General features: G+C 42.0%; 2 protein-coding genes across 6 annotated transcripts; both read left to right on the top strand.

Moving 5' to 3' along the window:
• Positions 1-29,749: 29,749 nt before the first annotated feature.
• mmp9 (matrix metallopeptidase 9) lies at positions 29,750-45,175 on the top strand. The gene is made up of 13 exons (XM_078555408.1): positions 29,750-29,929; positions 32,312-32,541; positions 33,284-33,432; positions 34,201-34,341; positions 34,589-34,762; positions 35,208-35,381; positions 36,404-36,577; positions 38,970-39,125; positions 39,217-39,385; positions 40,061-40,197; positions 41,024-41,180; positions 41,694-41,791; positions 43,625-45,175. Exons 1-13 carry the CDS (start codon positions 29,804-29,806, stop codon positions 43,729-43,731), a joined length of 1,992 nt encoding a protein of 663 aa, XP_078411534.1. The 5' UTR covers positions 29,750-29,803; the 3' UTR covers positions 43,732-45,175.
• Positions 45,176-55,590: 10,415 nt separating this feature from the next.
• Positions 55,591-140,312, top strand: znf335 (zinc finger protein 335). 5 transcript variants are annotated; one of them, XM_078555405.1, is made up of 29 exons: positions 55,610-55,733; positions 60,114-60,380; positions 62,430-62,666; positions 65,289-65,562; positions 65,954-66,031; positions 66,446-66,697; positions 68,938-69,084; positions 70,410-70,562; positions 74,214-74,478; positions 75,402-75,582; positions 76,221-76,333; positions 77,370-77,388; positions 83,524-83,640; positions 84,284-84,360; positions 94,272-94,437; positions 98,532-98,756; positions 101,655-101,736; positions 103,058-103,152; positions 109,501-109,778; positions 112,325-112,448; positions 116,077-116,274; positions 116,811-116,953; positions 120,351-120,466; positions 122,988-123,085; positions 123,219-123,293; positions 126,888-126,971; positions 131,454-131,528; positions 132,756-132,858; positions 138,459-140,312. In XM_078555405.1, the coding sequence occupies exons 3-29, from the start codon at positions 62,454-62,456 to the stop codon at positions 138,596-138,598; spliced, it is 3,891 nt and encodes a 1,296-aa protein (XP_078411531.1). In that variant the 5' UTR covers positions 55,610-55,733; positions 60,114-60,380; positions 62,430-62,453; the 3' UTR covers positions 138,599-140,312. The 5 variants fall into 5 exon arrangements, with proteins under 5 accessions (XP_078411532.1, XP_078411530.1, XP_078411529.1 ...); XM_078555406.1 differs by lacking the exon at positions 60,114-60,380 and having other exon boundaries at positions 55,591-55,652; XM_078555404.1 differs by lacking the exon at positions 60,114-60,380 and having other exon boundaries at positions 55,593-55,733; positions 94,272-94,432; positions 98,527-98,756.
• The last annotated feature ends 3,867 nt before the right edge of the window (positions 140,313-144,179 follow it).

The raw sequence follows: 144,179 nt of genomic DNA, 5'->3' as shown, positions 1-144,179 counted from the left end.
ATCAAGAAGCCTGAACAGCTACTGAATCTCCCCTGCAGATTTAAAATGAAAAACAACATCCAACGCTTACATTTGGCAGACAATTAACTAAGTGCAGGTCATGGAGGGACGAAGGGGAGCTTGTAGGAGAAATGATCTCAGGACATTCCTCAACACTATGGTAGAGCATCTTCTTCTTTTAGCCCATTATCATCTCAACTGAATGTCAAAGTTAATATAATTGGAATAAGAGTGAATCAATAAAATATTTGACACACCCTGTACATCAACTTTGGCACTTCTGGAATCTTAAGAATTTTGATTGAGAAATACTTTCTGAGAAAGCAGGCGGAGTTTAAAATAAAGCCAACTGTTCCTGTCAGTAGTCTAATCAGCGGTCTGCTATTGGGCCCCCATTAAACACCTCAGAATCTGACTGAAGGTGGAGGTACTATTTTAAATAGAGGAAAACGTGGGTCAGCAGGGCAAATGTCAGGTTCACCTGGCCATTTTAACTCCTGGACCTCAATTAAAATGCCAGATTAAACTCCTCCTGAATGTGACATCAGACCCAGCAGGTGAGGTGGCGAGGGTGAGCAGAGCAGAAGGTCACCACCAAGGAATGGTGTATGCAGCCAGGTGAGGGATAGGATAGGTGATCCCAGTTGTAGAAGGAAGGCCAATGGCCTAGGCTTTCTTGCAAGGCCCGGAGAAGCATATTTGGCGTCCAAGAAAACATTTAAGAAATAATTGTAACTTATTTTTTTGACACTCTTGGTCTGTTGCTCTTCCCACCCAGTTCTCCTGGCGAGGTTTGTTAGCAGTTCCAATATAAACAGGCTCTGAATTATTCCCCCAGGCTCCAGCTTCTGAATTTAAATGCACTCCTCGCCTGCCTGGTGTGTGGACCTTGCAGGCTAGCCAAAGCTTGCCTTTGAAAATAGCATTCACCGTAAGGGTACCAGGTGGATAAGTTGCTGCAAATATTTTAACCCTCCACACCCCCTTCCTCCTGTGTGTGGATGAGGGGTTTCTCAAATCAGAGCTAATGACTGGGTGGGCATTGTTAGCAAAGTCAACAGCTGTACAATATGTCACTGGCCGCACTAGAAGATGCAGAGAGGGCTCCAGGCATCAGAAATGTCGCCCCCATACTGCCCATAGGAATCATTAGTCAATGAGATTTTCTTCTCGATAATATATTGTACCTTATCAATAAAATTAAAGATTTTTTTAAAAATGAGGACCTGGAAGAATCAATTGTTTAAAATAGTGAAAAATCTCTTTTCACATGGTGATCTCAGAAGCCAAGGTGATTTTACTTGCAATAATTTCCTCAACAGCTTCAAGGAAACTATTGTCCTGATGAGGTGTCAGCCTTGGCTCAGTCGTGCTGCTCATACCTCTGAATGAGGGAGTTGTGACTTCAAGGCATGAATTTCACCGGCCTCTGGGGTGCAGAGGGTGTAAAATTCTGGTTGTAATGTATGTGGATTTTAAGGTGCTACATTGAAGACTCATGAGTAAAGTCAGAGCATGTGGAATCTGGAGAATTAGCAGAATAGATAGCATGCTGGCTACAAAACAGCAAAGAGGGAGTTCCAATTCAGGATAGTTCTCATTCTGGCAAAAGTAATTAACAAGAAAATGAGGAAATAAAGAGAGATCTTCTACAAAGTGAATCATTATGATTTGGAATGCACTGCCTGAAATGGGATGGGAACAGATTCAATAGCCACTTTCAAAAGGGAAAAGGATAAATAGTTGAAAAAGAAAATAATTGCAGCATCATTGGGAAAGGGTAGGGAAGTAGAACAAATTGGATAGCTCTTTCAAAGAGCTGCATGGCACAAGTAGGATGGGCCAAATAGCCTCCTTCTGTACTGTAAGATTCTGTGTTTCTATGCTCTGCAGGACATTATGGGTAAATCAGGAATGTCTCTATTGCTGTCTAAATATCAGACAATCCATACCTACGCGAACAAAGTTTGGGACCTTCATTCCAATTAAATAGCTAGCCAATCAACTGAGAAGCAGTAAAAAAATTATTATTGCAGGTACACTGTGTGATTGCTGGTTTTTAACAAAATTACATTTTCAGGAACATCACATTGTAAAGCCACTGTATCTCTATAATAACATTAGTTACTCGTGAATTATGAAAGAAAAATCAGGTATATTTTCCATCTTTTTCCTCCAAGGGAACCAATATTTAAAATCAGAGTGTCCTTGGCTAATGTGCACAAGATAGGAGTGCTACTGAAATGGATTGCAATGGTTAAAACCAACTTAGATTTGTCTTACAATTGTGGTTGCAATATTTATTTATGTATAAGTACTGTGAGGCAGTGTAAAGAGCTTGCACATACTTGTATGTTTGTTCATGCAGCTGTGTGCCCACAAGCTATGGAGTATGTTTGTGTATGCGGCTAGGATGGGGCACTGGACAGGAAGTAATTGAGCATGGTATGCTTTACATTTTAGCGCTTAAACTAAGTCCTCTAAATGTACAAAAGCTAATTTGGGAAAGAAAAAGACCCAAACCTTAGCAAGACCATAACTCTTAATATGTTTGTTATGTCAGCTGCACATATCTTGTTTGCTTAAAAGGGAGCAGTTTAAAAACACTGTGATGCTTCCTGCGGATTTATATAAGACAGCTATTCCAAATTCAACCTTGTACAGTAGCAATTAAGACACTGGGAGACAGATTAAATGAATGCTTTTCAATCTCAGGACAGAACTCGGAATTACCACCTAGATGGTGGTAGACTCCTTGTTATTCCATTATATCCGAGCGGTAAGTGACATACATATTAACCATTGTCTGTTAATCCCTGCTGTACGATCTTCATTTAATGCACTATAAAGCAATCACCTCAGAAGAGTCCAAATATATGATAACTGTCCACTTTTCACACAGACACACAACCTTTTCAGCCCTGTTCATGCTGCTGGTGCTGACGGCTGATTATGGATTCCATCAAATTCATTGTGGCTGACATCACCAACACTTGTGAACAGAAGCTAAAGCAGTTGCCATGTAATGGATTTGTCTTTGAAATGGAATGGCGCATTAACCATTTTCTTTTAAATCAACTCTGTCACCAGAGGAAAATGTCAGCCATTTAACCTTCTTGTGCCACCCGATGATAATGACGATGATGGTTGTCCTTCGAGTTCGAAGAAGACAATAGGCGCGCACACTCATCAACGATGAACATGGAAATGGTTATGTAGTCCCAGCCTGGACACACAGAGTCGGAAACAATTGAGGCATTAGAATTCATGGGCAGAATTTTGCCGTCGGCGAGCAGGGGCGGGGCCCGCTCGCCGATGCATAAAATGATGCGGGATGACATCGGGGGGAACCCCCAATGTCATTCCGCCCCATTTAAATTTTCAGGAAGGTTGTGGTACAGCGAAATCAGCTGTGCACCCGCCGACCTGTCAATGGCCAATTGAGGCCATTGACAGGATCATTTAAACAATTAAAGGATCTGCCCGTCCAACCTTAAGGTTGGTGGGCAGGCCAGGAGCCCCAGCGGGCAATAGAGAGAACATGAAACCTCATCCACCAGCGGGAAGAGGTTTCATGCAGGGTTTTAAACAGTTTAGTAAAGTTTTACTGTAATTTATGAACATGTCCCATCTCATGTGACATTGTCACATGAGGGGGACATGTTAAGGATTTTTTTTTCTATTTTTAATCTTTTTAAAAATGTCAGCGATCTCCCTGAGGCAGCACTTAGCCCCCAGGAGATGTGCGCTCTTTCATGCACATGCGCGGAAGAGCACACTCTCGCTTTTGGGAAATCCCCCCCTCGCCCGCACAGGAAGCGCATAGCGCTTCCCGCCGGACGTCACGCTGGGCGGGCCTTAATTGGCCCGCCCACATAAAATGGTGGCGGGGCCCGCTTCTCCAGCAGGGATCGGCTCCCCGCCCGCCAGAGATTGGGTCAGGCCCGCCCGCCCGACAGGCAGAAAATTCTGCCCCATATGTGGTACATGGACAGATGCTGCTGTATCTCTTGTTTGTGGGCAGCAATAAGACATTGACATCGATCTTTTTCAAAAGTGACAAAATCTCTATGGATCAGGGCTCTCCAGTGAGTTCCTTCCCACACTGATTCTTCCAGCTCATTAGGTTTGATGCCGCAGCACTTCAGATTTCCCTTAAGCAGGTCTTTGTAGCGCTTGCGCAACTGACCTTGATTTCTTTTGCCAGACGCCAGCTTTCCATACAGCCACTGTCTCAGAATGTGATGGTCCTTCATTCTAATTACATGTCCTACTAGCACAGTTAAGCTCTCAGAAGCGTTGCCTCAAAACTGTTGTCCGGACTCAGTCTAAGATTTTGAAGTTTGTGATCCAATCTTGCCAACAGATACCAAGGAAGGAGCGAAGAGTATGCATGTGAAATTGTTACAACTGCCTTATGTGTTTGCGGTATAAGGTCCAGGACTCTCAGCCATACAAGACAAGTAATGACAAAAGCATTGTACATCTTGACCTTCATGGACACTCAAATGCTGTGGTGGCTTACTACTCTGGTGCGAAGCCTGAGCACCTGGCTCACCTTGCTGATCCTAGCTGATATCTCTATCAAGTTGGTGATAATGGTTTCAAAGTATTTGAAGCTATCAACATTCTTCAGCTATCAACATTCTTCAGCTTTCTATCAATGATGGAGATGTCTGGTTGAACAATGCTAGAATTTGGCAAGGGCTGGAAAAGGATCTCAGTCTTTCCAAGACTGATGGTAAATCCAAACAGCTTTGAAGTCTCTGAAAAATCTGTCAACCAAGATCTCTCGTTTGTGAGCCATTAAGGCATAATTATCGGTGAAAAGGATTTCCTGGATGAGTTTCTTAGAAGTTAAAGTCTTTGCACTGAGCCAAAGAGTGACCCGTCAAGATGACACTCCCTCTTTGAGATCCTTGACAGCATGGCTAAGGATACAGGTGAAGAACAGGTTAATGAGGGCTGGTCCTAGGACGCAGCCCTGTTTCACTCCGTTCGTGACCTCAAAGGAAGTTAATTATTTGCCTTTTAAAAGGGTCTGACCCGTCATTCCATCGTGGAACAGATGTATGATCTTCACAAATTCTTTTAGGCAACCACGCCGTTCAGGATTGTCCAGAGGGTCTCCCTATTGACTGCGTCAAAGGCCTTTGTGAGGTCAATGAAAATTAAGTAAAGGGCCACGTTCTGCTCGGGGCATTTTTGTTGGATTTGTCTCACAGTGACCATCATATCCACTGTGCTGTGACCTGGTCACAGTGACATCATACCACTGTGCTGCAACCCGGTCACAGTGACCATTATATCCACTGTGCTGCGACCTGGACGCAGTGAACATCATATCCACTGTACTGCGACCTGATCAAACTGAACATCATATCCACTGTGCTGTGACCTGGACGAAGTTTCAGTGAGATTGGTTGACACACAGTAGGACTAATGTCTGGGTGATTCAATGAGAAATCCATGGACTCTGTCTTGAATGCATCTGTCATTTACTCTATAGTGTGGTGTTTCCAACCATAGTTAGTCTGTTAATTTACATGTACTTCATACTTACCCTGAATGTTAGAGTATAAGATAGATATTGTAAATTGTTTTATCTTTCAGCACTTGTATAGTAAAATTTGTTTTAGTTTGTTCAAAACCCATAGAAACTTGTGGCTTTATTCCAAAAGCAGGCGTCTTGAATCTCAACTCTTATCTACTTTAAACATAGTCCCTAACAAGATCTTCCCCACATCCTGGGGTCTGGCCAAGGATCATAACAAGGGTCATTGAATATTTTTAAGACAGAGGTCGATAGATGCTTGACTAACAAGGGAGTCAAAGGGTATAGGGGGGAGACAGAAAAGTAGAATTAAGGCCACAATTGAATGGCGGAACAGGCTCAAGGGGCTGAATGGCCCATTCCTGCCCTTAATTCATATGTTGGATGCTGATGATATCATCAGCAACTGACTGCAATTTTAACTCTGATTTGAGCAGGAACCCACAGTGAGTTTACCATCAGGCCCAAAAGAGGCCTAGAAAAGGGAAAAGATTATTTTTCAAAAGCAATTTGACTTGTGTCAATATATCAAAATCCACTCCAGTGAGAATTATCCGATCCCTGGAAGTACACCATCCTGAGCAAAATGAATCTATCTGTGTCTTATTCACCACCTTCACCTCACCAATTCCACTGAAAGTCTAAAGGGAGACCCGGCCTTTGAAAAACATATTGAATGGACAAAAGTTTAGACAGTTTACCTCATAAACATCACAGATAATAAAATGTGATAGAGCCAATTCAAACTCAGAAACACATTAGAAGCCCCTTCCCTCTCTGCTGAATGTTTGAAAGGATGGAGTCTCACTGGAATGCTGTTACATATTTCCTGGTTCCGCTCCAAATGCAACATTCTAAGCATTGATTCAGGATGCCTCAATGGACATAACAATGAACCAGATTCCCTCAGACTTGCTGTTGGTTCTGCCCATCATGCCTGCTCCAGGAGCCCCAGTGAGCTGCACGGACCACCAAACTTTCACCACAACCAGCTGCATTCCATTTCTTTGCAAAACCCCATTATAAATCATTTTTGAAATCTATGCTGGGACAAGGGATATATAAACTTCACCTGGAACTGGTAAAGTAACTGGTTGTGTGGAGTTTCAATACAACAAGACCATTCCAAGGCCAATTCCAAACCCATTCCTGAAGAGAGAGGGCATAGAGGGGCTACACCATGATAAGAGTGGTAACCCAACCCAAACTAACCACATCCGCAGAAAAAAATAGGCTAAACCCCTCCACACTTGTGGCTGACTACATCCCAACCCTCTCACTAAAGCCATTCTATTTCTAAAGCATCTAAACTACCTCACAGGCATGATTACACTGACAGATTCTCTGCAACCAATTTTCGTGTATTGTTGGCAGTTTGAAGGCTTTACCGACAGAAAGAGGAGTGGAGCCTGGAATATTGGATCTCCACCACTTATTGATGAACATTTCTCTGGCTGATACAGACAGGAACATTTTACTGGAGACATAACCAGCAGTTGCCACCTAATTTTCACTTAGGCCAGAATCTTGCATTGATCGGGCGGGTGCGTGCCCGATCCAAACACGTGAAATCGTGCATCCCAACATCACCGTGCACATGAGCAATTCTGAGGTCGGCGGGCATGTGCAGGAATCGGAGCCACACCCGCTAACAATTAAAGGGCCAATTAAGACCATTAAAAACCTTATTGTCCATGATTTTATGTCTCATGGGCAGGTGGGCGGCCTGTTTTTAACAGAGCCTCATCCAAAGGAGTGATGAAATGCCCGGGGCGAAAACACCATCATTTGCAAATTCACCTCAAAGTCACACATCATCCTGAGTTGGACATATATTGCCATTCCTTCCTTGTTGCTGGAACAAAATCCTGGAACTCCTTACCCAACAGCACTATGTAGCACAGTTCAAAAAGAAGGTTCATCGCTACTGTCTCAGGGCAATTCGAGATGGGCAATAAATGCTGGCAAGTGAGTGATGCCCATATCCTGCAAATCATTTTTTTTATGCCCTTACTTTTTCCTAATCTACAAACTAAAGTAAGAGAAACTCTTGATAGTTATCATCAACCAAAACTGCAGCCCTAAGTGGGAAGGTACCCAATATAAAAATGGCCGAATGAATGAAGTACAGGCCCATATCCAGGATAAATTCACCCAAGTTAAGGACTTACACAGGCTCACTTTCATCTGATTCCTTCCTAAATTAATTCACATCATTATCAGGCCTCACGTTTGTTTTAAGGAACTATCCTCGGTTCCAGTCATTGTTCAAAGAAGCACCAATGCGTCTCTATAATCTTGCACAACCGTACTAGTGTTGACTCCTGACTAGCCCTACCTTGCTGGATTGATACATTGGCTTGCAGTAACATACAGAAGTTTGACAATGACAGCTCCATTGCAAATTTGTTTTTGGCTTCCACCCAAACCATAATTTTGTAATCCAACAATGCATTGTTATCGCTCTCAAGTAGGCCACAGCTTCTGAGAATCAAACAGTGTCAAACACAGAATTTCTCGTAGCATGAACATGCCTCATGAATACTTACTATCACCAGTGTGATGTCGACACAACTAAAGCAGAAGCAGAATGTTCATAATAGAGTGGTAAGGATTGGTGTGGGGAGGAACTTTGCTGCCTTTATCTGATGACCTTTGTCAGACTTCTTGCTCTGTGAGCCAGTGGGTCTCTGTTTCTTCCTAGTTTGCAGGGGGAGATTGGTTGAGTTCAGATTCAATGCTTTTCCCTTTCATTTGTTTGCTCCACAGACAAGGAAGCTCAGCTCACAATGTGAGAAACATGGAGCTGAATTTTACGGGGGTGGAGTGGTGGGGGCATATTGCTCGCTCCCTGCACTCCCCTCCCCAAAGAGAGACTTTTTGTTTCCAATGGATATTGTGCTTTTACACTTATTGTCTAAAGTCAAAATTATACCCAGAGAGTGATGAATATACAGACTTCTAACTGAGGCAGTGACAGCAAATTTGTCTCAGAAAATTTCAGATCTAGATAACTACAAAGTGAAAAAAAATGATACAGGGAGAAATATTATTGGATACTAAATTTCCCCAGTGCTGGGATATGCCAGATGGACTGCAATGGCCATTTTGGCCCTACGCATCCCTATGGAATCCTAATGAGTCTTCTATTTAACTTACCTCCTTGTGGCATACCATGATCAGAAAATCAAAAGGAAGTGGATCTGCAGCCACAAAAACACAATCTGCACATGCCACTACACATTGGAACACCAATAGAATTCAGATTGTGCAGTTATTTTTACTGCTAATATATACTTTGGCTCAATTTGTTTTTACATTTTACGAGTTATGATTGAGTTGCCTCATGCACCAAAATACAATTGTTCCTATTTTCTGTCCTAATTAACTAGCACAAAGTAAAACTTTCAATTCATTATCAATAATATGAATAAGGGACTTTCACTGCATCATTGAGACTGGAATTACAACAAATTACTGTACTGAAACAGTACACTAAAGAGAGTAGAATAGGTCCCGAAACTCCATAAGCTACTATGCATATCATTACATGGGCAATACCATTGATACATGACTCACAATACCATGATGAGTCTACCCTTGGTTCACCAAGAGTTCCCAAACTTCAGTATGTCATTATCATCCGTAGGCTGCTAACCAATGATGGGGTTTTCTTTGGCCCAATTTCATGAAGGAGCAATTGTGCATTGAATCTGTTACTAACTGCTTTTAGTACTTTAACACAAAGAATAGAGGTTTCGTGATAAAGTATAACAGAGAGTTAATAGTAATTACAAAAAGCAATTCTATATACACTTGAAGAGGAAAAAAATTGCAGGGTTACGGGAAGATTAATTGGATACTCTTTCAACAAGCTGCCACAGGCAAATCTGCCAAATGTCCATCTTCTGTGTCTTATGATTCTATTGTTGATGCCTTCATTTGAACAAGGGAAATAATTTGATACAGGAATCTTCAGCGTTTGTACATTGCACAATAATTTTCAGGCTTAGGCATGTTAAATGATGTCCTGCTACAGGAAGGCATTTGGATGTGCTTTAAGCTGTCTGATGAACTGTTAAATTCTATCAAACACAGACTGTGTTATTGAACTCAGTCCATGATTGAATGCTTGAGGCTAAAGAAAAATTATAAGCAGAGATCGTTGTTTAAACTGGTAGTGAGTAATTGGAAGATATTCAGAAGGAAATTATAGTTTTCTATGAAAGTTAACTGGAAGTAGTTGCTGCATCTTCTATGGTAAATGGAGATGGTATATTTATTACCACTTAACCAGTAAATGCTAAATACTAGTGGGAATAATTTAAGCAATGATTCTCACTTTAAGCATTGAATATCACTGCTGGTGCAGATTAAAACTCCCTTTACTTTTCTATGCCTACTCTTAAGCCTTAAAGCAACTCCAGAAGAGTGGATCCAACGTGAATGTTTCCTTTGTCACACAATCCACGGTGTCTTTTAATGAAGCTATCAATTGAGTACTAAATTTGAGGCAGTTTTGAATTTATTAATTGTGTTAAGCAGTTTAATTACCATAAATTAAGCAATTGACCCCTATACTGTTGCAGAAAAATGACAGGGTAAACATTTCCACTTTAGGTGTAATTGGAAAATTGCACTCTGAATGTAATTGAAATTGTGCTGGTTGGGTTACATTACAAAATCGTCTATGGACCATGCAATTGGCTAATAGAAAATAATAGAACATAATTGTTTCTTTTATTTCCATTAAAGGTATTCCTTGATGTAATTACTTGTGATGGCATGGTGCAATGTTATTAATCCAGCTGAAAATCTGTTTCTCACCAAAAGTAAACATTTTTATTAAGGGTGTCCATCCTCCAGCTGTGAATAACTTGATTTAAAACCACTGTAAATTACCTAATAAAAACCTATACTGAATCATTCAATGGTTTCATTGACATAAGACAGACTTTTTTAGTAAATTAAATACTTTTGATATGAAAAAAAAACTTTTAAAACATGCCTACTGCTGCCTAAATGCCTAAGAATGAGTACAAACCTGAACCAGTGCAATTGGTAGATGTTTGCAATTTTTTATCCTGGGTCCGTGCCCAGCTTTGAGAGCAAGGCCTGATTCGGATGAATTGAATCTTGATCAATGGATAAGTTTGTAGAAAACGCAAGCATAGGTGGTTTGGGGCATAACACACATATTTAAATTCTCTGATCTTGCGTGTTGGTTTGGCTGACTCTGCCTGAATTAAATTGATTAAACTGATGGAAACTCGACCCGAGTATCTTTACCCGGTATCTGGGAAAGAAACATTTACTAATTGCGACATCAATTCATTATAAAGGAAATGAGCCTCTGTTTTGGGAATCACCACGGATTCAGCAAACGAGAGCCCATTGCAGTTTGGAAAGAGGGTTGTTGGGCTCGATCTTCAACATAGACTTTCCTCAATAAACATCAAAACAAAACCAAAAACAAGAAGATTCAGTGACATCAAAATCTTCTTTTCCCTGAGAAGATTTCATTCATCCATATAGGCTCACAAAGGCTGCAGAGAAGGAAATCATACTCTGGGAGAATTAGGATTTGCAGAGAAGAGAATGGCAGAACTTTCTCAATAGGATCTTTGCAAAATATTGGTTGCAACAAGCTTTGATGAGCACTGATTCTGATAAGCCTTACTATAACCTTAATTATTGTGGCACAACATTCACTGTTCAGCTACGTACAGCTGAAGTCAATATGATGCAGATGTCATAAGCATATTACAGTAGCACACACAAAATGTGCATTTTCAAATTTTATCAGCATTCAATGGTGTTTGCTAAAAAAACATACAGTTCAATGTCTTATCCAGTTACCTTTGCTTTCTCAGATGATGGAGATCAAAGTTTTGCATAAACAGATCTTACATTTAGATCTACACAGATAATTTAACAGCATCATAGACAATGGCAGAGTGGAATCTTATTCAACACCCACAAGTCATAATAGCTGGCTGTAGGCAAAGCCTGCAGCCTCTCCTGGAACATATAATTGGAAGAGATCATATTTAATTATATCTAAAGGTCTAAAGGGATACTTTAACCAGAGGGGCCTGGGGTTCCTGTCTCAGATCTCTCTCATCAATTCCTTATCTCCAACCAGCAGGAGCCGAGTCAGTGCCAAGGACCCAGGAGAGCAGCAATATTTTCCTGAGGGTTCAATGGGGTTCAGACTGGCTTCAGGAAGTTTTGTGTTGAAGAACCCAACAACCCTCTTCCCAAACTGCAAGGACATTAAATGCTTGCTTTACACTGTATAAATCAGGTGGATGCAGGTAGCCAACCTAATTAATTCCCTTATCCATCTGCTAACTCCACAGAGGCACTGCGCACCTTTTACACAGTTTAGGAATGCCACCAGATGGACTTCCTGGAATTTTTAGTTTTCGAGCCCCAGAGAATCAAAGGTGCACCTATGAGTCTAAGTGGGGATGGCATGCTGCTCCTTTTTGAAGTTTCTTTATAGTGATACATCCTCCTAAGTTTCTATTTCAAGTCCTGTTATACAACAACAACTTGCATTTATTAAACATATTTAATGTAGTAAAATATCCCAAGCTGTTTATAGGAGCATTATCCAACAAATTTGACACCAAGACACATAAGGAAGTATGACTAAAAGCTTGGACAAAGAGGTAGGCTTTATGGAACTTCTTAAAGGAGAAATGAGAGAGCAAGAGACAGAGAAGCTTAGGGAGCACATTCCAGAGCTTAGGATCCAGGATGGGGTGATTAAAATTGTGGATGCTGTGATGACCTTTGACCCAGAAACAATAGCGCAAGGAAAATTTGTAATTTCTTTAATTTCTGTTGAATCTGTGATTGGTTTTAAGAATGCTTGAAAAGGACTTTTAGGAGTTTGTATCAATTAAAGGGACCAATCATAATTTTCTTGAATAGTAAGAAATACTGGTCCATGTGACCTGGTGACCCTTGACCAAGCAGTAACAAAAGGAAGAAAGTTAACATGCAAAAGATGGTAAGAGGGGGGAAAAAGCATCCATGGCTAAGCAAGGAAGTTAAAGATAACTTAAAGGCAAAAACCCAAAAAAAAGGCATACCAAATTGCAAAGGTCAGTGGCAGGTTGGAAGATTGGGAAACTTTTAAAGATCAACAAAGGGTTACTAAAAAAATAATTAAAAAAGCAAAGGTGAATTATGAAAGAAAACTAATGCAAAATGTAAAAACTGATAGCAAAGGCTTCTACAGGTATATAAAAGGAAAGAGAGCAGCTAAAGTGAATGTTGGTCCCTTGGAGGACGAGACTGGGGAGTTAATAGTGGGGAACGCAGAAATGGCAGAGACGCTTAATCAATATTTTGCCTCCGTTTTCACAGTGGAGGACACTAGTACCACCCCAATAGTAACAAGTAGTGCAGAGGGTATAGAGAAGGAGGAACTTAGAACAATTACCATCACTAGAGAAAAAGTACTGAGCAAACTATTGGGAGTAAAGGGTGACAAGTCCCCAGGACCTGATGGCCTACATCCCAGGGTCTTAAAGGAAGTGGCAGCGGAGATAGTGGATGCATTGGCTATAATATTCCAAAATTCCCTGGATTCTGGAAAGGTTCCAGTGGAATGAAAAAATGCTAATATAACGCCCTTATTCAAAAAGGGGGGAGGCAGAAAGTAGGAAACTATAGAGCAGTTAGTTTAATGTCTGTCATTGGGAAATTGTTGGAATCCATTATTAAGGAAGTAGTAATGGGGCATTTGGAAATTCAAAATGCAATCCATCAGAGTCAGCATGGTTTTATGAAGAGTAAATCGTGTTTGACTAATTTGCTAGAGTTCTTTGAAGAAGTGACAAGCAAAATGGATCCTGTAGATGTAGTATATCTGGACTTCCAGAAGGCCTTTGATAAGGTGCCGCACAAAAGATTAATACACAAGATAAGATCACACGGAGTTAGGGGTAATATATTAGCTTGGATAGAGGATTGGCTAACCAGCAAAAAAGAGAGTCCCGATAAATGGGTCTTTTTCTGGATGGCAAGCTGTAACTAGTGGGGTGCCACAGGGTTCGGTCCTTGGGCCCCCAACTATTTACAATCTATATTAATGACTTGGATTCAGGGATAGAAGGTACTATAGCTAAATTTGCAGATGACACCAAAATAGGTGGGAAAGTAAGTTGCATTGAAGAAATAAGAAATTTACAAATGGATATGGACAGGTTAGGTGAATGGGCCAAAATTTGGCAGATGGAGTTTAACGTGGATAAGTGTGAGCTTATCCATTTTCGTTGGAAGAATAAAAAGGCGACTTATTACTTAAATGGAGAGAAACTTCAGAATGCTTCAGTGCAGAGGGATCTGGGTGTCCTCGTGCATGAATCACTGAAAGCTATTATGCAGGTACAGCAGGTAATAAGGAAAGCAAATGGAATTTTGGCATTTATTGCTAAAGGAATAGAGTATAAAAATAGGGAAGTGTTTTAACTGTACAAGTAAAGTAAACAGGCTGTAATGAAGATGTGTGCTAAAGCATCCACCCGTGTCTTTTCTATAAATATGAGAAAGCCCAATGTGTAGTCCCAGGAATTTCTGTTTTTAATTTTGGATTTCCAGTGTTCTTGTTTTTGGTTGATTTACTTCCCATTGGACAATCAGGCACCACTTTCCCAATGGATTTGCTAGTAGCCTTACTAATATGTGTTGTATAAAATATGATCTAATTACCTAACTTCATCTGAATGAATTAGCTGATTTTTTTCTGCTTCAGGAACTTTCTGTTGGACCCAAGAAAATTGCTTAGCTAGGCATTTTTAAAAGGAGAAATTAGTTCATTTGTATAGTGCCTTTCACAACATCAAGGTTTCACAGAACACTGCTCAGCCAAAGTATATTACTAGTGTGTTCATTGCTGTAATGTAATGACAACCAATTTGAGCGCAGTAAGGTCCCACAAACAGCAATATGATGACGATGACCAGAGAACCGGGTGGAGAGATGGATATTGATCAGGACACCAGTGAGAACTCCCCTGTTCTGTTTTGAATGGGATCTTGCACATCCAATTGAGAGAGCAGATGGGGTCATGTTTTAGCGTCACATCTGAAAGACAGTGCAGCATCCCTTCTGTGCTGTTCTGGTGCCAGTGTAGATGATGGGCGGAATCATCCCAGATTTTCACTAAGTGCAATAGTGGGCGAGTAAAACGACGTTTTACCTGCCGGTTGCAATAACAGCTTCTCATGCCATATCTTCCCAAGCCTGCCACATTAATTATGCATTCCAGGGAAACACGCTGTTTCCATGGCGGGCGGGCTCTCATTTGCCTGCCACACCATCAGCTCGCGGCTTCATCACTCCGGGCGCCATGTTTAAAGTACAGCTGTACGCATGCTTCTCAGTGCCTCCAACCCAGGCCTGCTGCACGGAACACAGGTTGGCCCAGAAAGGCAAAAAGACTGCAGCCCCCAGGTTCAACGACGTGTCCCTTGAGTGCCTTTTTGACGCAGTGGAGGCTCGCCGTGATGTCCTGTACCCCCGCTCTCACCGCAGGAGGGGCGGCAACATCACCAATCTGGCTTGGGAGGCGGTGGCAGCGGCGGTCAGTGCCATCACCCTGCAAAAGAGGACAGCCACCCAATGCCTCAAGAGGATTCTTGTTCCGCCAAGGTAAGTCACTCTTCTCATCACTCTCAACTCACACACACACAAACCCATCACACATCCACAGGGCTCTCACTCACTGCCAGTTCAAGAGGCATCACTATTCACTCTCTCACACACACCTTCATTGTCCTCATCCCATCCATGGGACCACTCACCACCCACACATGCCATACTTATCATCTGACCTGGCAGGAATCCTGCTTACAATCTCTCCATCTTTATTCATGCAGGAAAAGCTAGCACACAACAAAGGATGAGGGCGCAGACTTGTGATATCCAACAGAGCCATCCAGCTGGCCGGCGATGACTAGGGCCGGTCCTGTGCTGACAGTGAGGTCGGTGGTGCTCTACCAAGTGAGGATCCAGCAGTGCAACATCCATCAGATAACCATGCCCCTGCCATGCACTAATGATCTCCCCTTGCTTTCGCAGGCAACTCTGCCAAACAGCCAAAAGAGTCTACAACCTAGGGCCTCCAATCAAGCTCCAAGGGAAGTTCAGAAGAGGAATCCGCTGAAACCCTCCCTGAAGTCCCATCACAGCGCTCACACACAACTTCCATCAGTGCACACCTCGGTGGGACCGAGCTTTAGAGTAGCCTTGGGATCACAATCTGGTGAGCACATCGCACTGTCTGATCCGCAGCAGGCGGCGGTAGGGACTTCGCAGGTCCCTCGGCGGACTGCTGGAGGCCAGAAATTTGGCTGAGTCCAAGTCAGATGACAAGCCTCTGGACTCGGCCATGTCACAGTTGCTGGAGCTGCAAAGGCAAGTTCAGGAACATCAAGAAGCGATGTCCACTGCACTCCTCAGATTGCAAGGCACAATGGAGGAGTCCATCTGCCTTCAGTCTGAGGTGATAGCACAGGCATGCCAAGGCACTGAGGTCAACACTGGTCCCTTGGTTCAGGATGTCGCTCCTGCACTGCTGCGCAGCAGAACTCCACCACCAATCCTATTGTTGGCCTCCAACAATATGTATGCGAGAGGGGTGCAGGGCAGCTTGATTTCTCTCCAGCTACCCCTTCTCTTCAAGGAGTCATCCAGGAGCCCTTGTGCACCCATAGGGACCAGGATCAGCAGGTGTACCCTTCACGGCTATCCATCCAGGTGATTTGTGGGTGGAGGCTTGTGATATCCCACAGACGTCACCTGTGGAGCCCTGAAAGGGGCCACTGATGTAGAAACTGAGCACCGAGATCACTTTCACAGCCACTGGCAGTGGGTGCCTTTCATATCCCCGTGGCGCCAAACCCTGCAGTACCTAGTAGATGTGCCCGACCAGTTCCCTAGACATGCACAGTCTTCGAGGGCACTGGTTGTCGGTCATCTGTAGGAATGACAGGCAGCATCTACAGACCCTGGGTCTAGCTAGGCGCCGACCAGCGAAGGCTCATTGTGGCTCTTCGGTGATGTGCGCGGGAGCTCCAGCCACTCCTTCTTCCAGAGGGTGCTGCACGGAAAGAGGCCTCCATCATTCTCTTCTCCATCATCTCGGCTCTCTGTAAGCCACGAGGCATACAGCTAGCTCACCAGGCTTCATGCTCCTGATGTACTGCAGGATGAAAGAGGGAGATGCGTGAGTTAGCTTGGGTGTTCTAAGAACCTGTCTTGGTTAAGTCTGAAGGCTTCCTAACGCATCCCGGAGAGTGCTGGCCACCCCTTGGATGGCCAGAGATTAGAGTGCTGCATGGCTGCCTGAAATCTTCCCACCTCTCCCCCACTCCACCTGACCAATTGGCAGCAGGTTTGCCCATTGCACTGCATGCTGTGCACTCAGCTCAGGCGCAGGCATTCTCCTAACCCGCCTCAAGGCTGCACTGTTAGCTTGAACCATGGGGAAGACTGGTCCAAACCAGGATGAGGACATTGCAAGAGGCTGTGAGCGCCTCCACCAGTGACTGCTCCATGGCCAACTTTAACAAGGAAATTGTAAAACATGCCCAGTTGTCCAACTGTTCTGCAGTCCACTAAAACACTCATTAGTTTGCAGCCTGTGCCCAAGGGTTGAAAAGCTCTGGAGCATTTGGTAGCATTTTCATGCCTCTGTGTTACTTGAGTGGGCATAAAAGCTAGAGACCCGACTCCAATCATATCAATGTGGCTGCGTTTGAACTGTCTCAGCTGCAGAGATATGGTCACTTTTTACAGGTTTCTCTAATGCGTGGCTGCTTCCCTCCCCCAAACCCTGCACATGTTTGTGCACTACCTTCAACTGCGGGGCAGCCCTTGCCCCCACCTCCTTCCAATGTGCCTCAACTGCAGGGCAGCTCTTGCCCCACCCTCCAACGCACCTCAACCTTGATGTGCAACAGGCGACCTGGGCGAGAGCTCCACAACATTACTGTGCACTCATGTCTGAGATCCCCTCAAAGTGCAGCCCACCAAGTGCATGCCTTTTATATGCTGTTATGAAACACATTGGCGTGATGTATGATCCAGTGGGGTAGGAAGATGATTCCAGCAGGCTGGCCTTATAATGATATGCAGATCTATTACAATGAAGTTCCCGATGGCGGGAAACGCAGCCTGCCATCAACGGGCTGAGTGGACAATCAGAAACTGGTTTCACGACCTCTTGAAACCGATTTCTGACCTACTCGCCATATTGTCCACTCATGCCGCCGAGCATGCCTGACACCAGCGGGCATGGAAAATTCCGCCTGAAGCGTGCAAGTCTCTGGAGTAGGGTCGATGGAGGCTACTTTTTGGCAATCATCACATATAGCCAACCCATGGTCAGCCTCTCAGGAGACAATCTTGCTTCAGTCCCAGCTTCCGCTAAAAGGAAATTAAAAATGTCCAAGGAAGGGCTATACATTAGTCAAGACCAAATCCTGATGATATATTTTCTATGCCATTGCTCCCATCAAGGTTGAGGGCAAAGGAGGCTTCAGGTTTCCGGTTGCTCCTAAACAAGTGTCTAGCAAATACAGATTTGATCTGAACCTATGCCGCTCTATTCACTGAAAAGAGTAAATTTTCACCGAGTGCACACTAAAGGTGGAATTTAATGTCCCTCCCCGGAGGCAAGTTCTGAGGCTTGGGTTAAGGTTTTTTTTCGTTCATTTACAGGATGTGGGCTTCGCTGGCTAGGCCAGCATTTATTGCCCATCCTTAATTGTCTTTGAGAGGATGGTGGTGAGCTGCTTTCTTGAACTGCTGCAGTCCATGTAGTGTGGGTACACCCACAGTGCTGTTAGGAGGGGAGTTCCAGAATTTTGACCCAGCGACAGTGAAGGAACGGTGATATATTTCCAAGTCAGGATGGTCAGTGGCTTGGAGGGGAACTTACAGGTGGTGGTGTTCCCATCTATCTGCTGCCCTTGTCCTTCTAGTTGATGGTGGTCATGTGTTTGGAAGATGCTGCATAAGGAGCTTTAGTGAGTTCCTGCAGTGCATCTTGTAGATCTTACACACTGCTGCTACTGTGTATTGGTGGTGGAGGGAGTGAATGTTTGTGGATATGATGCCAATCAAGCAGGCTGCTTTGTCCTGGATGGTGTCAAGCTTTTTGAGTGTTGTGGGAGCTGCACTCATCCAGGCAGGTGGAGAGTGTTCCATCGCACTCCTGACATGTGCCTTGTAGATAGTGGACAGGCTTTGGGGAGTCAGGAGTGAGTTACTGATCGCAGGATTCCTAGCCTCTGACCTGCTCTTGTAGCCACCATTTGTATAGCTAGTCCAGTTCAGTTTCTGGTCATTGATAACCCACAGGATGTTGATAGTGGGGGATTCAGCAATGGTAATGCCATTGAACGTCAAGGGGCGATGGTTAGATTCTCTCTTGTTGGAGATGGTCATTACCTGGCACTTGTGTGACGTAAATGTTACTTGCCATTTGTCAGCCCAAGCCTGGATGTTGTCCAGGTCTTGCTGCATTTGGGCATGGACTGCTTCAATACCTGAGGAGTCGCGAATGGTGCTGAACATTGTGCAATCATCAGCGAACATCCACACTTCTGGCCTGCTGGGAAGATCATTGATGAAGCAGCTGAAGATGGTTGGATCTAACGATGGTCCCTATTTAAGGCCCATGTGTATTATCGACTACAGCCACCACTCTCCGTAGTGTTGCTGGTAATGGAGAGCTGCCAGCCTCTGATTGGCCAACAGCTCTCGGGGGTTTGATTTCTGCCTGACTGGGGAAGTGCAGCAATTATTTGTTCCCCATGGAGTCAGGAGCCCCGGTGGCATGGATCGTCCTGCCAATTAGGGACTTAATTCCTTCAGGACTCCCGAAGATCAGGTCAACGGGGGTCTTGCTAGTTTCGGTGGCAGATGTCGGACCCTATGCCACCCTCATTAACTTTGACTCTAACAGTGGGTAAAGTTCTCTGCACATGATATGGTTTCTCACACATACTAATGACACATATGGTCCCCTGTTGCCAGCACATTCACGTTTATCCGTAAAGACCTCTCATTGACCCTACTACAATAAACTGACCCCTGCCTTGTTTCTCACTTGGACTCTCCTTATTCCCCTGGTATTTTGATCTCAATGTCAGGGACATCAACATACTATGCAATGAACATATTTCATGTTAATTCATTAATTAATTAATTAACTTCTGACCTATCCATTCATGTGTTATTCTGGAAAGCACAGGTAACCTCAGGTTCCCTTCCACACCACCGACAGCCCCTCTCCAGCCCCTTCCTGCCTCACCCCTAACAAGTCTGAGAAACACATGGATTGTTTTTGTCTCAAAAAATAGACACAATTCTTTCAATGTTTTTGTAAATGCCAATCCAGTACACAGCTAGGCCAGCTCTGAGTTTACACTTCTCCATTTCCATGTGGCCTTCATGTATCTTCTGGAGAAATTCTTTCTACATCATTTAGGATATGATTATTCTGGATTCAGCTAACAGAATACCATCTTGTTGTGAGATGTCATCTCTGACAGGCTAGTATTGCCATATCGCTGGCTGTGTTTGCTGTATCTTATCAGATCATCCTTGGACCACTTGCTGAGAGACCACCTGTAACTCTTCATCTTTGCTGGGCTCATCTCTAATTTGACTCAGTTTCGGTGGTGTTACATTCACAAGCTGATGGATCTTTATAACTAGATCTTTTATCTCGTGTTTCTCCTGTGATGACAGAGGGCATCCGCTAGCACCATTTTTCTTCCTGATTTAGATTTCAGAGCGAAATCATAACTCTGAAACCTCAAGAGTGACGTCTGCAGTCTTGCAGGTGCCCTACACAGATTTTCTAGTGGATCTGCTCGAGTGGATGATGATCACTCTGCACAATGAACTTCCTCCCAGAGAGATATGTGTGGAATTTTTCACCCCCATACACAACTGTCAAAAGCTCTCTTTCTATGTTGGCATGTCTGTTCTCAGGTGATGTTAGAGCTTTGGATGTGAATGCTATCGGCTTTCCCTCTTATACCAGGGTTGCTCCCAGTTCTTATAAAGAAGCATTTACTTGCAGAGTGTCAGGTTTCTCTCTGTTGTAGTATGACAGGCTTGTCTCCTTGCATGCTACTTCTTTGAGTTTGTTGAAACTCCTCTCTTGTGACTCTGACCACTGGCACTCAACGTCTTCTCTCACCAGCTCTTGTAGGTTTGCTGTGTGTTCTGATATGTGAGGTATGAAATAACTCATGTACCGCATCAAACCAAGGAAACTTCTCAACGCTTTCTTGTCTCTTGGACTGCCATCTCAGAGATTGCTGTGACATTATCAGGACTCGGCTTGACTCAATCAGATGTGTACACCATTCCAAAGAACTGGCATTCTGTCACCTTCACAATACATTTGACTGCATTTAGCTTGACCTCAGCTATCCTGGTTCTCTCCTTGGCTTTATATAGATGGTGGTCATGATCCTTTCCATCTATACCATAGGTCTAAATATCATCAGCAATGCCAACTGCTCCTTTACATTCTCTGCCTGCCTCATCGATTTTCTGCTGGCACGCACCCTGCTCACTTTAAGGCCAAAAGGTCGATTCAGGAATTTGTACCAACCAAAGGATCTGTTGAATGTTGTCAACAGCGAAGATTCTTTGTCAAGCTTGACATTCCGTAGCCATTCCTGGCATCAAGTGTGCTGAAAGCTTTCACCCCTGCCAGTGCTGGTGTGATCTCCTCCAGTTTTGGAATGGGGTAGTAACAAATTTGATTGAATTTTTTGAGGAGGTGACCAGGTGTGTAGATGAGGGTAGTGCAGTTGGTGTAGTTTATATGGATTTCAGCAAAGCCTTTGACAAGGTCCCACATGGGGGACTTATAAAGAAGGCAAATGCACATGGGATACAGGGTAATTTGATAAGGTGGATTCAAAATTGGCTTAGTTGCAGGAGGCAGAGGTTGATGACAGAGGGATGCTTTAGTGACTGGAAGCCAGTGTCCAGTGGCATACCACAGGGATCTGTGCTGGGTCCCCTATTATTTGTCATTTATATAAACGACATAGATGACTATGTAGAGGGTTAGATTAGTAAGTTTGCGGATGACACAAAGATTGGCCGGGTGGTTAACAGTGAGGTTGAGTGTCTTAGGCTACAGGAAGATATAGACGGGATGGTCAAATGGGCAGATAAGTGGCAGATGGAACTTAACCCTGAAACGTGTGAGGTGATATACTTTGGAAGGAGTAATTTGACAAGGAAGTATTCAATCAACGGCATGACACAAAGAAGTTCTGAGGAACAAAGGGACCTTGGCGTGCGTGTCCATAGGTCTCTGAAGGCGGAGGGGCATGTTAGTGGGGTGGTGGAAAAGGCATATAGGACACTTGCCTTTATCAATCGAGGCATAGATTACAAAAGTAGGGAGGTCATGTTGGAGTTGTATAGAACCTTGGTGAGGCCACAGCTGGAGTACTGTGTGCAGTTCTGGTCGCCACATTATAGGAAGGATGTGATTGCACTGGAGGGGGTGCAGAGGAGATTCACCAGGATGTTGCCTGGGATGAAACATTTAAGTTATGAAGAGAGGTTGGATAGACTTGGGTTGTTTTCGTTGGAGCAGAGAAGACTGAGGGGCGACCTGATCGAGGTGTACAAGATTATGAGGATCATGGACAGGGTGGATAGGGAGCAGCTGTTCCCTTTAGTTGAAGGGTCAGTCACAAGGGGACATAAGTTCAAGGTGAGGGGCAGGGGGTTTAGGGGGGATGTGTGGAAAAACTTTTTTACCCAGAGGGTGGTGACGGTCTGGAATGCATTGCCTGGGAGGGTGGTGGAGGTGGGTTGCCTCACATCCTTTAGAAAGTACCTGGATGAGCACTTGGCATGTCATAACATTCAAGGCTATGGGCCAAGTGCTGGTAAATGGGATTAGGTAGGTAGGTCAGGTGTTTCTCACGTGTCGGTGCAGACTCGATGGGCCGAAAGGCCTCTTCTGCACTGTGTGATTCTGTGATTCCTCTTTATTGCTTGGCTAAAATCTTTGTGATCCAAGCAAATTCTTAGCTGTCCATTTGGCTTCTCTCTTACCACAGTGGAATTTACCCAATCTGTATGCCCTGTGACTCTGATGATCACTTTCCTTTCTTCCATCTCATGGAGCTCTCTTTCAAGCTTTCCTTTTAGTTCTATTGATACTTTACATGAGGGATGAATTATTGGTTTCTTCCCTTGATCAATGGTGATGTGATACTCAAAATCTTCAAAGCATCCAGCCATCTCACCAAAAGACTCTGGATACCTTGGTACCAGATCAGAGGGTGCTTTTCAATGGGTTTACTACCTTCAACCTTCAGTGTCACTTCCTTCACCTCATGGTTTACAGAGGTAAGCTGCAGCTTTTCTCAACTGCTCAACCCGAGCACGGCAAGACCATCTGCTTCAGTGACTTAGAACATACAGTTCACGTCTTTTCCTTTGTGTATCCCTCTGATTTGAGTTGTTCCTAATTCCCCCAATATGCCATTGGTATGACATTGCTTAGTTTCAAAGTATCTTTCCTTGAGGAACCATTTTCTTTCAAATTTTCAGGAAAGGTCTGATAGTCTGAGCAGGATGTGCTCCAGTATCAAACTTCAGCTTCGGATTTATGGTGGTGGGCTAATTTCTCACCCTCTTCCTGAACTGGATGTTTGTGTACATTTCTTTTCTCTGGGAATGTTGCATCCAGCCATTTCACGGGGCAGAATTTTATGGCCCCGTTACGGCAGGGACAGGGCCAATAAATGCGGAAGCCATTCAAAAGTCTATTAACTTTGGTGGGACCAGAAAGTCCCACCTGCGGGAGGGGCAGTAAAATTCCGCCCAGGCAGTTGTATGGTTCCTATACCTATTGTGTTCTCAACCTCACTGTCATCTTCCAGGACATCGATGTTTTGGTTCCTTTTCTCTGCCTCTTGTTCACGCATCTTTTCCCAGTGATTGGCTTTCCACAAGATCTGCAGTTTGACCCTATGCAGAACATTTCCTTCTGCCTCTGAACTCATGTGGTTGAGCTCTTGTATATCTCTCTCTCTGGTGTGTATTCTTTTGTTGCTGTTTTGCTGTATCAACCCTGTTGCCTTCCTTTTGACTTAACTGAAGGTTAGTCATTTGGGTGGTCAGTGCCTTCATCTGTCCACTCATGGCTTCATGTGCTTTGCACTGTCTACAGGCTTGTCCTTTCCAATCAAACCTTTTTGTACTTCAGGGTGTGCAGAGTACCAAATTAGCTGATCCAATAGCTTTCATCTGTTTCTTTGAATTTACATTTTCTGGCCACATTTTTCAATCTTGTTAGGAAATTGTCAATAGCTTGCCTGGTTCCTGCCTCAGGCTTTGAAATTCATATCGGTGGATCCAAGGGTTTGACTTTGGCTGGAGATGTGTGCTGAATTTTTCAAAAGTCTTGTCTGGGTTTTTACTGTCATCCTCACTCATCTCCCAGCTATTAAACAAATTTAACTCTTTCTCTCCTGCCCCCAAAAGGATGTAGCTGACCCTTTCTTCTTCACTAGTACTTTTTAGAAAGCTATTGAATGTCAGTCTGCACTTTTGAACTTCCCTGGTACCTCTATGACATCATCAGCTTCCCAATTCATTATGGGCTGAAGCTGTGCATTTATTGCTGTGGCGGTGCCCATTTCATTTTCACACAATTCACCCTGTTTTTTTCTCACTGACACTAATTTGGGTTGATTTTTCTCACTCTACTTCAACATTAAATCCATCTAAAATGTTTGAGTCTTACTCAAACACCTGCTGCCACCATGTTATGTCTACTTGTTCCAAGAAGTTCAAAATAATCAAACTTTTAGAGTCAAAATGCTGAAGCTTCACCAAGTGTTTTTCTTACAGTTCTCTATGTGAATGGTGGACAGATACGTTGTTGCTCCACACCTGACTGCAGAGCAGTAAATGTGGCCCTGGATGTACATTCTCACAACAATTAGTTCATATTTCCTTATGAATAGTATAATAATATAACACAAATAAAGGGAAAAAGAAAACAAATTAATGAAAGGTTCATCCCATCCTCAACCAAACATTACCCACATACTGCAAAAAAATTAGAAAAGCACAAATAAACAAAGGCACAGATCTACAGTGCAAGTCAAGGACGGCAAATCCGAAAAGCGACGGACTGCCCAAAGATTGATTCTAATTGTCTTTGAAAAATCAACTCTGCTTCCAAGTGCTGCCCTCAGCTGGCCATAGTGTACAAGTTCAGAGCCACTCAGAAATGTGCAAAGAGTTGGTGTGCTGTCTGACATGGCTATCAGGTAAAAGGCAGAATAGGAAGTTGATATCTCCACCATGTGGAAGCACTGCAAATGTGTGGCAGTGAGTTCAAACTCTCCATTTCAGACAGTGAGCCCCAAGAGTCACTCTAACAAGGGTTTCTTGTCTTATTTGGTAGCACCTTTGCTCTATATTAGTAGGGTGTAAGTTTGTAAATTGTAGATTCAAATCTTCCTCCAGATTTTATCACATCACCTCTAAACTGATACTTCATTATAACTCTGAGGGAAAGCAGCATTGTTGGGGTGCTGTCTTCCCGATGATTTATCCTCAGATAATTGACACATTTACAAAGGTCATGTTTTGTCAAAATTCAAAAGCATTTTCTGTCCTGTAATAATTGAAAACTTTTTCAGTATTAATATGGATAACATGGCTTTTGCACAAAGTCTGTGTCATCTCTTATAAGATGAATGGTTGTCAAAAGGAAAATGGAGCAAACTCAGACCTAGAAAGAAAGCTCCAAGTTCCAGTAAAGGGCCAGGCAGATCCCTCAACAATTTTGCAACAGGGGGAAACTTTCTTGCAAACTTCACAGGGCTGAGAAAAGAAAAAGTGAATGCTGAACAGGAAATGAATGGAGAAACAGAAGCGAGAGAATGAGAGCAACATTAAAAATAAAGGTTTGAAGGAGGGAGAACATTCCAGAATTCAGGGCTGTGGAGACCGTGATCCCATGATTACTGTTTACAGAGGAATTAGAAACCCCCAATAGATGATCTCTATTGCAATGATGGCTATACTTCTCCCTCACTCAGTCAATGCTACACTGACACACATCCACAAACAATTCTAAAGAACTTTCACCAATGTGCCCATTTGATAAAGACTTAAAAGACTTATATTTCACTTCTTGTCCATATGTCATGACGCGCTTTATAAAGCTTTAAAGTGCAGTCGCTGTTGTTGAGTAAGCAAATGCTGCAGCCTATTCTGTGTGCAGCACGGTTATGTGAACTACAAATGTATGAGTACCCAGTTGAACTGTATTTTTGTGGTGATATCTAGGGGAAGGAATATTGGCCAGGATGTCCACGTTCCTTCAGATAGTGCTATGGGCTCCATTAGATCCCATTGAGCAAGGAGATCTGACCTATAAATACAAAGTGTTGATGTTGTCTTATCTGAATAATGGCACCCCTGACAGTGCAGCCCTCCTTCAGCACTGAACTGTTAGTTATATTATGAGTTTATTTTTAATTCTTTAGCTGGAGCACGAGATGCAATATCTTGAGAAGTTGGAAGGTATATACTTGGAGGAACCGTGATAGATTCTATTCGGGCCACTTTCAGATTTACCTTTTCCAAGCAATTTAGTCAATATAAGATCACCTCTCAAATATCTCCTTTACATGTGAAAAAGTTCAAGTTTCTCCAAACTTTCCAAATAATTGTAACTGTTCACACCAGGGATCAGCCTTGCAGCTTTTCACTGCACTACCTCCAGCCCCTGAGTACTTTTTCCTTGTTTCTCAGCAATCACAGCTGAACAGGATATTCAAGATGCATTCTGAACAGAAAACTATACGGTGTGATCATGAATTTTTCTGACTGATATTCCACCACAATCTTTTAATTAATGTCATATTTTCTATGTCCTTTCCCACACACAAGTCCCAATCGTCCATCATGTCTGTTGGCTCCCACTCTCCCAACACCTCCAATTTAAAATTTGCCTCTCATGTTTAAATTCTTTCCTGGCCTCTCCTCCCCATAAATCTGCAAAGAGAAAAAAGAAACACCTGAATTTATATAGCGCTTTTCATGACCACTGGATGTCTCCAAGTGCTTTAGGGCCAATAAATTATTCTTGAAGCATAGTCACTGTTGTATTGTGGGAAACACTAGACCCCTCCCGCTACCTGTTTCCCAGAACTCAGTTCCTCTAACTCTGGCCTTATGTGCATTGCACCCACCCCACCTCCCCTCCACCCCTCCTCCTGCCCCCCACCATTCACCCACAAATTGGGTGGTCATACCTTCAGCCAGTTAAGCTTCAGGTTCTGGAATTCTATCCCAGAAACCTCTGCACCTCCATCTCCCTTTTTAAGGCTGTCATTAAAACCCACCTCTGACTAAACTTTGGGTCAGACTTCCTAACGCCTCATTGTTTGTCTCATGTTGATTTTGTCTGATGACACCTATTGTGATGTACCTTTGAATGTTTTTCTACATTAAAGGCACAATATAAATGCAGCTGCTGTCTTAGCTCGCTTGACCACACAAATATTTTATACATTTTAAGGAGTTAGGTTATGTTGCTATATTATGTGTAGGAGGTTAACTTCTTCTCTGGTCCTACACCCACCATCCAACTTCTAGCATAGTTCATTGGATTGTGATCAGGAGTTGATTTTTCTCTTTCTTTCTGCTTTGGTTGTATCGGCATCACAGAATAGCACCCGTGTTCTGTCCACATTTATGAATTGGTTCACGTTAGCTGAGCCAGGCGTGACCCACTAACATGGTAGTCATGATAACGAAAAACTTATAAATGGACATGATTTAAAGATGGGCCTTGAAGATTTCAAGATTTCTTCTCTAATCCAGAGTTACAAAAGCTGATTGTAACCCAAGCTGCACAGTACAGAACAGAAATCCAATCTGGGATCTTCAACTATACAGTGCTTAATACTACATCCAGCAGTACCTTCCATAAGGCCATAAAAGCAGAAGTAGGCCATTTGGCCCATTGAGTCTGCTCTGCCATTCAGTCAGATCATGGTTGATCTGATAATCCTCAACTCCACTTTCCTGCCTTTTCCCCATAACCCATATGATTAAAAATCTGTCTATTTCAGCCTTGAATATACTTAAGGACCCCGTCTCTTTAGCCCTCTGCAGTAAATAATTCCACAGATTAACTACTCTCTGATAGAATAAATTCCTCCTCCTCAATCACTAACTCATTGTCGGAGTACAGCAAAACATGTTAACAATAGGTTGGTGACACCCTAGAAAAAGTAGCAATTTCAAAGATGCAGAAAACCAGGGCATTTGTCTCCTGCCCCTGATCAGTCCCATCTTTTGTACCCTTGTATCTGCAGGAAGGGAGTAAGAGAGCCATGAGCTACTTTGCCATATGGAGTTTCTTTTGTACTTGCATCCAGATACACCCATAGTCTGGGTTTCAATGAATTGTCAGGCTAAAAGATGCTGGAGTTTTGGGCATAAGTGAGTTAGGTGTGTAGCTACATTAAGCCCAAGCCTCTTCAGTATTTTACGTCCGTTCATCAAACCCTTTGTCCGCAAAACTTCATCCACAGAACTGTTGACAGTCCAACTCTTAAATCGGAGTATGCTTCAATGATGTTTGTTCAATGATCTCTTAACATTGCGACCAGCCATAGTAGAAAAGAAAGTCCTTGTTCGGCTGTTTAATTACAATTTTTCAGTGTTTTAAAAGATGTTTCTTCACTGAGGCCTGTTCAGTATTTTCTGTTTCTTTCAATGTTTTTTTATATAGCAAAGTATAAGTCACATTAAAAATTGAAACCCGACCCAGATTGCAGGTTTTTTGTGCCAGGTGTACATTAATGATGGTTAAATGAGTTGCAACTTAAATTTTAAGACTCAGAGATGAAATATGCAGTGTGAGTTTGGCAGATCATTGAGTCCCAATTGTTTACGCTGATTTGCGCCCTGATTAAGTGTGGGCGTATTCTAATGAAATTGGGAGGGTGCACAACTTTGGCTGCTTGTTGTTGAAACGATTGTAGCAGGTGCCCCATTGAGTGCAATACCATTCCTGTCCTAACCTATTACCACAGCTTTTCACATCATTCCCTGGTCTATCAGTGTGGCAAAGACCTTCGAATTAAAGCACTGAAGTGACTGATAAAATAAGAACGAGTCCAAGAATGCCGAACAAGTGTTTAGTTCAGTTAAAGGGATATCATGTTCATGAGAAAATTGGCAAACTTTTTCTTGTTTCGGATCGAACGCTAAAGCAGATAGGCTGACCATCATAAATAACTGATTGACTTTGTCATATTGTGGATGCACACACAGACACTATTCCCAGGAAGACTCCCTTTGTATCCGAGCCTCCTTTTCACCTCTGTCACACGAAAAGTCCCTCACTGGAATGAGTACAGGTCCTGCTAATTAGTTCATCCTACAACAACTTTCAGTTAATACAGTAAACGTCCGGGGGTGATTCACAGGAATATGGTCAGGAGGCGCAGGTACCCTGAACAGATTGCTTTCGGGCTCTATACATGTCTAAGCGCCTTGGTCTCCGCAGTGCCATTCTCATCCTGATCGCGGGCATCAGTGGAGCAGGGAACAGGACACCATTTATAAAAAAATAATTCCAACACCTCACTAGGACATCACATTTTACCTGCTGGGATTACTGTACATGAAACGTAATTTTTGTTAAATATAAATATGTTTTTTAAAATGCACCAGTTTTTCATATGAACTTTACTCGTACAATATCAGGGGTTAGTAACCATTGATGCTTACACACAAAGTGAATGGAGCATTTGAGGCGCTGTAACCGACAACTTTTACATTGTCGTTAATGCAAATGGCAAATGGTTATCGCCTTTTGGTCGCTACGAGAGATTGTTCATGTTTAATCCTGGTCGTTGTCAGTGGTAGGGGAGAGGGCGGAATTAAATAATTGACTCAAATGTTGCAAGAGCAAGGCTGACCAAAAATATTTTGAACATTTCACTCCCTTGGCTCAGAGCCCGGTTTTCTCACCAAGGAAGGTAATGAATCATTCTGTTTTGATTTTAACCGAGTCATTGGCCTGTGATGTCAGTGGCACTGTGTGTATATATACAACCCATTCCCCAGCACAAAGATACAGAAGCCTCTCGAGAGCCAGGTACTCCAGTTGTGCTTTCTGTTGCTCTCAGAATGATGCTGATACGAGTTGCCTTGAGCGTGGCTCTGCTGGCACAGAGCTCCTTCAGTGCACCTATCACTCCGCTATTTGTAACGTTCCCTGGGGAACAGAACATGACTGACTCCGAAATGGCAATGGTAAGGCTGAAACCAATTTTTGTTTTGGTGTGATTCTCCCTTTAGTTAACACTTTTAGGAATGCGGCTGCAATTTCTTCGCAAAGAAAATCCAGAACTGACATTTGAAAGAAAAAAATTAGAGGAACTGGAAATGTGCAGAGGATCAGGAAAGAAAATGACTTCATCAGAAGTCCACAGTCAAGTGGAAGTGCTCATCAGTAAACCTGACCGAAATAACTGACCAGCGAAAAGTGACAGGGAGAGGCAAAAGAGGCAGCTGATGGGTTTAATGGCCTGTAGTGGTTTTTTTAAATGTTGTAAAGAAGTGTTGTATACTGTACAAAACCTGTTCCATCAGACACACCAAAAGGATGGGTGAGACAAGGGAATCAGTGCAGTCTGAATGGAGATAAGAGCAGGGATATTGGGTGCACAGCTAGGGTCTGGAGATGTTGAGTCCGTTTTCTAACAAGAAGGCTAAAGAACTCAGATGAAGTGATTTAGTTCAGCCCTCTGGCCATCGGGACATTTTTTAAATTTCATAGAATCACGCAGAAAGTAGAGTACAACAACAGGCCACGCGGTCTAATAATGGGTCCATGTCGGTGTTTGTGCTTCACATGAGCCTCTTCCCATTACTCTTCATCTGACCCGATTACATAACCTTTTATCCAGAATTTCAATCTGAATGGCAATAAAGATGCGAATTCTAAAGACAGCTCCACGGAGATAAGTCATCTGAAAATAGAGGTGGTATAGCAGCCTTGAACCATACAAGCCAAAATATTTCTGATTTGATCTCTGTCCCTACTAAGTTAGTTGATCTCAGCTGAGTAGCAGTTGGGACTCTACAATTAGCCTTTGCACCCTTAATTTAGGCTAAGGTTCCTGTTCCTGATTGCTACCTGCCAACTCTTGTTGAAAAAGGCCCTATTGTGCGGTTTCAGGTGTGACATGATCTGAGTCACTGTTGTGTCTCCCGCTCACTCCTGAACGCCAATGGGAGAACTGTCTTTATTTAAGCTCCCCGCATGAGATTCCACCTTGAGGAGAGGAACAGGAAAAAAGAGGAAAAAAATGTTCTGGAGGATGATGGCAGCTGAGTTATACTTGGCTGTAGTGATCAGCTTCATTAGTTAAATTAGAAAAATCCAAAAATACAAATGTGGTTTTCTAACAGAAAAGCTGAGGATTGCACAAGGCTCTTCAATGAGGTCCAGGAATTATATTATGAAACAGATTGTATCATAGTCACTCATTCCAGCCATTCAGTAATTTAGACTTCATTACATAATTTGTCATTTGCATGCTTTGGTTCCGAGCGGGATTCTTTCCCGAAGTTACAGATGGATAGTTTGGTCAGTAATTCCGAAAATCAAGCTGCCTTTTTTTATAATTGCATTGTTAACATTCTTCAGATTTAATTGGACACAACATGACAAGGACTCTTAAAACAGCAAAAACCTTGAATGTCCGGAGTCTTGTTCGGAGATAACCTGTAAGCCAGGTTTAAAATGATTTATATTACACTGTGAGATTTGTGCGAGCACAACTGGGTTCTTCCCCTTTGGTCCTGCACAGGCAGCTGCAACCTGGAGGCTAACCTACTTAGATTTGAGTTGGCCAGCCAGCAGCTTGGATCAGGGCCCGGTGGTGCTGGGACAGGCCTCACTTGGAATAAAAGCAATCTAAGTGGACCTCCTTCACAGCTCCCCTGACGGCTGAGTTGCTACGTGGACTGTCATGTGTTGTGCTGACACCTACTGATCAAGAAGGTTTCAAATTGGGCTGGCAATAGGAGGTACTATGGTTTGCACCGTTACTTCAAACGAGAGAGGTGAAAAATCAATAAATATTCCCATTCTTGGTCACTATCTAGTAACTGCTGCGAGAAAGTTTATATATGTGCATTGTGTGCTTGCATGTGAGCATGTTTGTGACTGCGTGCCAGTCCGAGCTGTTCCCTTCAGGAGGGGAAGCTCCTGAAGAGGTGAATAAAAGAAGACGTGACTCCAGTATAAAAGCAAAATACTGCGGATGCTGGAAATCTAAAACAAAAACAAAAGTACCTGGAAAAACTCAGCAGGTCTGACAGCATCTGAGGAGAGGAATACAGTTAACGTTTCGAGTCCGAATGACCCTTCATCAGAACTACTGTAGTTCTACTACTACTGTAGTTCTGATGAAGTGTCATTCGGACTCGAAACGTTAACTGTATTCCTCTCCTCAGATGCTGTCAGACCTGCTGAGTTTTTCCAGGTACTTTTGTTTTTGCGTGACTCCAGTGTTTGATGTTCAATAAAGTAAACACCATTCAGTATTAATCCTTGTGCACCAGCCTGGCTGATATCTAAGCTGACAATGGATGCGTAACCTTTTTTTGGTCTTATTTTTTTCACAGAACTACTTGCAGAGGTTTGGGTACCTAAATTTAAAACGCTCAAACATTGCAATGGTTAGCCTAAAATCAGCCATCACAAAGATGCAGAAAACCCTGGGGCTGCCTGAAACAGGAGAACTGGATAAGACCACGTTCAGTGCCATGAGACAGCCTCGGTGCGGTGTTCCTGATGTACTTAACTACAAGACATTTGATGATGAAAAATGGAAGCGTAACAATTTGACTTACAGGTGAGCACATAATAATGACGGCGCTTAAATTCAAGGAATTGGACATCAGAAATGAGGATGTTCTATTTTAACTAATTGTCCAAAGATGTCATTGAACTGAAACTGTAAAATTCCCGTGGTTTCAATGAAATGTGCGTGTGTTAAGTTAGTTTCATAGTATAAGTTACTCTTGAGCCTGTGGGCAACCATAATTGTCGGGAGGGGAAATAAATTGTGCAACTGGCAATAAAATGGTTGGGTAGAATTTAAGTGAAGATCGGTATTTCAGCAAGGCTGCAGCATGTAAGATGGTGCTGCTTTCAAACCTACTGTTATGGTGCGCCACAACAGCTCCTCCAGGGCTGTACCAGCTAGGATGGCATTGCTGCTGTGACCATTCAAAGTGATGCGCCTGTAATGTCCAGTGGGCACTGTCACAAATGTTGGCATTGCTACTTTCCCATTCTGTATGGGATACCACATTTATTCAGCTGGAGATGTACAGTTACAGTGCTATGGCGGGTTTTTCTCATTTATATTGTACAGCATAACATTACTTCAGACCATACCACCCTGGATGTCACTGTAAGGTAAAAGTACAAGACGGGCCTTGCAGTGCTTCCGTGGTTTACTGGAACCAAATAAGCATAATTTAATTAATCTTCCATGGTTTTCCTCCTAAGTAGCTTGAGATCTGGAGTATAGTTGTGATGTTTTGTTGCTAGCTTTGAATACTATTCCTTTGAATCGTATTTTTCCCCAGAGTTATGAGCTACACTCCTGACTTGGACCCACTTGTTGTTGATGATGCATTTGCTCGCGCACTTAAATTGTGGAGTGATGTCACGCCATTAACATTCACTAGAATCTACAGCGGGGAAGCAGACATCATGATTCAGTTTGGAAAACAATGTGAGTAAACAGACACAATATCATCTGAAGAGTTCCCTTCTTAATTAATATTCGGGTGTTCTACCCTCCTTCTCTACGTCTCCCCAATCTGATTTTTTTAATTCATTCGTGGGATATGGGCATCGCTGACAAGGTTAGCATTTATTGCCCATCCTTCAATCTAACGGAGTGGGCTCGCTTAGCGATTTCAGGGGGCAGTGAAGAGTCAACCACATGGCTGTGGGTCGGGAGTCACATTTAGCCCAGACTGGGTAAAGACAACATTTTCCCCTCTGAAGTAAGTTAATGAACCAGATAGGTGTTTAAAGCAGCCACATTCACCTTTACTGACAGTAGCTTTTAAATTCTGGTTTTGTTTAATTGAATTTAAATTCCCCAGCTGCCATAGTGGGATTTACACTCATGCCTCTAGATTATTAGTCCAGACTGCTTCATTACAAGTCCAGTGACATAACCACTATGCTACCACACCTCTAATAGTATTGTGTCAATGTAGGCAAAGGGACTAAATTGCTTAAGTTTTCTTCCTCAGTCCAGCAGAGAAAGGTTCATTTCGCATGAGACAAGCTAAAGAATCTTGGCAGAACAGCTGAAATGTATTGGCTGGTTATTTGAATACTAACTCAAACGTTGCTGGGTCAACCTAAGATATAGATACAAGGGTGATTATTTTCCATCTGTCACTGAGCTTGTTTTAGGGACTTAGGGATTTCTAGATCTCTGCTCACATTTACATTGTTAATATGTTTCAATTCTTTTTGGCTCAAGGGCATGGAGACCCATATCCATTTGATGGGAAGGATGGTCTCTTGGCACATGCCTACCCACCAGGCGAAAACGTCTATGGCAGCCTGCACGGCGATGCACATTTTGACGACGATGAATTCTGGACCTTGGGGAAAGGAGCAGGTAACAAACATTGAATGCGATGAATCTGCAAATACTTTTCCGCTGATTTATGTAAATTACCAATCAATAGACTGCCTGTCCTGTCTCTTCACACTGCAGCTATCAGGAATGATCACTTACCGAAATGTAACTTTTGGGAGGGGAGACTCTTAGGGATCATTTCTATAGTTTTTTTTCTTGAGAAATGTGTTTCTATAGCGTTTGGTCTCCACTTTTCGTCCTAATGTTTTACACTTTCTCCCGGCAGCAGTTAAAACTCGTTACGGCAATGCTGATGGAGCTTTCTGCCATTTTCCCTTTACATTTGACGGAAAGACATACAAGGCTTGTACCGCAGATGGGAGAGAAGATGGGCATATCTGGTGTGCCACGACCGCAGACTACAATAAAGACAAGAAATATGGATTCTGCCCACATGAATGTAAATCGTTGTCCTTTTATTTTTGATATGACATGCTCCTTGCTAATGTTTGCAGCGTTGCCATTGGTTTCCCGCCTCAATTTTTAATTCGGATTTCCATTCCAACTGCTGACAAGTTCATCTGTTGTGAGGCAGTTTGAACTGGCATCAGGAGTATTGGTTGGGATAAAGTTAATTAAGGAACCATTCCAAGTCACTGCTCTGTGACCTTGCTGTACAGTCCATGTATGTGGATGGAGGCATCAGAGGTCAATAGATACCAGTGAAATGGCCTTCAGAAGAAAACTGAAGGTAAAATTAAATCTTGAGCTCCTGGACCAATTCAAGACTCGCAGTATCATTTAATCAGCTTCCAAATACCATTCTCCTTGTATCATAGTGCCATAAATTCAGTTTATTCATTGCATTTTTTTAAAGTTTCTGTTTTCTCTTCACTTTTGTTCAGTGTTATACACCATTGGCGGCAACAGCGGAGGTTTGCCTTGTGTGCTCCCCTTTGTATTCGACGGCGAGAGTTATGACAAGTGCACAACTGAGGGACGTCAGGATGGTTACAGGTGGTGTGCCACGACCAGCAACTTTGACGTGGATAAAAAATATGGCTTTTGCCCCAGTAGAGGTAATTATTCACATGGGGTTTTGTCAAACCAGATAGAATGCAATATATAGCCTGATTTGGCTAAAGAAACAGTGATGGAAAATTTTCTTTAACAAATTAGTTGGTTCCAGAGGCTGGGTGAGACAGTAGGCTGTGATGCTAGCAATGGTAAAATAGCCAATGACAGTTGATGTCTGGGCTTATAAACAAAGTGCCACTTGGCTTAGGCATGGTGAGGTGCTGATTTCCTTGGAATGGTTCCTCAGCGTGGGTCAGCACCTACCAAGAGATGGAGAGAAAATTAACAAATAATCACATAATCACAGAATCACACAGTGCAGAAGAGGCCCTTTGGCCCATTGAATCTGCACCGACTGGTGCATATGGACATATGGATTGTTATAAAATCGTAGATTGTTTTAAGCACAGATGGAGGCCATTTGGCTTGTCACGTCCATATCACCTCACTGCAAGAGCACTCAGCTAGTCCAATATACTCCTCCACCTTTTCCCGATTGCCTGCTTATCCAATTGCCTTTGAAAGCCATGAATGAATGTTCCTCCATCATGCACTCAGCCAGTGCAATCCAAACCCTAACCACTCATTTGATAAAAATGTTCTTTTGCCATTCACCTTATTTCAGTTTACTCTGGTTTTCAATTAATTCCAAATACCTGTCTTATTTTTCTTGCAATGAGATCTCTGACTTGAAAGGACATTGGAAAAAGGGTCAATATGAGAAAATGCTACCCGGCCCATCAAGCTTGACCTTCCAGCACTCCAACTCACCTAATATAATGCCCACTGAATCTATATTCTCTGAACTCTTTGACTCCATTATCTTACCTAGTAGATTATTCCAAATATTCATGGCCCCTTGAGTAGAGATTTGTTTTCTGCAATCTGATTTAAATTCATTTTTCACTTATTTACATTTATGTCCTACTGGCTTGATGGATTTTGAAGTATTATTTGGAGTTCAGCACTTGGTACTGACCTTATCTCTAATCCTCCCTCACGGTACATAATTTTTTTCTTGCAGCCGATGCTGTGGTTTCTGGAAATTCTGATGGAGAGCAGTGTTCATTCCCTTTCATATTCCTTGGCAAAAAATATGATGCATGCACTACCGACGGCAGAGTGGATAAGCAGCTCTGGTGTGCAACCACCAGCAACTTCGATGAAGACAAAAAGTGGGGTTTCTGTCCCAATGCTGGTAAATATGGTCATTTTTTCATCTTTTTGCCAATGCTTGTTTTCTTTCATATCATTGTTCTGTGATAATTAAAGTAAATGTGTTAATTTAGTAATCAAGTAGTTGAACTCTTAAAGCCCAATTGTACAGTTTCATGTTGAAATCCTTCTTAAAGTTAGGCAAGTCTTGGCCGACTTAGTCATAGAGTCATAGAGGTCCACAGCACGCAAATAGGCCCTTCAGCCCATCGAGTCTGTGCCGGTCAAACAAGTACCTAACTATTCTAATCCCATTTTCCAGCACTAGGCCCATAGCCTTGTATACCATGGATTGCAAGTGCACATCCAAATACTTCTTAAATGTAATGGGGGTTTCTGCCTCTACCACACTTTCTGGCAGTGAGTTCCAGATTCCCCACCCTTTGGGTGAAAAAGTTCTTCCTCACATCCCCTCTAAACCTCCTGCCCCTTACCTTAAATCTATGCTCCCTAGTTATTGATCCTTCCACCAAGGGGAAAAGTTCCTTCCTGTCTACCCTATCTATGCCCCTCATAATTTTATATACCTCAATCAAGTTCCCCCTCAATCTCCTCTGCTCCAGGGAAAATAACCCCAGTCTATCCAATCTCTCCTCATAACTAAAACTCTCCAGCCCAAGCAACATCCTGGTAAATCTCCTCCGCACTCGCTCTAGTGCAATGACATCCTTCCCATAATGCAGATTCCAGAACTGCACGCAATACTCTGGCTGTGGTATTTTATACAGTTCCAGCATAACCTCCCTGCTCTTATATTCTATGCCTCAGCTAATAAAGGCAAGTATCCCATATGCCTTTTTAACCACCTTATCTACCTGTCCCACTACTTTAAGGGACCAGTGGACATGCACACCAAGATCCCTCTGATCCTTGTGTATTCTCATGCCTTGTTTGTCCTGCCCAAGTGCATCACCTCACACTTATCCAGATTAAATTCCATTTACCACTGATCAGCCCGTCTGACCAGCCCATCTATATCCTCCTGTAATCTAAGGCTAACCTCCTCACTACTTACTACCCCACCAATTTTTGTGTCTTCCGTGAACTTACTGATCAGCCCTCCTACATTCAAGTCTAAATCATTTATATATACCACAAACAGCAAGGGACCCAATGCCGATCCCTGTTGAACCCCACTGGACACAGGCATCCAGTCACAAAAACACCTCTTGATCATCACTCTCTGCTTCCTGCCACTCAGCCAATTCTGGATCCAATTTGCCAAATTGCCTTAGATCCCATGGGCTCTTACCATCATTATCAGTTTCCCATGCAGGACCTTATCAAAAGCCTTGCTGAAGTCCAAGTAGACTATGTCAAATGCATTGTCCTCATCTACACACCTGGTCACCTCTTTGAAAAATTCAATCAAATTGGTCAGACATGACTTCCCCTTAACAAAATCATGCTGACTGTCCTTGATTAATCCCCGCCTCTCCAAGTGTAGATTATTTCTGTCCCTCAGAATTGCTTCCAATCCCATTGAAAGATGGGCCATGGCTCACCTCGCAACACTTTGAGAGATAGATGGGGAAAAGAGAACCAATGCGCATTGCTTTGTTGACTAAAATTAGACACTTGACAAACAACAATGGAGCTGCCCTTACAGAAGTATTTTGCCCCACTCTTGAGAATGATGTTATGTGTCCAGTGGCCTTTAAGAAGCAGAAGGGGAGAAGGATTTAAGTTTTCACATACACATTATATTTTTTCTCCCTCTCCCTCTCTTTATATATGTATGTATCATATATATTTACATTATATATGTATAATATATAGATCTGTATATTATTCTGGAGTTCTCAACTTATCACCTGGACCATTTAAACTGATATGTTTAATATTCCAAGAAAGATTTCCTGATGCCTCAGTGCCTAATGTGATATTCGGGCATACAACACAAGACAATATAACAGTTTCAAACTTCAATTATGCCCAAGTTGACTGGTCTCAAACAATGGGGATGGTATAGCTGACTTCAGTATCTTTGAACAAGGGAGAGGAAAAATGAGCCTTTGTTCAGCTTCTGGTCACAATCCAGTAGATTTGGCTGAAATATGTGTGTATGTGCATTATAGACAAGAAAGGATCAGTATTAGATGTGATTGCCTTACCCAAGGCCAAATGGCCTGCTAACACACACTGGTAAGGCTCACATAACGCAATATGGCCACTCGGATAAAGTGCTCAAGCAGTGGCACCATCCTTGGAATTGTGAAGCCAACGTGTGTTCTTTATATTGGAACCCACTAGATGGACCACATAGTCAGTTTTAGTCATGTGAGTTGATACTTCGATGTGAGGGAATGGGGAGAAAGGACAAATATTAAAGTAATGTTCAAAAAATTGACTAATTTATGGGTCTTCTTATGCAGGATACAGCCTCTTTTTAGTGGCAGCTCATGAGTTTGGTCATTCCCTGGGACTAGATCATTCCACTCTCAAAGGTGCTCTGATGTACCCAATGTACAAATATGAAGAAAACTTCAAATTGCCCAGTGATGACATTGCAGGAATCCAGCATCTCTATGGTATGGCTCAAAGTGTCTTGGTGAAATACTAAGTTATTTACATATTTACAGTAGTAATAGACATGCTCACATTACCTTATTCTGAACACAGGACAGAAACCTGGTCCAACAGCACCTACCTCTACAACAATGGCACCAATTTCAACAACTGGGCCTACCACAGCCTACCCCACAACCAAGCCAGTTGCAGACATTTGCAATGTGAATACTTTTGATGCAGTTGCAAGTATAAAGGGAACACTTCATTTTTTCAAAAATGGGTAAGTAATATTAACTTCAATCCATAGCTTTCAAGTTTGTGGAAGCAGAAAGAACATTTATTTTTAAGTGACATGGACATCAGAGAGAGTCCACAAAACCATAGGAACAAGAGTGGGCCATTCAACCCTTCCAGCCTGTTCTTTTCTTCAAGGAGATCATGGCTGTATCATCTGTATTGTAACTTAATTCATCCACTTAGGTTCTATATCCCTTAATACCCTTGGATAGCAAAAATCTATTATCTCAGAATTAAAATTGGTAATTGAGCTAGCAGCTGTTTTTGTGGGTGAGTTGCAAACTTCCACTACCCTTTGTGTGAAGAAATGTTTTGTAATTCCTCTTCTGAATAGGCTGGCTCTGATTTTAAGGTTATGACCTCTTGTCCTAGACACTCTTTCTATCCTACTAATTATTTCAAAATCTTAAAACTCTTAATTAAATTATCCCTCAGTCTTCTTTATTCCAGAGAAGACAGATGTAATTTAAGAAACCTCACCTCATAATTTAACACTTGGAACCCTGGTAACGTTCTGGTGAATCAGCATTGCACTCATTCCAAGGCCAATATGTCCTTTTCAAGATGCAATACCCAGAACTGCACAGAGGCCCAGTGAGGGAACACTTCAGGATCTGGAGGCTTTCACTCCAACTGAATTTATTTACACTTTTTCTAGAAATGTCTGGAAGCTTACATCAGTAAAGAAAGTTATCATCGGAAAAATTCCAATTGCAAAGCTGTGGCCAAAAGCTCCTTCCAACATTGATGCTCTATTTGAAGATATAAATGCACAGAAGGTCTACATTTTCTCAGGTTTGTCTGAATTTTTGATGAAGGATAATTCTCAAGCAAATATTTAGGCAACTCTACTAGCAAATTGACATGATGAGACAGGCCGCATATTAAGGATCAAAAGCACAGAAGAACTATTCTTCTGAGGCAGAAACTTTTTTTTAATGTTATAATATAGTTAGTTAATCCTTTTGTGGGAACAGATCAACTTAGTTTTTCATGAAATATGTATGAATAGGTTTGATATAGAATGTAGCAGAAAAATAGAGCCCTTGATAATCGTTGACCAGCGAATCTTTTAAAACAAAGCCATCTCTGAGTTAATTAAGTAACAATAAAATGTCAATTTTTAAGGTTGCCAAACATCTTTACAGCCATTTGTGGAACCTATAGTTTTCCTTCAAGATTAGAGTGTTAGCTCTTTGTACTGGCCATAAATTGTTTTTTTAATCGCCATTTGTCTTGGAACAAATGGCTACATCCAGCTATGTTAAACTGAAACTGTGCTTAAATGTAACCCCAAAAGTCTTGTCTATCTACCTGATTGCATGTAAGAGGAATTCACTTCTTAAGTGAAACATATTAGTCCAAAATTTGCTATCAGCAATGTTACCAAATGAACAATTAATGCCATTGGATTTCGCTGTTCATTCTTTTAATGCAGACATTAACCTGTTTATTTTAAATGAGTTGGTACCACCACTTAAGGAACAAACAGAGGAATGTTACATTAGTTTTTTATATTCATTTGTTGCTGACGGTCATTTCTAAGCTAAGTAAGTTAAAACTGTTCCTTACCATTGCAATCAGTGGAAACTAAACTGTCCCTTTTTATCTCCTCCTACAGGGAGATCATACTGGGTATTTTCTGGCAAGAGTCTTGAGTCGGGCTATCCCAAGGACATCGGCAAACTGGGCATTGATACCAGTGTTGAACGAATATTCGGTGCAGTTATGAAAGGCCAAAAGAAAGTGCAGCTCTTAGGTGGGCAGAAGATTTGGAGGTGAGCAGAATGTGATCAGAATTAAGAATTTTAGGACTGTTACCTTTTAGGTAAATCTCAATGAGCAAAAATGGAACTTTTCTTACATTAAAGGTGTTATATAAATGCAAGCTATTGTTGTTGTAAATAACACCTTGTACTAATATAGACATTGTCACTACCTTTTACGTAATTTCCTTACCACTCTGTCTATAATATTCACCTCCCCCATGATCAGAATGAATTTAAGTATATAGGTACATGCAGCTTGGGAAGTAATGTAAGATACTGGGTCCTCGCAAGAGTTGCAGTATTGCAGAGAAGCTTTACCTGTTGAGATGTATAACCACGTATTCACAGAGTATCCGTTCTTTGGCAGGGGGAGACTCGGTGGTGCAGTGAATTAATATAACACGTTATTTCTGCAGAAGTTTTTAGCAAAAATTGCAAGTGATACTTAAAGATTTATGGCACTTGTAAATGGAACATTTACACTTGCACTGAACTTAACAGTGTTTTTAATCTGACATTTAGGCTCGATATGATGACACAGAAAGTTGATAGGATCAGCCCGATTGATCGTACTTTCCACCATGTGCCTATTGATGCTGATATTGTATTCAGGCACAAAAGTAAGTTTATCAGACATGTTACAGCTTTCAATGCCAAATAGTGTTGATTGGCCACACCCTTTTGTTTAGCCAAATATGTTAATCGTAAAAGAAGTTACACGCGATATATAACGGGAAGATGTGCAGTTTATTGTGTGATTTTGTGCTAAAACATAATTAGACATCACAGGCAGTACAGTGTCTGGTATAGCAGTCTTTGAAATTGCTATAGCTCCTTGATCTTTGTTCTACTTGTTCTCTGTTTTAAGAGAAAATAAGTAAGTACCACTATGGGTGGAATTTTATGGCCCGGTCACGGCAGGAGCGGGGCCATAAAATGCAACGAGAAATTCAGAAGTCCATTGACTTTGGCGGGACCATAATATCCCATTGGCATAAAATTCCGCCCTATGTCATGAAGGTGTTGAGTAGGTTCCTGTTTTAAGCGACTAAACCTGTTGTCCACAATTGGTCTGTGAGCCACATAGATTCCTTAGGCTCTAGCAATCCAGCCTATGAATTTTAGGTAACTTGATTCTAGTTGCACTGGTACTTCTTAAACATTGGTTGTGTTGTGTTGCCTTGATGTCATGGGGCTGGTGGTTTAGAGAAGGTTACCTTATTGCTGCTACCTCATTAGTGGATAAATCCCAACTCAGAACACCAAGATCTGCAGTTTGATGTTTCTGTAAATTCATGGGAATGTTAATTTTAACTGTGTATGCGGCCCAGTATACTACATGGCATATGCCTAATCACAAAAGCTCCTGAGCTCATTCAACAGATACTTGCTCTGATGTGCAATTTGACTTACAGGAATAACTAAGACTTAACCAAAAATTAGTCATACTTTTCATTGACATCATCATCAAATCTTACAGCATGGAAGGAGGCCATTCCATCCATCAGGCCTGTGCTGTCTCTTTAAATTATATATCCAATTAGTCCCACTTCCATGCTCTTTCCCCACAGCTCGTACTTTTTTTCTGTTATATATAGTATATATCCAATTCATTTTCAAAGTTATTATTGAATCTACTTCAATCACCCTTTCAGGCAGTACATGCCAAATCAGAACTTGCTACACAAACCTTTCCTCCTCAGCAGTTATCTTATCTCTGTATTATCTCGTTACTGACCCTTCCACCAAACAAAACAAGTTTTCCTCACTTACTCTGTCAAAAGCCCTCCTAAATTTGAACATCTCTTTCAAATTTTCTCTTAACGTTCTCTGCTCAAAGGACAAGAATCCCACATTCTCTAGCCTCCCCTCACAACTGAAGTCATTTAGCATTGGTGCAATTGTGGGAAATCTGCTTCCAGTCTCTCCAAGGTCTAACAGGCAATCAAATGAAGACTATTCCCTACTATTCATTTGAAGCATATAATACCACTCACTGATATCACCCAGCACTGGTTACTGGTTATTGATGCTGTACAGCAGTTTGTTAGCTATTTGGAGACAAATCTTATCAAAGTTATGAATAATTGTCCTTAGACTTAGCACATCATGAAGCATATGTACCTCAGGGCTTTATATTCTGTAGGTGATTAGATAAATTCACTGATCTTATTCTCTTTGAGATTATCCCAAAAGAAGAGCTAGTCAAAGAATTGGGGCTAGAGCTGCTGTCATATTTCTGATGTAGGATCACTGAATCACTTACATCAAAAATATTTTTACAGCTGAGAGTCTGATAATGACACTACAGTGGATACAGCATATCATTGTATAGTGGTGGGACAGGGCTGAGGGTGCTGGAAACAGTAAACAGAGAAAAGTCATATAAGTACACAATGTAATCCTTTGCCCTGTGAGATGATCCATCAACTTTCTAATTCATTCTCTTTCAGAGAACATCTACTTCCTGCAAGGAAAGTATTTCTGGAAAATGGACCAGTATTATCGGATTACTTTTGTGGGATACATCAAGAGTGACCTACTGAATTGTAAAGAATAAAATTTCAACCTCAGGTGCAACATTATCTTGAGGAAGAATTGTTGTTTAATTTAAAGTGTTTACATTATTCTGTCATATTTTGGGATCACAGTGTAATCCTTCAGTTTTATTTTGCTTTCAATTTTACTGGGTTTCAGTTTATTCTTGCAGGATAAGAAACCTGTGCCATACATTTTATCAAGGAGAGGGGGTGAAATTATAAAACCCAGTCAAATTGAATCTGCGATTGAATTAAAGGATTAGGTGATGACAGACAGTATTTTTTTTAATTCATCACTTGTAAAAGATAAATTAATTGACTTTTTGATTGCATGAGTCTTTACTCAAGCTGAGTCAAGTACCTGTTAGACAACCTAAATCTAGAATTTGGTTTGTAATGCTCACTCTACATGCAACTAATGTTAAGTCACATCAGTGTGACATTCTGTGTAAGGCATGCACGTGAAGCAGATGCAAATCCATGTAGATTCAATACAAGTTATAAAGAAGGCTGCACTCCAGTTGTCACTGGAATACTTTTACTTGTTGTGCTATTATGTGACATGTAATGGGGTTGGCTGCAACAGAGTGCAAGAGGGCTCAAATATGTCTCTTAAAGATAATGGGAAAAAACGTTATCCCAACCATTTTTTGTATTGTTTACTGCAAATACGGATACTTTTTATATCTTATACAAAATTTATTATTTATTCTAATTTCTATGTTTATTTTTTTCTACTTGGGGAGTTTTGGATAGATCTTCCTAGGGTGTTTGGCAATGCAGAGTTCCAGCTGTTGATCGGTATAATGGACAGATGCATTGCAATGATAGTCATGCTGTTTGTGTATTTCACTGGTGCTGCTCCCCATCAGTGTGTTTACAACCATTGTCACTTCCACCAATCATGCCATCAGATAGATGTTTTAATAGTATTTCTACCAACTAACAATGTAGCTTGATAATCACTGCTTTGCCACGATTGCACTGAACTCGGGAAGAGGCCTTAATCATATAAACCTCCATCTCGACATCTGAAGGGATCTCCTTGTATAACTCACGTTGGCTGTTGGATTGTAAAAGTTTAATATTTGGATATTGTTCTCTCTCAACACTGATTCTCATCTCAGCACACAGAGGTCAGGATAGCATAGACCAAGATCTTTTGATCCATTGTTTTTGAAGCTTCAAATGTAGCTTTCCTTTAGCACAATAGTGTTATTAAATGTTAATCGTGTCCATTTAGTTTGCTTATCTAAATGGTCCTGACGTTTTATGTATAGTTATATTTGCGTTTCCCTTTTACATGCTATTACTGAGTTTAACATCCCTTGGTATGTAAAAGAACTTCCAAATATTTTTATGCATTTTTAATATGAATTAATTTAAAGTTTAAACAATGTAATTGAAATTAAATTATAATTTTGAATGCTTATCATCTAATAAACTGCTTGTTGCACGTCACAATGTGTTTTTCTTGATGATTGTGTGCGTGAATCATGATGCATATTCTCCAGACCCGAACCCATCACTATTTCCAATTTACCTCTTTTGTTTAAAACTTTTTTTCCCTTTACCCCTCCAAGATCCTTCTCCTATTGTCATGCCTCCTTTCACTTCTCCACTCTCAGGTACTCTGCCCTCCCAATTACCTACTCCAATCTTCCAATACTCCTTGACCTTCCTGCTCCCTTACTGCTTTCCCAAGCTTGACTCTCTCTTAAGTAACTCTACAGCTTCCCTCTGTGCCTCTCTTGGCATTCTCCAAAGGGCTCATTGAGGCACATGGAGTTGGTTCCTTATGAGCAGCAATTCCATTGTCCCAGCTGACTTTCACATCAACCTTCTCTCCCAGCGCACCCTTTGGGGGCCAATCTTGCCAATTTCCTTCCCATCAAACTCACCCCTCCTACTGGTGACTCTATACACTGTTCTCTCACCAACCTTCTACACATCTCCCCCCAGAATGTCTGTTCACTTGTGAACAAAACCCTTACCATGCATAAACTTATTGTGGATGATTGCATTGACATCTTGGCCTTAACGGAAGTCTGGCTTAGGGGTGATGACACATTTTCCCCTTAACGAAACTTTCCCACCTGCCTATATCTTCTATTACTTGTCTTGTCAAGCCTATCACAATTGAAGTTTTCTACTTCACACCTTGGCCTGACCCCTTACTCTTCTGTTAACTCACCTTGTTCCACCCCTCTCATCTCTCATTCAAAGTCATGATTCTTTAATGCCCTCCCACGTAAATAAAAAATAATTATCACTAGGATATCCTTGCTGCTTATCCTTCAGTCCCTGCACTGAACAACTTCTCATCCTCAGTGATTTCAACCTACATCTCAACACATCATGTTCTGTTTCCTCTGAGTTCACTGTCCTCTTATCCTCCCTACATCTCTTCTTCCATCTAAACACCACAACCCATATTCACAGCCATCCCTTTGACCTTGCCATCTCACACGGTCTCGCTAACTCCATCAATCACAGATAAGGCATCACTGATCACTTCCTTGAATCACTCTTCAATCACATCCTCCTCCCACGCTTCATGGTAATTCGAATAATTGCATGTTGAGGAAGAATGAGTCTGAAGCTAGCCTGTACCTTAAAACAGATTTATTTCCAAGACAGCAAAATAAAGTCACAGACTCTCCCAGTTCCTCCCAGACACCCAGAGTGAACTGGTTTATATACTCTTGCAATGATTCCATAATCCTTTCCCAAATGGAAACAGCTGTGCTTAAGTGCCAACTTAAAGCATGTATTATATTGCAGCACAATTTCAACATTAATGCTCCAAACCATCCGCTTCCTTCCACGTCCACTCTGAAAAAGCTATCCCCCAATCCACTTACAACTACACTTGCAAAATCCCAACTATCTAGCCTTTAACCCTCCATTCATCACAACATTTCTGCAGCTACTGATGTGTTCAATCACACTCTCACCTCCAACTCTGATGCCCTAGTCCCCAATAGAACCATTACTCACTCTCTCTGTGGTCATTCCCACTGGTATGGACATTCTCTGCTCTCTCAAATCCAAGGGATGCAAAGTTGAAAGGATATGGCAGACAACTGGTTTAGATATCCACTTCCAGATGTGGCTGGACCACATAAAACACCATCCAGGTCCTGCTCTTGTCTGCTAAAACTCATCATTATCCAAGGATCATCCAGAAATACAAATATAACCCCAGCTTCTTCTCTCAACTGCAAACCATCTTCTCCAACCCCACTTCCCTGACTCCTCCACCCTAAACTCCAACAGTGTGTGCAAGGAGCTCATGGACTTCCAGGTTTCCCAACCAATAAGCACAAGTAGATGTGATGATGACCCATATTAGTTTATTTCAACTTAACTATTTAAAGAAACCTTGCTTGGATAAAACTTGAAAACATACAGCATGAGTTAAAACTTAGCCAGTGTCTGGAACAATGAGCCAACAATGTTGTAAGACATCACTGTGCTTAATGGATTCCTCCCTAGAAATGATGCTGCAGGCAGTAAGGGTCCGCAGATAGATTCTGTTCACTGCTAACAGGAGGAAGCAGCCTGCCACCAAGGACAAGAAAGCATGGTTGGAAGTTGCGAAAGAGGTCAGCAGCAGGAATGTGGTGCCTTACTACTGGATGCAGTGCCACAAGAGGCTTAATAAATTAATCAAAGAAGGAAAGATGAGTGGCATGGCACATTCAAGTATGTCCAGGTGCACATCTTACCCCAACACCTCTCAGTCTGCCTTCTCAAGTCTACTCCTACACATCACTTCTCATAACAGCTTACCTTGCAGGGACATCCATCTCTCTTTGCACAATGATGACTTAGCACCTTAACAGTTCTAGTTCATTTCTTTCAGCTCCCATAGACTATTCAAGCATCCTGCAGAGGGTGATGAAAGAGGAGGAGGTGTCTCAAACATCACAAGTGAGCAGGAACACATGCTGGAAGCAGGTACAGCGTGGGGACTCCTCAATGGAGGACCAGGATCCTCCAAGTTCTGCTCAGCTGAATGCAGATGCTGATCTTCAGGGACCATCAATGAAGAGGACAATTCTGGAGTGGCAGCAGAAAATGTATGAGTTTCTAGGTGCATTTTACATGATTGCACAGAGATAGGTGGAGTTTGCCTTGATATCTCAGGTCCTCCTCGCACTGATTTCTACTCCATGGAAGAAGTGGCCATCAGCATGGAGCATCAGGTGCAGCAGGCAACCAAGTGAATGCTTCCCCTTACCAATTGCCTACACACTCAGAATGCTACCCTAAACAGGATTGTGGTTGCTCTGTTCAATTGTTCAGTATTTGATCATGTGTGTCTAATGACTCTAGTGTTCTATGTGCTGTTAGTCAAACCTGAGTGTGGTTACTAGGAAAGGAGAGATTAAAAGCAAACAGTAAGCTTGTGGCTGCTGTAGACCTTTTAGAAGCATTGTAAATAAAGTCCTTGTTCAGACACAGAAACTGGTGTCATCTCTGCGTATCTCAGAGGAATAAAACACAAAGTAGCAAAGTGCTCTTCAGCTATTGGCTGGGAAAGAGGCATGGGTGGGCCGTGACAGGGAGAATGGAGAAAAGGAACATGGTGTTGCAGCCATTGCTGGGGAGCTCAAGGGCTCAAATACCCAGAATAATTCTGCCAAGAGCATCTGATCAATCAGGACAGAGATCTGAGCAACCTGTTTCTAACAGTGCTGAATCCATGGGCTCTATGCCACATAGCAGTAGCAGAGGAAGGAAGAGTAAGAAATTGTAGTTGCACACAGATATTGTCATAAAAATGGAATACCTATGGGCATATTGAACTTTTTAAAGAAGACCTGTTTTTTTTTAAATGTAAGAAAAGACACTGATGGCTGATATTGTAAAGTGACCACTTTCTGGAAAATTCCTATGTGGATTATACTGACAAACTTGTCTGAGGGAAAAGGAATTTTGCACCTGAAGAGGTGTCAAGGCCCACTTTATACTGAGACCCTTGAAAGAAGGTGTGGAAAATACAAAAGGCTGGGCTTTAATCCCTGGTGTTTGGGGAGACAATGGAGACTGTTTCCTACACCTCATCAGAAATCCAAAACCCCATCTCCTGTTGATTTACATCTCAGGATGCATAAAAAGTTCTGAGATGAAAGCAAAACAGGCTGTAGATGCAAGACATGCCTATTTCCCCCTCCCAGGAATACACAGGAGAAATGGGTTAAAATTGGCTGACGACCATTGTTTTGGCAAGTGGCAGAGCAAAAGAACAAAGAAGCAAGAAGGACCTCTCTCTGTCTCTGTCTTTCTCGCTGAAGACAAGTGCCTTTCAGGAAAACAGAGAGAAACAAGAACTGTCTTCAGTCACCCTTGCAGGCTCAGGCAGGCAATCTCTCTCTCTCTCTCTCCCTCTCTGTCTCGCTGGAGACAAGTGTTTTAACAGGGAGAAGCAAACAACAGGGAGGAAAGGGCAGTCACTCCTGCTGAGACACACAGGTCATCTCTCCCTCTGTGAACAAACCAGCAAGTGTCTCTAACACACTGCAAAACTGCCAAAGTCAGCTCTATCAAAATCGTCCAACTTAACCGCCATCTACGCCCTATGGACAAGCCAAGGACTGATTTGTATATTCCTTTTAACTTTTATTTGGACCCTTACTTTCCTTATTTCTGATCTGTGTGTTTGTGTGTTGTGTCTTTTATTACTTTCCTGAAACAAACCTTTGTTGCAACCAACTGAAGAGGTGACTGAAAAGGGGAGCCAGCTCTTTCCTCCTTACCCAGTCATAACAAAATTGGGGATCTTGTCCGGGATCATAACAAAATGCATTTGCATGTTTAACATTGTGTTAGATTGTGAATTTTCTGTTCAATTTTTCTGTACAATAGAATTTATTTGTTTGCTCTATTTCCCTGTATTCATTCTTGCCTGCTGCTTGGCAAGTGGCCTTCTGCCCTGAAAAGAATAATAAGACAAGTGTTAAAGATGAGCAACAGGTGATGGTGAAAGGGATTAATTGTTGATTGTGGGATTGCTTTGTGCTGGGGTGCGGGAGTGAAGTGGATGCATTGCCTCAGTCTAAATGAATCGTGACTGAATCAGGCATCCAGGGTAGCTGGGTCTGCTGGTATTGTCACTACATCACACTCCTCCTCCTGCTCGGCTGAAGAAATAGAGCATGCAGTGCCTTCCTCCTCATGGTGCTCCAGCCTTTATTGCTACACTATGCTGAGCAAAGAACAGCATATCATTGTCATCCTGGAATCCCTGGTTAGTGCATACTGAAGGGCATCCCCAATTCTCTTGAGGCACCTGAAGCACATCTTCAGCATCCTGATTGTTGAATCTATGACAACTCTGGTGTCAGGTGGCTGCTATTATAGCTCTCCTGGGAGTCATTTTCTGGAGTCCTTACTGGTGTCATCAGCCGCGTTATCAGAGGGTAGCCCTTGTCTCCAAGGAGCCATCCTCTACTCTGTGAAGATCTCAGGGAGGCCTAACAGGAACAGCATGGGGCCATCATAGCAGCTCCCTGGATATCTTACACAAACATGCAAGATGATCTTTTTGTGGTTGCAGATGAGCTGGACACTGATGGAGTCAAAGCACTTTCAGTTAACGAGAACTCCAGGATGATCTGGGGATGCCTTGAATGCCACATGGGATGATTCCTTGGACCTGTGGGAAGCCAGCAAGCGTGGCAAAGCTGGGTGCTGCTCATTCTGATGTCCTCACCAGTTGAGAAATGCACATAAGTACCTGCCCTGACAAAAGTAGCATTAGTCACCTGGGCATTTGTGGTAGGAGATTGCGAGATTCTGTGATCCCTGAAAGAAGCCAGAGGTGAAGTAATTAAAGGGCTGTGGTGACTTTGACAGACATTAGCAATGTGTGCCCACCTCATTCATTTGGCAGGAAGTCCTCTTGCAGGAAGCTCCAAATGTCTGTGATCACCTGACAGGAAAATCTGACCCTCCTGAGACACTGCTACTCAGTCATTTGCAGGAAGCTTGCTCTCTGCCTGTAAATGTTAAGGGTGTGGGTGTGGGTGTGGGTGGCGTGATGTGGGGTGCAGGAGGTTGTATCACCTCTTGTGAGCTGGAACTCTGTGTTCATTCCCACTGTCAGATGGTTGAGAAGAAGGAAGCTGTTGCTCCTGTTGGTGTCGTTGCTGCTGTGTATTTCGTTCATCATCTAAGGTCTAAAGTAAAGCCCCATAAGTGGCTCCCATGCTGAACTGGAGGTTAACAGCTGTGAAGTGTAGATCAAAGACATTAGACTCCAAAGTATTACAAATACCACCAAAGAAGTGAAAGCACATTCTCAGAACAAGCCCTGTACGCAAAAGCCTTTTCTCCTAGGCAAGGAAGCAGGTGTGAAGTCTCATTATTTAAAGCATTTCCTGCTTGTTAGTTGTTCAACCTCCTCAAATCCCACTGTCCTCTCCTCTTGATTTCCCTGGAGAGTTACTAGAAGCCCAGAAAACCCTTGTACTGAGTTAATCCTGAATTAGAACAGCTCTTAATGAGAACTTTACATACTATAATTGCCAACCCGCCTGTTCCAAAGGCATTTCCCTTGCGCAACAGATTGAACTGAGGTGAAAGGCAGACGTTGTCTGCTTGCTTCCAGACAGGCTGCCATTTTCACCCCTTTTAACCACGCACACATTCACAAACCATTCAATTAAAACTCTTCCCTTGGTGCTGCTAACCTCCTGGTTATGATGGTGCTGGAGTCCTACTGCAGTAATTTACTTAAACGTATGAGGTGTAATGTGGACTAAAATAATTGAAATGATGATGTAATTGATCCATTTTCAGCTGCATACTATGATTATAGTTATGCCTGTTATGCTGTGAGAATGTACATAAGACACAATGAGATTAAGTCAAATTTCCCACCATTGAATTTGCTAGCTTGATCTTTGTGGGAGCCCAAAGGCTAAGTGAGTGGAAAATAGTAATGGTCAGTTCACCTATGCACTTGGCAGAAATCCAGTATGACATGTCCTGTCATAAAATGACCAAGAGCCTGTAATTATAAGGTCAGGTATGGGTTTTCCTTATATTGCAGGCATTCCAATGTTACCAGTTCCCATGATTATCAAAATACTGACAGGAAAATCCTCATTATGTGGGGGTGGGGGTCATTGCACCACTGCAGAGGGTGCAGAAAAGTTTTGCAGGGATGTTGCCAGAAATGGAGAATTTTAGTTATGGGGAAAGATTGGACAGACCGGGTTCGTTCCCTTTGGAATAGTGAAGGGAGATTTAATTGAGGTGTATAAAATTATGAGGGGCCTAGATAGAGTGAATAGGAAGAACCTATTTCCATTGGCAGAGAGGTTAATAACCAGAGACATTTGTTTAAAGTGCTTGGTAGAAGGATTAGAGGGGAGTTGAGGAGTAATTTTATTCAGGCAGAGGATGGCAGTGGTCTGGAATTCAACGTCTGAAAGGCTGGTAGAGGCAGAAACCCTCTTCACAATTATGAAACACTTGGACATGCACTTGAGGTGCCATAAGTACAGAGCTATGGATCAAGGGCTGGAAGATGGGATTAAACTAGATAGCTTTTTCTCGGCTGGCACAGATGCTATGGGACAAATGGTCTCTTTCTGTACCGTAAATCTTTCTATGTTTCTTGCTTTACGATAATGGGTCAGGAATTTAGGACTTAAATAAGGAGAAAACTCTTCAAAGAGTTGTGAATCTTTGAAATTTTCTATCCCAAAGTGTTTGGATACTCAGCCATTGAGCATATTCAAGACTGACATTTATAACTTTATGTGAGGATAATGCAGCAAAGCGGAGTTGATATAGTAGATCCGACATGATCTTACTGAAAGGCAGAACACGCTTGCTGAGCTACATGGCCTACTCCTGCTCCGATTTCTTATGTTCTTGTTTATATAGTGCCTTTCGTGACCTCATGATGTTGCAAAACACTTCACAGCTAATGAAGTACTTTTCAATTGTGGTCACTGTTGTAATGTAGAATATGTGGCAGTTTGATAATGACCATCTACAAGCTAATAATGACCCTGTCTTTTTAAGTGATGTGTGTTCAAGGGTAAATATTGGCCAAAGCTCCAGAGAAAATTCCAAAAAGTGCCATGGGATCTTTTACAGCAGCACCTCTGGCAGTGGTGCCTTGGCTATATGCTCAAATCACCAGAGTGGACTTGAACTCACAAACTTGTGACTTAGATGTGAGTGTACAATCACTGAGGTACAGCTGATACTTTTCAGTTCCTGTTCACTGCTACAAATTGGGCTAACAGCCTTAATCAAGGACAATGCTAGGCAGTGGGTAGGAGATAAGGCAATTAGATCAGGTCTTTGGTTTTCAGATTTTCTTTGTTGTTGATGAAAATTATAAACATAGATGACTAGTGTACCCATGCCATAAGGGACAGAAATGAAAAAAGTAATTGGCCTGGAATTTGTTAATAGTGTGTAATTCAGCTAGCAATTTTTAGTGAGGAAGACATGCAGCATGAATTGTGAATTGACATTAACTGATATACAGTATCACATGTGATGATTCATCGTTAGCAGTACAGAATCAGAGGGTTGTGGGTTCATGTCCCACTCCTGGAAACCAAGAACTGTGATTATACTCAAAAGAGTTGCAATCTGTGACTGTTGATAACTCGAAAGAGTATCAATCATGCCCCAGGTTTCAAGATATTGTTGCATTTGCGCTGTTGAACATAAATTGAACTCAACAGAAAGTTAGAGCTAGGTCTTAGTGATCTTGGGATCCTGTTAAAGGCAAGATATGTGTCCCTGCAATACAACTCAACCTCTCTGGCCCATAAATGGAACAACTGAAACTGAACTTTCATTCCTACAGATAGAAACTATTTTAATTTTTCTTTTATTTTTCAACTCTGCTCTTTTTCTCTCTCACTTAACCCAATTTCTCCATCTATTTCTATCTCTGCACCTAATTTGTGTCTTTTTTAAATTCACTCATGGGATGTGACCTATTCTACCAAGCCCAGCATTTATTGTCCATTTTAATTGTCCTTGAGAAGGTGGGCTTGAGTTTACTTCTTAGACCTCTGCAGTCCATGTGGTTTAGGTACTCCCACAGTCAGGAAGGGATTTCCAGGATTTTGACCCAGCAACAGTGAAAGAGCAGCGATATAATTCCAGGTCAGGATGGTGTGTGACCAGGAGGGGAACTTGCAGGTAGTGGTGTTCCCATGCACCTGCTACCCTTATTATTCTCAGTGGCAGAGGTTACAGGTTAGGAAGGCGTTTGCAAAGGAATCTTTGCAAGTTGCTACAGTCTAGCTTGTAGATAGTAAACACTGGTAACACTGTGGTGGGAGTGAATATTTAAGGGGGTGGATGGGGTGCTGTCAAATGGGCTGCTTTGTCTTGGATGCTGTTGAGTTTTTTGACAGGCAAGTAGACAGTGTTCCATCACATTCCTGATTTGTGCCTTGCAGGTGGTGGACAGGCTTTGGGGACAGAATTTCTAGCCTCTGACCTGGTCTTGTAGCCCTAGTATTTATATAGCTGGTTAGTTAAGTTACTGGTCAATGGTGAGCCCTGAGGATGTTGATGATAAGCATTCAGAAAGGTAATGCCATTGAACATCAAGTGTAGATGGTTAGATTCTCTCTGGTTGGAGATGGTTATTGCCTGGCACTTGTGTGGCATGAATGTTACTTGCCACTTTTAAACCCAATGTTCCTCATGTTTTGTTGCATGCAGGCATAGAATGCTTCACTATCTGAGTTGAGAATGGTACAGAACACTGCGAAGCTACAACATGATAAACAGCATGTTATAAACAGTGATCCCATGGCCAACGGATCAAATCAAAGATCTGCAGTCCTGCCACATCCAGTTGTAATTGGTGGTCGACAATTAAGAAACTAACTGGAGGAGAATGCTACACAAACATCTCCATCCTCAATGGTCAGAGTACAGTTAAGAGTTAACCACTTTGCTGCAGGTCTGGAATCACATGTAGGCCTGACCAAGTAAGAATGGCAGAGTTCCTTCCCTGAAGGACATTAGTAAGCCAGAGCAGTTTTACTACAATCTGGTAGTTTCATGATTATCATCGCTGAGACTAGCTTTTTATTCCAGATTTGTTAATTAATAGATAAATTTCTCCAGCTGCTGTGGTGGAGATTTGAACTCATCGATTTGGAGCATTAGTCTGGATGTTTGGATTACTAATGTTAGTAATATTACCACTAGGCTATCACATACACTAAATTTGTCATATTTCCTTCTTTGTTATTGTTCTATTCTTAAATCTCATTGGTTAGGGAGTGAGACCATTGGTCCTGTCATCCACCAAGGTGCCCGATGCCTCAGCCACCTCGCTGTCTTGGCACTTCCAGCAATTTGCCGAGCAAAAAAATTTTGCTAAAGGATGAGGCGAAGAAATCTTATAAAAGGGAGAATGATGTTCTACTTCAACAAATACTGGGTCAATATAATGAGACATTTTGTAAGGTGACTTTGCATTTGGCAGATTGCTGCTGGTGCTCTAACCCTGGGCACCTTTGGAACCAATGTTACATCATTTACTCTGGAGCTCACACCGCAACCACCCCCCCCCCGACGTCAGACGCATGGGACGCCAGTGACGTCAGACGCACCGTACATCATTTTCTTTACACCGCGGCCACTTCACCAACTAAACCCACCCTGGCTAAACCCATCCACATCCGCACATTAAAAAAACTAGTTCTCTAAGTTTCCTTTCAGATCTCACAGAGCATAATCGAAATCCTGCCCCTGGAGCTTAACTAATTGTCTGTGAGTTTAGTAATTTTTGGGATCATTGCCGCTCGGTCTGAGCCTCCCCTTCTCCAGCTGCCAGAGCAGGTCCTTGCGCTCATGAATACAAAAGAAGGCCCAGGGGGTGATGCGGCCGGGGAGGCGAGATGGCGTCTTCCCAGATTGCCGTCTTATTTGTGTAGGTTTGTGAGCTGTTGGGGGGCAGCGGTGTTGTGCCGGCACTTTGTAATTTCGCGGTTTCTTCAGCGCTGGAGTGAAGGTAAGGAACAGGCGGCTGCTCGGAAGGCAGGTTGTGGGCGAGGCGCGGGAGGCGAGGCCAAGGCGGCCTGACGGAGCGGGGCCTGAGGGCCCGGGATCACCCCCTCCCCCCTCAATAGGAGCTCGGCTCAGTGCCTGAGTGAAAATGAGAGAGGAGCAAGGAACAGGCAGAGCGGAGGCAGCACGGGGTCGGGGCAATGCAGGGCACCGACTGAGAGGGAGCGGGGGGGGGGGGGGGGTCACTGGTGGGGTGAGGAGGTAGTGGGGAGCAATGACTGGAGGTGAGTGGTATTGGGGACATGACTTGGGGTGAGGGGGCACTGATGGGGTGGGGGACACTGACTGGGGGGTGAGGGGGCACATGGGGTGGGGGCAGTGTGGGGAACTGACTTGGGGTGAGGTGGCTACAGGGGGTACTGACTGGGGCCAAGGGTGGGGGTAGTGGGGATGACACTGATGGGGAGGGGGCAAGATTGGGGCAGTAGGAATGTGATGACCATGATCTGAGTACTCTGAATGCTGTAGGTCTGTTGCTAGGCCTTGAGTATTTTGACAGATGCTGCTGTATTGCTGTGAGGTATTGGCACAGATGATGGGTAGCAGCTAGAGCACTAATGAACAGTTAATAGTAGAAACAGGGGTGCAACAGCCAAACAGAGCAGTGTTATTCAGTAGGAAGTGCCACAGGGGTTGACAGGCAACAGCATGAATACACGTTGTCAGGCAGGTAGCATACAGCAGAAGATGTGTTCATAGGGACAGAAGACTTGTCGATCACATAATAGAAAATGATCAGTTTCACCATGGTAGCACCTGTAAATTGGATTCTCCTTGCATGGCCTGCTTTAATAATTCATTTTTACTTCATATCCATGAAAACAGACTGAAATTTCCTTTCTTTTTCAAACTAAGCAATTGCATTCGAGTGGCTCAGTAGCACTTTTAGTTAAACTTAAATCAAATGAATAGAAATGGACTGTAATCCAATGAATAGAAATGGACTGTAATCCTGACTCCTGACTTGGCCTGTTGCCTTGTGCCAAGACCAAAACTGAAGCTGGACAGTGTTCCTGTCTGTTGCATGGCTTTTACTGGAATATTGCATAAAGGCTGCCAGGAATGTTGTAGTCTGGGTAAAAATTCCACTGCAGCTGATCTCTGACCAGAGCCTTGTGTATCAGGAAGAGCTCATTACCTAAAATAAAAGCAAAATACTGCGGATGCTGGAAATCTAGAACAAAAACACCTGGAAAAACTCAGCAGGTCTGACAGCATCTGCGGAGAGGAATACAGTTGACGTTTCGAGTCCGTATGACTCCGTATGTTCTTATGAAGGGTCGTACGGACTTGAAATGTCAACTGTATTCCTCTCCGCAGATGCTGTCAGACCTGCTGAGTTTTTCCAGGTATTTTTGTTTTGTTCTAGAGCTCATTACCTCTTGGGTAGCATTGGATTGTGAAGGTGGTGCTGGGACCACAAATGCTATGCTGGATTCATTTTTGCTGTATTTTTTTTTAATTGATGACTAGGTTACAGTGTAGAAACTTCTGGAAACCTGCTCAAACACAGATAGGTGGCAACCACTCCCTGTCATTACATTGCTAATTACTATTTACTAAATTTACAGTTTGCTGGATTATGGTAGCCCTTGAAGTTAAAATTTGGAATAGCTGTTTAGCAGTGTTGGCTATGAAAACGACAGCAGAGGCAACAGGCTGACATAACGTCGAACACAATGTAAATAGTGTACTGCCCTTGGTTTCCAGCAATGTTAATGCCACTAGCACAGAAGGGTTGAGAAAGTTTTGTGTGAAATACAGAATGCCAGCAGAAATGAGACCAACAGCCTAATGCCTCACACCATTTGCAGTTGACTTCTATATTCAAGAAATCTGAATTTACATTAGAGTGATTAAATATTTGTGACATTTATGATCACTTTATTTATGGTAAATTCAATGGTAACTTTCAAAAAAGAATTGAATAAATACTTGAAGGGAATAGTTTGCAGGGCTATGGAGCAAGAGTGGTAGAGTTGGGATTAATTGGACCTGGCACAAGCACGATTGAGTGCCTGTGCTATAAGATTCTGTGATCAATGGAGACAAATTAAAGTTCTTTTATATAAGCTTGTGTTTATTTTTGAGTCACTTGCAACAAAATAGGTTACGTTTTTAACATTGAAATGACAGTTCTGACCTGCAACAGTGTGGACAACACATTCTGAAGGCTCACTGCGTAAGCAACGATCTCAAATACAGGCAATCAGATTTTGCATTTATATGAAGATTATATTCGCTGTCACCACTGACAAGACAGGCAAACAGTAAATGATTGCTGGCTGTAATTTTATTGTGGTATCAAATGGGCAGAATTGTACAGTCATGGTTACAGCAACTGTAAAGAAATCAATGGTAAATTTGGTACAATAAGCATTGGATTGTATTGAAACACAGTGCAATAAGTTTGAGCATATACATTGCATGCAATGGTTTGGGAAATTAAGTCTGAAAGGGATTTCAGATGTACAATGTGTATAACTAACTAATTTTAAATTGGATGGGGTGTGAATTGTTCCTTAGATGCAGGATGTCTAACGAATCGTACTCTAGATACACATGGAGACCGCTGAATGTTTCACAGACGAATTTTAGCTGCAAAAAAGATAAATCGGTCACAGCTCAAATATTTGCTTTCCATTTAAACATTGATGGGGATATTGGAGTGAGCTCCCTTTCCCCAACTGCATGACCTAACTCTTGCATGTGCGGAGTTGCAAGCAGAGCCTGGGCTCGTGCTGTCAATACCTCCTGTGACCACCTGCAGCTAAAACATGGCTTTCCTTTCCCTGCTTTTGCAGACTTTTACTTTGAGTCCAGATGATTTGAGCCATGAAGTGACGTTCACAGAAGAAAACCTCCCATGGCAGTCACAAAGGGGAAAACATTTGAGTAGCAAGCCAAGGACGAAGAAATTAGGAGGGTTAATGAAAGAGTTGGTGAGAAAAAGGAGATATGTGGAGGGCCTTAAAGGTAGAGACCAAGAAGGAAGGTTGGGAACAAATTCCAGACTGGAGACCCAATGATCCAAACGTGAAGTGTCCCATCCAAGAAAAAGATTAAAAACTAGAAAAAACACACCTTTTGCTTTTCAATCAAGTCTTGTTATGTTTCCGATTGATACATGGATTCATGTTTCCTTTGCAGCCTTGGCGGTGCTATAAAACTAACAGTTAATTTAAATAAGTAAGATAGATCCATGTCCTCTTTATGGCAAATACATTGCCTGTAATTGAACTGCCACACAGAATAGGGAAGTCATAGGTTCAATTGCTGCTCTGTGCAGAGTCAGCTACAGCAGGTGAGCAGAGAAATTGTACTCAATTCCAGGCACTCTTCAGTTCTAAAGGCAAATATTATCCAAGGTTCATGCTCCTGATTACTAATCAGAACCCATGCTGTAAAGTGCACTTGTGTGGCTGTTGAACTCAGCTGTGTTGCATATTACAGTTGACTAGCATGCTCCATACTGTTTAGACTAACATGAACAGTGGTTACTGGGGAATTATATACTTATTCCTATCAAAAATATCTATGGCAACAGAAATTGACATCAACAGTGCCATCTCCATTTCTGCCTTGTATACTGGAAGAAGCACTGCTGTCTGAGGCCAAATTTCCATTTACAAAAGAGTTATGACTCAAGGCCATGGGGGGAGACGAGGGCTGGCATCACTGCAACTTTCGAAGAGATCACTGCAAAACATCAAGTTTTGTAACTGATTCTTGGAGGCTAGTCTGTCCCTCTCCCTCCATGTGTCTGCTCCTCTGTCAGTCAGTCTATCGTCATCTCTTTCTCCTTCACGTGACCTGTTACATTGTCACTTCAACAATAGTTGGAATGTGATTTTTGATTTACAGTGCCCTAAAAAAACAACCTTTCAAAATGTAGCTAGAACATATTTAGAAATTGGAACACCATTAATGTCACAAATAAAAATTGAAGTGCAGCAGGTCAGTCAACATCTGGAAGACTAAAGGAACAGGAGGAGGCCATTCAGATCTTTGAGCCTGTTCTGTCATTCAATCAAATCATGCTGGTCTGTAACTCAACAACATTTACCTGCCTTTGTTCCAAATCCCTTGATACATCTGCCTAACAAAAATCTTTCGACCTCAATTGATGCAGCATCCACAGCCTTATGGGGGACGAGTTTCAAAATTCCACAATCCTTTGCATGGAAAAAGTGCTTTGTTGATTTCACTCAAATGACCTAGCACTAATTAAGATTGTGTTCTCCTCTAGGGAAAGATTATTGAATGTTTTAGATGGAATCCATCTCGGCTCAAGTTTTTCATAATTTTTTTTCCTCGTTCATAGCTGGACTATACTTTCCACAAACGGAGACCTCTGCGAACAAAAGCCTACATTTAGTCTTTACTGAATTTGGATTGCAATGACCCAGATTTAATAATTAATCTTGAAATGCAGTTTGAAGAAAACATTTATTTGAGAATATATTGGACAGCCAAAATGCTCTGCAGAATCAGAAAACATGCATGGCCATCCCTAGTTGCCCTTGTTTAGAGTGCATTTAAGATTCAACCAGATTGCTGTGGGTCTGGAGTCACATGTAGGCCAGACCAGGTAAGGAGGGCAGATTTCTTTCCCTAAAGGGCATTAATGTACTAGATGGGTTTTTACGCAATGGTTTCATGGCCATCATTAGACTTTTAATTCCAGAATTTTTTTATTGGATTCAAATTCCATCATCTGCCGTGGTGTACATAAACTTTGCCAGATCTATACACTATAAACCAAGAAAAGAGTAGACATACTTGAATTTGTATAGAACCTTTTACAAACAGGAGGTGAAACAAAGCATGTTACAGCCAATTAAGTTCCTCTTAAGTGTAGTCCCTGTTGTAATGTACGGTAATGCGGCAGTCAATTGAGACACGTGTCCAAAAGCAACAAAATAACAAGCAGATTTTTTTGTTTAGTGATGTTGCTTGATGGATAGACATTGGCTAGGACACAGTATTAATGCAGCACCATAGTGAAACTCGAGGCATGTGAGCTGGTTTGATTGTTTTAACATAAAGGTTCAAGCTGGTAACTTGCAGCTTTTGTTTGTAACTTTTGGTAATACAATCCATGCTGCTCTTACGGTTCCTCTTCTATACTCCTTGTAAATAGCAAGTGGAATAGAAGACCAAGGTGACAGGAGGTGAAAGGTTATAAGTATCATTTTCTGTGAAGGTCCTACTCTCTGCAGCTTGTCAGTTTTTACACTTAGTAAAACAATCTGATATTGGCTTGAGGTTAATAGCTCACTCTGCACATTCCCAGGGCTTCATACTTAATCACAGCGAGAAATTACAACTTAAAAAAAATGACAGCTCTGCGATGGCAAATCTATTTCTCTGAGATGCTGACAATGTTACTATGTTTCCAGAATGCTCTGCCTTTATTTGAGTCCCAGCACTCTGTCTTTTTCTCTTAATTTCTTAACGTATCAGAGATAGATCTATTTGTATCTGATGCGATCATACACGTTTTAAAGTGAAGTGGCTCAGTCTCACTGCCTCTTAATTCAGAAGGTTGAAGGTTCAAGTTCCACCCCAGAGGCTTAAGCATATAATCTAGGCTGTTCCTCCCACCACTATTAAAGGTGCCATCTTTCAGATAAATCCATCCATCAAGCAACATCACTAAACAAAAAATCTGCTTATTACTTAGTTGCTTTTGGGCACGTGTCTTAATTGACTGCCGTGTCACCGAAAATTACAACAGGGGCTACGCTTCAGAGGCACTTAATTGGCTGTAAAATGCTTTGGGATACCCCTGGGTTGTAAAAGGTTCTATACAAATGCAAGTATGCCTATTCTGCTCTTGTTTCATCGTGTATAAATCTGGCTAAGTTAGGTAGACATAAAAGATCCCATGACAGTACTTTGCAGAAGAGCAATAGAGTTCTCCCCGGTGTCTTGGACAATATTTACCCCTGGACCAACATCACTAACATAGATTATCTGGTAATCTCTCATTGCTGTTTTGGGGACCTTGCTATGCACATGTTGCCTGCCACATTTTCCTACATTATAACAGTGACTGTACTTGAAAAACAAAAAAATACATTATTGGCTGCGTGCTTTGGGATGTCCTGAGGTCTTGAAAATGTATGAGCTTTTGATTGGCTCATCAGGAAGAAAATGGCCTGTCAAGCACGTACAACCCTTTGAAAGTTGCTCCCACCAGTCATTTTGGATCCAGGAGGAAAAGATTTTAAAATTATGCTCTTGAAAAGACAGATTTGGTAGGGTGCAAAAACCAAACAGGACTGGGGGAAAAAGTGAGAGATGGATAACCATGTAATCGGAATGGAACTAATTAAAATGTGTTTAAAAGTTCTTATTTGACTAGTCCACGCTGAATATTTGAATAATTTGACTTATTCCTGATTTATTTTGGTTTTTTTTTAGTTGAAAATATGCAAAATCTGTCAATCCAAGGGGCACTGGACATTTCCCCAGACTTGCCAGCAGTTTGGGAGTTGAGCATAAAGAAATATTTTTCTGGTGTCACTTTATTTATAACGAAAAGCCCGAATTCTATGGACATTACCACAGTAACATTTCCTAATAAAACAGCCTTGTCTGACCCTCCCCATTATTACTGCTTCTTTTATTGCAGACCTTCTTGTAACAGACAGGTGACATGATGGAGCTGGAGGAGAACGCAGTACAGAGCAGCAGTGATGCTGCTCCCTCAGGGCAGGAGGAACCTTCCGAGAGTGGCATGGCAGTGGAGACATCTGAGGCGGTATCTGCAGACAGCAGCGACACAGTAACCACCCTTGGCATGGCATCTGAGGCAGACAACGGCTCAGCCGTTGACTCTGGTGTGGGCCAGAGCTCGGAACAATCTATGGTATGGAACTTGTGCATTGAGGCAACGTATCGACTGTAAAAGTCACAGTCATCCACTATCCATCCTCAGGGCATTCTTTTAATGTTGAGCTGAATTAGCCACCTTCCACTCAAAATGACTGGTTTACAATTTTCTAAAGTGCCCATTAAGGGGCAGTTCACAATCACATTGACATACTTCACAGTAATTTATTAAATTACTTTTATTTTTTTGCTCCTTAAAATGGAAATTCCAGGTCCGAGTAATTTGCTTAATTTATAGGGTACTTGAGTAATACCCAATGCTAATTAATTTTACTGAGACAACTAATGTAGCTAACATAAAAATGTTTGTAATTTCAGTGAATCACGCAATGATGCAATAACCAGCCTTGTTTGTAAAGTAATTTTATTCACTTCACAGATAGGGTTACATGATTGTATTGTCACTTTGTATACATTACAATATTCATTCATTTGATTCTCCCTTTTTTAAGTTGCAACCTGCATTTATATAGTTAATTATATAGTGCATTTAATGTAAAAGAAATTTCTAAGATGCTTTACAAAAGGGCGATCAGACAAAGGAAGGTTCTGAGCCAAAGTAGCAGCCAACTGGAGAGGTGACCAAAAGCTTGGTCAAAGAGCTGGGTTTTGGAAACATCTTTGAGGAGAAGAAGCAAAGTGGTTTAAGTGAGGTGTTCCAGAGCTTGGGGTCCAGACCAATAAAGGCATATTCAACACTCTTTCGGGGAAAAAAAGGAGCGTATGATACCAAAAGGGCAGAAATGGAGGAATTCGGAGGGCAGTAGGATGGGAGAATACAGTGCACTTTGGTAGAAAGAATAGAGGCATAGACTATTTTCTAAATGGGGAGTGAATTCAGAAGTCTGGAGTGCAAAGAGACATGGGAGTCCTAGTCCAGGATTCTCTTAAGGTTAACTTGCAGGTTGAGTCGGTAGTTAGGAAGGCAAATGCAATGTTGGCATTTATTTCAAGAGGACTAGAACATAAAAGCAGGGATGTGCTGCTGAGGCTTTATAAGGCTCTGGTCAGACCATATTTAGAATATTGTGAGCAATTTTGGGCCCCGTATCTCAGGAAGGATGTGCTGGCCCTGGAGAGGGTCCAGAGGAGGTTCACGAGAATGATCCCAGGAATGAAAGGCTTAACATATGAGGAACGTTTGAGGACTCTGGGTCTATACTCGATGGAGTTTAGAAGGATGAGGGGATATCTGATTGAAACTTACAGAATACTGAAAGGCCTGGATAGAGTGGACGTGGGGAAGATGTTTCCATTAGTAGGACCCGAGGGCACAGCCTCAGAGTAAAGGGAAGACCTTTTAGAACAGAGATGAGGAGAAACTTCTTTAGCCAGAGATTGGTGAATCTATGGAATTCATTGCCACAGAAGGCTGTGGAGGCCAGGTCATTGAGTGTATTTAAGACCGAGATAGATAGGTTCTTGATTGGTAAGAGGATCAAAGGTTATGAGGAGAAGGCGGGAGAGTGGGGTTAAGAAACTTATCAGCCATGATTGAATGCCGGAGCAGACTCGATGGGCCCAATGGCCTAATTTCTGCTCCTATGTCTTATGGTCTTATGGTCTTAGGAAGCATGAGACCATAAATGGATTTGAAAACAAGAATGATGCTGGCAGCAGATTTTTTTTATTTGTTCATTGCCCTTGTTCAGAGGGCATTTAAGGTCTGGAGTCACATGTAGGCCAGACCAGATAAAGACGTCAGATTCCCTAAAGGGCATTAGTGACCCAACGACAATGGTTTTGTAGTCATCATCAGACATTTAATTCCGGATTTATATTGAATTCAAATTTCACCATCTGCCATGGTGGGATTCGAACCCAGGTCCCCAGAACACTATCCTGAGTCATTAGAATACTAGTCCTGGCGGAGGATGAGAGGCTAGCCAGGGGCATATTGGAATAATCAGACCAAGAGGTGACAAAGGAATGGGTAAAGATTTCAGCCACAGAAAGGCAGAGGCCGGGGCAGAGACAAAGGATGTTATGTAGGTGGAAGTAGGTAGTCTTTGTGATGGAGAGGATATGGTATCATAATCTCAACCTGGGATTAAATAGAATGCAAAGATTGTAAACTGTCTGGCTCAACTCAATGACAGGAAGGGAGAGGAATTGGTAGTAATGGTATGGCTTTTGCAGCAGGGGCTGAAGGCTTCATTCTTCCTAATATTTAACTAGAGGAGATTACTCTTCCTTCAAGACTAGATTTCAGAAAAACGGTTCGACTACTTTAAATTATATTGTTAATTGAAATTAGAAGAGGCACATTAACATTGCTGCCTTTTTTGTAGATGCAACTTATCAATATCTTTTAAATTTTAAAGTATAAGCTGTGTTTGGACATTTTTGTTCCATGGGCAAACCTGTTTTCGGTGACTATGGGCGCTTGAAAACAGGCTGTTGTCTGTTGGAATAGGGATGTATTGGGTGAAGCGTTCCCTTATTTAAATGATGCTAACTGGGCAAAAATTTCTGCAATGAACTTTAGAATGGAAAAATGATCCCATTTAGCACTCTGAACTATCTTTGATTGCATTGAACCCAAAAACTGCTGAAATCCTTCATAACAAATACATTTCCTTTTTCTGTGATATTCCAGGAGGTGGTTCCAGAAACAAGTTCCAGCACTGATGTTATAACCATCACACACCTTCCAGATTCTTCCTCGGTTGCTCAGTCCACTATTGTGTCCAGTGTCTCCACAGTTACACAGTCTATCATGGTGTCTGAATCTGCCCAAGTATTGGTTCACTCCAGTGTGGCACCGGATGGTACCATGATTGTGTCAGACTCGACCGCTTCTACATCCTCCGATCTTGGATCAGCTATTGATAAAATTATAGAATCTACAATTGGACCTGACATTATGCAAAGTGAGTTCCCTTAGAATGTTCCTATTGGAAGACCATACCTGCTGATTATTCATCACACAAATATAGCACCTATGAAACATTTCCATGTAAATTAATTACTGCTCAGTATCAGGCCTTTGATGTAGTTAAAGCTTGTTAAATGGGACACCTGGTGTCTATTGGTTAACTAATTCTGATTCATACAAAGAAAAAGAAATAAAATGTTCCATTAAAAACAGAAAGACAGCTTAATGTTTTGTGTATGAAACCCTTCAGAGTTGAAAGATTATGTTGAAGGTACTGATCTGTTTTCTGCATCTTCTCGTTTTTATATATGATTTCTCACATTTGAAATGAATAAGCCATCTGCTGTGCTCTTGCCTGGGTTGTGATGATTTGGTATTTTCCCCAGGTTGTATTGCTGTAACGAGTGCAGGAGATGAAGGAGCTGAAGTCACTCAGTACCTTGTACTGCCATACCCTGATGATGGTAAGAATATAACTGCTGGGCTTTTCTTTAATGAAGTTACAGAGGTGCAACAGTTTCCCTCAAACATCACCTGTATTTTTTTTTTTGCTGTGTGGTAATTTAAAAGTTTTGATCAATACATTGTACACAACTTTATCAAATCTGTTAATTTCACTAGTGTACAGATTGCATGCTTACAAATCATTGTGACAGTTCAATTTATTGTTATAAAATGCTGGAGCTTTTCTGTCAAGGTTTACAATATTATCTTGAATTTGCCATTGCTCCTCAGTCTGTTGCCCCTTATGTATGGGTGATTTGTAGGATGCGCTTTTGAAAAATGTAATCAGATCACGTGCTCTAGGTGATTATTATTTCCATGGTATTTAGTACTCAGCCACCCCTGACTTTGCCCCTCTAATGTATTTTATTTAGGTGGTCCTATTGATTCCCAAATGTCCAACTCTCAGATGTCCAGCTCCCGGCTTTCCAACATGTCGGGTGATGGATTGGGAGAAGGGCCGACATCTACCTGTGCAGACCATCTTGAGCAGCATGACCTGTCTAATCTGGAGGACATGATGGAGGTGGTGGTGGTTCAGCAGTTCAAGTGTAAGATGTGTCCATATAAAAGCATCTCGAAGGACAATCTGATCAATCACATGAAGGATCGACATCTCAACATTGGTAATTCTCAGTCCAATGCTCATTTCCCACATATGTCACCCTATGTTAATTTACTGTCTGTAAATCTAGAAACCTTTGTTATTTCCACACAACTTTATAACTTTAAATCAGTACTTTTCTCAACCTCTTCCCTTCCCCACCCAGTGTGTTGTTTGCTGACCTCTGTTCATGCCAGGTAAGATACTATGAAGCCCCTTAAGCTCCAGGGCTATGGACCAAGTGTTGGAAAACGGGATTAGGTTGGGATGTTAATTTCTTGGTTGGTGCAGACACGATGGGCAGAGTGCCCTCCTTTTGTGCCGTAAAAGTTTCTACATTTTTCTAAATATCTTGAAAGGAGGAATGTGCAGGGATGTGTGGAGCAGGCAGGGTAGTGGCAGTACGTGAGTTGCTCCTTAGGACAGCCAGCATGGGTATGCTGGGCTGAATAGCCTTCTGTGCTGTAACCATTCTATGATTCTATTTAATCACAGATCAGCTTGTCAAAGAGCTTCTGTGTTAGATATTAAACCAGAACAGTGCTGCTGTCTGGGCACAAACCACTGTATGTTAACAGATGGCTGTCGATTTGCTGAGGGTAGATTGACATCCTTGCTAGCTTTGGGTGTCAATTCAGGCTTTCAAACAGCACTTGGACTCGAATCGGATTCCAATCTTATGACCCACATTTACATACTGTCAGCGAGATCTCTCGTCCACCTCCCCTTCACTTGTGGCGCTGCATGATCTGCTACCCCATGTGCCTGCCAGGTTGTGAAAAGTCAGCAGAGTTGAGAATCCCAACTGTTGGGATATTCCCAATTCTCAATGGATATACATCATCTCTAGAGAAACAACTTTAACTTGTTTATATAATGCCTTTAGCATAGTAAAAACATCCCAAGGCAATTCACAGGAGCATTGTTAGACAAAGTTTGACATTGATCCACATAGCGGTATTCGGACATGAGACCAAAAGCTTGGTCAAAGAGGTAAATTTTAAGAAGTGACTTGAAGGAGAGGCAGAAAAGTTTAAAGAGGGAATTCCAGAGCTTAGGGCTTAAGCACAAATGCCAATGGTGGAGCAATGAAAATTGGGGATGTGCAAGACGTCAAAATTGGAGTGCAGAGATCGTGGAGGGTTTTAAGGCTGGAGGAGGTCAGAGATAGGGAAGGGTGAGGTTGTGGAGGGATTTGAACACAAAAACGAGAATTCTAAAGTGAGACGATGTCAGACTGGAAGCCAGTATAGGTCAGCAAACACAGAGGTGATGGGTAAATGGGACTTGGTACGAATTAGGATATCGGCAGGAAGAGGTTTGGAGGAGCTAAGTTTTGTGGAAGGTGGGAGGCCAGCAGGAGAGCACTGGAACAGCCAAGCCTAGAGGTATCAAAGGTATTGATGAAGGCTTCAATTCAATGAATTGAGGCAGGAATGGAGATAGGTGATATTGCAGAGGTGGAACTAGGTGGTTTTGATGATGAAGAAAATGTGGGGTTGGAGGCTCAGCTCTGGGTTAGATAGAATAACGATGTAAAGATCAGCCCAGTTCAGCCTCAGACAATGGATAAGGAGGGGGATGTATTCTGTGGCTAGGGAATGGCCAATTGAGCTATTGTCTTTGACCTTCCCACTATTTAACGAAAGGAAATTTTATGTTCATCAAATACTGGATGTCATTTGAGCAGTGTGACAAGAAAAGGCTTCAGCAAAACTATTTCGCTAAAGTTATTGTCATTAATTGGTGTTGTTTTTATTCCCTTTTCTATAATACATTCCCTGTCCTCCAGTCAGTAGTTTCTCTCTATAATGTAGCTGAAGTTGGATACTCAGCTTACAAGTCTGGGCCTGGTCCAATACTCTATGGTTTCATATGTTGGAGTATTGTGGAGAATGGCCCTTGACTTGATTAAAAATAGTCTGTAACTCTACAGTAAACAAACCCTTTGTCATGGGGCATTGTTGCAACAAGTAAATCAAAAATGTATATGAACTACAAATAATTTTTAAAAGAAATTTGTGTATTCCTTTTGCTTTGGATTCTTTAATTTTACTTCATAGTATTCCTTTACACACAATTACAAGAGGGAAGAATCAGTGTATCTGATTTTTGAATGCACAGGTCTACATTTTGAAATCTCTGACTGCATGTGTTTCGTTGTGGAGAATATCTGCTTACAGCATTCGCTACACGTATGGTCGAATGGTGTATGGTGAATTAAAGCTAAACCTTCATTTGAACTTCCATGCCATTTCCTAGGTGGTTTCCTATCTAAAAAGAGAGGGAGGGGACGGCCGAGGAAGCAAAATGTGTCACCAAGACCAGAGGAAAATAAGGCTCAGGAGCAAGAGCAAGAAGAGGAGGATGATGATATTGTGGATGCTGGAGCCATTGATGATCGAGAGGGTAATGCACTTCTAATAAAAGTTTGGGAACAGGCTTTTCGTTAAGTCCGTTTACTTCAGGAAGCACAACAGGAGATGTAGCAACAGTCAGCAGCCAATACAGCAGCCAATGAAAGAAATCTGCCAGGGCACAGCAAAAGGGGTTTGCATCTGTCTCAATGTCTCAATATGGTGGCATCCTGGCACAATTGAAGCAAACGTTGCTAATCTACTTGCAGGGTTGAATACAGTGTGATTGCATTGCTATGTTTCAGTGGGCTGCTGATGTCTTTAGTCCCTCTAGATGGAAATTCCATTTGGATTCCTTTCATTCTACAATAGATTTTAGTCTCTTGGGTTTGGGTCTAATTTCATGCTCATTGAGGGCATTTGGAAAGGAAAGTGTTTTCTCTTTTGGTACTGTTTCAGCATTCAAATGTTTGCAGGTCAAAAATCACACCATCTATTTTGTTTGTTCATGTTTTAGCCTCAATGCAATACTTTCTCCAAGCATTTTGGGTTAAAAAAATTACCAAAGACTTATATCAGCCTCTCCATTGTACTGAGACCAGGAGCAGTAAATGAGAGTCATAATATTGATCAATGTAGGTGGACTAGTAGAATTGTTGCAGTTATATTGATGTTGTAAATAGAGAAGCTCCACAATGAATTTTTAGTTTTAATTTGAATGAAATAGGGTATCTTGTGAGCTCCCACTTGGAAACAACTGACAGGCAGCATGCAGTTAAGAGGTGATGAGGTACTGTAGTGACAGGAAGTGACATGGTTTGTTTAAGTTGGTGCCGCTATGAAATTAGTACAGACATTGATCTGAACGCTGGGTTCCACATCAGAGAATAGATTGAGATTTTAACTTTTGTTGGGATGGTATGTAACCTAGCCATGTGACATTCATCGAGAGTGAAGTCCTGAAAAATATACAAAAGCAAAATGCTGCAGATGCTGAAAATCTGAAATAACTGAAAATGCTGTAAATAATTAGGTTTGGCAGCATCTGTGGAGAGAGAAACAGAGTTAACATTTTAGGCCTGTGACCTTTCATCAGAACGGGAAAAAGTTAGAAATGTAATAGGTTTGAAGTGCTATTCCGTTTCTTTCCCCACAGATGCTGCCAAACCTGCTGAGCATTTCCAGCATTTTCTGTCCTGGAAAATATATTTAGAATATGTAACAAAATTTTATATTTGTGTGATCCGTTGTTTGATAAGCAAAAGTGTCACTTTATCAGTTTTACGAAAAACATGCTGCTTTACGTCTTCAACCTGATAAATTGCTTACTCCTCCTAGGTAGTTTTCCATTCTAGAAAATAATCTCTCTTCCTTTAGCTGACAGCGATTATAACCCAGCAGAAGATGAGACACGTGGAAGGCAACCAAACTATAATCGTAATGTCACAACTTCTACCAGTGACCGACCTCGGAGGCGTCCTGGGAGACCTCGCAAAGTTTTGCGGACAGAAGCAGTGTCTGGGATCAATGGTACAATATACTGCCTTTCTTGAATTGGCTCCTCATCAGACCGTTGCTTAACTTCTTTTGTGCTTGATACAATGCTTATAATTTCCCTCTGCATAAACAAATGAGGACAATGAAGGATGATGCAGGTCTTGTGTTTGAGATTCCAGCAGAGTCTAGCCACTGATGTTGCTTTCCAGGATCAGGAAGCTTTTCATTTGCTTCCAATTATTTTAAAGTGCCCACTCTGTCTCACAACCTTCCCCTATACTATATGTAACAGAGCAGCTAAGGAAGAAAGGAGACCTGGAGTAGATGCCATCTAGATCTCATCTATCTATTTATTTCAGAGATTGGAGTTAAGTCTGTAGCCTACTTCTTTATACAGGCAACCAGAGGTTATATTTGTGCCTTGGTTCCGCCTGATTTGTATAGTTTTCAGTAATGTAGATAATGCCGTTTTCTCTTTTCCAGTTTTTTTTTCCACTTTTCCTGAAGGTGTAGACCTCTACTAAGGTATGGTTCAAAGGTTGTCAGCAAACTTCCTTAACTTTTCCTAAGTAGTCAACCTTCAGGTATGAATCACGACAGTGAGTTCTAACAGGGCATTTGACAATAGGAGGCAAGACAACCAACCCTTATCTGCTATACTTGAGATGGAGGTCAGTGCTATAGTTTGTTTTTGTTGTTGAAATTTCTCTTTGTCCTAGCTGATAACCGTTTACTCAACATTGACTGAGGATTGAACTTGGGTTCTTCCTGATCTGCAGAGTCACTTCCATAGCAGGGAGTGTATTTACTTTTCAAGACAGGTGGCAATTAATTTGATAGTTTTTTTTTAAATTCAGCAATTGGATAGGTGAGGAACAAGAATTGTCCTTTGCTTCTTAAGTACTAGCTTTTTTGGAGATGATGCATGTTTTGATTTGAACTTCGAATCTAGAATGATGGAAATGGAACAGTGAACATCAGGATAGTTTTGCTTCCACGCACAGCACTGAGACCATCCAGGCACAAGAAACTGTAGCCGTGGGCATTATTCCTCTCAACTTCTCCAGAACCTTCGATATGGTCTACTGCTCCTTCCTCCTCCACCTCCTGTACTCTATATCAACCATTTTGTGGTTCTATTCTTGACTGTCTCAACACAGACAGAATGTCTCCTGCAATGACATTTCCACCCAGGCTAAGGTTCCTTCCTTAGCCATTTTCTATTCTTTGCCTAATTGCTGTGATTATAGTCAACTTCCCTTGTATATGCTGATAAAATTTCCATTTGCTCCACCATAGTCCTCTAGTTCTCGACTCCATGAAGGTTGTAGCCTGTTCTCACGTTGCATTAATATAATACCTTTGACATAAACAAAAAAGCTCCAAGGTGCTTAACAGGAAAGTAATCAAACAGAAAATGGCACTTACCCAAAGAAGAAGACATTAGGACAGATGACAAATGCTTGGTCTTAGTCAGAGGTAGATTATAAGGAGCCTCTTGTAGGAAGAGAGAGATTTAGAGAGGGAATTCCAGAGCTTGGACTCAAGACGGCTGAAGCCACAGCTGCCATTGGTAGAGAAAATTAAGTTAGGAGTGCACAAGGCCAGAATTGGAGGAGCGCAGAGGGCTGGAAAAGTTAAGGAAAGGCTGGAGATGAGTGGTCTTGTGTGGTGATGTATGAACAGGATATGAAAATATGAATGGCAGAATTTTGGATGAGTTCAAATTAATGGAGGGCGAAAGATGGGAAGCTGGTCAGGAGTGCAGTGGATTAGTCCAGTGTGGCAAATTGGTGGTGAAGCAAAACTTTGTGTCTTCAGCAATCATATAGAAGATGTTGTGTCTTTGGATAATGTTGCAGGGCAGCAAATAAATGAGAAATAGACATGGGGCCAAGGAGTGATCCTCAGAATGGATTGTGGAAATAGGAAGAGAAGATTCTCTAGAAATGCACTGGATAGGTTAGAGTGGAACTAGTTGAGGAGGATCACAATCAGCTGAACAATGGAGGAGAATAGTTGGTGGAGGTGGTCAACTGTGTCAAAGGCTAGTGATAGGTTGAGAAGGATGATGAGAATCAAAGAGTATATTAGTTGTGATTTCGATTAGGGCCATTTTGGTAGTTTAGCAGCAATAAAAATCTGACTGGAGGAGTTCAAACATGGAGTTTGGAAAAGATGAGCATGAATTTGGGAAGCGATGACATGTTCAATTACTTTAGAGAGGAAAGTAAGGTTGAAATGGGATGCTAGTTTTCAAAGACATCAGGGCATGGACAATCCAGAAATTTCACCAATTTAACATGTGCAAGATTAAAATCATCCTGATTAGCTCCTGACATTAAAGGTTTCACACTTTAGCCTGCTTCTCCATCCTCCATTCTGTTCCACCTTCCAATTTTTCATTGAAAACTCAGTGGTCCACAGTCTCGATGTTTTATTTGGCCCTGACTGCACTTCAACCTCCACATCTAATCCATTACAAAGATCGTCTTTACTTACCTCCATTTTCTAACATGCTTCCATTCCTATCTCACCTCACTATTAGTAAAACCCTCATCTACAGCTTTGTTAGATGCCCCTAGTGAAGCAGGGAAGAATCTGTATTTATATAGCACTTTTCACAACCTCACAACATCCCCCAAAGCGCTTCGCAGCCAATGAAAGTGCAGTCACTGTTATAATGTAAAAAAATATGGTAGCTAAATTACACAGAGCAAGTCCTCACAAAAATTAAACAAATGACCAATTAAACTGTTTTAGTCGTGTTGTTTAAGGGGTAAGTATTGGCCAAGACCCATAGGGACTCACGTTCTTTTTCTTTTGCATAGTATTAAGGGATCTATAATTTGCCTAATCATTGAATGAAAAGGTTTGTGTTGCAACATCCTGCCTGCAGTATTCTGCACAGCTAAATTTGAATGACACTTGATTCCATAGCACTGTACTTAAGTGTCAGCAAAAATAATGTGCTCAAGTTTTTGGAGCGGGTCTCGAATCCACCATTTTCTGACTTAGATTGAGAGTGCTACCACTGAGCTGAGGCTCACACCCAATCAATGCTCTTCTAAACTCCTTGCACAAACTCCAACCCATCCAGAACTCCACTGCCAACATTTAATTCTGCATTAAGTTCTGCTTGCCTGTTCTCCCCAACTCTTCTGTGCTTATAGACCTCAACTGACTGACAATATCTGGATTACGAAATCCTCGCCCTTGTTTAGACATCTTTGTGTAAACTCCCCAGGTAACTTTCTAACTCCTGTTACGGTCTGAACTTTCCTTTCTTCAGCTGCTCTTAGTGACAGAGCCTTCGGCCATTGTACCCTACATTCTGGAATGCTCTTCCTAAAACCTTCCTTCTTGTGACATCTCTTCCTACCTTCAAAAGGCCAATATTGCTGATGCTGGAAATCGGAAATAAAAGCAAAATGCTGAAAAAACTCAGCATGTCTGGCAGTATCTGTGGAGAGAGATATACAGAGTTTATATTTCAGGCCTACAACTTTGAAAGGCCATAGACATGAAACATTAACTCTGTTTCTGTCTCTCCACTGATGCTGACAGACCTGCTGAGTGTTTCCAGCATTTTCTCCTCAAAATCGACCATTTTAATTGTGTTTTCAGTTGTAAGCCCTAATTCTTCTAGTTTCTGAGCCCTCCTCCCAATGTCTTGTGAAACAGGAGCAGAGGTTGAGGCGCTTGTCACCTCCCAGTCTAACCCGATGGACCTCCAGAGCTCTGAAGCAGCCAGCTCAACTGCACAAGAGAATGGCGATATATCAGCAGGCAATGACATCATAGCGGAGTCTGGGATCAGCCAATCTGATTCTGAGAACAAAGACCCATCATCAAATACCAACGAGATATCTTACAAGCATTCGAGAAGGCGTGGACGCCCACCCAAGCGATTTGGCAGGAGGAAGTACAGAGGATACTTGGGGCGCAGGTAAACCAATTGTTAGCCCAGTGTTTAGAGTCTTTAAGTATGCCTGTTGAACTGCATCCTATCAACGAGTGGCATTTATTGAAACCCTTTGAATTTAAAGTTTGAAATATGGAACATGATGTTTAATGCTGGCCTAACGATATCAGTACTTGCAGTTTTAATTCCGTATCTATCAAGCTATGAATTTGAATGTAGCTAGCTAATACTGGATAACTGGATCCCATATTCCTGCAAGTATTATATCTAGAATGCTTGAGTTTAAGCTCACACAGAGCCCTTCACCAAAAAAAAAGCACAACATTCTGAAAACTATTAAATCAACATAGATGAAAGCTGGAACTTATAGGTGACGCAGTGTCACACCATATAGGTTTGGGAGATCTAATATGACTGCTTCGTGTTGGGGAGGGCCAGTTCCACCACCAAACAATTGTACAACTTAATGTTTTTTTTTAAATGTAACTTCTGCACCATTTTGACTGATCTGTGAAGATCATGGCTGGAGATCCCCTCCAGCTGGTCACTCCTTAGGTATCCTTTGGCAGCTTCCCCACATTCATCTTCATTGTGAGCAGAGCAGGCTTCTAGAAACCAAGATAGGAAAAGTTACTCCGATGTGGCCTTGTACCGCCCTCTACCCGTTATCCAAGGATTCCTCAACAGAGCTACCATCTGATGATAATATTGACGAAAGCTGGTATTTTTGAGTGAAGAACATAGTAAACAGAATTCCTTTCTCTACTTCTCTCAATCAGAGACTCGAAAGATATTCAGTTCCCAATTTATAATTCCAATGAAATATGGGAGTGTAACATTTTTAAATGTTAACTTTTGCAGATTGATGAAAATGAGTGAATATTTGTACTTATGAATTTTGAAAATTCTTTTAAAGTCTGACTGAAAATTTGTGCCTGAATACAAAGGTACAATTACTATAGATCCAGCAAGCCCCTGATGAGGCCCCACCACTGTCGGATCTGCGGCTCCCGTTTCCTGACGCAGGAAGACTTGAGGTTTCACATCGACTCACATGAGGGGAATGATCCAGAACGCTTCAAGTGCCTGCAGTGCAGCTATCGTTGCAAACGGTGGTCATCACTGAAGGTTAGTGATATCCGTGGAACTTAAACTGCAGTATCTCAACTTCTATTAGCGTAAACAAAATAACAGTTGGGTCTTGAGAACACAATTTGGCTCTAATGTGGCCTATGTTATATCCTTTTCTCCCTAAATCTTCTAAATTATGTCATGATTTAAATGAATAAATTGAAATAAATCTTCTGGTGCATTGTTTTTCTGGAAAAGTTCTTGACGTAACTCAGTTTTTAATTTTCTACTATTTTGGCAGCCGTGTCTTTCAAACTGTCAAAAGAGATGTTAAAACATTGTCACCAATATGACACGCTTGTTCTGTGACTGTGCACTACTCTTATACATTGCACTGTTATGTCAGTCCATTTTGAAGAACTGTTGGACAGCATGATGAGTGGGTCTGAAACCACATTGGAAAATGTGTGAATACCTTCAAATGTTGCCACTGAGATGTTTGATTTGGTGACTTTACACATTCTACACCAACCCTCTTGCCTCCTCTACTGTCTGTGCTGCTAGAAATTTATAAACATTAATTCACAGCTGGATTGGATGTCAGTGAGTCACCTAGTGAGTTAGGAGGGGGCCTAAAATACAATTTTTTTTGAGCACTATTTAATTTTTATGAAACCTGACTTCTTGTCTAACAGGAGCATATGTTTAATCATGTGGGAACAAAACCGTACAAATGTGAGGAATGTGATTATACAAGTGTGTACAAGAAGGATGTCCTCAGGCACTCCTCTATTCACACTAAGGAGAGGTAAGCAAAACCACAAACTTGTGACTCACATAGACCCTGGTATCAGAGTGTTTTTGAGAGTTTAAGTTTTCCCATTGTGATGTTCAAACTTAAAAACTTAAGAAAAAGAATTGTGTGAATTGAGAGCTATTTGGAGGTATTAAATTGGATTTATTTCTGAATTTTTGCCAGCTTAGTTTGATTATGTAGGCTACAGTTTGTAAACAAATATCATATTAGTTGCAGGTTATAAACAAACAACATTGAATAAAACCTATGAAAATAGAATACCACTGTAGTGCAATACTGACATGATACAAAGGGTGGTGATGTAAGGCATTTGAAATCCAAAAACAACACTTTTTTCTTTTTTTTTTCTCTATATCTCAACCTCTATCCTCTACTTCATCTTCACTCCTGGTTTTTCTTTCATTTCCAACCACTGACACCCTGATGATGGTTTGAAAAGAGGGATTCATTGCTAGGGAGTGGAGTGATTTGCATTTATAGTTATCTAATTGTCATGTGCCCTGATTTTTTTTCTCTCCATATATTTAACTATGATATTTCTATTGTTGGCTCTAGGTATGACTAACTCTAGAACTCTAGAGTTGTTTTTACATTTATAATATTAAATCAGATTTTCACAAAAATTATGCATTATCTTAAAGAACTATCCCCTTTTCTTTTACCTCTTCACCCTCAGTCTTGACTCCCACAGAAGTGTAAAGGGAAATATTGATTACCATAGTAATAAAGTTCACTATGTCTTTCTGTGAGCTTGTCTCTAAACACTTGCTACTGACTGCTTTAAGATTGTGGACCTTTTGTTTTGGAGTGTGCTGAAGATGGTCAAGTGTCAGCCTTATAAAATGGTGTGTAGAAAGATCCTTTTTGTGTAGGCTACTAATGTGGTGTACCAGTGTGCTGGCTGTGACCAAGCATTTGAAACTAAGAAACCCCATTAGGACAATGTGAATGCAATGTATGCTTAAGCTCCTCTTTCTCAGAATATTTAATTATGTATGACTTTTCTTCTTTCTCCTCACTTTCCCAGAAAGAAGAAAGCTGACCTGGTAAGTCCTTATTAAGTATGGACAAGATTTGATTGAACAGTAATAGTAATGAAATCCTTAGAAGGAAATGAGGGAATAAATGGGTTTCTTTGTTATTTTTGCCTTTCTATTATCTCTAGTATTGGAACTGTGGTATTGTCACCCTTCAAATCCAAATGGGACAAAGCCAAGCACTTGATTTTGGCTTCAGTTCTTACGCTCTGATGCTGGCCAAGCATGTTATTTATAAATGTGATCATTGAAACCGAAACAGCATTGAAAAATGGATTTCTGGTTTGCAATTTAAATCATTGTATAGAATGTACAGTACAGGTACAGGCCATTCAGTAGATCCATGTCAATGTTTATGCTACACGTGGGCCTCGTCCCACCCCACTTCATGTAACCCTATCAGGATATCCCTCTATCCCTTTCTCTCTGTGTTCTCCAGTTAGCCCTTAAATACATCAATAGTATTTGCCTCAACCACTCCTTGTGGTAACAGGTTCCATGTTCTCTAGGTAAAGAAGTTTCTCCTGAATTACCATGATCCAAATGTTCTAAGGAGTGGCAATCATCGTTAGGTGCCATTTCGCTCCTACTTTTGCCTGCCCCAACGTTGCTCCACATTTCTGGCCAGGTCTTCCGAGACCAGCTTCTTCAGAAATGCAGAGCACATCTTCCACCCAAGTGCTCCTTTGGAGTGCTGTAGCATTATGGTGAAGACTGGACACGCCCCCATTTTTTTTTGGCACTGGCTGCTGTAAGGTAAGTTTAAATGTCCAGTGTGAATATTAATGAATGGGTAAGGTGAATGAGGTAAGTGGGTAGGTAGTCAGTGGATCAAGGTAAGCGTGGCCGGGAGCGGTAGTCAGATCAGGGGTCCAGTCAGGTTGGGGGATATTCGGGGATCATGGAGGGTAGTTGGTGGGGGTGGGTGGGCGGGGGGGGGGGGGGGGGTCAATATGAGTGAATTGGGGGGGTCAGTTGTATAGGGATTTTTCTTAACATTTCCTGGGTAACTGTCCAGGTAAGTACTTCAGAAATCTCTAAACTCTGCGACTCTAACTCCAAGTCAGAGATGCGGAGGGTCCCTACAGGCAGGGGAATTGCCTATTGGAAATTCATTGGAGGTCAGTGCATCGGACTTCTGCGGGGTCGCAACGCACATCTTGGGCCATATGTCTGGTCTCTGACAATCCAGAGCCCTGAAGATCTGGGCTCATGTCATTCCCTATCAAACTCTTGTCACGTTTTTCAACAGTCCACTTAAAAATTGGATGATCTTGCTCAAAATTAGACAGGTGGTGTCCCTGAGGAAATGTAATGAGAAACTGAAACTTTGGACTGTTGATAGGGGTACAGTAATGTAGTGATTGTAGTACTTGACTAGAAATCCAAAGGCTTGGATGGACCATAGACCCACCATGGCAGTTTAAGAATTTGAATTGAGTTTTAAAAATATCTAGAAATAAAAAGCTGCTGATAATAAAAAGTGGCACTGAAGCTGTTGGAATGTCATTTAAAAAATCCAATTGGTTCAATAATGTCCTTTAGGGAAAGAAACTTGCCATTTCCTTACTCAGTCTGGCCTATACATGACTCCAGTCATCCATCTGCACCAAAATGGTTGACTCTTGACTGCGCTCTGAAGTAGCCTTATATGGTACTTGGTTGTATCAAATCACTATAAAGACTGCAGTGATTCAAGAAGAAGGTCAAACCAGCATACATGTCCGCCTAGGAATTACAAATTTTTTTTGTCCTTCCAAACATGATACAATTTGAGAGAGTATTTGAAGTTGTATAACACTAGGGTGAAATATTACCATTTTGTCCAAGGTGGTGTTAGTGGTACGAAACAGTTTCAGGCGATGAATTAAAAATATTGCAGAGGTGCACTCCAACATACTGGCTTCTATTTTTGCCAAATACGGTCGAAAGTGCAAACTTTTAGTGAACTTCTGTAACCTGAGGAGGATAAGGAAGAAAGTTTATTATGACTGGTACTAAATAAGATTGGAAAAAATGGGATTATTGATCATGAATTCAGAGCCAGATTCAAAGCATCATTGTTTTAAAATCATGACTAATGTGTGCTTACTGTAAATGTAACATTTACTTCAATCATACGTTTTGGTCACAATTAAACATAACTATTTATTATTTGTTTCTTCAGGAATAGGAGCAGGAGTAGGCCATACAGCTCTTCAGTCTGCTCTACTATTCAATAAGATCTCCCTGAGCTTCACTTTCCTACCCTATCCCCACATCCCATAATTCCCTTAATGCCCAAAGATCTTATCGATCTCAGTGTTGAATATACTCAACGATTGAGCATCTACAACCTTCTGGATGGAAAATTCCAAAGATTCAGAATCATCTTGAGTGAAGAAATTTCCCCTCACCTCATCCTAAATGGCCCCTTCTTATCCTCTGAGTATGACCCCTAGTTCTAGACTCCTCAGCCAGGGGGAACATCCTTTCAGTAATCACCCTGTCAAACCCTCTAAGAATGTTATATATTTTGATGAGATAGCCTCCCATTCCTCTAAACTCCGTAGAATATAGGCTCATTCTACTTGAACTTTGCTCATATGATAATCCTCTCATCCCAGCAATCAATCTAGTGTATCTTGCATGCCCCCCCACCGCATTACCACACAAGTGAAGTATATCCTTGGGTAAAGAGACCAAATCTGTGTACAAACTACTGCAGGTGTGGTCTCATCAAAGCCCTATATATTTCTATATATTTACTGTATAACTTCCTTATTCTTGTTCTCCAGCCCCCCTGTAATAAAGGCTAACGTACCATTTGCTTTCCTAATTGTTTTTGTAGCTGCATGTTAACTTTGTGTCACATGTTCATGGACATCCAAATCCCTCTGAACACCAACATTTACCAGTCTGTCATCTTTTAGAAAAATATTCTGCTTTTCTGTTCTTCCTACCAAAAATAATTTCCCGCTTCTCCACATTATACTCCAGCTGCTACCTCCTTGTCCATTCATTTAACCTGCCTATATCCCTCCGCATCTTCCTCACGGCTTACTTTCCCACATAGCTTTGGATCATTGGCAAAATTGTATTCATTACACTCTAGCCCCCTCAACTGAGTCATTGATACAGGTTGTAATAGTACATTTTCAGAATTTGTAACCAGGCTGACTGAAGGTCGGGTTTGGCTTAGATTTTTATTACTGAAATCAGTTTTATCAGAGAGTTTGCAGTTTAATCCAATGTTTCAATTATTAATTTTCTTGACTTGATTTAAAAACAATAGGTGGTGATCCCAGGAAATCTGATTTGTACTGGGAATCACTTTGTTTTTCTTTGTTTACATGGAGGCAAAGTATCAGGTCTGTAGTGGCTTGCAGCAGCAACCTTGAAAGCTGTGGAAATCTGTATCCAAGTGCCCAAAAGAAATGAAAAACAGGATATCCGTTCATCCTTTTGGTCATATGCCCCAATTTCTCCTGTGGCTCAGTGCCAAATTTTGTTTAACACTTCTGTGAAGTGCCTTGGAATGTTTTACTACGTTTAAGGTGCTGTATAAATCAAATTGTTGTTGATTTAAGTGAAGTGTGTTTGCACACATCATGAAAGTTTTCTGCTGAAGGGTTTAAGTGTGAAGTTGTTTTTTTAATATATTTCTCAGAACTGTGGTATGGCGCTGTGATTCAGCACATGGGACTATCCACTCTGCACCCTGTAGTTTTGAAAAATATATTTTGCCCTGACACTTCCTGGTTTACTACTAAGTCATCCTCCTCTGGGAGAGTACAGGAGGAAACCAGTTTCTTTCTTCCCTCTAGAGGAAGTATAGAATGTTACAGTGCAGAAGCAGGCCACTCAGCCTATCAAGTCTGTATTTACTTTTTCCCTATAGACAAACCACCTTGTCCAATCTTGCTTGCTCCCTGTACAATCTTAATATTTCTGTTTTTAATGTATTTTTGTCACAAATTCTGCATTATTTAAGTAAATATAATTTATTTATCTTGAATTACTTTTGTGAGCATCTTAAATTTGTGCTTCATTAGCATGTCACTGATTGGTGACAATCTTTCAATATTAATGTTATGTTTTATAGGCTCAAATGCATTTGAAGACTCCCCTCAACCTGGGGGGAAAAAAATAACTTTTCTTAACATCTTTCTTCATCTCTGTAACCCCCTTCAATCTTGCTAACATTCTAATGAATCTGTATTTTCATTGCTCTATATTCTTCCTAAAATAAACTGCACGTGTTATTCTAACTCTGATCTAACTCTCTTTTCTTTTATGTTCAATGCTTCTAGATACAAAACCCACATTCCACATGTCTTTTTATGGCCTTCTGTTCACTGTTCCCTTTAACCTGTAGGTGGATGCATCAGCTCCTCTACACTTAGTGCATCTTAAGTTGCAAAAGTCTGACTTACCCTATTCTTCCACAACGTATTATTTCATATTTCTCTTCAATATCCATATATCTGCCCATTCTGCTGATTTATCTCTGTGCTTTGGCAATCTTTCACAGTCCACAATTTGCCATACCCTCAATTTAGTAATATCAGTAAATTTCAGTGATCTTGGGTTGTGGTTGTGCCTATTTGTTGCTGACCTCAGAGGCATTAGTAAAAGCTGGGATGAACATTGGCTGCCTGCTAATAATGGTATTTAGTGTAGGCAGATCTAAAGAAAGACAGAGGATTGATTGGGTGCCATAGTGGGTTTATAACTTTAGTTTTTTCACCCCTGGCACTGGATAAAATCCAGCCAAGCTGCTGGTTTGGCAGTCTCAATTCTCTTCAAATGAATGTGAGCCAGCAGTGTAAATCAGATCTCAGATTTACACAGTTGAGCACAGTAATCCTAATCTATCATTCATATTGGTGCAGTTCAGTTGGTTTTTGAACATCCGAGTATAGGCACATTGTATAAAGGGACACTGGATGCAGACACTTCCTGAAAATAGAAGGTGTTCAAATCCCCAGAACTAGCATACCTAATTTCAGCACAGAATCTCAGCTCAAATACTATGTAGAGCAAGTCCCTCAGCTTGACCCCGTGCCCGTCATAAAGCAGTAACATGGCAAAGATGATCCTCAACTGGAGTTGCCCTGATTCACTCGTGGGCTGATGAGTTATATGGGCATGGGTTAAAAGGATTATTTTTGACCATCCTTTTCTGTAACCTTTTTTGAAAGATAAAAGTATTTTTCACTAGATGATAAAGTGTTTGTCATTAAGATTTGAGGCTCAAAGCATTCTGTAGAGTTAGAAAGAACTCCTGAAGTGACTGTTTCTGAACTTAATTACCAGAACTGCATATGGCTGATCAGTAGATGGAGGAATGACTGAAGACAGTGGAGCATAGCAGCCTCATAAGGAGCTAATTGCATAGATTTGTATAAGATAGTAAACAGTACAAAAAGATAGATCTGGAAACTGAGCAGTAAATATGGGGACAAAAAGTTGCAAGTAATAAAGAGAAACCAAAAAACCCTGGGAATTTTGTTTTTAATTGGATGCTTCAGTGGGATGGGCAGGGATGCTGTACAATCTTTTTGGGCAACTGAGCTAAAATGAGTTGAATGACTTTTCTCATTTGCATAGCAGAGCTGCTTATTTTAGCATTTTCTGTTTTTATTTCAGAGAGAGGAATTATTCTTGCTGTCCACAGATCAAATGTGGAGACTGCAGTATGACCCTTAGAGGAATGCTGCTTGTCTACATTTATTCTCATAGGCTCACTGAGTAATCACTAATATTTTCTATTTTTAAGGCCAGAACTCCTATAACTAACTAATCAACTATCCCTGTTGTACATCTACATCTACTTGAGGCAATAAAAGCAGCTTTACCTACTTTAAAAGATTTAACAAAAACAGCATGCTGGAAATACACAACAAGTCAGTTAGCATTTGTAAGGGCAAAAGACTAGTTAGCCTTTATCAGAACAGATTGTCTGAAAAGCTAACCTGCCTTTAATCATTTTCAGATGCTGACTAACCTGATATGTATTTCCAGAATTTTTGTTATAGATTTTCAGGCTTTTTTATCTTTTTGTAATTAAAATAGTAAAATCACATTTTGATAAACTGTGTTATAGCCTTTCTCATATTTTCTTAGCTTTAATTAATTCTTGCCTTGATTGTTAACCTGCAGGTGCCCAAGGTGAATTCTTATCCTTGCCCTGTGTGCTATCGCGTCTATCCCATGCAGAAAAGGCTAACACAGCACTTAAAGACACACAGCGCTGAAAAGCCTCATATGTGTGATAAGGTTGGAGCATTTCTTACTCGTGCGGTTTCCTGTAAATGCAGATCTTCTAACTTATCAAACAATAAATGTTTATTCTTGTAACTTTCCCCCAAGTATGGTACCTAGAACTGTTATACCACCTAATGGACAAAAGACTGTTCTGATATTTTATCTCTTTGACATGATTACACAGCACTTGGTTTTATAGTTGACTTTTCACCATGCTGCCAGCTGTATAAAGCTATGTATTTTATCACAGGAACTGGAGTAGGCCATTCAGCCCCTTGATCCTGTTCTGTCATTCGGTGAGATTGTGGCTGACCTGTATCTAATCTCCATCTACCTGCTTTGGTCCTGTAACCCTGAATATCTTTGCCTAATGAAAATCAATTAATTTGGGGCGGGTTGGGGAGAGAGTTCCAGATGCCACTACTCTTTATGAAGAAGTGCTTTCTGACATCACCCATGAACAGTCTAATTTAAAAGTTATGCTCCCTTCTTCTGCAGTCCCCCACCAGTGGAAATAATTTCCCTGGATCTACCCTCTCGACTCCTTTGATCGTCTGAAATACTTCATTAAGTTAGCCTTTAATCTTATATATTCAAGGGAATACAAACTTAATTTAATGAAGCCTTTCCTCATAATGTAATTATTTTATTTCAGTGTGGGAAATCTTTTAAGAAGAGGTACACATTCAAAATGCATCTGCTAACCCACATTCAGGCTCTTGGAAACAGCAGGTAGGTCTGACTTCTACAGTTGCATTGTGCTGCAGCATAACATGTGCCTCAGCATGGTACTGATTATCTTAGTGTGGTGCATTGAGGAAAAAGCCTTTATACCAAAGCAGAGTCTGAAATAACTTGCTTCCCACAGCCACTAAGCCATGTTGGTGAAATGTTGCATAATCTTGTACCTCACTCTGCACACTTCCCAGTCACACATGTGCACCTAGATTGAGAGTGTTGACAGGATACTCAGGCATTGGTGTGCATTACAGCCAAGCGCAATCAAGTCCTTGCCTGACATCCAAATGTGAAACTTTTCTCATAGGATCACTCGGGTGATGGTTAGGGGCAGGAACTCTGCATTTTTTTTTGTCGTCCTAGTCCCAAGGTGGCAAAGCCAGTTGGAGCATATTCTCTGCATTGTGTCAGCAGCTCTGGGCTGCTCCTTCCCTACTCTGTGGTGTACCGTTGACTCTGGTTGCTTCCTCCTGCTTCCTGAGCTCCCCTAACAACCAAACTGCTGGACCGCTTTTGCCGTGTTCCCTCAGCTGCAAGAAATTGAGAGGAAAGTGTTGCTGGGTGAGCAAAAGGAAAACAAGAATAAAACTATACACTAAGAGGGAAAAGAAAGTAAAAGAGCAAAGAGGGATGGTAAAAGTGGAAAAGAACGAAAGAGGGGAATGAGGGAGTAGTGTGGCAGTAGATAGAGAAATGGCTTCTACGGAGAAATTAAATCAATTTTGTGACTGTTGGAGGTTTGGAACACATTTTGCTCCAGACCTCAGTGACATGTTGAGAGGGAGCTACTTAGAATGAGAGAAGATATGGGAAACATTGAATGCTAAACATAAAGACAGAGTAGGGTTCCCAACTGTGATTAAGTGTATTCCTGGAGGTTTCACCACATAACTTGGCCCACACTCCACCCATTAGTTGGCCAATACATCCATCCTTGTGGCGTATTGCCTTCCTATGCCAATTGGAAAGCAAAAATACTCATTACACAATTGGATGATGCTTGACTGTTAACCAAACAGCCTTTTCTTCCCATTTGCAACATATTTAAAAGAAAATGACAACAAAAAACATTTTTTTTAAAATGTCCCGATTATTTTTCTTCAGGGCTGCACAGAGTTGTGTCCTGGAGATTGATTGTCAATTCCTGGAGGCTCGAGGCCAATCCTAGAGAGTTGGCAACCTCAAAGAGAGTTATAAAAATAGACCTGAATGAGATAGAAAGTTAAACAGTAAAACATGAGCAGGAGGTAGCAGAAGAATCAAGATAGAGGCAATTTTTATAAACAGTATAGCACAGTCAGTATTTATTTCAAATGCAGATGCAGCTTTGTATTTCTGCCAGTAGATGGAGGTACTGCATTTCCTAAATTTCATTTATTATACTCCTGTAACACAGTTCTTGCTTGTTGGTATATATAGTTCAACTCTTGGAATTCACTGTGGTGTACTGTTTACGGTATGGTTACGTGTATGTGCCCTCTTTCTTTAACTTTGGATGCTGAACTCATTGGGTGGAAATGTGACTTTATCCTTTCTTGTTGATTTTGTTCTCATTGTGTAAGAGGTCTTGTCCCCTAACCATAGAACCTAGCAGGGCCAGGGTTTGGAGGTCTTGCAAAACTTAACAGCAGGATCGCATTATTGTTTTTACACATCTGTTTTCTGACCAGCAGCTGGTCAGATTGACTCCTGGCTGATGGCCAGGAGAGAATACAATAGAATGAATCATAAAATCGTAGAATAGTTACAGAACAAGAGGCCATTCAGCCCATCATGTCCACAGCAGGAGCGCAGCTGGGGGACCCTTGGGAACAGTCCCTGGTAGCTGGGACTGGGGGAAGGTCAGAATGGGAAAAGAAAGAACAACCGGCGCAAAGGGGAGGTGATTAGGCTGGGGGGAGATTGAAAGCTTCCTTGAGAAGCGGGTGTTGGTGGGGGCAGTCCGACTCATGGTCTGCAAGGATTACTGGAAAAGACACTTACTTTGTGGATTCACCAACTCTCTCCTCCCTTTCACTACTAGATTTCCTGAGCCTGAGGAAACCAGTGCAGAAACAGTAAAGATAGCAACTGGTGTCTGCATGAAAGTTAGGAAAGATGTCGAGTAATGCTTTCTTTATCTGCTGTAACATTGTACCTTACTTCAACCACAGAGGAGACCCTCATAATATCACTGTGGTGCAGTAATTACCCTTAGCTCCCACTGATCCCTGACCTATTTTGCTCCACCCCCTCTTAAACAGTATAAAATACATTCACATTCTACTTCAGCTTTGCAGAAGGGTCATATGGACTTGAATCGTTAGCTCTGTTTCCCTCTCCACAGATGCTGCCAGACCTGCTGAGTTTTTCCAGCATTTTCTGTTTTCATTATTGCATTTTCTGTTTGCCACACTGATTCTCAATAATCTGAGTTGAACCGTGGGCTCATCTGCTAAAAACTGGGTTGAGATTCCCCATGATGGTTCCTTACAGATTGAGGAGTTGACCCTATTGTTTGTGAACATTATGGGTGGAATTTTCCCGCATTTGCACGAAGTGCGGTGGCAGGTGGGTAAAATTCTGTTTTACCCACCGGCCGCGATGGCGAGTTTTCACGCCATATCGTCCCAAACCAGCCTCATTAGTTATGCATTCCCGGGAAACACGCTGTTTCCATGGCGGGCGGGTTTTCATTTGCCCATCATCACGCCGGGCACCATGTTTAAAGTCCAGCTGCAAGCCCAGCGCTCATTGCTTCCAGCTCACCACTGCTGCCTGGGAGACATGGCCAGCAAAGGGAAAAAGACTGCAACACCCACCCCCCACCCCACTTCGATGACGGGTCCTTCAAATGACTTCTGGATGCCGAGGCCCGCCGGGATGTCCTGTACCTCCGCTCTGGCCACAGGATGGGCAGCAATGTGACCAACCCAGCTTGGGAGCCAGTGGCAGCAGTAGTCAGCGCCAATGCCATTCAGAAGAGGACAGCCGCCCAGTGGCGCAAGAGGATGAATGATCTCCTCCAGGGCAAGTCACTCTTCTCATCACTCTCAACTCTCGCACTCACAAACCCATCACACATCCACAGGGCCCTCACTCACTGTCGGTTCAAGGGACATCACCATTCACTCTCTCACATACGTTGTCATTGTCCTCATCCCGTCCATGGGACCATTTGCCACCCACACAGGCCAGGCTTACTTATCATCTGGCCTGGCAGGTGTCTTGCTCACTCTTTCTCCATCTCTATCCATGCAGGACAAGCTGGCACACAACAAGAGAGAGAAGTCACAGACCGGTGGCAGAATGCCCGAAATTAAAGTCCTCATGGACTTTGAAAACAGAGCCATCCAGCTGTCTGGCGATGACCGGGACCGGTCCTGTGTTGATGGTGAGGTCAGTGCTGCTCTACCAAGTGAAGATCCAGCAGTGCAACATCCATCAGACAGCCATGCTGTGAGTGATGTGTCCTCTTTCACAGGCCACCGCCATGCACTAATTATCTCTCCTTGCTTTTGCAGGCACGTCTACCAAACAGCCGATAGAGTCCATGACCCAGGGTCTCCAATCAAGCCCCAGGGAAACCTCTGGAGAAGAATCTGGAGGCACCCTCCCTGAAGTCCCATCACAGTGCTCACCCACACCCTCCATCAGCACACAGAGACACACACCTTGTTGGGACCTAGCTTTGGAGTAGCCCCGGGACCACAACCTGGTGAGCACTTCGCACTGTCTGATCCACATCAGGCGGCGACAGGGACTTGCCAGGTGTCTGGCACTCGGAGGGCTGCTGGAGGCCAGAGTGTTGCTGCGTCCGAGTCATATGACAAGCATTGGACTCGGTCATGTCACAGTTGCTTAAACTGCAAAAGCAAGCTCGGGAACATCAGGAAAGGATGTCCGCTACACTCCTCTGACTGCAGGGCACAATGGAAGAGTCCGTCTGCCTTCAGGCTCAGGTGATAGCTCTGGCATGCCAATGCACTGAGGTCAACACTGGTAGGATGGCAGCTGCCATGGAGACCTGGGTCCAGGACTTCACTCCTCTACTGCTGCGCAGGCTGAACTCCATCATTGATGCCATAGTTGGCCTCCAACAGTGTGTATGTGAGAGGGGCGCTGGGCAGCTCGATCTCACTCCAGCTACTCCTGCTCCTCAAGGAGTCAGCCTGGAGCCCCTGGGCACCCATAGGGAGGAGAATCAGCAGGTGCACACTCGGGGCCCATCCATCCAGATAACTCAGAGTGTCCAGCAATTCCAACCACCTCTGCCTGTGACCTCAGCAGCTCCAGCTCCACAGGCCAAGGAGGGTGCCACTGCCACACAGCATGACCCCAAAAGCAGGCCGGGGCCCTCCAAGTCTCGGCCCTCCAGAGGACGCCCGCCAAAGTCATCACAGACAGGGTATCGCAGTCAGCAGGCTGCCTTCACTTCCACTGTGGATGTCCAGGGAGCACCAAGATGAAGTGGCAGGGTTAGTAAAGTTAAGGAGAATTAGTTGCACAACCTGGGCACGGGTGTTAATCACCTGTATTTACTGTTCACTATTGTCAAAAAAACTCCCAAGAATGTCTCCCTGCCTATGGCTCCTTGTTCTGATGAGCAGTGTTCTTGTCACTCGGATGTGAAACATTTCTGCACAAGATAAAGGCAGGTGCCTCAGTCCAGAGCCTCTTCTCTGTGCTCTGTGCAGCCTTCAGACCAAAGTGATGGTCCGGCCTCTCACTCCCTGCAAACATTATTGATGCCTGCACCTCAGCGGTGCTTGTCATTGCTGCCAGAATGTGGTGGGCAGGTACCACAGAGTTCTCTTATTCTCTCGATGTGCTCTGAGCACCTTTTAAGCAAGGGATGTCGCCCATCTCTTCAGCATCTGTGACCACTGATGCTGTGCTCCAGCTCCTGAAGGGCTCAGGTGCTGAAGGCAGACAAAGCATCAGAACTTCTAAAGTTTCACAGCTGTGTCTTTATGATATGACCCTGATCACAGAGCAGAAGCAAGCTACCCTCAGCCAGACAAGAGTCAAATGTTCTCAGAGGCTATGTGAAGATTTATGGAGTGTCCTCACTGCATGTCGTCGTCATCATCATCCTCCTGCAATCGAGCGACTATTAGGGCCTCCGCCACCTCTCCAAGACAGGAGCATTCTCGGAGGGTATTCATGCTGCCATAAGCCAGGCTGGAGTCAAACTTTCACATATGCGATGTGAGGATCTGTGGGGTCTCCTCACTGCATGTCGTCATCATCCTCCACAAATCTAGCAGCTATGAAGGCCACCCAAGCGCGCCTGCCTTGTCTAGCCAGTGAGGACCTCATCCCCATCGTCGTTGCCTTCGAGGACCTCCTCACCCTCAAACCAGTCAGCGTCGTTCTCATCAGAGGAGATGTGCAGCTCCTCCATCTCTTTCTCAGCCAACTTGTCTCCCCATTGGAGTGCCAGGTTGTAAAGGGCACAACAGGCAACGATGATGCATGACACCCTCTGCGGACTGTATTGCAGGGCTCCACCACACTGGTTCAGGCACTGGAACTTCATCTTCAGCATCCCGATGGTCTGCTTCACCAAGTTGCGAGCTGCAGCATGAGCTTCTTTTATACTATCTCTCTCTGCTGCAGTCTGAGCCCGCTGCATGGGTGTCATCAGCCACGGCCTCTGCGGGTAGCCCTTGTCCCTGAGGAACCATCCCTGCAGCTTCTGTGGACCCTGGAAGACTCCAGGGATCTGTGACCGACTGAGGATGTAGGCGTCGTGCACGCTCCCTGGAAACCCTGCACACACGCCTGCAGGATGCATTTCTGGTGGTCACATACACCCCCAGTTCCACTCCAGTGAGTGGAATCCCTTGCGGTTGATGTAGCCCACTGTGCGCAGCGACAGAGACCTAAGCGTCACATGGGTGCAGTCAATCACACCCTGCACCTGTGGGAATCCCGAAATCTTGGAGAATCCAATGGCCCTTGCATCCTGGCTGTCCCGGTGCCGGGTGAAATGCATAAAGTTGTGTGCCCTCGGGAAGATGGCATCCATGACCTCAAGGATGCATTTGTGGGTGGCGGCTTGTGATATCCCACAGAGGTCACCTTTGGAGCCCTGAAAGGAGCCACTAGCATAAAAATTGAGCGCCACGGTCACTTTTACAGCTGCTGGCAGTGGATACCCTCCATGTCCCCTTGGCGCCAAGTCCTGCAGTAAGTGAGCACTTGGAAAACAGTGGCAGAATCTGACAGAGTCAGCATAGGTTTATGAAAGGGAAATCATGCTTGACAAGTCTATTGGAATTTTTCGAGGATGTAACTAGTAGAGTTGATGAGGGGGAGCCAGTGGATGTGGTTTATTTGGACTTTCAGGAGGCTTTCGACAAAGTCCCACAGAAGAGATTAGCGTGTAAGATTAAAGCACATGGGATTGGGGTAGTGTATTAAGATGGATAGAAAACTGGTTGGCAGACAGGAAACAGAGTAGGAATAAACGGGTCTTTTTCCGAACGGCAGGCAGTAACTAATGGGGTACCGCAGGGATTGGTGCTGGGACCCCAGCTATTCGCAATATATATTAATGATTTAGATGAGGGAACTAAATGTAATATCTCCAAATTTGCAGATGGCACAAAGCTGGGTGGGAGAGTGAACTGTGAGGAGGATGCAGAGATGCTTCAGTGTGATTTGGACAAGCTGAGTGAGTAGGCAAATACATGGCAGATGCAGTATAGTGTGGATAAATGTGAGGTTATCCACTTTGGTAGCAAAAACAGGAAAGCAGATTACTGTCTGAATGGCTATAAATTGAGAGAGGGGAATGTGTATCAAGACCTGGGTGTCCTCGTACACCAGTCACTGAAAGTAAGCATGCAGGTGCAGCAGGTGGTAAAGAAGGCAAATGGTATGTTGGCCTTCATAGCAAGAGGATTCGAGTACAGGAGCAGGGATGTCTTGCTGCAATTATACAGGGCCTTGGTGAGACTACATCTGGATTATTGTGTGCAGTTTTGGTGGTCTTATCTGAGGAGGGATGTTCTTGCTATGGAGGGATTGCAGCGAAGGTTTACCAGACTGATTTCTGGGATGGCGGGACTGACATATGAGGAGAGATTGAGTCAGCTAGGATTATATTCGCTGAAGTTCAGAAGAATGAGGGGGGAGTCTCATAGAAACCTATAAAATTCTAACAGGATTAGACAGGGTAGATGCAGGAAGGATATTCCCGATGGTGGGGGAGTCCAGAACCAGGGGTCACAGTCTGAGGATACAGGGTAGACCATTTAGGACTGAGATGAGGAGAAATGTCTTCACCCAGAGAGTGGTGAGCCTGTGGAATTCGCTACCACAGAAAGTAGTTGAGGCCAAAACATTGTATGTTTTCAAGAAGGAGTTAGATATAGCTCTTAGGGAGAAAGGGATCAAAGGGTATGGGGAGAAAGCAGGAGCAGGCTATTGAGTTGGATGATCAGCCATGATCATAATGAATGGTGGAGCAGGCTTGAAGGGCCGAATGGCCTACTCCCGCTCCTATTTTCTACGTTTCTATGTGAACGACCAGATTCCTAGACATGTGCAGTCGTCGATGACAATAGTTCTCGGTCATCTGCGGGAATGTTAGACGATGTCTATAGACCCTGGGTGTCACTAGGCGCCAACCAGCCATGGCTCGCTGTCACTCCTGGGCAGCTTGTGCTGGAGCCCCAGCTGCCCCTTCTTCCTGAGGTTGCTGCTCCTGCCTTTGCGTGGCCAGGAGCTTCAGTTGCTCTCTCCTCTGTCTTCTTCGCTCTCTGTCAGCCATCATTCATACAGCTAGGTCACCAGGCTCCATGCTTCTGATGCGGTCCTCCTGCGGCATGAAAGAGAGAGAGATACGTGGTTAGCATGGGTGTACTTAGCACCTTTCCTGGCCCTGTGTGACAGCCCCTTAATGCTTCCCAGTGCTGGCCACCCCTTGGATGGCCATAGATCAGGGTGCTGTATGGCTGCCCTGTCAGCCTGCGACATGGGGGAGACAGCTCCTAACCAGGATGCTGAGATTGCAAGGGGCTGTGAGCGTCTCCAGCAGTGACTGCTACATGGCCAGTGTTGGTGAGGAGATTGTACAACGTGTGTAGTCCAACTGCTACACGGTCCAATAAAGTGGTGGCGGACTCGCAGTCTGTGCGGGGGATGGGGGTGTAAGGCCTGGGGCGCTTGGTGCTACTTTGGTGCCTCCGCATTGCTTGTCTGGACGGGCAGGCAGAGGAATGGTTAGTTTATACAGGTGACCCTACTGCGTGGCCACTTGCCTCACCTATCCTGCCCCCCATCTCGATTTATTGTCTGGGATCCAACGCCAGGGCAGCAGTTGACCGCCCCGCCCCGGACAACAGTCACCTCCGAGGCTGGGCACCAGCAGTCCCCTCCCCACCCCCCACCCCGCATTCCAGCTCCGACAACAGTTGCCAGTGTGGCAGAGTGGCACTTCAGCCCTGTGCCCCTGAAGCCTGCAAATCAAGGGTGACCCTGGCAAGCTCTGCAGAACGATGCTGTTCACTCACCTCCAGTCCCCCCGAAGTGAAGGCCGCCAAGTGCACATCGCCTGTGCACTGTCGTGAAACACGTCGACGTGCTTTCCTGCCGACGCGGACGGATGATCCGGCGGGGGTGCAAGAGCCTGGTGGGATGGCCTTTTAATGATATGCTGATGTATTACAGTGAGCTCCCCGACGACCGTCGGCGGGCTGAGCGGACGATCGCGACCTGCCTTCCCGCTGTCGTGAAACCGATCGCACTATCTTGTCCGTGCATGCCACATATCACGCCTGCTACCAGCAGGCACGGAATATTCCACCCTATGTCTGAGACTTCTGTTTAAAGTTCATTTGCTGCAAAGCACGCCAGGGTTTAGTTTAACTACTGAACAATGTTTAGCACTTTTGTTATTTTGCATAAGCATTAAATTTGTGTGGGTGAGCAATTTCACATTAGACTCATAGAAATTTACAGCACAGGGAGTGGCCATTCAATCCATCATATCCTTGCCAGCTTGAGTAAAGTTATCCTGCCTAATCCCACTTTCCAGCTCTTGGTCCATAGCCATGTAGGTTACAGCACTTCAAGCGCATATTCAAGTATTTCTTAAAATGCAATGAGTTTCTGTCTCTACCTAATCCTTCTGTCGATTGCTTTCGGTCTATGCCTCCAGGTTATTCACCTCTCTGACAGTGAAATCGGTCCTTACTATCCATTTCATTTTAGTCTCTAATTCTAAATCTCCCCTCCGAAAACAACCCCAACCTATCCAATATACCTTCAGAGTTAAAATTCTTCATTCTTGCAATATCCCCATAAATCTCCTCTGCATACTCTCTGGTGAAATCATATCCTTCCAGTAATGTGCTGACCAGAGTTGCTTGCAGTACCCTAGCTGTGGCCTATCTAGTGTTTTATATAGTTCTAGCATAACCCCATTGCTCTGATATCCTATGCCTTGGCTAATGAAGCAAAGAATCCTGTATGCCTTCTTAACTGCCTTATCTACCTGACCTGCTTTGTTCAGTGATCTGCGAACATGCACACCAGGATCCCTCTGTTTCAACCATTTATTTTGCATTCCCTTCCCTTGTTTTCCCTTCCTAAATGCATAACCTCATACTTCTCTGGCTTGAATTCCATTTTCCATTCTGGCCACCTGACTAGTTCATTGATATTTTCCTGCAGACTACAGCTTTCTTCTTCATTATCAACCACATGGTCAACTTTTGAATTCTCTGCAAATTTCTGAATTATGCCCCCAACATTCAAGTCTAAATCATTGATATATAATTGATGTCAGTGCGTTATTCTCTCAAATTTATTTTATAAAATATGTATATATATTTTCAGTCCAGTAGGTGTACTCTGGTTAGACAATGAGCAGTGTTTGTTTTCCTGTATTTAATCTTTGTTTTGCTTTCTAGATTTAAATGTGAATTCTGTGACTATGTCTGTGAGAACAAGAAGCTCCTCCTTAACCACCAGCTTTCGCATACCACAGATAAACCATTTAAATGTGACTTCTGCAAGTACTCCACCATTAAAGAAGACTTTCTGGTTTCTCATGTTGCCATTAAACACACAGGTGAGGTGAGAGATAGGGTTTCTCTGTTGCTTCTTAGCTCTTTGTCACCTTCAGACAGGAAATTTCTTTGAAGAGAAAGGTGCTTTAAACAAAAGGCACATGTAGCAGGTCCCTAACACACCACCACTCCCACCCACCTCCAACAAAGTAGTTGGAAAACTCTGTTTAGTCAATCATATTTAAAACACTTCCATAATGCTTTTTATTGGCAGGGAGATGAAACAATGCAGACCTTTGTAGTTATTTGGTGTTGGGATCAGGAGTGAAGTTGATTCTCTCACAGTCAGATCAAGAACACTTAGCTAGAGCCAGTCTGTTGAATACACCCTTTTTTTTTCTGGCCAGTGGGTCTCCTGGAGATTAATTTTTAAGGAACAAAATTGATGCTGTCTCCTTGAGGAAAGGTGTATTTTCTCTAACTTTTTCCTCCCTCTAATTCTTTTAGGAGAAAATACTCAACAATGAAATAATAATCAATCCCACCAAACCCTCCCCTCTCCTGGGCTAATATTTCCCTTCAAAGAAAGGATATAATTTCATTTTTTTTCAAGCAAACATGAAGTTTTTGAACCATGATGTTTATACATACGAAATAGGAGCAGGAGTAGGCCACTTGGCCTGTCAAGCCTGCTCCGCCATAGCTGATCTGATTGTAAACTCCTGCCTACCCCTGGTAACCTTTCACCCCCTTGTTAATCAAGAACCTATCTAGCTCTGCCTTTAAAAATGTTCAAAGACCCTGATTCCACTGACTTTTAAGGAAGAGAGTTCCAAAGACTCATGACCCACTAAGAGAGAGAATTTCTCCCCATCTCTGTCTTAAATGAGCGACCTTTTATTTTTAAACCGTGACCCCTAGTTCTAGATTCTCCCACAAAAGGAAACATTCTCTCCACATCCACTCTGTCAAGACCCCTCAGGATCTTAAAGGTTTTGATCAAGTCACCTCTTACTCTTCTAAACTCCAATGGATACAAGCCTAACCTGTCCAACCTTTCCTCATAAGACAACCCACCCATTCCTGGTATTAGCCTAGTAAACCTTCTCTGAAGTGCTTCTAATGCATTTACAGCTTTCCTTAAATAAGGAGACCAATACTGTACACCGTACTCTGGATGTGGTCTCACCAGTGCCCTGTACAACTGATGCATAGGCTCCCTACTTTGGTATTCAGTTTCCCTCGTAGTAAATGATAACATTCTATTTACCTGCTGTACCTGCATACTAGCCTTTTGTGATTCATGCATTAGGACACCCAGATCCCTCTGGATCTCAGCTCTGCAATCTCTCACCATTTAGATAATACGCTTCCTTTTTATTCTTCCTGTCAAAATGGACAATTTCAAATTTGCCCACATTATACTCTATTTGCCAGATCTTTGCCCACTCACTTAACCTATCTATGTCATTTTGTAGCCTCCTAACATCCTCCCCACAACGTACTTTCCTACCTATCTTTGTCTCATCAGCAAATTTAGCAACCTTTCCTTTGATCCCTTCATCCAAGTCATTTATATAAATTGTAAAAAGTTGAAGCACCAGCACTGATCCCTGTGACACACCACTCATTACATCCTGCCAACCAGAAAAATACCCATTTATGGCTACCCTCTGTTTCCTGTTAGCTAGCCAATCTTCTATCCATGCCAATATATTACCCTCTACATAATAAGCATTTATCTTCAGCAATAGCCTTTGATGTGGCACCTTATCAGATGCCTTCCGGAAATCTAAATACAGTCCATCCACCTTTTATGCACAGTACATGTGACTCCTTCAAAAAAAACTCCATGAAACCATGTTGACTCTTAAAGGAAGCAAAGTATTCTCATTACTCTTTGTATTACACTAATACGTGCTCTTTAATATGGGGAAGCAACTGATACTGAAGGAATAGACTTTGCATGTTATTCTTATTCCAGTTATTTAAAAACGTTACTGTAGCTTATATAAAATACACTCTTTCATTCAGGGATAGTACTCTGCTTTGCTCAAATGTGTTTTTTTCCCCTGGTCCTCACACCCTTCTGCACAATACTTGTCATGTTTCTATCACATCATATTTGGAAACATAAACTGGTGTGTGGTTTGAGGGGGAAGTGTTTCTGCATGGCGATTACTGTGAGAGACAGAATGTGCTCATTAGATAAGGCATGTTGCTAGTACGTTTACTTGGACCACATAAGTAACAGTTTATTGTGTTTTACTGTGTTGTACTGATCTGAATAATATCCTGTTTAATGGGTATCTGAAATATGTTAATATAGTAATACTGCCTCCACTGCTTACAGTCTGTGCATTAGTGCTAATGCAGCTTGTCTGCTAATTGTGTTAGACAGTTTATCAGATTAGATATTTTAGTCTGCCCAAATTATTAAATTGACTCATAGACCTTTACAGCACAGAAGGAGGCCATTTGACCCATCATGTCCATGCCGGTTAACAAAGATCTGACTACACTGATCCCATTTTCCAGCGCTTGGCCCACAGCCCTGGAGGCTATGGCAATGCAAGTGAATATCTAAATACTTCTTAAATGTGACAAGAATTTCTGACTCAACCGCCCTTTCAGGCCGAGAGTTCCAAACTCCCACCACCCTCTGGGTGAAAAAATTCTCTTCAACTCCCCTCTTAGCCTTCTACCTCTTACCTTAAATTTATGCCCCCTTGTTATTGACCCCTCTACTAATGGAAAAAGTGACTTCGTATCCACCTTATCTATGCCCTTCGTAATCTTATACACCTCTATCAGGTCCCCTCTCAACCTTCACTGCTCCAAGGAAAACAACTCCTGCCTATCCAATGCTTCCTCATAGCTCAGACCCTCCAGCCCAGGCAGCATCCTGGTTAATCTCCTCTGCACCCTCCAGTGCAATCACATCCTTTCTATAACGTGGTGACGAGAACTGCACGCAGTACTCCAGTTGTGGCCTAACTAGTGTTTTATACAGTTCCAGCATAACCTCCCTGCTCTTGTATTCCATACCTCAGCTAATAAAGGCAAGTATCCCATATGCCTTAACCACCTTATCTACCTGCTCTGCTACCTTCAGGGATCTGTGGATATGTACACCAAGGTCCCTCTGATCTTCAGTACTTTCCAGGGTCTTACCATTCATAGTGTAATCCCTTGCCTTGTTAGCCCTCCCCAACTGCATTACCTCACACTTTTCCAGGTTGGATTCCATTTGCCACTGCTCTGCCCACCTGACCAGTCCATTGGCATCCTCCTGCAGTTTACGGCTATCCTCCTCACTATCTAACACCCTACCAATTTTTGACAAGTTGCCACTGTACTTACAAAATTTACTGTTTCATATTTCATGGCAGGCTTGAGTGTCTTTATTGCTTTCCACTTAGAGGATTAAGACAGTTACCACACTTTAACGAGGTATGAGCTTGATAACTTTTTTTTAACAGCAGCCAGTGCTGAACAGTGCATGCTGTAACCTGACACCAGTTAAAGGTCATTTAAATATACAGTGAAGTTGCACCTCAACATCTCGCTGAACAGCTATTTCAGGAAAATAAGAAGAGTGCTTACTCTGTGAGCACTGATAACAATAATAGTTATGAAAAATGGTTTGCACTATTTGACTACTTAAAGGATTTTAAACATGGACATTTTAAATGGTGGTGACTGTAATGGAAAATAATTAAAAATCCACACTAGTTATTGAACAACTATTTGAAAATTGTGAGGAGTAGTTTGATGTCATATATGGAGATCTGATGGAATTGGAGAAGGTGATATGAAGTTTTCCTGTTTTACATACCCCCCCCCCCCCCACATCCATTTGACTAATCTCTATAAGATTACCAGTAAACTCTAAATTCTGGATTCAGACCCAGGTCTCTAAGATGAAAAGGTCATGCTGTAATAATTGTGCCATGTAGTTACTGCAATATGTGCTTTAATGGGATTTGCAGTTTAATGTTCCAGTAATGGAATTAAGTTCCTTTCTATGAGCAGTGTACCCTGTACAGTACTTTAACCACTATCTTTAAACCATTAAAATAGAATGGTTGATTTAACAGTGTGAACGATTTGTTTTTGTGAGGGGATTACTCGCATTCAATGCACATTCTCATAGGTGAGAAGCCATTCTCCTGTGATCTCTGCCATTTCAACACCAAACACAAGAAGAACTTGCGACTGCACGTTCAGTGCCGTCATCAGGAGTATTACGATGATTGGGCAAAAATCCATCCTGAAGAGCCACCACGCAGGCGTCGGCCATTCTTCACTCTGCAGCAGATAGAAGAGTTGAAGCAACAGCACGAGCAGATGCAGTCTACGCAGGAAAGCATACGAGACACCATTGTGAGTGCAACTCTCTAGACATCAGTTTGGGATTGTTCTCAATAATCTCTCAATGCATAACTTTTTAGACTTGTGTTTATCTGTTCAACAACTGAGTCTGTGTGAGTGTCAGGTTTCTTTTTCCGTACTGGTTCCATGTTTGCCTATGTTTTCTCCACCACAATGGTGAATGATAAAGTATAAAATTGGTTCCAATCATCTAATTCAAAACCTTACGATACAAATTTTTTTTCTGAAATCACATTCCACTAAAAATGTGAGTATCCTCACTTTGTCAATTTCTCACTCAGTCCACCATATGCCCCTAAAAATAAAATGTATTGCATATCAAAATTATTTAATCTTGGTGCTACCAACTCTCCCTCTCTCTCCACAATAGGAGCCTCTGAACATCATGAATGTTGGCTTACATTCACTCTCCCCAGCCCCACAGGCAAAAAAGCAGGCAACATTTGGATTTAAGTTTCTCCATAAGCGCTTCTGCAAATATAATTTACAAGACACAGCACAGCTTTCTTTAGGCAAGGAGTGTTGCCAAAGAACTTGTTGACAGTATTTGCCGCTGCACCTGCCCTTTCACTGTCAATTCCGCACATTCACCAGTCTCCATGAGCTAGTCAAATTTAAACTTCCTGTTATCATCATTCTCAAGTTTGCACCTGTGTGACTTTGGGGGAATGTAATATAACTTATTAGGTTTGGTTTGTATCCATTAGGATTTTGTTGTATAAGGTCTCCCCTGAGCTGCCTTTTCTCCGTTGTAAACATCCTGGCTTCCTTTGTCTTGGAGCTCAAGCGTCTCATTTTTAATTGTCATCCTCCGTAACTTCTCTATAGCCAGAACAGTTACAGATTATCAGAATTTTGCACAGTGCTCTGTACAAGTTGAATATTACACTCCGCCCACCTGGATTTTTGTTCCATTGCTCAAGCTATGTACTATAAGATTTTGTTCACTTTCTTTACTGTTACATACTGCTTTCAGTCAACCATCCACCGGTATCCAAAACCCCTCTTCTTTACTGTTCTTATATTCCTACTGCTTATTCCCCCTTCTTGAGACATTGCTTCGCATTCATCCACATTAAGCTACGTCTGTTCTGCATCCCATTTTCTCTACATATTTTGTCTTTTTGCCTTTCAAGATGCCCTCTTCAAATTTTACCTATTCTAGATGCCAGATTCATTGATTGGGATTATTGTTACTTCAATTTTTATAAATTACATTCACTATTGTCTCATTTTGATGAACCACTCCTATTAATGAACACCCTAAAAATAGATGCCAAGTTGTGACCAGTTTTGTTACCCACTTCCTTCCATTTAAGCTAAGTGCCTTGTCTGATACACTCAGCCTCCCTGTCATTTTGATTATTCTTAATATTTTAAGTTTGTCATTTATTTCTCCTACCTCACAATTCCCATTTAATTTTCTACTTTAGCTTCCAACCAGTTTTTTAATTCCCTTTTAACTTATTAATCTCTCTCTGATCTACCTGTTAGATTTACATTTGAATACAGTTACAATTTCTTCATCTCTACAATTAATTTCTTGCCCACAACAGTTCCTTTCTAAGTCTGTTATATTTCTTTCTCCGAGAGATATGGTTACCTTATATTATCAATGTATTCTTGAAAATATTCCACTTATTTCTGTATTCCTCCCTTTTAAACAACGGTTTCCACCCTATGATTAAAATCCAATGATAAGAAAAGCTGCCAGTATTTCAAAGCAGTAATTCAGTAGATTGTAGCTTATGAAATAAACAGAAGCATGAGACTGAATTGCTGCATTAAATAGATCGGTTAATTGTTTAGAATCTAACCTTCATTTTTGACTTGTTACATTGTGAGCACAATACAGTAATTTTGTGAAAGGCAGCATGACCCAGCAGAGGCTGAAAAAAATGTGATGTGGCACACACAGCATTAGTCTTAAGATTCAACGTTATCTCTTGTCAGCAGACTGTCAGGGAGAATAATATAATCCTGTCCATCTATATACATTGTAATGACAAACATTTCCTAGCAATCTCTAGAAAGATGCCTTTTCTAATTCAAATTGCTCCTTTGAGGATTGACCTTGCAAGCTTGTGCCTATTTTCTAAAGCCAACAATTTCAGAAACAGTACTTCTGTGATTTATTTAATATTTATGTAATATCAAGAAGTTCATTGGATAACTAAACTCATCAATTACTCTTGGTCCTTGTCTTTTAAATTAGTTTATGTAAATATTTCCTTTCTGATTTTTACCACCTTTCATCTCTTCCACCACCATTTCTCAAAATAACAATGTTTTTTGTCATGTTTTTGTGGATTTACAGTAAAATTAGAAATATTCAGTGCTGTTTCCTACTGTTCACTGCACAGGTTCACTGGTCATTCATTTCAGTTACTGTTTGTGGTATCTTGCTGTGTACTAATCTAGTTTGTGTTTACCCACAAACAGTGACTACACTTGAAAATAAATCTATTGATTGTGAAGCACTTGGGGACTTTGTGAGGGCATGTTATTATACAAATGTCCCTTCTATTCTTGCTATATATTTCAATGTTAGAATCTATTCTTAAACCAGTGGTTTAATGTGGAAATTGGTTTGTCCTCACCACTGATGTCTTAATAGATACCCATTTGGGTGTGGGAGATTACCATGGGCTTCGGGGTCACACTAAATTGATGTTCTTCTCAACTGTTGCACATTTCAAAATTCAGGTTCTAGCAGTTCCATGTAGCACTTATCCCATGCATGAGACATGAGTCTTCCAAATCTCTAGTCCCACATAATTCAGAGAGACCAAAGCAGTTAGTAATCAGATTCAGTGACATTGCCTTGCTAGAAATGATTTTTTTTTCTGAATGAACTCTGTCTGAAATTCTGTACATTTATATTGTTAGATACCCCTGACCTACCAGACGATTCCAACATCAATGGTCAACCAGGATTCTTTGGGAACTGCTACTATCATTTATGAACAAGGTTCGTGACTCCATGGTAGGAGTCTGTCAAGTATTTTTCAAAGTATAAAAACAAATCCCTTCTGTCTTCTGATTCTGTGGTCCTTTCAGTATAATCATATGTCCCTAAAGTATGCAGACAACAACAATTTGTATTTACAGGTTGACTATCTATAAAACTGAAAATCTATAACATCCAAAACCACATTTTTTCTGAACCTCACCTTTAGCATGGGAAGTCAAGCTGTTTGTCTGCACGGTTAACTTGCGATTTTTGTGGTGAACATGTCAAAAAAAACTTCTTATAGGGACCCTGTTTTTATTATTCAGTGATACATCTTACTTTCCTAGCCATTTTATTTACTTTAGACTATAGCTAGCCTAGGCTCAGGCTATTGTAATGTAAGTTTATATGTGGTATCCAAAAACCTAAATTATCTGAAATGCAATCAGTTCTCAGGGTTTTGGATAAAGGATGATTGACCTGTATATAGTGCCTTTGTAGTAAAATGTGCCAAGGGGCTTCACTGCAGCACACTCTGACAAAAATTGACACCAAACTAAAGAAGGAGGTAGGCTTCAAGGAGTGTCTAAAAAGAGGAGAGAGGGGTTTAAGGAGTGAATTCCAGAGTTTAGGCTCTGATGACTATCAATAGTGAAACAATGGAAGAGGGTGGGGTGGTGGGGGGTTGGAACTCGTGTTGTGGGGGGTGCAGGATTTGTGTGGAATGGATGGCTGCATGAGACCAGAGTTGTATGAATGTTGAGTTCTAGGACGGCTGTAGGGATGGAGCAGGTTATAGAGATGCAAAAGGGCAAGGTCATGGATGGATTTGAATGTGAGAATGAGAATTTTGAACTCCAGGCATTACTGGACTTGAAGCCAAGATGCATTATTGAGACAGAGCTGACAAATGGGTTTTGGTGCATATTAGAAAAAAAATCATTTGCATTTTGGATGAACTCAAATTTAGGGAGGATGTAAATGGAAGATTGGCCAGGAGAACATTTTCTTTTTAAAAACAAAATTGCACAAGTAGCCAGTTATTAGATGGATAAGTTCAGCTATTGAGCCTCGAGTCCCCCAGATTGCTGCGTGCCTCTGATCTGATGTCGAGAAGCACATAGCTAGTTGAGAAACTGAGAATTAGCCACATTTGCTTAGCAGGACAAATACCTGATCTTTCTGAATCTACGCACAAATTCAGTGTCCTATTGCGGCACATGGATTTCTGCCTGTAATTCATTATCTGATGAATTTCTAATCTCAGTCCTCCCATTGGGAGAAAATATATTGACTGTATACAGTGTGATGAATAAGCATGTGATCTTCTACCTGTCAGGTACAAGTGAATCCTCAGAAATCACAGCACAAAGTGCCCTGGACCTTCTACTGAACATGAGTACGCCAAGGGAGCTGGTCACAAATTCATTACAGGTGCAGAACTTTGAAATAATCTTCAAGCTTTCAACAAATTGTGTGTTTGGGAAGTGTTATTTCCCCAATTTCATTATCAAGAGACCATACAGTCATTCAAGCCAAATAATAAAACTGAAAAGAAACATAATTTTTTCATGCATTAAAATATTAAGAGATTTATTTTGAATTTTATTTGGCAATCTCTCAAAACAATGGCAGTGTCTGCACCGCCGAGCAGAGTTGAGCAAACTATAGTTCATGGGCTAATTGCAAACCGAGCCTCGGCTCTATTTGTGCTTATACTTTTTCCCTGTTGTTTATCCTCTGAATTTAATGGGCCTGAAGGCTCACAATTGGCTGTTTGTAGAACTGTTGCCTTATTAGTGGGAAGATCAAAAATTAAGATACCAAGGCCTGTTCATACCAATAACTTGAGTTATATGGAAATTAATGGAACACTGATTTAAATTCTATATTTGACTGGAAAGCTTCACACTATGAACTAGGAGCCTCAAAGACAGAAGATTTGGTTGTTGTTGGTTTACAGCATGTTATTCAGTTCTTAACCAAGCATTTTTGACAGATGAGTAACAGAATATATTAAATTTATTTAGAGCAGTTTCAAATTATTTATGTGCTTTTCAATGTGAAAGTATGTATAGTAGCATAAATGCTTTGTGGAATTCCTAAAATCCATTACAACCCAGATTCTCTATTGAGCTCACTGGTTTATTTTCAGTTGCTAATGCCATGGGCAGAATTTTATAGGTGGTGGAGTTTTTTGCCCCGCAGCTCAAAAAGCAGCTGTAAAACTTGCCCCCACTCTGGCTTGCTGCCCTGCAGCCATTTAATGTTCTTAATTGTCTTGAGATGGGCCTTCCACCCCCATCTGGACAAGAAGCCTTGCCTCTGAGGTGTTAGTCATGTTGATTGGCTGGCAGCTCTCTGGTCCCAGTAGGGCCACCAGAAGCAGTGGCCACTGTTGCGACTACATCCAGTCCCAGAAGATAATCCAGGATTCGGATGACAGATAAATTTGTGGGGAGAGCAGGGGAGATTCTCAGCAGGACTAGGGTGGGAGGGGAGTGGGGCAACAGTGTACAGGTTGGGGGGTGTGGTGGTGGTGGGGGGGGGTGCAGACCTTTGGGATGGAGGGGCCCTCCGATCAGAAAAGGGGGCCAGCCACCACCATCCATCAGCCAAAATTTTGCGGCTGGACAGGAAAGGGCCTCAATTGGCATGAGGGCTTGCATGCCGCCTGTTAAAATGTGGCCAGGTTAGGAGCGGGCTGCTAAGTGGTGGGGATGGTAAAATTCTAACCCAGTGAGTGATATTATATATGGTAGTGTGATGTGATACTGAGCGCTGTCAGGTGAGGTTGTATAAGCATGTCTTCCTTGGCACTTTCGAGCTGCTGCTTTTACTACAGCCAAATCAAGGTTTTCTTTTGATCATTTTTTTTTAGGTTCTTGTTCTGTTGGAGGATATCCTTTATAATTGAGCTGACCTGTTTGCCATGATTGAATTATCTTGAGACCATGCAGTCTTAAGCTGGCAGATGGCGAGAGTTTTTTTAAAAATTAATTCATGGGATGTAGGCATTGCTGGCTAGGCCAGCATTTATTGCCCATCCCTAATTGCCCTTGAGAAAGTGGTGGTGAGCTGCCCTCTTGAGCGGCTGCAGTCAATGTGGTATAGGTACACCTACAGTGCTGTCAGGGAGGGACTTCCCGCAGTTTGACCCAGCAACACTGAAAGAACAGTGATGTATTTCCAAGTCAGGATGGTGAGTGGCTTGGAGGGGAACTTCCAGGTGGTGGTGTTCCCATGTGCCTGCAGACCTTGTCCTTCTAGATAGTAGCGGTTGTGGGTTTGGAAGGAGCTAAGGAGCCTTGGTGAGTTTCTGCACTGCATCTTGTAGATAGTACACACTGCTGCCACTGTGTGTTGGTGGTGGAGGGAGTGAATGTTTGTGGATGGGGCTGCTTTGTCCTAGATGGTGTTAAGCTGCTTGTGTGTTATTGGAGCTGCACTCATCCAAGCAAGTGGAGAGTATTCCATCACACTTCTGACGTGTGCCTTGTAGATGGTGGACAGGCTTTGGGGAGTCAAGAGGTGAGTTACACACTGCAGGATTCTTAGCATCTGACCTGCTCTGGTAGCCACAGTATTTATATGGCTAGTCTATTTCTGATCAATGGTAACCCCCCAGGATGTTGATAGTGAGGGATTCAGCGAAAGTAATGCCATTGAATATCAAGGGGCAGTGGTTAAATTCTCTCTTGTTGGAGATGCCCATTGCCTGGCACTTGTGTGGTGTGAATTTTACTTGCCAATTGTCAACCCAAGCCTGGATACTGTCCAGGTCTTGCTGCATTTGGACATGAACTGCTTCCGTATCTCAGGAGTCGCAAATGGTGCCGAACATTGTGCAATCATCAACAATCATCCCCATTTCTGACCTGAAGGAAGGTCATTGATGCAGCAGCTGAAGATGGTTGGGCCCAGGACACTATCCCAAGTAACACCTGCTGTGATGTCCTGGAACTGATTGTTTGACCTCCAACAACCACAGCCACGTTCCTTTGTGCTATGTATGACTCCAACCAGTGGAAAGTTTTTCCCCTGATTCCCATTGACCCCAGTTTTGCTAGGGCTCCTTGATGCCACACTCGGTCAAATGCTGCCTTGATGTCAAGGGCAGTGACTCCCACCTCACCCCTGGAGTTCAGCTGTTTTGAACCAAGTCTGTAATGAGGTCAGGAGCTTAGTGACCCTGGGCGTCAGTGAGCAGGTTATTGCTAAACAAGTGCTGCTTGATAGCACTGTTGATGACCTCTTCCATCACTTAACTGATGATTGAGAGTAGACTTATTGGGCGGTAATTGGCCGGTTTAGATTTGTCCTGTTTTTTATGCATAGGATATACCTGGGCAATTTTCTACATAGCCGGGTAGATGCCAGTGTTTTAGTTGTACTGGAACAGCGTGGCTAGGTCTGGAGCACAAGTCTTCAGTGCTATTGCCAGAATATTGTCAAGACCCTTAACCTTGGCAGTATTCAGTGCCTTCAGCCGTGTCTTGATATCACATGGAGTGAATGGAATTGGCTGAAAACTGGCATCTGTAATGCTAGGGATCTCTGGATGAGGCTGTGGCTTTTGGCTGAAATTTGTTGCAAATGCTTCAGCCTTTTCTTTTGCACTGATGTGCTGGGTTCCCCCATCATTGAGGATTGGGATATTTGGGAGCCTTCTCATCCAGTGAGTTGTTTTATTGGCTACCATGTTATGACATGGCAGGTGAGATGTGCCAGGCAAACCAAATCCACAAGGGAAACTTGGCCACGCTATCACAATGGTTTTGCAATTTGCATTTATTGTGAGAAGGCTTATGCACTGAATTCAGAAGAATTAAGTCTATTAACACCTTTAGAGAGTTTAAAATTAAATTAAAATATTTATTAACAGAAGGGAAAAAATAAAATAATAAACACACACAAGATTACAGTTACATGGTTATTTAGTCTTAACAGTTCCCAAAATTCTTAATTAAATAGGATCCCAACTACATGCCCCTTTTAAGGCAACAGTCCAAAATAGATTGAAATTATAAAATCAACCCAGCAAGGTTACCACATCACCCACTCAACAGTGGAATTCCAAAGGCTTTTAACACAACTTCAGTTACTGGACACAGCAGACTTCTGCTAAAGTGGCTGGAGGCTTTTCCCCAAGGACTGTTTCACACAGTATACCTATTAATCTCACATGGCCACACCCCTACAGAGTCTTCCATCCCTCTTTATTTATGTTTTCTCTCTTTTTAATCTGTAAATTCCATTGTTCTACAGGTATTTGGAAATTTACTTTTCCCATAATATAAAAATTTTTCATGTTATCAATATGGCCTCTTTCCTTTTGGGGAAAAAGAAACAACATAACCTTGCCCTATTTATCTTGTTAGTTATAAATACCCTACCATCCCTTTGAAACCCAAACACCTTTCCACATCTTAAAATGCAAATTTCCTTCACACCCTACATGCTGCCCTCATCCATGCTTACTCATTAGCATTTCAAATGCCTTTTTACACCTAACTTCTTTTGATAATTTCAACCTTGCAGTCTATCTGACTCTAATTTAATTAAATCAGCCACACAGACAACCATAAACCCACAATAATATTATGAAAAATATTATAGTTTCGTGACAACCACCATTCACGACTGAATGTGGCAGGACTGCAGAACTTGGATCTGATCTGTTGGTTGTGGAATTGCTCTGCTCTGTCTATCGCTGCTTATGCTGTTTGGCATCCAAGTGGTCCTATGTTGTAGCTTCACCAGGTTGACATCTCATTTTTAGGTACGCCTGATGCTGCTCCTGGCTTGGTGCTGATGGTAGATTGGGGGATATGCCGGGCCATGAGGTGACACATTGTGGTTGAGTACAATTCTGCTGCTGCTGACGGCCCACAATGCCTCATGGTTGTCCAGTCTTGATTTGCTAAATCTGATTGAAATCAATCCCATTTAGCACTGTGGTCGTGCCATACAAAATGATGGAGGGTATCCTCAAAATGAAGACAGGACTTTGTCTCAAGGAATGTGCGGTGGTCAATCCTACTGATACTGGCATGGACAGATGTATCTGTGGCAGGCGGGTTGGTGAGGATGAGGTCAAGTATGTTTTTCCCTCTTGTTGGTTCCCTTACCACCTGCCGCAGACCCAGCGTAGCAGCTATGTCCTTTAGGACTCAGCCAACTCGGTCTGTAGTGGTGCTAATGAGCCACTCTTGGTGATGGACATTGAAGTCCCCCACCCAGAGCACATTCTGCACTCTTGTCACCTTCAGTACTTTTATAGGTCATGTTCAACATGGAGGAGCACTGATTCATCAGCTGAGGGGGGACGGTATGTGGTAATCAGCAGGAGGTTTCCTTGCCCATGTTTGACCTGATGCCATGAGACTTCATGGGATCCAGTGTTGATGTTGAGGTCTCTCAGGGCAACCCCTTCCTGAATGTCTACCACTGTGTCGCCACCTCTGCTGGGTCTGCCCTGCCGGTGGGACAGGATACTCAGGGATGGTGATGGTGGTGTCTGGGACATTATCTGTAAGATATGATTCCGTGAGTATGACTATGTCAGGCTGTTGCCTGACTCATCTGTGAGACAGCTCTCCCAATTTTGGCATAATCCGGCAGATGTTTGTAATGAGGACTTTGCAGGGTTGACAGGGCTGGATTTGCCATTGTCATTTCTGGTGCCGAGGTCGATGCCGGGAGGTCCATCCGGTTTCATCCCTTATTGACGTATTTTTAATGGTTTGACACAACTGAGTGGCTTGCCAGGCCATTTCAGAGGGCATTTAAGAGTCAACCACATTGCTGTGGATCTGGAGTCACATGTAGGCCATGTAAGGATTGCGGATTCCTTCCCTAAAGGACATTAGTGAACCAGATGGGTTTTTACGACAATCGACAATGGGTTCATGGTTATCCTTAGATTTTTAATTCCAGATATTTATTGAATTCAAATTCCACCATCTGGCATGATGGGATTCGAACCCAGAGCATTACCCCAGGTCTCTGGAATACTAGTCCAGTGACAATACCAATACGCCACTGCCTCCCCTGTAAGTTAATAGTCCTGTTAGAGTTGTTGGAATTTTATGTAAAAGTATTATGATGATAGCGAGGGCCATGAGGCTACAGATAATTGTTGCATCAGAAAGACAGAAGTAGCACCTGCTCGTAGCTGTGCATACATTGGATCCATGGAATCATCTTGGGTGGCACTGGAATTGAAGGCTCGCTCCAACCGCTTGTCGACATGTTCTCTGACTGCCCTGTCTGTAACTCATGTTGCAGTCCCCTTAATTTTAGATTAAACTTAACCTTCTCTACCAACCCATTATTCATGGAGAATATAATTCTGCAGTGTCCTCACCTTCCGTGTTCTGTTGGCAATAAATAAGTTTAGAAATTTAGTTATACCAGGTATTGCAAAGGCAGGCAGTCAGATTTGAGCACTCCTTTGAAGTGGATGTCTGTTTCCTGGTGTGAGCATTTTCTCCAGATGGTGAATGAGATCTGTGCTTTCTCCTTCAAAATAATTTCACCAGGGTGAGAGAAGCTCCTCTATATCACTGTATGTCCAGAGAACGCTGGGAAGCACTAGCATAGCTTGCCATCAGCACTAAATTAGAAAAGAAGCTTTATTAGTACTGGACCCAAAATCTTTTACCACTGGTGAAACTAATCATTAGGTCATTGCTCTGCGGTAAAAGCTGTGGACCTGCAGTACTTGAGTATAGGTTATAGCAGTTTTTGGTCGTCACTTGTCTGTTGTTCCCTATTCAGGTAGCAGTACTGAAATCTGACAGTACAATCCAGGATCAGTCCTCCCAGGAATCTCAAAACCGTGAGGAGGAGCAGTTGACCGTATCGCCACAACACAAAATCGTCACGCTTCACGTGGGCGAACATGGTGAGACTGTGGTCCAGGAAATGTATGAAACCACAACCATAGAGGGCTCTGGAATTCCACAAGTCACCATCAACCCTTACAGCAATGGGACAGAATATAATATTGTCACACCAGGAAGTGAGGAGATGCAACATGCCACCACAGTTTACAGGTAACATGAAACCAAACACAGTGCTCGCTAGAAATCTAATTTTTTGCGGGAATAACTGTCTTGTGTAGCTGGAGCTCTATGTCGCTGGATTAGGTTCATGTGCTGAGTAAATATCCCCTGGAAGCTTTTAAGAAAGCATTTATTCGCACTAAATAAAAGTCGTAAACTTTGTTTCATTTGAAATGTGACACAACAACACAAATTTTCAAAATGGATCATTGTGTCTATTATACATAACATTATATGAGCTGAATTTTGCATTGTCTTTCTCCCTTTACATGGAAAAGAAAGCTTTGTTCGAAAGCTTTCACAAAGGTGGGTCATTTGAGAGATTTCATGGTTATCACTTTACCTGTAGATTTTGCTAAATTACCACGTAATCTTTAAAAAGATAATCTGTGCACTGCTGGTCCTTTTTTTTTTGTGCTCTTCATTCAGCTGTTCAGACCAGAGGCAGCTTGTAAGTTGGTTTATGTAAAAGATTTTCTCTAATTAAACTGATTCAGGAGTGCTGCTCAGAGTTCTTCAGCTCACTTCATGTCACTGGAAAGATCTGTTAACACTTACCTCTGCTCCTGTTTCTGACCAACATAAAAGAAGGGCCTCTTCTGCACTGTGATTCTATGACTAGGGATAACAGTAGTGTGAATTCCCTTTATAGTAATTAGCCATCATCAGATCATTAAATGGTTGCAGCACAGGATTTGGCCCGTCGTATCTGTGCCGGCTTTCTGCAAGAACAATTCACCTAGTCTCACTCCTTCACCTTTTTCCCAGAACCCTGCAATTTTTTTCTCTTAGAAAATTATTCAATTCCATTTTAAAAGCCATGATTGAATCTGTTTCCACCACACTCTCAGGCAGTGCATTCCAGATGCTAACCACTCACTTTGGAAAAAGAGCTTTTCTCCATGTTGCCTTAGGTGCTATTGTGATTCACCTTAAATCCTCTGGTTCCGACCCATCTGCTAACAGTTCCTCCCCATCTACTCTGTCTGGACCTTTCATGATTTTGAACACTTCTATCAAATCTCCTCTCCAACTTCTCCAAGGAGATCGTCCCTAGCTTCTCTAATCTAGCCACTTAACTGAAGTCTCCCATCCCTAGAACCATTTTTGTAAATCTTTTCTGCACCCTCCCTAACGCCTTCATGTCCTTCCTTTAAGTTTGATGCCCAGAATTGAATACAGTACTCCGCTTGAGGCCAAACTGGTGTTTTATAAAGGTTCACCATATCTTCCTTGCTTTTGTATTCTATGCCTCTACTTATAAAACTGAGCATTACGTGTCCCTGTAACCACTTTCTCAACCTGCCCTGGTACCTTCAACGATTTGTGCACATATACCCCCAGGTCCCTCTGCTCCTGCACCCCCCCTTAGAATTGTATCCATTATTTTATATTGCCTCGCTTCTTACCAAAATGTATCTCTTCACTGTGTTATATTTCATCTGCCACGTGTCAGCCCATTCCACCAGCCTCTCGATAACCTGCAGTCTGTAACTATCCTCCCCTCACAGTTCACAATACTTGCCAGTTTTGTGTCATCTGCAAATTTTGAAATTATGCCCTGCACAATCAAATCTAGATCATTAATGTAGATCAAGAGAGGCAGTGGTCCTAATACTGAGTCCTGGGAACCCCCACTATATACCTTCCTCCAGTCTGAAAAACAACTGTTCACCATGACACTCAACCAGCTGCATATCCATGTTGCCACTGTCCCTTTTATTCCATGGACTTCAACTTTGCTAACAAGCCATGCCTTTTAGAAGTCCATGTACACCACATCAACTGCATTAACCATCTGTTACCTCATCAAAAAACATAACCAAGTTGGTTCAAAATGGTCCAATACAATATATTTTTGAAGAAACTCCCTCCTGAACAGCATTGTGGGTGTACCAACACAACATGGACTGCAGCGGTTCAAGAAGGCAGCTCACATGCCCACATCCCATAAAATGAATAAAAAGGGTTGGGGGGGGGCTTCCCTCCTCAATGGTCCATTTAGAATTAAATCTTTACAAACCAAGCAGCATGCTTTGTTTAGTTTTGTTTCCCCTCTACTTTATTGTATGCTTCTATAATATTTCTGTTTGATTACAATTGATGCTGGGGGCTTCATTGAGAAACAATATCATTTATTGGTGCAACTACATTTTCAGCTGATAAAACTGAATAATTGAGCTTCCAAATCTGAGTACAAACTGGGAATTGGGAAACTTGGCTTGATACATCAAGTGCGCAACTTTTTCTCATCGCTTGCACTGTATGAGTGGAATATCTACTGGGGATTCTGTGGTGAAATTTTCCTCTTTATTTAATAGTTTAAACTATTAATAGTTGTTGAATCTGTCAGTTCTTACCTTTTCATGTTTCAATACTTACACTCCCCAGTTTTGAAGTTTACAGCGGTGAAATATATAAAATTTCAACCATGGCCCTGAATATAATAGTGCTGGCAAGATTCTGTGGTGCATCTCCTGCAGGCATCAATGTAACTCTGCTTCACTGCTTAAGTTTACTTTGTCTTCCCTTCTCAGTGGCTCTGATGGCAATGGGGATGTGGCTCACACTGTGGTTGTCAGTGGTGATGAGTTAAAACAACACCATGGTCACTTCATCATGACAACAAACGTGCAGGGGAACCAGTTTCAACAAATTGAGGTATGTGGTCTAACATACTCCTTTCCTCACCCTACGCTGTCTTAATCAAAGTGTGAGTCACCAGGGTATGGTAGTGTATTAATTATATTACTGGACTGCTAATCTAGCGAATGAGAATTTGAATCTCCCATGCCAGTTTTGAGGATCTGAATTTAATTTATTAAATTCTGGAAATAAAAGATGATATCAGTTTTATTTAAAATTACCTTGAAGCTATCAAATTTAATTAAAAATCCAACTGGTTCACTGGTGTTCTTCTCAGGAAAGAATTCTGTCATCCTTCTCAGTATGGCCACCAACATGTTTGACCCTTAACAGACCTTTGAAGTGTTGTAGCAAGCCATTTGGTTGCTCAAACCTCTACAGAAAATGTCTCATGGATTGCAGTGGTTCAGGAAGAATTCCCACTTTCTCAGAAGTGGCCACATCCTGAGAATGAAATTTTTTAAAAACCCACAAATGGCATGTTCCACTTACAGTTATCTACCCTTGCATTCAATTTTACTGTCATTCCTCTAGAGAAGGCACTGCATAACAAAGGCACATTAGTCAGAGCTCCTCAGCTGGGAAGTATAGATTATATCTGATTCTAATTTACCCAGTCAATGAATGTAGTTTCAGCTCACAGCTGCTGTGGTCAGATTTTGGTTTGGACACAGAATGCGTAAGTATTTAGACATTAGGGTAAGAAGAACTGCCTATGTGGTAAAATCTTCTTTTATCTGCACTACTTGTATTTTATATATTGAACAAATAAATCTTTGATCTGAGTCTTGCATTTGGAAGTAATGTGCAAAAAAAGTGAATAGATCTATTTAGCATATTCATGAAAGTGACGACACAACTGAGCAATGTTAACGCAAATAGTATAGAGCAAAAATCTAGACATTTTTTGCTGGTTTCTCTTAGTAAAGCCAAGCTTTAAAGCAAGCTCAATCCAGAGGCAAACTTTCTTCGGCAGAAATTACCTACTAATTGACTTCAAAGTGGCTGGAACTTTGCCTCAGTGGGAGTGCATTTTGTGCACCTGAAACGGACAGAAGAGAGTGAAAGTGACTGCATGCTCTCAACAGCCAGCTTTTCTTGAGGCAGCTGCTTTTGCCCATTGGAAGGGGGCTAACAGGTCATAAGCACTCCCCTCTAGATTGTATAATACATTGTGAGCTATATGTTATAACACACTGCCAGTATAACACAGCATATCCTTTAACTTTCCATTAGCAGCTCCATCCGAGATCCACTACTATCCTTTCTATCCAAAATACTTTGTGGCACCAAAGGACAGATTATTCCAATACTACAAAAAGAGTGCTGGTTTGAAGGATTCAAAATCATCATAATGAGTCAAAGGGCAGTGATTAACAGCACAGTACTTCTTATGCCTGATGCACTGTAAATGCCTGTACCATGCCATGCATTGTCATCCATAGACTCTGGCACATTGCAATGGTGCTTCAATGTGCTGTGCAACTCCAAAGGCTTTTAGTTTGAAGTTTGAAAGAAAGATGAATACATTTTAGTTGCAAAACTGGAACGGGCTGGACCATCCTTGAATAACACTTCATCCCTCTTCCCTACACCTGCCAATTAGCAATAAAGGTTTAAACAGGGCACTAGAGTTATCTGTTGAGAGATTTATTTTTAATATTGTGATAGTTTGAGTTCAAGTCAGGTTATAACAAGCTAAGGTCACTTGTCTAAATGAGGAGTACCCCTGATGGCTAAATTTCCAGCCATATTTTTTTTATTCATTCATGGGTTGTAGGCATCGCTGGCTAGGCCAGCATTTATTGCCCATCCCTAATTGCCCTTCAGAAGGTGGTGGTGATCTGCCTTCTTGAACCACTGCAGTCCATATGGTGTAGGTACACCCACAGGGCTGTTAGGGAGCGAGTTCCAGGATTTTGACCCAGCAACAGTGAAGGAAAGGTGATGTATTTCCAAGTCAGGGTGGTGAGTGACTTGATGGGGAACTTCCAGGTGGTGGTTTACCTATGCATCTGCTGACCTTGTCCTTCTAGATGGTAGTGGTCATGGGTTTGGATGGCCTGTCTAAGGAGCCTTGGTGTGTTTATGAAGTGCATCTTGTAGTTGGTACACACTGCTGCCACTATCCATTGGTGGTGAAGGAATTAACGTTTGTGGATGGGATGTCAATCAAGCGGACTGCTTTGTCCTGGATGGTGTCGAGTTTCTTGAATGTTGTTGGAGCTGCACTCATCCAGGCAAGCGGAGAGTATGTAGATGACGGACAGGCTTTGGGGAGTCAGGAGGTGAGTTACTCACCACAGGATTCCTAGCCTCTGACCTGCTCTTGTAGCCACAGTATTTATATGGCTAGTCCAGTACAGTTTCTGGTCTGTGGTAACCCCAGGATGTTGATATTCGGGGATTCAGCAATGGTAATGCCATCGAATTTCAGGAGATGATGTTTAGATTCTCTCTTGTTGGAGATGGTCATTGCCCAGTGCTTGTGTGGTGAGAATGTTACTTGCCACTTGTCAGCTCAAGCCTGGATATTATCCAGGTATTGCTGCATTTGGACATAGACTGCTTCAGTACCTGAGGAGTTGCAAAAGGTGCTGAACATTGTGCAATCACTAGTGAACATCCACACTTTGACCTTACGATGGAAGGAAGGTCATTGATGAAGCATCTGAAGATGGTTGGGCCTAGGACACTGCCCTGAGAAACTCCTGCAGTGATGTGCAAGAACTGAGATAATTGACCTCCAAACAACCACAACCATTATCTGTTGTGCTAGGTATGACTCCAACCATTGGAGAGTTTTCCCCCTGATTCCCATTGACTCCAGTTTTGCTAGGGTGCCTTAATGCCACAATTGGTCAAATACTGCCTTGATGTCAAGGGCAGTCCCTCTCCCCTCACCTCTGGAGTTCAGCTCTTTTGTCCAAGTTTGAACCAAGACTGTAATGAGGTCAGGAGCTGAGTGGCCCTGATGGAACTCAAACTGAGCATCAGTGAGCAGGTTATTGCTAAGCAAGCGCCACTTGATAGCACTGTTGATGACCCCTCCCATCACTTAACTGCTGATTGAGAGTAGACTGATGGGGCGGTAATTGGTCGGGTTGGATTTGTCCTGCTTTTAGTATATGGGCATACCTGAGCAATTTCCCACATAGCCGGGTAGATGCCAGTGTTGTAACTGTACTGAAACAGCATGGCTCAGGGTGCGGCAAGTTCTGGAGCACAAGTCTTCAATACTATTGCCGGAATGTTGTCAGGGCCCATAGCCTTTGCAGTATCTTGTGCTTTCAGCTGTTTCCTGATATCACATGGAATCAACTGAATTGGCTGAAGACTGGCATCTGTGGTCATAGTCAGATAGCTACTTGCACCTTATCATTTGGGGAAAACATGAAGATAAATAAATAAATGGGATTTTTTCAAAACACCAAATTTTTCTGCCATTGATCTGCTACGTCAGGCTATGTTGTTCCTGTGATTCGCCATTGCAGAGATGTTGCTTGTATCTTGAGAGACTTAATTTATTACATTTGAGGGCCAGTGGCTTCAAACCAGCCTTGGAGATCATCTGCAATCACCCAGCCCTGGATCCCACCCCACTTCAAAAGGGGAAAATTCTAATTTTTCTTTCCTTTCCCAGTTTGCTGGCGACATCGCATCTCCACAAGTTGATTCAAACCTGCAGTCATCATCAATGAAGAAATTTTCCTGTAAAATATGTACTGCGTCATTCCACGGCCGAGCAGAGATGGAGAGTCACAAGCGAGCACATGCAGGGGAGCAGGGCTTCAAGTGTCTTGATTGTAACTTTGCAGCCAATACATGGCCGGAAGTTCGAGTAAGTATTTCTGTCCAATGCCTTATTTCCAGACCATTTTCAGTGCCTCAGCATTTGGATTTATCAGCCAGCTGAAAACTGAAGGCCAAATCAGCACTTTGCTGTTTTTGCTTTCTGCCTGATTTACAACTTCCTTTGATTTTCACTAATTCAACATTTGGTCCCTTTCAGTATTATATGAGCTAGGAATTGTACCTCAGCATGTTCGACATGCCCATAGCTATAAGCTGCTTCCTTTAATTAGGTAGGCTTCATCAGAGGCAGAGTGGTAGCACTGTACACTGGTGCACCAATGCACTGTGGCATGCAATGATAAGATATGGGATCATATGTTTTTCACTCCCCTTTATCTTCTCCCTGCCCTCCCAACCTACGCATCCCGCACATTTTCTGATCTTGGATGTGCTGTCCGAGGCTCACCAAAAGTACTGTGCGTGTTCTTGGGTAACTTACTACAGATGTGCTTCTATAATATTGTAAACTGATTTTAGTCTGATTGTGTTCTTTGGTAATGTAAGAATCTGTCTTGCCTTCAGAATCATATGCTGCAGCATTCTAACCTGAGACCTCACAAATGTAACCAGTGTAGTTTCGCATCCAAGAACAAGAAGGATCTTCGGCGGCACCTGCTGACACACACAAATGAGAAGCCTTTTTCCTGTGATATTTGTGGACAGAGGTAATCTTTCCCCCACTAGGCTTCATAGAACTGCCGAAGATGTCATTGCACTTCTGTTAAGACCTCCCTTCCCTCTTCTGCCTTCCCAACCTTTAGTGACCAGGAATCAATGAATAAGCCTCTCTGTCTCAATAATATGCCTAATTTAAAACACTTGCTAAGGTCTTGGTCTATACTCCAGTGATGGTTATTTATAGTAAACAGCTTTTATTTTAACATGCACTTTGCTCAGCTTTTTGGTATAAATGGCATGTTTCTTTTACTTGTAAGGCCAGCATTTGTTGCCCATCCCTAACTGCTCTTGAGAAGGTGATGGTGAACTGCCTTATTGAGCCACTGCAGCCTATGTGGTTATGAGTTTGTGCAAACCGGGAACTTGATTTTATCAAGAGGCTGGTGTAGAGTTACTTGGATCTCTATAACCCTGGGATTATGATTTATGAGGAAACCAATGCAAAGAGGCCTTAATCCCAGGTAATGCCAAGAGGCGTGGCTAGGATGGATTGAGAACAGTTTAGTTTACTAGACTAAGGCATATTTAGAATATACACCACATGTATTAATCATACGTAAATAATACTTGCTATATAAAACTACATAGATTTGGAAACAGGCCATATTTATGTTCATTCTCCACATATGTAGTTGTTCTGGTCCCTAGGCCTGCTCTGTTTCCCTATTGCTTTATTTCCTTTTCCTTTAACTACCTATTAAACCTATTAATCAACATAGACACATTCAACGCTCAGTCACTATTTCTGGTCGTTCATTCCACAGCTTTACTCTTTTTTAAAGAAGTATCTCCTGCTCTTGAGGAGAATAAACACTGGCATTGACCTGTTGGGCCGAATGTCCTGTTTCTGTGCTGTAGACCCTCTATAATCTTATCTCTGTCCCCTACTTCTGGACCTTCAATCACTGGAGAGTCGGTCATAATATATTCTATCCCAAACATGTCTACAAATTACCCCTTAATCTCCATGGGCAGAATATTTCCCTTGATGAGCGGGCGGGCCCGACCGACTCGGTGGCAGGCGGGCAGCCAATCGTCGCAGCTGAAACGGGCCCTGTCGCCATTTTATGTGGGCGGGCCAATTAAGGCCCGCCCAACGGGACGCCCGACGGGAAGCGCTATGTGCTTCCTGTGCGGGCGGGGGAGGGGATTCCCCAACCGCAAGAGTGCGCTCTTTCGTGCATGCGTGCGAAAGAGTGCACATCTCCCTGAGGCTAAGTGGTGCCTCAGGGAGATCGCTGAAAGGTGGTGAAAGTTCAAAAGTAGAAAAATAAAAAAATCATTAACATGTCCCCCTTATGTGAAAATGTCAAACGAGATGGGATATGTTAATGAAGTACACAAAAACTTTAGTAAACTTTTTAAAAACCGAAATCAAACCTCATCCCGCCATTGGATGAAGTTTGTGAAAAAATCGCTTACCCGTCTGCCCGTTGGGCCCATGTGCCGAGCCGAAGTTCGCATGGTCCCCTCAAAATCCTGGTCGATTGGTCACTTAATGGCCTTAACAAGGCCTTTAACTAATGGCGGGCGCGTATCACACTGCATAGCGCGCCCGCCAACCGAAACATCGCAATGCCGCACGCTGACGTCCGGGCACGACATTTTAAGCGCTGACATGCGGGCTCCGCCACCCACACGTCAGCCAGAAGATTCAGCCCCATGTGTTCAAATGAACCTAGATCACTTTTTCAAGTTTCTAACCAGCCACAAGATCACAGCTAGCCCTGTAACTTTTTTTTTACTCTCTTCATTCCTTTCCCAAAATCCTATCCCTTTTCATCCCTGGGAGCAGGTAGTTGGCTGCTGCTTAGAATTTCTTTTTGCAACCAGGCTGTGACACCAGGGAATCAGCAGAACATGAATTGTACCTGTCTCAATGCACTTCATGGGCAGAATTTCCCCACCCCCCCCACCCATCGGGGGGGGAAGTTCAGGAGCGGGCGCGTGGAGGCACGCCTCTGATTGGCGCCCCCAATTGGGGGCGTGCCGCTATTTTACGTGGGCGGGCCAATTAAGGCCTGCCCAGCGTGACGTCCACAAGGAAGTGCTGTACGCTCCCTGTGCGGGTGAGGGGTGATTCCCTGAGCCGAGAATGCACTCTTTTGCACATGCACACAAAAGAGCGCACTCATCTCCCTGAGGCTAAGTGCTGCCTCAGGGAGATCGGTTCCACAATAAAAAATCTTAAAAACAGAAAAAAAATTTCCCTGACATGTCCCCTCATGTGACTCTGTCACATGAGTTGGGACATGTCCATCACTTTTAAATACACTTTTATTAAATTTTTAAAAACCTACATGAAACCTCATCCCGCCCGTGGATGAGGTTTCATTCTTTTTCCAATGCCCGCCAACCTTAAGGTTGGACGGGCAGGTCCACTAATCACGTTAATTACTTTGTCCATTGAAAGGTCGGCGGGCGCGCAGCTGATTCTGCTGAGTCCCCGCCTACCTGAAAATTTAAATGAGGCGGGATGATGTCGGGAGTTCCGCCCAACGTCATCACGCATCATTTTACGGGTCGGCAAGCGGGCCCCGCCCCCTGCTCGCCAACTGGGATATCCTGGCCCATGTCTCTGGAATGTAATATTCCATTGCATTACCTGTTAAATTCATTACTTTCATAAGTGTTCTTGGGACATGTCGGAAAGGCTGAAATGCTGAAAATTTGTTGCTGTATTAAATGTATTTGGTATTCCTTGTTGAAACCACCTCAATATTTACACTTTATGCAATTCCTTGTGAGCCCAGTGCTTCCATGTACCACCTGTGATATTGAGAATGATGCTATCGGACTGTTGATATCTGAAGCATTGTCCCTGGTAGGACATTGGCAAAAAGCTATTTTGAAGTGGCCATTAAAAAGTATTTGTCTCCTGTTTTTAATAATTTTTAATAAAGTAAAGAACTCTATGCAACTGTAGGTTGACAATTTAAGCAGTTTAGAAGCATTTGAAACAAGTTCATTCATAACAGACTGATCGTTCTTTATCCCAAACTCATACCACCTATTATCTTAACCCTGAATATAAAGTGAGAAAATACCAATTTATTTGACCAAATCCGTGGGAAACGTTGATGATATAATTTTGGTGCCGAATAATTATTATCTTTTTGATTTATCCATATTTTGTAAATCTAAGATTAATAAACCACATGTTTTTTTTTAAAAGGTATTGACTTACAAATCTTTTAAATTGCAATCTGTCCTTTTACAAGGCAATTCTGAACAAAGGGGCTAAGTAATCAAATCCAGCTATTACAGTGGGAAGAATTACTTAAATTGCTATTGCATAATTCTCTCAAAAATTGTCTTCAATTAAACACTTTTCAATTAACGTAATCTTTCATAAAATTCCATTTATTTCTTTTAAAAATAAAGGTTTAATCGAAATGGCCACCTGAAATTTCACATTGAGCGACTGCACAGTTCTGACTCTCAACAGAAGCAGCCCCGACAGCAGCACGTCATTCTGAACAGTGATGACGAAGCAATTGGTAAGTTAGAAAATATCAGTTCTGTTCAGTCCAGGCATTCTTCTTTTCAAAAATGAGCTAACAGAACTAACTAAAGTATTTCTGTTTACATGTTAAATGTTGAGAAATTGGATCAATGGACCCAAGGTGTGACCGAAACATCAATGGTTTAAAAAAAGAAACAGATTATTTGGACATTGTCACATTGCTGTTTGTGGTAGCTTACTCTATGCAGATTGGCTGCTGAGTTTGTTAGATTACAACAGTGCCTACACTTCAAAAGTAATTAATTGGCTGTTAAGTGCTTTAGGATGTCCTGAGGTTGTGAAAGGCATTATATAAATGTGGATCTTCCTCTCCTTTGTGACTTTAGCTGTTGAGCTCAGCAGCTTGTCTCAGCCATCTCATGGCCAGTGATGTTGCCATCACTGTTTAAACCAAATGTTTAAATGCTGTAAATGTGACGTTCTGGTTTCTGACAAGAATAATCATTGAATCAGAAGTGTGTTTTTTAACTGAAAGTATGCACAGACAGATTCTAGTACAAATTCAAGGTGACAGTTAAACCAGAAGTCCCTTGAGAGTATAAGCCACTTCAATTGAAATGAACAAACCTACTTATGCAATAGTATAAAATTTCTTCTGTTTTTCTGCCAGTATTTTAGTATTTTTTGCCCGTATACCTTTGGACAATTTTTCAAGTGTCACATAGGTTTAAGTTATCAATCAGCTGAGCGAGCAAACCACATTCATATTGTTCCCTAACACTACTTGATAATGAAAATGAGATTAGTAGATTTTACATCGTTATTCCAATGCTTTTCCTTCTGTAAATTGGTGCTGGTTATTGATCAGCTAGGTAGGGTAACTTTTTAACAAAAACCCTTTCTTGTTGTAATGTAAAGTGAAAGATATACAGTAGATAATACATTTCTCTCACTGATATGCTTTGAAAAGTTGAAACTCACTTTAGATCAGCGATGATGTGCAGTAAATACTCTGGTTACCGATGCACTTTAAAATCGGTGACTGTCCCTCAATTCGAGGGTGACATCTTCTCAGGGTTGCGAGTTTCTTCCATGGATCTTCAGGTGACTGAACAAGCCAATTCTGGACCTGCATATCTTTGGGCATGTCGAGCAGGATGTCCCATGAGGCTGCTTCCTTTTCTTTCCTTCTTTGCTGCTGCTCTGCCTCATCATTAAGGCATTCGGACTCGAAACATGATGCGAATTGATGGACAAGTTGTCACCATTCTGAATGATTGGTAGCAAGCTCCTCCCAGTCATAAATGTCAATGCTGCCATGCTTCGAGAGCTGAAATATTGCACCACCAAAATTAGATCTAATTGCTCATTCACCTCACTCCTTTTTGTGGGGTTGCAGAAAATAGCAACCATAATATTTCCAAACAATTCATTGTATATGAAACTATTTTAGATATCATGAGATGGTGCTTGAAAATAGTACTTATTGTACCTCTACTTTGTTCCCTGTCCACACAAGTTTAAATAAAATTGGTGCAACATTTTTTAACTCCCAGTCAGTGTCTAATACAACACGGGGGCGGGAGTTCTTTCATTTCATGCTTACTGAAGATGTACAGGATTGTTTGATGCTAAAATTTTCTTTGTTTTTATTCTGGAGAAAGTCTGAGGGGGTGATTAAAAAAGAACTTTCTAGTTGCAGAATGAATGCTAGAGTATTATAATGGCAGATAATTGCAAAAGGTTTAGGCTGCTCCTATATTGCCCAAACAAGGTTTCACTGTTAATATTCTCTCATAAGGGTATGTTAACAAATTACTAAACACAATCTGCATTAGACTCAGTCGAGATAAAATAGCTGAAAAAACTCTGGAGATCTGTCAGCACTTGACTGCAGGTTAATAATGGATACCCAGCTGAAACAATCATTTCTGTATTTCCTATTCTCACTACCTTGCTCCCCTGACCTTTGATTCCATAAGAACTTAAGAAATAGGAGTAGGAGTAGGCCTTCTGGCCCCTCGAGCCTACTCTGCCATTTAATAAGATCATGGCTGATCTTCTATCTCAATTCCACTTTCCTGTATTACCCCCACATCTCTTGATTTCTGTGCTTGGGATTTGGTTCTATAGGCAACAGATACTAACACATTACACAGCAAACCTAAATTTGACTCTGCTTGGCATCACAACAGAGCATAATCCTGTATTCATCTGACAGGATCATTTTTCAGGAGGAGACCTGGTTAACTTGATTTTTGAGGGGGCCTGGAGGTGAGGTGTTCCTAATCTAGGGATGTTGAGACTATTTGTAGAACCCCTGAATTGAATAAATTGTGGCTGTGATCAGTTATCTCATGAACAGAATTGAACGTAACATCTTGGTGCTTTATGTGGTGTAGCTACTCACTGCTGAGTCCTGTGTGCTCCCTTCCAGATCTTGCTCCAAATTTCTTCTTTCAATTTTAGAAGCTCTTATTATTTTTAAAAGGATTAAAACCTGATTCTAAGAGTTCTGTGCTTACTGGAGAAAACTCTTTGTATCCACTGTGCAGCTCTACAGACAGATGAAACTGTTATTTCACCAGACCGGTTCCAGGCATTGGCCCCAGAACACATCATAGTAGCCCAGGAGCAGTCCATTTCTGACCAGGTAGGTGGTACACTATGCTCACTACCCTGAGGCTTGAATGGGCTGTAATAAATTCTCAGCTCACCTTCAAACTGCTTTTCAGTTCCTCTGCTTTTTTTCTAATAAGTTTAGCATATTCTGCTTCCCCACTCAGGATGAGACAACGTATATCCAACACATCACATCTGATGGACAGACTGTTCAACATTTAGTTACAGCAGATAACCAGGTAACATTTGGATAACTTATTATTCCTTACCCAATTTTAGTCAATTAAAGAAATACTCCATGTACACTTGAGGGAATCCCTAAACTTTGGTATATAAGCAATACTGACCAGCTTCTTACTTCACATATAAAATATGTGTAGGTGGTGGACTGCAGTTCAGGAAGGTGGCTCACCACCACCTTCCCATCTGGTGCAGGTACACCCACAGTGCCATTAGAAAGGGAGTCCAGGATTTTGATCCAGCAACGATGAATGAACGACAATATCGTTCCAGGTCAGGATGGTGTGTGTCTTGGAGGGGAGCTTGCAGGTTGTGGTGTTCCAATGTGTCTCTTGCCCTTGTCCTTCTAAGTGGTAGAGCTCGTGGATTTGGAAGCTGCTGCTGAAGGGGGCTCGGTGAATTGCTGCAGTGCATCTTGTATATGGAGGCAGTTTGGAGGAGGTTTACTAGACTGATACCTGGAATGAGCAGGTTGTCTTGCAAGGAAAGGATAGACAGACTGGGCTTGTTTTCACAGGAGTTTAGAAGAGTGAGGGGTGACTTGATTGAAGTATATCATATACTGAATGGTATTGACAAGGTGGACAGGGAAAGAATGTTTCCTCTTGTGGGTGAATCCAGAACTCGGGCACTGTTTTAAAATTAGGGGTTGCCCTTTTAGGACAGAGGTGAGGAGAATTTTTTTCTGAGAGGTTCGTGCTACTTTGGAACTCTGCTTCAGAAGATGGTGGAGGCAGGGTCATTAAATATTTTTAAGGCAGAGGTAGATAGATTCTTGTTAGACAAGGGAATCAAAGGTTATTGGGGGTAGATGGGAATGTGGAATTCGAAACACAAACAGATTAGCCATGATCTTAATGAATGGCAGAGCAGGCTCGAGGGACCGAATGGCCTACTTCTGCTCCTATTTTGTATCTTCGTATATGTTATACGCTGTTGTCACTGTACATCGGTAGTGGAGGGAGTAAATGTTTTAATGTTGTGGTTTCAGTGGTGTAGTTGAAGTTCTGTGGGATGGGAGGATAAGGGACTGAAATCTGTTCTATTTATTGCCATAGGAACTATATGCAGTTCATTATTGAGGCTTGTGAGGGTATTTTTAATTGATCGCTGCAGGCGTAAGTTCACTTAGATTCAGCATTCACATGTCAGGGTGGATTTTAGGGATAGTTAAGTGCCATCTTTATCTGCTCTGAAATCTAACTGGTTCATGCTAAGCAATAAAGGACTTCAAAAAAGTTAGCTGTTTGTATGTGGATATTATCCAATGGATGTTTGTGACCTTTACTGCTCACTCAGTTGAACTGAGTTGAGATGTCATCGAGAACCTTTTTAGTAGTAGTGCTAATTGCAAGGGACATGAGTGTGACTGTTAGATCAGCCAGCCAGGTGTAATTATATCTTTTGATAGCTTTGTGATTTCAGTTCTTCCTATTGTATTGTATTATCGTGGTGGTGTGCCCATAATTGCCCCATCAGCTGTGCCCAACCTGCTGTATATGTTTTACATTATGAACTGTTATTAATTTAGAGGTGTCACAGTTATTTGCTCACATTCGGTGACGACAGTCATTCTCTAAGCAGTTTAGCTGCTTACTGGAGTTGACTCCCGCTGTCCCGTATCTGCTGGCACGATGGCAGGACCTGGAAGTGTGACAGTGAAACTCCTTTGTGATCTCCATGGTTTAAGCATTCGGACTTTAATCTCTCCAAAGCAGATCAAGTTAATACTAGGCAAGGTCTTTTCAGTAAGGCTGTAATCTTCTTTATCGGTTAAAATTGCAAAATGATGAGTTCAACTTTTAGTTTGCATACTACTGCAAGAACTAAGAACACTTCAATGGGCCCTTACTTAATGTAAAACCACAAAATCTTCCTGATCAGGGTAGAGGTTCTGCCTGTTTGACTGTCTAGTGTCTGTGTTTTTATCTTTTTAAACCCCTCCCCTGATTCACAAAGGTCAAAAGGGTTTGTTAACATTAACTCCTGGATATCTTCCTGAATGGACTTCTGCTATCCAAAACTGGAGCACAAGGAAGCTTATCTCATTTTCAATGAGCAAATTACAGTATCAGGAATTATGTGGGAAGTACAACTTCATCAGATACTGAGGGCTGCATCTTACCTATGTCAGGTGGGCTGGGCGGAAGCAGACGCCACCCGCGATTGGCTGCATGCCGCCATTTTACATGGGCAGGCCAATTAAGGCCCGCCCAGCATAATGTGCGTTCCGGAGCACTCTATGCTACCTGTGTGGGAGGAGGGAGAGTCGGGGCCTGTGCTCTTTCACACTTGCACATGAAAGAGCACAGCAATCTCCCTGAGGCACAGAGCTGCCTCAGGGAGATGAAGTACATAATGAAACTTTTTAATAAATAAAGAGAAAAATTATTCAGACATGTTCCCTCATGTGACAGTGTTACATGAGCTGGGACATGTTTTTCAATGTAGCAAACCTAATTTATTTATTTTATTAAACCTTCAGGAAACCTCATCCCACCCCTGGATGAGGTTCCTGGAAAACGCAAAGGCCACCTGGGCTCTTCAACTGCTCGCCAACCTTAAGGTTGGACGGGCAGCGTTATTAATAGGGGTAATTACTTTTTTAGTGGCCTTAATAGGGCGTTGACAGTTCGGCGGGTGTGCAGCTGTCTCCAGCGCGTGCCCGCTGAACAAAAGATCGAGATGACGTTGGAATGCACACTCAATATCATCTCGCTGTTGTCACTGTACATCGGTAGTGGAGGGAGTAAATGTTTTAATGTTGTGGTTTCAGTGGTGTAGTTGAAGTTCTGTGGGATGGGAGGATAAGGGACTGAAATCTGTTCTATTTATGTCGTGTCGGGCCCGCCCCTGCACGCTGACGACAATATTCTGGCCTGTGTATATAAAGGCACACCTCAAGTAGCACACTCACTCACAGGAGTGCTCCTTGACACTGAACACATGACAGATATTTGTATTCAGCAGTTGTATTTGTATTGAGAGTCTTTAAAAATGTTGAATTGCTGATCTATGTTCTGGGACTGTGCTTGGCTGAACCTAGGGATCTCAATGTGGAAAGGAAAAACTGGATGGAGTGTTGCCAAGTTCTGATTTTTGTGTAAGTTATAGTCATACAGTTTATGGAACACCAGTTAGTGGAAAAGAAAATTGGGTGAGGTGTAAAATAGGTCGCTAATTTACTGTCACCTGTTTATTGCCCAGCAATAGAATTATAAAATGACCCCCATTCAATCTTGTATAAGCAAAAGGAAAACCTTCCCTGGTTGTGGAAGGAGAGACCTTATCTCTGAATCTTGAAATATTTTGGTGGGATTAAATGCTCCTTGAAGTGTTGTTCATTTCCAATGGACCTGTGATGGAATTGAGATTCTCCAAGTGGAGATGGGGATAGTTGCAGATCAGCACTATCTTGAGCTTATACTGTATACCTTCCATGGAGAATTAAACTGGGTTTAAAGTTGGGTTCAAAGTGAAATTCATTAATGGTTCAGGAAGGTCTTGCATTTCCAAGATAGCTGGACGGTTCTTTTTCCCCTATAGATTGGTGTTCTTTTCTAAATTTTACGACATTTTCTTCTTCTCTGAAGGTGCAATACATCATTTCACAGGAAGGTGTACAACACCTTGTTCCACAGGAGTATGTTGTTGTCCCTGAAGGCCACCACATTCAGGTAGGTGCCAGTTTATTGTGATGTGCACTGGCAGCTTGTTAAGAACAGACATAATAAAAAATGTTAAACAGTATGAAGCAATGGGACACGAGTATACTTAGTCTAAGATGATGCTTCAGTGGGGTCCTGAGGGAGTGCTCCATCGTTAGAGATGCTATGTTTCAGATACAATGTTAAACTAAGACCCTAACTGGTGGCTCAGGTGCACATAAGAGAAACCATGGCATTATTTGAAGAAGTGTAGGGAATTTGCCCCATGTCCTGACCAATTATCCTTCAATTAACATCCCAAAAAGTCTTGCACTAACTGATCATTGATATCATTTACTGTTGGTGAGACCTTGCTTTGTGCAAATCAGTTGTCACTTTGCCTACAAAATAACAATGGTTACACTTTAGGAGTAATTCATTGGCTATAAAGCACATCAAGGTTGTGAAATGCTTTAAATACTTACATACATGTGTCAGGGAAACAAGTTGTATGTTTAGCATTGCCCCTCACCCCCATAAGTACTGAAAGGTTAAAGGTTTGCAATTTTAACCAATGTGTGCTTTTGCATATCCTAGCAGCTGATTCTAGGATCAGCAGAGGCCTACGAAAGTTATACGTATCTGTTCTCCTGTTGCATTTTTACACAAGTGGGAGAGAAAGAGAAATTGCACGCATATCCAGTAACCCTCAAACTAGCTAATATTGTCCAGTCGCAGAATCACATCTAATGTTGGAACGTTTGCTAAATAATCTTCAATGAGCTAAGAATTATGCTGACAACCAATTTAAGATTGTCAGTCAGGCTCGCAATGTGGTGCATTTGCGTGTAGTGACTGGACGGTACATATATTAATACAAAGGGCCCTGTTCTTTGCAGACAGAAAGAACATGTACGTAACACTGCACATGTTTCAGCTGAACAATATAAGTGACAGACATTTGCTGACTTGTTCCTCAGGGTAATACCTTGAGCAATCCAGGTCAAGCTGCCTGGTTTAAATTTCAAACAATGCTTGGCAGTTAACTGAAACAAAAACAAAAAATGCTGGAAAAACTCAGCAGGTGTGACAGCATCTGTGGAGAGAAAGACAGAGTTAACATTTCAAGTCCATATGACTTCTTCTGAATTTGTTTCAGATTTCCAGCATCCGCAGTATTTTGCCTTTATCTTGGCAGTTAACTATCAATCACCATCACTGGTGCATTCTCCATGGCAATGCCCCTACCAATCAGAGTCCACTTGCCAACCAACCAGCAATCTCTTCACATACAAATTGTTGCTTTCCCCTTACATTGGTTCTCATGCGAAGAGTCCTGATGAGTACAAGTCAAAAAGCTTCAATATGTTTCGATATGAATACTCAGGTTCTGTACTACCAAATGACTATTTGTAACTGTTACGATCCCCAGCTGAGGTTACCACTGGACAAGCCTGATCCCAGGGTGGAACCCAGCTTGATAGATCCTAACTTTTATTTGTTTGTTTAGATATGTGGAGAGGGGCTACTGAAGAGTCACCGGAGTCAGCAAATGAACTTTTAACAAAAGCGTAAAACATTTATTAAACAAGAAAAGATTAACTATATTACAATACTCCTTCACATGCAACTGTACCTTTACAGATATATATAGATTTGTAAGGATAACACAAGTTACAAAAGCTATCTTGTACTCTAATATTCATAGTAAGTACAATCCATGAAAACCAATTGGTGACCTGTGGTCAGACACACCACACTCTGAAGCCAAGTGACAGATGTCACCTCAACCAGATGCTTTGGTTCTCTCCTCAACTCCCCCTCGACGCTTGTTACACTGTGAGCCAACCAGTCTCACTGAACTTTGCCTTTTACACGTCCAATTTCCACTTTCCAAGAACTTGTCTTGGAATCTTCTCCCAAACCAATGCTTTCTCTCAGACACCTTCCACAAGGGTTCACCTTCACGGTTTCGAACTCTCCTACTGATGTTCTTCGCCCTTCGGTTACCACAGGCATTCAAGCTTTCTTCCATGCACTCTCTCTTACCGACTCAGCTATCAACAGTACACCACTGCTTCACATGCCCATGGCAAAGAGTGACAGATCTTCAGTTGCCTCTTTGGACCTCTGACTTCTCGCAAGCATTTATATCGCTTTGATTCTGCTTCCTGCAGCTTGAAACTTGGAGCCTTTCTCTGCCCCTCACTCTTAACTTCACTTAACAGGACCTTTTCCAGGTTCCTGTCCTTCCTTTGACTAGACTGTATACTGGGGACTTTCTCCTGTTCCACTCCCTTAGATTCTTGGAGACTTCCTTCTTTAGCTTGGGACTGGCTATTTGTCTCCTTTGCTCCAGTCTTTCTCTGGCAGCTACTTTCAACCAACTTTAGTTTGGAACTGGCTATCTGAGCCTTCCAGGCTGCTCCAAAGCTGAACCCAAAACCTGGCGTTTCTAGTTTATTCTGTGTCAGTGGGAGGGACCTGCCTCTCTGGACCATTTTTGCTAGGCAACAGCCCAGTTTCTCTACTCTTCTGTTTGCTTAATTTCTCTTACGGTCATAAACTCTGATTGGAAATGCAGGCACCTTTTAAAGTGAAACTAAAACTCAACCGTTTTTTAACACAAATACAGAAATACAAATCAAACTTAAACATTAAAGCTAAAACTCATTCCTAACACCCACAAATACAAAAATAACTTACTTCAATTGTCTCTATTTCCTAACTAACTGCCTAACAGTTGAAGTGTCTACTTCCCACATCCATTTGTGTGGAATACACCTTTTCATGGAATTATTACTTAAAATGCCAAAGTGGTCTTGTTCACCATTTTGAAATTTGCACCCAATCTACCCATTATATATGTAAATCATTTTCTCTTTTTCCTGTAGGACATATGCACCTGAATCCAGCAGCACAGCTCTGAATAGTTACTGTGGGGGGGTGTGGAGGTGGGCTGTTAAATGTCAGTGCTTGAGTGTCATTGCTCTTTTCTCTTTTCCCCTCCCCACTCAATTTCCCACAGTTTATAATGCTAAGACTAGGACCTCGCCTTTTCTAAGGTCCATATCCTCATCATCCCCACCCTTAAAGTTACACTGATTTCCCTTTGCAGCAGACTCATCCTCAACTTGAAATTCCACCATGACCTCATCCAACCCTACCTCTGCCTTTTGACCCTGCGGGAAGCTTGTTTCCTGACACACTGTACACTATCATGGCTGCTCCTTCAGCCATGTATCCCTCCTTCAACACCTCCCTCCCTGCCTTGAAAAACACCTCACAGCCCTTCTCCTTAGGAATGTGTTTAGCCCCTTCTTCCACCCCTTCTCTTTCCTTTGTTCACAATCTTATAAAACACTTGGAATCACATCTTTCTGTATACGAAGGGTGCTCTAGGAACTTAAGTTTGATGTTGGGGGGAAAGAAATATTGTGTCTTGCACATTGAGCCAGCTGTCTAGAGATGTGGCAGTACCCTGGGTATGATGTGGTCTTGCTTAAATTCCTTATTTGCTGCTTTCTACGTCTGACCTCTGTTTGCCATTTTCACCTGATACCTCAGCCAACATTGCAAACTTGAGATGGAGAATTGTGATCCAGATATGGATTCCACAGCTCTGTAGTCCTGTATCATGTTAATCCAATGCAATGCCTGGAATTATTATTTTTTAAATAACTTTTTTTTGTGCATATGAAGGTGAGGGATGAAAGTGCTGGAGAATGGTATGTTGATTTTGTAAAGTATCAGAATCAAACACTCCCAGGTGAGAAATATTGCAGTTAGATGCAGAATAATCCTGCTTCCATTCTGTCCTAACAATGAGCCTCAGCTCTAACCCCAGAGGAGTGACACTCTTCCATTTCCCAGCCAATCTGTTGCCTGTCTAAGTGAAATCATATATTGCAGCCATTTTGCACCCACATCTGCTAAGAATTAGATTGAGCCTGTCTAAACTCATTTCATGTAGGATCCTTACAACGAGAAGACAGAAGAGATTTTCCACTCATCAGTGTGAGATCAAGCAACTTGACTGTTTAAAATACTGCATTTTTAAAAACTACACAACAGTACTTATAATTGAATAAACGTGCCACTTATATTTCTAAATTTAGCCAGTATCATATCTTGTGACCTATTCCCCACTGAGATCGCTGCACTCCTCCAATTCTGGTTTCATGTACATCCCTGATTTATTTGTACCACCATTGGCAGTTGTGCCTTCAGCTGCTTAGGCCTTAAGTTCTGGAATTTCCTCATAACCTCTCTGCCTCTCTATAATTCTCTCCTTTATAATGCCCCTTAAAACCCAACTTTTTGACCAATCTTTTAGTCAGCTGACCTAACATCTCTTTTTCCAACTTGGTATCAAATTTTGTTTGATAATGCTCCTGTGAAGTGCCTTTAGGATACTGTACCGAGTTAAAGGTGCTATATTAATGCAATTGTTAATGTTTTGTTGTTTTCAACTAATATGGTACCTTATTAATTTACTGATGCTCTCCACAGGTGCAGGATGGTCAAATTCACCACATACAGTACGAATCAGATCCACAGATACACCAGGTCTTAGAAGGACAACAGGTATAGTTCTTCTCTAGTAAAATATATCTACATTTAAAAATAGAGCTTCTAAAAATAAACATATTACTACATGGAGTTAAATCTGGGATTTGTCACTATTGGCACCAAGAAAGTGCATTTTGTGCTGTTGTAACAGAACAGTTTGTCCCTGGCTCTTTAAACAATGCCCATACTAATTACTCCAGTTACTGGAATGACGCAGCCAGTATAACTTCGTGATTAACGCACATTAATTTTTTTTTTGTCAATTAATGTTTTAGCATGTCGGTCTCAGAAGTTAACTATGGGATTAGTTAACAGCCCTACTAGATAGTGATCAGGAATGAGAATTGTGACATTTCTCCTTCCATTGCCAAGGTTATAATGCCTCAACTGCTGATAAACTAGAAGAGGCTTTGAATTGAGCTAGGATCTTAAAGCTTCTAGCTTGCGTCTTTGGACTGCCCAGATGCGTAAGGAATTATCTTAGCACAGTGCAACTTAGACTGGACATTCAGTAATGAGAGTGTCGGCAGATGGCCAGCCAGGGCTAACCCATGGGTACAAACTGAATGAGTAACTTATTTTGTCATGTTTGAACTTTATGTCATCATTGAAGACACTAAAGTCATTTGATTTCAGGTATAATATGAACGATCCTTTTTTGTGGGGAAATGGCTTGATTACTTGATTAATAAAGTACTTGATTAATTTTAAATGGAGTCTTGGCCCATCCCCGCTTAACAAAGTGCACAACAATCAAATCAGGATCGTAATTATATAATTACTTTTCTGCCTTTGGTCATAGTAATCCTTATTTTCATTTACAAATAATTCCACCCCCATAAAAACTGGAATTTGGTGAAAATACTGAGAAAGTTCTATCACATGGGCTGCATTTTATGGCATACAGTTACTTTAATTTGCAATTTTGATTTTCAAATCTACAAAATCCATTAAATGAAGTGTAAAGTTGCCAACGCAAAATTAAAATACTGCAGGTACTGGAAATCTGAAATAAAAATAGAAAATGCTGGAAGTACTTAGCAGATCAGGCAGTATCTCTGGAGAGGAAAACAATGTTTCAGTTCGACGGTCTTTCAGCAGATAATGTAAAGTTACCAATATCCCCATTTTTTTGTGTTTCCGTATTGTAATGACCATTTTCTTCAGATATTGAACCTCTGCAGTGCACTGTAGTACATGTTTGTTGTTGTCAATCTCTTGATGTTGTGTTACTTTACTAAGATCGCAGTGAGCCATGATGGACAGATCCAATATGTGCCAATCACTGATCAGCAACTGGTGACACAAGCCGAGTTAGAAGCTGCTGCACATTCCGCAGTGACAGGTAGGCAACTACTGGGGTCCAGGCCTGGTGTGAGGCAGCGGCAGTTGTCAGTATTCAAAATGTGAACCTGGTCAGATTGGTTGTTCCCATTGTTACTAAGCAGCTGTTTTAAAAAATGTCCTCACCTGGCTAGTGATGGATCTATTTTCTTGCAATTTCAATAACTGAATGGTTAGTCAGTAACAAAAAATCTTGTGGGATATCATATCATAAAAATCTTTCTGCTTTTCAGGATGTGCCCAGTTGATGGCTAAGTACCATTGACACACACTCTTTCTTTTGTTCATCTTTTGTTGGATCTCTGGACTCAGTTGAGTGATGGTGGAGAGGTTTATTGGCGTCATTACCTAGCTGTTCCCTTTTCTCAATTCCTTTTTCCTCTAGAAGCCCCTCTAATTGCCTCTCCAACCTTGGGCAGGATTTTCCCCCCGTCGGGGGCAAAGTTGAGGTGCGCCTCCGATCGGTGCCCCCGATTAGGGGCCTGCCGCCATTTTACATGGGCGGGCCCATTAAGGCCCGACCAGCGTGATGTCCGCATGGGAGCGCACTCATCTCCCTGAGGCTAGGTGCTGCCTCGGAGATCGGCTCTACTGTCAAAAATATTAAAAATAGAAAAAAAAAATCCTGACATGTCCCCTCATGTGACATGAACCTACATGAAACCTCATCCTGCCCGTGGATGAGGTTTCATGCTTTTTCTAATGCCCGCCAGGGCTCCTGGCCTGCCCGCCAACCTTAAGGTTGGACAGGCAGGTCCATTAATTACTTTAATGACTCTGTCAATGGCCTCAATTGGCCATTCCACCCGATGTCACCGCACATCATCTTATGCGTCGGCGAGCAGGCCCTGCCCCCCGCTTGCCGACGGGAAAATCCTGCCCCTTGTACTAACAGCTTCAGTGACCTTCTCTCTTAAATTATTCCATGAATTCATTTTGTTGTTTAATCGTTTTTTTTAAAAACTACCTGAAAACTGTTCTATTGTTATAACTCTGACATTTAACTTGTGTTCCCCGGTAATTAAAACTCTTCACCATTTTGCCAATCCTTTCTAAATTTGGCATCCTTCAATAAAATAACTAAATGAGCAATATTGTATACTCTTACCCTGTGGTGGGTTTAGAAATGGGGAAAGTATTTAATCAGGCAGGATAGTGGCAGGTGGGGACCTCACCACCTTCCCGCCTCCAACCTGATTAAACACCGAGACCTACCCACCCCCCAACCCTTGCTGCCAACTCCCCCTATACCCACAACCCCACCCCACGAAATCCCTCCAGCATCACTGAACTGAGTCCAGGGATCCAACAAAGATCTGGGCTTTGGTGGGTGTCTTTCCTGCAGCAACCAACACCAGCCCATTGGCACTGGTCAGGAAAAGAGCTGCCAGCCTCTGATTGGCCAGCAACTCTCTGTGGGTGGAACCTCTTATCTCCAGGGTCCTAATCCTGTAGAAGGACCAACCCGTGACCTCTCAACTGCCTGACTGGCACATAACACTGGCGTCCCTCCCCAGGAGGATGCAAAGTAGGTGTCTCCCTGGCTCTCCAGCTGGTGGCCAAGAGTCCCGTTGCCTCCATAAAATTCCAAATTTGTCTGATCATGGAACAGAGTTACACTAATGCACACAAAATCATAATCTATATTTCTCAATACATTCAGTAATTAATCCACCTAATAAGGCTGACACTTGAGTGAAGCTCTGAGGGAGTCTGCATTGTCCAAGGTGCTGCATTTCAGATGAGTTGTTAGATGGAGCCTCCGTCTGTCCTCTTGGGTGGATGTTAAAGATTCCACACATTTTTACCATCCTCATAGAGACCAACAACTAATAGTTATTTGGTAGTACAGAACTTGATTATTGCTGAAAAAAGAGACATGTCTAAGCTTTTCATCTTGCACTCATCAGGACACCTCACAAGAATACTAATATCAGGGGAAAACAACAATTTATACTGTATGTAAAGAGAGTGCTGATTGGTTGGCAAGTGGCATTGCCATGGAGAATGCACCAGTGATGGTGACTGACAGTTAACTGACAAAAACAAAAACAGAATTACCTGGAAAAACTCAGCAGGTCTGGCAGCATCGGCGGAGAAGAAAAGAGTTGACGTTTCGAGTCCTCATGACCATTCTACAGAACTGAGTAAAATTAGGAGAGGGGTGAACTTGTAAAAAGAAAGGAATCTCTCAACACCAATGGAAAGTAACCGATGGGCAAGATTTCACCTTTTAAGACTCTTGCTGTAATATTCAAAACAAAACCAACATAAATCAAACATAATTAACAGGCAACTGATGCATCAAACTAAAAAACAAAGTAAGTTTCACATTAACTAACACAAACAAAATATGTCTTAGAAACACTTTTACTCTACGCCATGCTTCTGGCAGATATGTAACATTAAAGGAACAGTCTCAGTCATTCCTAACTCTCCTTCAGAGGTTCACCATTCCTCGCCACGGCAGGTCTAAACTTCCAACGTCCTTCGACAATCATTCCACTTCTCCTTTTTCAGATCCAATTATCACTAGCAAAGCACACCTTGACAAATACCCCTCTTCCTCAAGTCCCAACAATCTTGATGATCTAGAATTCCAGAGATTCCTGTAACCGATCCCTTTAAATGGTTTAGTCAACGCTCTCAAGTATTTTTTCCCCATAGATGGCTTTACTCCTGCCCCCCATTACTTTCTACAGAACAGAGAAGACCTGTTCGTGGGAGAGTTCCAATTCTCTCCCACCTGCTTCTCAGCAGCAACTTTTCTTCTGTTCTGTGCACTACTGTGAGAGGTGCTATGAACTGTAACTCAACATCTCAATGGGTTTCTTTTTGAGTTTCTATCCCTTCTCAACTGTCATCCCTGTGGAAACTTAGTCACTTGGACACTTCACAAAACTGAGGTGTTTACTAGGAATTCTAATTACACCATTTCCAGAATTCTTTCATTTTGAATTAAAGGGACATTTCAAAACATAGGCTCCCCTAAAGTTCATTGTTCATGACAACAAGTCACTAGGAGGTGAATAGTATCAAACTGCATTGGCAGCTGTTTAAAAAAAGTTGACTGTCTTTTCAGCTGTGGCTCTGTATATGCAGTGGGATTGAGAGAAAATGCAATAGGGGGCAAAAGAAGAAATGTGTCACACAGTGCGAACACTTTAATATAGCGCAGACATCTCATACTCTGAAATTCTACTCTACAGTTAAAGTTAATTTCGTTATGTCTTTGATTTGTGTATTCGCTGTACAAAATGACAATTCTGGCTCTAATTGGCACACATTTACAGTTTCCCTCTAAACCAATACACTAAGACTAGGGGCAGAATCTTTGGCCCCCGCAGGAGGCAAGGAAGAAGATGGGAGGGCCTGAAAATTTGGTGGGTTGGCATCGGGACCGATATCCAATGCCTTTGCACCTCCACCAGAAGTTTTGGGCAGGAAGGCCCACTGTCGACCTTCCCGCCCCACCTCCACTTGAGTCCTTTAAGTGGCCAATTAACAACCACCTAAGGGCCTCTTCCCAGCTTAGCTGCAATCTTCTCGGCTCCACACTTGTGGCCTGCACAACTGGTTAAATTGCGGGCTGTATGTCAGCTGAAGGGGGAGGTCCCTTGATCTGAACTAATCCATGCATGATTGAGGGCATGGGACAGGGGGTGGTTGCTGACAGCCACTCCCCAGCTCTTGCTGCCGACCTCCTTGGCTCCCTTCACCCTATGCTCCCACCCCATGAGACCCCCTCCCCCTCCTGTCCGCTCCCCACCCCTCCCCAAACAGCACTTAACTATCAGAAGGAGAGATCTAAACCCTGGAGATGGACCCTTGTGGAAGGCATCCAAGAAAGAGTGTCGTTTGGGAGAAGCTTCCAAAGCTGGTTCTTTGAGAGTGGAGAATGGAAACCCTCATGTGAAAGATGAAGTTCAATGAGACCGTTTGGCTCATGGTGTGACAAGCATCTCGGGGGAGTTGATGAGAGATCCACAGCATCTGTTTGGGGTGGCATCTGTCACTTGTTTCAGAGTGGGGTGTGTCTGACCACAGGTCACCTATTATACTGTTATGTTCACAGTAAGTACAAGATAGCTTGTGTAACTCGTTATCTTTACGAATCTGTATATATCTGTAAAGGTATAGTTGTGGGTGAAGGGGCATTGTAATATAGTTCATCTTTCCTTGTTTAATAAGTGTTTTATTCTTTTGTTAAAGTTTAACAGCCGACTCCTGTGATTGTGATCAGTAGCCACCCTCCACATTTCGAAACAAAAAATAAAAGTTAGGATCTATCAAGTCGGGTTCCACCCTGGGATCTGACTTGTCCAGTAGTAACATCAACTAGGATCATAACACGATGAAGAAAGATTGGCTAGGCTAGGGTTGTTTTCCTTAAAACAGAGGAGGCTGAGGGATGACCTAATTGTGGTGTACAAAATTGAGGGGTCTGGATAGGGTAGACAGGAAGGACCTGTTTCCCCTAGCTGAGGGGTCAGTTACCAGGGGGCATAGATTTAAGGTGATTGGTAGAAGGTTGAGAGGGGACATGAGGAGAAACGTTTTCATCCAGAGGGTAGTGGGCGCCTGGAATTCACTGCCTAAATTGGTGGTTGAGGCTGAAACACTCAACTCATTTAAAAGATACCTGGATCTGCACCTGAAGTGCTGTGACCTGTAAGGCTTCGGACCAGATGCTGGAAAGTGGGATTAAGAATGAGCGGCTAGTTTCTTTGTTTCTCTGTTTTTGGCTGGTGCAGACATGATGGGCTGAATGGCCTCTTTCTGCGCCGTAACTTTTCTATGGAACAGGAGAATTCTCCTGGTGTCTTGGCCAATATTTATCCTTCAACCAACATTTCTAAAAACAAATTATTTGTTTATTAATCTCATTGCTGTGCACAAATTGTCTGCAATCTTCTCCTACATTATAACAGTGGCACTTCAAAAGTATTTAATTGACTGCAAAGCACTTTAGGTAGTGAAAGACGCAATATAAATTTAAGCTCTCTTTCTTTCTCATTTTTAAGGCCATTTCTCACTCTTACTGCTCCTACCGTCTAATGATGCTACCTTTTTCTATCTCTCTTAAACACATGGAGGAAAATGCTGAAATTTGCAACTTGTGGGTTCTTTTTAAGTTGTTGATGATTGATACTCAGCCTTTAAACACTGAAATGCCTAGATTGATACCTCCGAGCCCATAGGATGTATAAAAAAAAACTTATAGAATTTCTTAAACTAAACTGGTTCCCCTTAAGAAAATAAATTCCAACAGCATTATTAATAGTAAACTTATTTTTAAAATGTACCAACTAATGGATTATTTATTAAAATAATATGGGTCTCCAGTTCAAAATATATTCCTTTAGGGCTTTTGCCCTTTTAATTATAAAGTGCTGGTTACCTTGACCTTCTGAATATTAACTTTTAAAAATATAGTAAAAAGCAGATTTGTACAGCAGATCCTTCAGCAGTTCAAAGAAACAATGCAGTTTTGTGTCAGTGAAGATCAGCTCTGAATTAGCTCTTTTGAAAGTTTGTCGAATGTACTGAAAGGTTTTATGTTAAAAAGAAAGTAAGTTACTGTTTCTTCTTCCTTAACAGCTGTAGCAGATGCTGCTATTGCTCAGGTCCAAGGAATCTACACAACTGAGGCTACAGAAGAACAAATACAGCAGCTTCAGCAACAGGCAATCCAGTACGAGATGGCTCAAGCTGAGGTCATTGCATACTCTGAAGATTAAAACAATGAATGTGGCAACAGGAGAAGATGACTTAAGCACTTTTCAATTTTAGTAAGAGAGGGGGGGGACAATGAAGCCAAGAGACAAATGACTGATCCCCCTTTCCCTGCCTTATACTATTTTTGGTTTGCTCCTTAGAGTATCCTTAATACTTGCATGCAATGAACAGATAAAAAGCCTATTTGTACATTTTGTTCCCTTGCCTCTTCCCTACCTTGTCAACAGGACTTTGGCCCAATTATTGACCAATTTGCAAATAAGTAAAGTTGGTACTGAATCCTCAGAAATGACCCCAATTTGCAAATCACCTTTTTGATGGTTATTAAAAGGTTTAGCACAATGTTTAATGTGGGCTGACGAACCTGTGTGTAAAAAAGAAAAAAGTAAGGTTCCAGCTTTTGAGAAACATTCTGTACACAGATCTATACATGACTTATATTTATGTGTGTGTATATAGAATATATACAAAAATATTATGTATAGACAATTGAATTCCTGCAGGGTGAATTATAGGGCAATGATCTAGTTGAGGAATTTAGTTGCTAGATCATTGCCTTATTCATCATTGCCTCTTGTTTTCCATTTTAATATATAGCAGATATTGAATTTAAAAAAAAAAAGTTGCCATTGCAGCATTCTACTCTGTGATGTGGAATTTGGTTTTCAAGATGAAAGAACAGAAAATGTTCTTGCTATTTTGTCTTTTTTTTGTTTTATATGTGGGGAACCTGAAATTATACTGGATCACGTGATAGGACCTGTGATAACTTTCCTGGGGATGAAATTCCCCTTCTGAAAAATTTGCACTTAGTGCATATTGAAATCAAGTTTAAAATGTTTCAGGGAAACCTCCCTCTCCCACCATTCCCTCCTGTCATGCCCTCTAATGGATTGATATTAGTGTACTGTCCAGTATGAAATTCAACCATAAGGTCAGGAAACACCCAGCTGCTGCTGAGCTGGTTGACTTTAGCGCATCAACTGGGCCATTAAGTCTGGCCCCTTTTGTAGTGATTAACAGTAAGAAAACTTGGCACCAGTAATGAAACCTACTTAGAAACCTCTAACAGGAAAAAGTATATAGGGAGCCTTGTCACACTCTTTGGACACCTAGATGATGGGCCTGTTAAGAATAAAGGTAATAAAGCACAAGGAAGCTTGTGTGTTACAGCCTTGTAACATGGGCTGAAATATCTTCTTGGACTGAATGCTGAAGAATTTTCACTGTTGAAACATCAGCCATAGCTTGTGCCATATAGGTGAATCCAAAGTGAATCAAAGGATATAGTAAAACCAATATTGGTTGATATCTACAGGTTTATTTAATTAATATTTCTCGGTTGCATAAATAATCATCCGTGTTATTCAATAATGTTCACCTCATTTAGCCTTCTTTGTTATACCATCCACTTGGTTGCTTTCATAATGCTGGAGTCAATAATCCATCACTACAACTTTCCATTAGCCAATATTTGCATTTGTTTCCCATAAACACATCCTGCTACTATTGCAAAACTAAACTGTATATACAGTGATGTACATACAATAATTTATTACATAGGAAGAAATATTTTGCTTACCAACTGGACTAAAATGATTATGGTTGACTCTTATTACCTCAACTACACTGGATTCTACTCTTGCTGACTTTGTCAATTGTGGTTACTGTTTGTTTTCTAAGACCTTATTCTTTTCAATACATTGTATTCATTTTGTAATCACGCATTCTCACTTTTTTATTTTTCTAGGAAGTGTTTCCACATGTACATTTCCACCGCCATCATACTGGTGCTTATGCATTGTTGTGAAGTAGTTTTAGGCATATAGATATAAAAGCAGTAAAATGATATGGCTCCCAATCTCATTGTAAGCATGATAAAGTGAAGAGGTGTGACACCATTTCTAGTAGATAGTCTTAACCCCTTATGGGCTTCCCACTTAGTGTAGTACATCTCCAGCGTAGTATAAAGTTTCACTTTAAAAAAAAATGCCCAATTCCATTGGACCTGCTGAGGTCTTTATAAACCTCCCAATCTTTTACTGTTGTGAGACAGCCCCTACTCCCATAGCTTGAGAATTCACCACTTGTACAGCAGAGTATTGCTCTTGTGTGTTAGCAGTACCAGTGCTACTTTACAGTTGAACTCCATGTGAAATGGTCTGACTCTGAACTCAGTTCAGTATCTATAGTATTGCAGCTCTTCCTTGCATTTCTGCAAGCTTTTCTGCATTTCTGTTGGGAGTGCTCCCTCAATGATTAATGTAATTATACGATCACTACACAGTGGTAGGACTAGTTAATTGAATTCATTTCAAGTGGTTTATTGTGGAATTTTCTCATCACTTAAAATGTATTTGTAAATTTTGGTGCTAATCAACCAAACATTCAATAATTAGAGTCCACTATTTGAGACCTGACTGTTTTGAAAGCAGTTAGAATTATTTTAATGATAGTCAATGCCTAAAATAGTGAAACAACTAAACAAATTTACTTCATAACTCAATTAATAATGTTTTATAAAAGGGTAGTTTTTGTTTGCCTTTTTGATCAAAATTAGGCCATTTTTAACCTTGTTACTAAACCTCTCGCAAAATTGTTGTGGATGTGGACAATAATTTGTGCCACCTTGCCTCATTCATCCAGATCAACCTAGTTCTTCATCAAATTCCTCAAATAGGAATATAATTGTAATAGGGGATAGTATATTTTGGGGGTGTGGGGGTGGACACTGTTCTCTGCAGCTGAGAGCGAGAATCCTGAAGGCTGTGTTGCCTGCTTGGTGCCAGGATTAAGGACATTTCCTCAGGCCTGGAGAGGAACTTGTAGGAGAAGAATCCAGTTGTCGTAGTCCACGTGGGAGGACTAAGAAAGAGGTTCTGCTGAGGGAATATGAGCAGCTGGGGACTAAATTAAAAAGCAGAACCCCAAAGATGATAATCTCTAGATTACTACCTGAGCGGCAAGCAAATTGGCAAAGGGCAAATAAGATCAGAGAGTTGAATTTGTGGCTCAAAGATTTGAATGGAAGAAATGGTTTTTGATTCATGTGACATTAGCACTAATACTGGGGAAAGTGGGAGCTGTACCGTTGGGACAGCCTTCACCAGAACTGCCTAGAGGATGAGTTCATAGAATGTATTTGGGGCAGTTTCTTAGAACAATATGCAGAAGATGCAACACCTGCCCCTTCACTTCCTCTCTCCTTACCGTCCAAGGGCCCAAACACTCCTTTCAAGTGAAGCAGCATTTCACTTGCACTTCCCTCAACTTAGTCTACTGCATTCGTTGCTCCCAATGCGGTTTCCTCTACATTGGAGAGACCAAACGCAGACTGGGTGACCGCTTTGCAGAACACCTTCAGTCTGTCCGCAAGCATTACTCAGACCTCCCTGTCGCTTGCCATTTCAACACTCCACCCTGCTCTCATGCCCACATGCCTGTCTTTGGCTTGCTGCATTGTTCCAGTGAAGCTCAACGCAAACTGGAGAAACAGCACCTCATCTTCCGACTAGGCACTTTACAGCCTTCCAAACTGAATATTGAGTTCAACAATTTTAGATCTTGAACTCTCTCCTCCATCCCTACCCCCTTCCCGTTTCTTCCCCCTCCTTTTTGTTTTTTTCAATAATTTATATAGATTTTTCTTTTCCCACCTATTTCCATTATTTTTAAATGTATTTCCACCCATTGTTTATTTCTACCTTTTAGTGTTCCCCCCACCCCCACTAGAGCTATCTGTACCTTATCTGTCCTGTCTTCTACTCTTAATTAGCACATTCCTTTAGATAATATCACCACCTTCAACACCTCTTTGTTCTTTTGTCTGTGACAGCTTTTGGTTATCTCCACCTATCACTGGCTGCTTGTCCCAACAAACCCCCCCTCCCCACTTAAACCAGCTTATATTTCACCCCTTTCCTATTTTTACTTAGTTCTGTTGAAGGGTCATGAGGACTCGAAACATCAACTGTGCTCTTCTCCGCCGATGCTGCCAGACCTGCTGAGTTTTTCCAGGTATTTCTGTTTCTGTTTTTGTTCTAGAACCCAAACGGGTTCCAGACTATTTTAGACCTGGTAATGTATAATGGGACAGGATTAATACATGACCTCATAGTAAAGGATCCTCTAGGTAAGAGTGGTCATAACATGATAGAATTTCACACTCCATTTGTAAGACAGAAATCTGGGTCTGAAACTAATGTCTTACCCTTGTAATTGCCTTCATTTAAGTTTATGAAGACACATTAGGCTAGAATGGGTTGGGAAAATTGTTTACCTTGGACATCCATCATAGGTAAGATGGTAGAGTGGCAGTGACAGACATTTAAGGAGATATTTGATAACTCTCAACAAAGATAGATATCCTTGAGAACAAAAGATTTAAGAGAAAGATGTACCATCCATGGTTAACAAAGGAAGTTCAGAATGGTATCAATTTGAAAGAAAAAATATACAATGCTGCAAAGATTTGTGGTAGGCCAGAAGATTGGGAAAATTTTATAAACCAGCAAAGGATAACTCAAAATATACCAGAGTGAGAAATTGGAGTATGAGAAAACTAGCAAGAAATATAGCAAAAGCTACAAGTATATAAATAGGAAAAAAAGTAGTTAAAATGAGGTGAGACATTTTGAATAAGTATTTTATATTGGTCTTCACAGTAAAAGATGAAAAAATTATTCCAGGAATAGAAGAAAAGCAGGGGGAAAAGGAGAGAAGAACTCAAAACAATCACAATCACTAGAGAAAAAGTACTTGGGAAGCTAATGGGACTAAAGGTAGACAAGCCTCTTGGACCTTATAGCCTCCATCCTAGGATCTTAAAGGAAATGCCTGCAGAGATAGTGGATGCATTGGTTGTAATCTTCCAAAAATCCTTAGTTTCTGGAAAGATCCCAGTGGAGTGGAAAGCTGCAAACACAATATCACTATTCAAGAAAGGAGGGAGACAGAAAGCAGGAAACTAATGGCCAGTTCGTCTAACATCTGTCATTGGGAGAACGGTAGAATCCATTATTAAATAGGAGGTCATTTAGAAAATGATAATACAATCAGGTAGAGTCAACATGGACTTGTGAAAGGGAAATAGTGTTTGACAAATTTATTTGAGTTCTTTAGAGGATGTAATGAGCAGGGTGGATAAAGGGAAACCAGTAGGTGTGTATTTGGATTTCCAAAAGGCTTTTGATAAGGTGCCACATAAAACCTTACTACATGGTGTTGGAAGTGATATATTAGCATGGATAGAGGATTGGCTAACTAACAGGAAACAAAGAGTTGGGATAAATGGGTACTTTTCACATTGTAACTGTAACTAGAGTGCCACAGGGATCAGTGCTGGGGCCTCAACTATTTACAATCTATATTAATGACTTGGATGAAGGGACTGTAACCAAATTTGCTGCTGATACAAAGGTAGGAAAGCAAGTTGTGTGGATACAAAGAGTCTGCAAAGGGATATAGATAGGTTAAGTGAGTGGGCAAAAATTTGGAAGATGAAGTATAATGTGGGAAAATGCGAGGTTGTCCACTTTGGCAAAAAGAGTAGCAAAGCAGAATATTTAAATGGAGAGATACAGA

Source organism: Cetorhinus maximus, chromosome 13 (assembly GCF_964194155.1).
Source record: "Cetorhinus maximus chromosome 13, sCetMax3.hap1.1, whole genome shotgun sequence".
Taxonomy (NCBI): Eukaryota; Metazoa; Chordata; class Chondrichthyes; order Lamniformes; family Cetorhinidae; genus Cetorhinus; species Cetorhinus maximus.
The sequence above is the reverse complement of the archived record's forward strand: the minus strand, read 5'-3'. Positions and strand labels throughout refer to the sequence as shown.

Bases quoted from the DNA above. Each gene is read 5' to 3' on its own strand.
- znf335 (XM_078555406.1), top strand. From the start codon at position 62,454: ATGATGGAGCTGGAGGAGAACGCAGTACAGAGCAGCAGTGATGCTGCT. The intron at 70,563-74,213 runs GTACAATATACT...CTTGTGAAACAG, and splicing joins AGCAGTGTCTGGGATCAATG to GAGCAGAGGTTGAGGCGCTT. The intron at 109,779-112,324 runs GTAACATGAAAC...TTCCCTTCTCAG, and splicing joins CATGCCACCACAGTTTACAG to TGGCTCTGATGGCAATGGGG.
- mmp9 (XM_078555408.1), top strand. From the start codon at position 29,804: ATGATGCTGATACGAGTTGCCTTGAGCGTGGCTCTGCTGGCACAGAGC. The intron at 41,181-41,693 runs GTGAGCAGAATG...TCTGACATTTAG, and splicing joins GGTGGGCAGAAGATTTGGAG to GCTCGATATGATGACACAGA. The intron at 41,792-43,624 runs GTAAGTTTATCA...ATTCTCTTTCAG, and splicing joins TATTGTATTCAGGCACAAAA to AGAACATCTACTTCCTGCAA.